This window comes from Empidonax traillii, unplaced genomic scaffold, assembly GCF_003031625.1.
Source record: "Empidonax traillii isolate 1590-97213 ecotype Southwest subspecies unplaced genomic scaffold, ASM303162v1 scaffold34:size3740991, whole genome shotgun sequence".
NCBI classification, from domain to species: Eukaryota; Metazoa; Chordata; class Aves; order Passeriformes; family Tyrannidae; genus Empidonax; species Empidonax traillii.
The window spans coordinates 1,561,213-1,695,379 of NW_020955227.1; the positions used below are offsets into that span (position 1 = coordinate 1,561,213).

Genomic DNA, 134,167 nt, shown 5'->3' on the forward strand with positions numbered 1-134,167 from the left:
TCGTAATTACGTGCTCTCCGCCAGCGCCTCAGCGGTAAGATTTGCCTCCTGCCTCCCCCTGGGTGTTGCCTCTCCAACCTCTTCCTGCCCCTCTCTCTACCTGACTTCAACTTAGACCTAGTGCTCTGCTGTTTTCAACATTTTAATGTGACATGGGCTGCCCCAGGTTCCTCTGACTCGCCCTCAAGGATTCGGGTCACCCCTGGGGAAGGCGTGATCAGGGTGTGACCCTTTGTGCTGCTTGGTTTGCTTCCCAGAGCAGCTTCTCTGCCAGGCCTCTTCCACAATTCTAGTGGGAATCTGCTGACTGGTTTTTATTGCTAGGGGAGCAATTGAAAAGAAAAAAACCCCCAAGGCTGGCCTGTCTGGGCGGTTCCAGCTGCACACCGGCAGTGCCACACGCCTGGTCCGTGCTGTGGTGTCAGAGGCTTTGTAGCTGGCCAAGAGAAGCAAAGGTGGAGGAATCTCTCTGCCACCAGTGCAGGCTTGTCTATTCTGCAAACAGAGGTCATTTTTCTTCCCCTTCCATCCTGGGGCCTGTCTGTTGGCAGCTGTCACACGGCCAGATGTGCCGGGGGCGGGTGAGCAGCCCGTGCTCTGCTGCACCCAGGGGTTGTGGCCAAGCAATCGGCTGCCCCTGCTGTGTGTTCATGGCTCCCCATTGCACAGTGTCACATTTCTCATTAAAATGTTGAAAACTGCTCATCTTGCTTCCTAACTAGCATTCAGAACAACACTGATGCCTGGTAATAGAGTGATCTGGGAGGGGGATCTGCAGATACGAAAAAAGGGCAGCGCAGCCTTCTCGCAAATGAAAACGGTCGTGGAAACAAGTTGGATTTGGTGAATGGAAAACCCATCCCATTTGGAGAAAAAGGTGTGTCTGAGCTGATAGCATCAGTGTTAGTTCCCAGGGGGATCTGTCCTGACCTTCTTGGAGAGTGATGCTGGGATCAGAACTAGCTTTGCACAATACCTAGAAAACCATTTCCATCGGTAACAGGCTTAGTGGTCAGAGCCCTGAGGAAGAAGCTGATACTGTTGATGCTGTAGAAACTGCTCAGTTCTCTCTTTTCCTAGTGCAGCAGCTCACAGCCAGCCTGTGGCTCTGGCTTCTCCCTGGGGAAGGTCTGGGGCAGTGTGATAATGGACTGCAGTTAAGCTCTAGAAGAATCAGAGGAGAGAGACTGGGCTTTCCCTGCCTCTGGATAGACCAGGGTATCCTGACCATTCCCCAGGGCTGAAGCAGACCTGAAGACAAGCATTTGTACAAATGTGCATTGGCATCCTGTGGAGTGCCCAGATGCTCAGCTGGACATTCCAGCCCTCACCAAACTGCAACTGGATCTGCTTTTGCTGTATTGCAAAGCTGTTCCGGGGAGCAGGTGCCAAGTACAGTAACATGGCAGGAGAAACAGATTTTGAGAGGTTTTTAGCAGTCAAGTGTCGACCTTGGGATGTCTCTGCCTAGTTCAGAGCTCTGCTAGTGCTGATGGCACTGGCAGTCAGAGCAGGGCTCCAGGAAAGGAGCCAGTGCTGCCCTGGAGCGCTGGATTATGTTGGGTGGTTGCACAGCAGGGCCTCCGACCAGGAGTGCCCGTGAGAAACGTGCTGGCCTGGCCAGTGACAGGCCTTGTGGCTTCCAAGACTATTCCAGAGGGGGGTGAAGGGCCCCCTGAAGTCCGACTGCACTGGCAGGGGTGACCTGAATAGCAGTTTGCATCTCTGATTAGCAGAGCATGGGCTGAGCCCAGGCTGCTCCCTGTGCAGGCAGAGCTGCTTTGCAGCGAGCTCTCTAATCCCAGCATTCATCCCAAGGGGTCAGGCACTGCAGCGAGGTAGGAGCTCTTCATCCTGTTGCTCTGCTTCTCTTCCAGGCCAGAGTCCTTGTGTTACTCAGTCTTGGTGTGCTCTGCCAGTGCAGAGCAGTGGCTGCTGCTCCCCTGGCTCTGGAGCTCGGCTCCTTTCTGGAGGGAGGGATTGTTTGTGTCCCAGGGAACAGCTTGGTCCTGCAGGGGAGCAAACAGCTCAGCTCTCTCCTGGACCACACGCCCTCAGCAGGGCTCTGATTTGGATTCTAAATTCCTGTTGCTGGTTTCTGGAGAGGTGGATAACACAGTGCTTTTATTTTTATTTTTTTTTCCCCTTCCATAACAGGAGGGCTCAGATGGAATTAGACCCAAGAGAAAAGCACCTCCCTTCTTTTGTATAAGTTGGAGGCTGAGGAGTCATTTCTCCTCTCTCCCACACTGACCTTTTGTTTTTGTGTAAGAAGGTGTATGTGGGCTGTGTAAACCCAAATATCCCTTTCTCTCAGACCTGCTATGCTCTTATTCCTAGGAACGATTCCAAGAAAAACAGATTGAGTACCTTAGAGAGGGTTCCTCTGGCTTGAGCCTGGGGGGGAGGAAGACAAGTGCAGATCATGTTCTGCTCCCTGAGCTGTCCAAAATGTAGCCACGCAGTGCCTCAGCCCAGGGATAAATCTAGGCAAAGCTGGGCTGTCCCAGAGCACTGCAGGGTCAGAGCTGGAGATGGCACAGCAAGGGCAACAGAGGAGGAATCTGGCTACAAATTCCCCCAGCCCCACTGGTGTGGGGCGTTGCTTGCTGGCTCCCAGTCAGTGCAGGGTGATTCCAGGTTGCCAGGACTGAGGCAGGGGTTGTCTGCTGAGGGAAGGCCAAGCTGAGGACCTCTGGGAAGGATCAATGTGTTTTTCTGCCTCCTCTCTCCCTTTCCCATTGCTGTGTGTGACTTCTGTTGTCCATTGTTTCATGTCCTGGGGCCAGATCCCACGAGCAGCTGCCCTGAGTGTGCCCCGTGGGTGGAGGAAGGAGCTGTGGGATGCTGTGCCTGGCTCAGAGGAAGCATCCAGCCCTTGCTTCCTCCTTGCTGTACTGAACAGACCTGTTGGCAGTGCAGACTGGCTGGATTATCCCATTTATCTGAGCTCTCTGGACCCGTGGGTGAGGAACACCAGGCTCTGTCTGGCCTGAGCTCATGGCAGCTCCCAGGCCCTGTCCATGGGCTCGAGCACCTCACTTGCCTCCCCGCAATCCTAAAAAAAGGGCTGTCCTTCAACACCAACCTCAGCAGCTTCAGTAAAGTGACCCTTGCTGTGCAGAGGACTCTGCTGTAAATCCTTGTTTTCCTGGAGCCCGTGGAATGCAGTGACTGTAACGGCCCTGGCTCTGGATTTGCTCTCCCAGTTGGGAAACTGAGCTCAGGGGTGCAGGAATGAGGGGAAGGGGCATGGATGTGGCAGCTGCTGCTGGGTGAAGGGCTAGCTTGTCCCTGGAGTTGGCCTGCTGTGTCCAAGGAGCATCCTTGCCCACTGGTGTAAATGCCAAGTGCCTCTCGACGTCTCCAACACTGACCTCCTTTCCTGTTGCTCTGTGGCCCCTGCAGCTTTGGAACGACGAGGTGGAAAAAGTAAGTACCCAGCTGGAACTGTGCTCAAACCTCCTGGGTGTGCTGGGGGTGTTTGGGGGCCAGGGGTGCCGTGGAACCCTTCCTGCTCACGGGCAGGATCGGGGGACGTTGCTGTTGTCAGCCCCGGTCCTGATCCTGCTGTTCAGTGGGACTGGGTCCCCTTGGGAAGAGCCTTGCCCAGGGCCAGTTGGCTGTCCCTGGTGTGAGGGACTTGCCGGGTCTGTGTGCAGGGAAAGGCAGCTCAGAGCCCTGCCCCGTGTGGCAGGAGCAGAGGTGATGCCCTGGCTGGGACTCAGCTCTGCTCCTGTGGTCCCCGTTCTCCACGTGCCTCTGGGAGCCCCTGGTCTGATCAGCAGCTCCAAGCAGAGCTGAGCCAAGGACAGGGTTTCCCTGTGCACAGCCCCAGCTGCTGGAGGGCACAGCTCTGTCAGGAGGGCAGGCTGGGAGGGTTGGAGCCTGTTTGAAGGGTTAGGGCAGTCTGGGTGAACTGCCCTTACCCTTCTGGGCGGGTCCGTGGAGCCAAAGTCCCAGGTCTTGGGCTCTGCAAGGGGAGTGGGACTTGTCCATGAAGGTGATGGAGGGCTGACCAGGTGAGCTCTGTGTGGAGCTCCAGCATGGTACAGAGCTTCCAGAGACTCTTCTGGGATCCTGTTGGCTCTCACACTGTCTCAAACACCCCCAGCAGACATTGGCCTGAAGTGGCAGTGGCAGAATGGCACATTCCTGCTTGCTGTGCATGAGAGCAGCTGTTCCTGCCTTACTCCAAAGGCACTGGCTGAGTGGACTGGCTGTTCCTGAACCAGCTCTTCCTGTTCTTTAGACCCTTCAGTCCCTCAAACAAACAAGCTGACTGCAGTCAGCTGTAACCATGCAAGGATCTGCTCCTCTATCCTATCAGGATAGACCAGTAAACATCCAAGTTCTCTGTGTCTTGGAGAAGCACAAGACTGGAGAGACCTCCCAGGTCAGCATCCAGTGCTGGCTTTATAGGAAACTACATCCTGCAGCTGCTGAGAGCTGGCAGGGAGAGGCAAATCCCAGGCAGTGCCAGTGGAGCTGGGTCTGCCTGGCACAGGTTCTGAATAGCTTGAATGCTGAAGTCTCAGCCCACTGGGGCAAGAATCTCTGGGTGCTTTGGAGGCATTGCGCTGGGATATCCTGTTACATTCCCCCTTCTCCTTTAAATAATCCCTTCATACCGAGGATGGAAGAAAATAGATCAGTTGTAGCTTAAAATAGACAAATCTGATTAAGAGACAGTCAAAGCATTTCTTTGTTGCAGCCTGGCTCTACACTGGTAACACTGGTACCAGATGAGAGCTGTGCTGGCCCCAGCAACCCCTCCAGCTTGTCCTGCTGGGAATACTGGATCTCCTCTGGGGTCACCAGCCATGTGGCCTCTGCTCTGAGACTGTCAGCCTGGATGGATCAGCCCTCTGGGCTCAATTCCAGACGTGTCACTCCTGTGCCAGAGTGATCAGGGCATTTCCAGCAGAAGGAACGAGGCAGGCAGCTCTCCAGTGGCTGCACACTCCTGGAGGAGGGGAAAGGCTTCTCCTTCCAGAGAGCTGGAGCTGAGTGGGGATCACTCCTCTGTGGCCCATAGAGCACGCCCCAAGAGGAGACCAGTGCCTGGTGTTAAGGAGTGAACTGTGCTAGAGAGGACACGTGGGCCTCTTTGTCACCATCCGGAGCAGGAGGGGAGAGTGGCACCAGAGCACTTGGCTGCTCCAGCACTTCTGGAGCTCTTCCTGCCAGGATCCACCCAGCTGTTCTGGTACTGGAGAACTGCCCCAGTGTAAATGCACTGTTTGCTGGTGGGGGAGAAATGTCCTGTGTGCCTGGTGAAGAGGGTGCCCAGTGTCAGTCTGTCTCTGAATTCCCAGTTCCTGCTGTGGGGCTGCCTTCTACTCACTGGTGTTCAGTTCTCCTAACTCTAAAGCAGTAAGTAGCTACACTGCAGAGATGATGCTCGAGAGTCCCCTGCCCTGCAGGCACAGAAAGAGGGGGATAAAAAGACCGGTGCTGGCATGGGACTGGCTTTCCACATCCCTCAGGATTAACAAAGCCTCTCCATCTTCACGTTCCAGTCTTGTGGGAGCAGGAGCTTCCTAGCTTGATGCATCAGTCTTGAGCTGCCATTCCACGACCTGCAGCGATCCGGTGTGGGATCCAGCAGGAATCACGTTGAAAATGCAGCCTGAGGCCTCTGGGATCCCAGCCCAGGCTGGCTGGTGCCTGACTCAGGGGGTGCACGTGGATCCCGCTGAGCAGCAGCACCTGTGTCTTGGAGCCAGAAAGAGGGGGTGGTGGAGGGCTGGGGAGGGTGGAGAGGCAGCACAGGGGTCCTGCCTCGTGCTGCCTGAGCCCCCCACCCTGTTTGCAGGCGGAGCACGAGATGAGGCTCACCCAGACCGAGTTCGACCGCCAGGCAGAGGTGACGCGTCTGCTGCTGGAGGGGATCAGCAGCACACACGTGAGTCTTCCCGGGCACTGGGGGGTCAGCAGGGACTACAGAGACTCCTGGCTCCTTCCTAGAAGAGTGCCAAGAGGATGATGGAGCCCAGCACTGGGAATAGAGGTAGAAGAGGTGGTAAATTTGGATGCTACAGCAACATCCCCCTAAGACCCGGAACGTCCAAACTAAAACCACGCTGAAGTGTGCACAGGCAGTGCCACTGGGGGTTCTGCAGCCCTCAAAATGCTTCCAGGCCAGGAAAACCTTGTTCTCTGACTGGAGCTGTGGGATGGCCACACAGGCATGCATGAATCTGCTTCTCTGGGGGGTAGCAGTGGCTGCAGCAGGAGAGTTTCTGTGCCTGGCAACCAAACTCAGTCAAGCTGATGGTCCTTTTCCCTCCAGGTGAATCACCTTCGCTGCCTCCACGAGTTTGTGGAGTCTCAGACCAACTATTATGCTCAGTGCTACCAATTCATGCTGGACCTGCAGAAGCAACTGGGCAGGTAAGACAAGACATTGCTTTTACTTCTCTGAGGGCTGTTGATCTCATTACCCCAGCTCAGCCCTCCTTCCCCTCCCGCATCAGAACCTTGGGTAGAATTACAAAGCCCCCTCCCAGCTCTGACAGAGTTTACACCAGTCCTGCTGGTGTGTTTGGAGCAGGTTTTGCCACGGGATTCATCTGGGGTTTAGACATTCCTCTCAAAGCACGAAGGCCATGGGGGTTGGAACATTCTTCCTCTAAATTAGTTAAATCACATGGGAGTCAAATTCCTGTTGCCAGGCAATGAGCCTGAGCGTGCTGGGCTGCAGCAGGAACGGATTCCAAATTCCACGTTCCATATTCAGTGCCACTGGCTGCACATCCCTTGGGGTGGGCTGGGATATTCTCTCTGCTACTGTCACTCCTGACTCAGGAGGGGCTGTTGCCTCTCTGTGATCACTCACTACTCCTGTTCCATTCTTTTCCATGCTGCAGCTCCAAAGGAGAAATGTAAGTACCCCTTTGGCCAGGATGAGCTCTGAGGGCTCTCTCTCCCCTCAGCCACTCTGAGGTCTCTGAGAACTTGCCTCAAAGGCCAGAAAGGTGCAGCCAGAGCTGCACCCCCTCTAGATAAATGGGCCTGAGCTCCATTACTGTCCCTCTGGAGAGCCCACAAAGCCTGGGAGCCTCCAGCTGGGCATCCAGCAGCAATGTCAAAGGCAGAACAGGTAGCACAGACCATGTGAGAGCAGGGCAAGGACACAGTGCAATGGACTCAGTCAGAGCCCTGCCCAGCCCAGTGCCACCCTTCAGTCTGGTCCTCTGCAGGTTTGGTGCCAGTCCTGAAACAGGGCACTGGAGTCAAAACAAGCAGAGAAATATCAGCCCTAGCACAGTCTCAGCACCTGAGGACTGAGTATGTGTTCCCACGGGAAGGGCAGGGGACTCTCGAGCATCATCTCTGCAGTGTAACTGCTGAAAGCAGGAGCTCTGTGTGGCTGCCCAGCCTGAGCCTCACTGAGCTCTGCTCTGTTCTCCCTTGTGAAGATTTTCAGGCACGTTCGTAGGCAACGCAGATTCCACGTCCCCCGCAGCTGCTCCCTCTGCCTCGGCTGTCGCTGCTGCCCCGCTCCCTGCCGTGCCTACCATTCCAGTCGTGCCCACAATCGTTGGGGTGCCCAACACGGTGGCAGAGGGGGTGCTGAACCCCAACGAAGTGAAGCCTCCTGCCAGTGGGACGCGGAAGGCCAGAGTCCTCTACGATTACGAAGCCGCCGACAGCACCGAGCTGGCCCTCCTTGCAGATGAGGTTGGTGGCTTTCCCGTGTGTTGGGTTTGGCTGTGATTGCCCACCGGTCTGTTGTGCTCTCAGCAGGCCTTTAGTTACTTCCCCTGCCCCTAAAAACCTGCTTTGTGGCGCTAATAGAGTCTTTACCTGGACACAGGTACCCCCTGAGCTGCAGCGAGTTGTGTTCACGGCCATTTGTTATTTAACATACCCCAGAAGTATCTTCACTGTGACCCCCTAATGCAGCTGCCTAATCCAGAGCCATGGGATAAGCTGCTGGCTGGAGGATTGCTCTAATTGTGCTGAGAGAAAAAGGGAATTCAGCAAGTTGCAAACTCTTCTGTTCTCTAGACTGAAGTTCTGTATTCAGAACAGCAACATGTAAAAATGCCTTAAGTCACTCTGGAGAATGAAAAGGCAACAGGGACATCACTGGACAGCTTTCCTTACATGTTGTGTTAAAACTGCAGATAGCTCCAGGGAAAGGGCACAGGTGCCTGTTAAATGAATTTCAGGAATTATTGTTCTTTCAGTCCCCCTCTGACTGAACTTTTTGACTCTGGCTGCAGCGTGAGGTCCTGTCTGATGCTGTCTTCTCTCCACAGATGATCACTGTGTACAGCCTGCCAGGCATGGATCCAGACTGGCTCATAGGGGAAAGAGGGAACCAGAAGGGGAAGGTTCCTGTCACTTACTTGGAACTGTTGAGTTAAATGTCTCCAGGAAGAATGTACAAGCAGAATACACCCCTCATCTCCTGGCACTTCTAATGTGGATTTCTTCGTCCGAGACCATTGCTCTCTTCAGGGTTTGACACTCCATTGCTAACACGGGAATTGGGGGAAAGAAGTGGGAAAACCGTTAATGGTGAGGTTTTGGGAAAGGGCTGATGGTACCCAAGACTGAATTTGTCACCTCCCAGTGCAGCCTGCTTTGAGGTCAGTCTTGATGGCACAAGATTCCTCGATTATTTTCCCTTCCCTGCCCTAGTCTTGTCCCTCACAGTGGCTTTCCCAGGGCGAGCCGTGTCCCTCAGCAGCTGCTCACAGAGTCCCAGTTACACTTGCCTGTGTCTGCTGTGGGTTAGTGCCTATCTGCCCCTCCCCTCCTCTCTCTCCTCCAACAGTAGAATTGCCCAAGTCCAACCACTGAGCATTCCAGTAGGGAAGTGTCCCACACCCCCCCCTCTGGCACGTCCCAGCACGTAAGGCAAGGAAGCTGCAGTTAACCTTTAGGACCTGTTAAACCCATCCACCCGTGGGAGACCAGCAAGGCAAGGCTGGCCTAGAGCCACACTCTGTCCTGGGGCCTGATGGCTGCTCCCTACACCTGTCCCCTGAAGCTGGAAGATTTCTTTGTGGAGACCAACCTGGTACCGTAGGGCCCAACCCCAAACCTCAGCGCAAGGGACCATCACCTCGCTTGTGTTTCCTCCGAGAAGTTGCTCTTGGACTGCAAAGTTTACAAGCCTTTTTACAGCTTTGCTGCCCCTGTTACTGTCCAGGCTTTTCTTTCAGTGCGTCTGTCCAGGCATGTTTTAGCCTGACTTTATTTTTACCCTGAAGCACTGATTTAATGAATGTTTTCCCCTCCCATATCAGCTGTGAACAGACTTGGTGCATCCTAGTGCAGAAAGGGACAGTACCACCCGCTGTCACCCCCCCCACAGCCCCAGCTGTCCTGGAGGGCCGTGCTGGTTTAGCTCAGGGGTGTGTGTGTGTGTGTGTGCCTGCTCATCCTGCAGTTAACTTCTAGCTAGAGCTCACCCAAAGGACTTCCACTGCTGTGTCACTGGTTTTCCACTCAAGCCGGATGGAAGAGAAACTCACCTGCACCGAGCTCTCTGTTCACCACCTTCCCCTGGGTATGTCAGAACTAACTTTGCTTGTTTATTGATCTTTTGCACTTTCCCCAACGGTATCGTGACCACTCTGATGTAACAGGGCACTGAGCACCTGTGTCTGTGGGGCTCATGGGTTTCAGCACTTATTTGCCAATAAACAAACTGCCTGACCTCCTGCCTCAGCATCGTCCATGGGCTCAGGGCTGTCCCTGCTCTCCAGCAGAAACGGGGACAAGCAGCTCAGGGGAGAGCAGTGCCCTCCTGCTATCCCAGCCTTGGGGGTAAAAGCAAAACAAAGCTGCCACTTCCTCCTGTCCCACCTGAAACTCCCAACACACCGTAGGGTTGGAAATGTCTTGCTGTTCCTCCCCCAGATGACACATCTCAGTTGTACTACTGAGCTTCAGGGGCTCTGAGAAACAACAGCTCCTCCTTCACCTGAAGCAAAAATAGAGCTCAGGATGACTTCAGCTGCTGAGAGACTGAAGTGCTATTCTAGATCTAAGAGACTTTTGTTGTTGTTATGGAAACTAGATCTGCTGCTGATCTAAAATCCTCAAGCCTTGTCCCTCGCACCCAGCTTGGAGAGAACTCCCGGGAGAAGAGGCTGTTGAAAGGCTCTGTCAGTGCAGCACCAGCGCTCGGCTGTTCTACTTAAATGAAATATCTACTTAAATGAAATCAAATCCTGTTTTAGTTGGTTTTCTAGTTGCCAGGATTATCACTCCCATAATCTATTAGAGATCTAACCCCTATCTATTTCCCTCCCACCTTCCAGCATGTGTGCCTTTCCCTCGGGCCAGTGTCTCCCTGTTATTCCTCTCCCTGGGACATTAAAGAGGAAGAACAGTTTGAGCAAAAACATCAGCAGCTTAATGATGCAGAAAATGGTGTCTCTTCCCTCAGAGCAGCCAGAAGGAATTCTGTTCCCTCTGCAGTAGTAAAAAAAAAAAAAAAAGCACATGAAATATCTATTGCTGCTCCTGCCTCTGTACAGGAAGGTGACACTTGAGCTGCTTCTCTGCAGATGGCAGGGGGAGCTCCCCTTGGCTTCATCCATCCCCCTGAGCCTGGGGGACAGCTCAGGACTGGAATGCTGCTGTAGCTCTGAAACACGTGTAGCCAACAGCAGCAACTGCTCTGTCTGGCACCAAAGGCTCCTGCCAAGCACCACAAACTCACTCTGGTGTTGAGTGAACATCTCAAAGAATGTGTTGCTTCTCCCTCAGTTCTCATCCCATCCATCCTTGTTCAACACCAGTGGAGTGATGAACACACTGTACCTTCCAAAGCTGTAAGAAAAGGAGTGATCCCTGCCAGAGCCATCCAGAAACAACCCCTGCTGCAACTCAACCTGCTCAGATGTGCCAGATTCCAGCTCTGCTTCCCCTCCCCACAGCTCCCCTCACCCATTTGCTGTCTCTGCACAGTTCTTCACCTCCAGCTCTCCACGGTCACGCTCAGTTCCCCCGGGGCACAAAGTGTTACCAGTGACCTCCCCACGGAACCACCACCAGGTGTGGGACTGTCACCACCTCCCTCCCTGTCAGAGCAGCTCACCTCTGGTTTTGGAAGGTAAGCAAGCCCCTCTGCCTTCTACTTTAAGACCATTTTACTCCAGCCAGCTAATTCAGATCTCTCCAAACCTTCAGGGCACATGAAACTGGATCAAGCAAATGTACCAGAATATTGCCAGCACTTAAGCTTGCAAGGGAAAAAAAACAAACCTCAAAGCAAGATAATCTCATTTTCTCACTCCAGTCTCTTAAAACCATTGAGATTAAAAAGGTTCTGGCTGGTAAAGCAATTAAGTGTCTCTTTAGGAAAGAACTGGTAGGTTACTAGCTCACAGCTACACTGAAATTTGATTTTTTTACCTTAGAGGAGTCTCTAGATTTCAGGCTTTACTTTAAGAATTACTGACCTTCCCTTAATGTCTCCATCACTGAGCCTCAGAACATTAAAGGATTTGTTGATTTACTCGAGAGCCACAGCACGCAGTGCATCTTCACTGTAGACAGTGTCCCTCCCAGTGTGACCCTGTGCCCTCCCTGCTGCTGCACAGGCAGGGGATGTGCAGGGGGAATCAGCCCTGAGGAGAATTTCATAGTGCTGCTCATTTCAAACCTCCTACGAGTTCCCCAACACGAGAAAGGGAGTGGGTGTGGGGAAGCCGAGGGAATCAGCCTTTAATTAGTCCAAATCAGTCACTTCAAACAGCACTGGATTGTCACTCACAAACCACAGCCTTTGCTGGGACTTCAGCCCAGCAGAACCACCACCCAGCCACTGCAGAGCTGCTGCTGCTGCCGTGCCCAACACAAACCCACGACCCCAGGTGCTGTCTATAAAGGTTTTAATATCAGTATAAATAGGGCACAGTTACAAAAAACTGCAAGACTGGAGCAATGGAATTTTGACGTAAAAACCTTAGGTGAGGCCTTGCTCTTCAGAAACACACACGACACACAGACTGCAGGGTGAAGGGAAGGCGTGAGCACACATACACCACCGTGCCTTGAACCACTCGGTACAAAAATAGCAGTAGAAAGATGGTCTCTGAATTGCTGGCTGATCCCTCGGTGCGCCTCGGCTGGACTCTGTGCAGGACAGGCAGATTGCACCTTGTGACAGGAGCAGAGTTAATGCCCAGCAGGAAGTGTCTCCTCTCTCTATCCAGCCACAGCTTCCCCAGCTGAGGTACAAGCTATAAAAATAAAGGTTTTTGAGTGTTCGGTGCTTGTACCCAGCCAGGATGCTCTGGCAGAGGGGGTGAGCAGGCTGTGAACGCTGGGTGGTCACCGGAGAACCGCTCTGGGCTCTCCTTACGTTCGTCCTGCTCCTGGATGGCAAGAGTTCATGGGATCCCACTGCTCGGGTGACATCACTGCCCACACCCGGCCTCCCCCCCCTTCCCAGTCCTCCTTCCAGCTCTGCCAAAGGTGATGCCTTCCGTGGTGGACGTGAATCGTTGCGCTGCAGGTCCTGAAAAGGGAGGCAGGGCCAGGACAGGAGCTTATCTCTGCACGTGCCGGACGAAGGCCTGCACGAGCTGGAACAAGGGCTCTTGCCCCTCTGGACCCAGCTTGGAGGCAGCTTTTCCTTGGGGAGAGGGAAGGACCCCGCTGGCAGGCGAAGAGGGGCCACCCCGGCGGAAGTAACGGGACAGGCTGGAGAGCAGCGTACTCTGCAATCACAAGCACGGAACAGGTCAAGAGCTTCTTCCCACCCCAGCTTCCCCCGACACAGCAACGTGTGCAGCCCCCAGGCTGCTCATTCCTGCTTGGCTTTCCTGGGCAGCCCCAGACAAGTGAGCTCCTCCCACCAGACACGGTGACCCCACGCAGAGGGGCGGCCTCCCACGAGACACGGTGACCCCCTGTGGGGGTCACCGTGTCTCGTGGGAGGCCGCCCCTCTGCGTGGGGTCACCACGTCTCATGGGAGGAACTCACTCCCAAAGTGCTCACTCACCAGCTCCGAGCTCAGCTCCTGCTTCATCCGCTGCTTGTCCCGGGGGTGCACGGCCGGGTCCCGCAGGTACCGCACGGCCTGGGAGATGAGCAGGTAGAAACAGTTCTCCATTGTAAACATGAGCAGAGACCTGTGCGAAGAACGCGGATAAAGGTCAGCACACGACACCTTCCGGGTCAAAATGCTCGTTAGAAAGGCTTCACGCACGCACCTGCACGAGGGAACAGCGTTACTCTGCTCGTTCTGCTCGAGCAGCCCTACCCAAAAGCTGGGCTGGGCAGACCAGAAACCTGATTTAGAAGTGCCAGTAAATAAGCATCAAACACCTCTTTACTTGTGTCTTCAGTGGTTGATTTATGATGGGATGGCTTCAAACACCCTCCCCCCAAAAAAACCCTGCTCGCTTTGGAGAGTTGCTGATGGGCTATCTGAACTCCCTGGATTCAGAGTGAGAAGCTCTGAAGCTACACAAAATGCCTCTCAACTTCAGTTCTGATGTGAGGAGCTCTGGGTTCTGCTGCCTGGCCATGACTACATCAAATAATTAGACACTTACTTGAGGGTTTTGGTTCCCTCTTGCGTATTCAGCCCTGCAGCCTGAGGGAAAGGTTCCTTCTTCTTATCCAGCTTGGAGGGAAAAAGAGACAGGCATTAGAGACAGGAGATAGAGAAGCACTACTGCTGCTCTTCGAAGCATGAGCTGAAGGAGCACTCTGGGTCAGTGCACCTGCCGTGGTGGCAGACAGGAAAGGGGCAGTACCTCTCCCAGCATGTTCAGGGCCACGTTGACCGTGGCCAGGAGGGTCCCAAAGGAAGGGGCGACGTCCGAGTCGAAGGCTGGTGTGGTGAAACTCAAGACAAAGAGCACGTTGTACTCAGCCAGGTCCAGCGACTGCAGAGACACAGAAAGGGGTGTGAGACCCTCGAGGCCAGGAGCGTGTTGTTGCCATAGGAACAGGAATATCCAGTCCCTCATTGTGCTTTTTATACGGAGAAATAGAGGCACTGTGGTGATTTCACAAATCTCAGGGGTACGGTGAGCAGTGAAGTGTTCTGTACAGCACTGCACAACCAGGCTCTGCTCACACAGCTCCCACCACTGCACACCCAGGCACTGACTGCTTCCACTCCAGGGTATGTACCCAGAGGCACAGGAGAAGGAAGTTCTCTGTCCAACAGTCAGCAGCAGGACACTGCCAGAGTCAAGGATTTAACCCTCCTTTTCTGAACCTGGAGACGAGCCACTGGGTCACACCACAGTGGGAGGACAAGAGGACTCTTTCCTGAAGAGTGTACTGAGGGCACAACCCCACGGTCTTGTGGAGATTCCACAAAAGCCTGGCCAAGCCTTCCTTTAACACTGACCAGTGCCTGATTCCCAGTGGGAATTCCTTGTGTCCTGCCTTCCTCTGCAGGCTCCGTGCAGTGAGAAGCAGATAAGGCTCACTGTGCCTCACTACACAGAGCCAGAACATCCCTGGAAATGCTGGGACCTCCCCCCTTCATGGAGCAGCTCCTCCCCCTTCACGGAGCAGCTCCTCTCCTCTGTGCCCACCTGGTCAAGCAGGATCTGGCAGACATCGGGGGTGAAGTGGCGCAGGGCAGCCAGGGACTTGCTGAGGATCTTCAGGAGGCTGTACTGCACTGTGAGCAGGGCCTTCTGCTCTGCTGCCTCTGACTCGGGGCTGGGATGTTTGGAGGAGGCCTGGGGATTCCGCTGCACCCGGGGGGTCACGCTGGACGGGAGGGAATCGCCGTTTTTTGCCTGCAGAGGAAGAACAAAGAAAGTCCTGAACACCGACAAGGTTATTTTGCACCAAGATGAATGATCTGAAGGAAAAAAAAAAAAATGTTGTGAACAAAGGGAATGAGGAAATAAGGCTCCCAAAGTCTGTCACCAGCTGAGAATCTACGCTTGGCATGCACTGGGGAGGCTCTGCATTGCAGGGAAGCAACTGCAGAGGCTGCTCAGGTTCCACATTCCAGGAAAACAATCATCAGCACACCAAGCCTGAGCCACGCTGGAATAACACAGCAGCAGCGATGCATCTTCTCCACCTCGTGCAGCTGAGGATGTCCCAAGAACAAGAACTATCTCCCTTGAGCAAATTCAATCAGATCAAGGACACCAGCGCAACTGTGGCTTATTAATGGCATTCCAGAGTCCTCCAGCAACGCAGCCTCTTGCTGCAGTGTACAATGACAACAGCACCATTCAACACAGGCTGCTGGCTCTCTAGGACCGCCTTTACTCTGCCCAGAGGCTTTTAGACTCCACACTTCTCTTGGCACGTTTTTTTTTTTTCCCCACTGTGGAGAAATGCAGATCCTACCTGTTGATGACTGTCAGTAATTCCCACTAGGATTACCAACAATCCAATATCCAAGAGCCTGGTTATGGTTTTTGCCTTCCAACAGGGAGCAAGGGCAACACTTGACTCACAGTTTGGTTTGGGATCCTCACCTGCAGGTAGTGCTGGAGCATTTTGCGGCTGTGCAGGAGGGAGGTACAGGCCTGACAAAGGTAACACAGATTCACCTGGAATAAATAAGATTAGGGAGAAATCTCTTAAAAGCTCAAAACTCACTGGTGGAAGCTGGAAAATCCAGTTCAACAGAGCACTGTGATCATAAAGGATCCATAAGAGAGCACTGTGATTATAAAGGATCCGTGCAGTCTCTTAATTTCTCAGTATTTTCTTGGAATCACCTGGCACTAAGGGTAAGCCACTGAATTCCTCAAGTTATTTTCCCAAGCTATCACTTCTCTGTATTTCCTCACTCAACTCAGACAAGGTACTGATAGAACACACAAATAATCTCAGCTGAAGTTCCTATTAAAAGAGCAGTAATAAAAAGGTGATATAGTGCCATTTTCTGACAACACATCCAAATCCCTGCACTCCAAGGCAATGCATATCCTGCTTCCTACCTGCATGTCCCTCATAAGCTGTGGCAGATGGAAATGCCACTCCTTGGTGAAATTTGAGAGCTGAAGAATGAAGCCAACAGTGTGATCTGCCTCCTCCAGACAGGCCAAGCTCTGCACTGTCCGTACTGCATTCAGGCACTGCAAAGGAGACAGGAGTAAATCAGGGCCACAACAGATAAATCACGAAAATCCCATTGCTTCCTCTAAAGAAAAAGCTGAAGGTGCAGCTGGCACTGACACGCTCCAGCCAGGACAGGTATTTCAGCACTGCAGGACATGACAATGTGCTGACCCCAGTGGTGATTGAGGCCTCACCACAGCATTATCTGAGCCAGGCTCAGCTGAAGCCGCCTCCAAGAACGGCTCCTGCTCTTTTCTTTCCAGAGCCACGGCCACAAAGTGAGCCCCCCTCAAACTCCCACTTCTGCTGCTCTTGAGTTGGCACATTAAACACCTGTAGCAAAGTCACAACCCCAGGAGAGAGGAGATGAGCAGATGGGACTGTCCAGCTCTAACAGGTACCATAACAATCACCCCTATCTGACTGCATGGCTTGTACATTCTGTCCTCCTCCTCCCACTGTTATTTCCACTGTGGCCCTTCCCAAGCAGGAGCCTCTTGTCAATGCTGTTCTCTGACATCTCTCCACTGTTATTGGGACAGAGAAGCCAATCAAACCATCCCAGAGGGAGTGTGTGGCCCACCTGAAGGATCCTCTCCTGATGGACACCCACGAAGTCCAGCGCCTCGGTCAGGAAGTTGTACCTCAGTGTTTTGAGCAGCCGCTCCATGAGGGACATGGAGAGCCGATAGACCCCAGGCCAGGAGGGGGCATCCAGAGACTTTCGGGACGAGGCAGATGTCTGAACAAATCACACACCAGAACAAGCACTTACTACCCTGCACACCACTCCAGGGGAAGCACTGCTGCAGCCCCAGCCTGCCAGGCAGAGCGTGGGGAGCTCTCTGGGCACGTTCCCCCGTGGAAGGAAACAGCACCCACCTGAATGGCTCCGTTGGTGCTGAGCTGGTACACGCTCAGGAGGGGCAGGCACACACTCTGGGACACACCAGCTCCAGCCATTGCTGCTGCTCCCTGCAAGGCACAGAACAAACTCCTGCTGCAATCTGTCTCCCTGAGACTGGAGAGACTCGTTCTGCATCACGTATTTCTGTCCTTTGTGCTGTCACTGCCCTTTTAGAGAACTTCCATCTCCACACACTTCCATGCTGTTCAAAGTTAAACATCAAGAAAAGCAACTGTAAAATCTAACCTGCATAACTGTACTCTCAGTTGCCTTTATCACCTGCAGTAGATAAATAACACTTTATCAGCTCTTCCACCTGAGCCAGGGAAAACTATGGAGAACAAGGCACACTAAGCAGGTGTACATACAGAACCTACTGCTTGCCAGCCTCCAAAAAACACCCTTTATCTACAGCTCATTGTTCAGCTGCATCACAGACAGACTCATGAATATACACCTCCTGTTCAAAGTGAACAGCCATGTGCTCTCACTGCTCTGCATCTCTCACCTGTTGGGTCCTTGCTAAGGTCAGCAGCAAATGTAAGGAGGCCTCTGTGAAGTGAAGGTTCTGTTTAACTCTCAGGCTGATCTCCAATGCAGCAAAGATAGTAGGAAGCACAGGGACTTTCCTAGTAATCTGCAGCCAGTAATCTCCATCATCATCCACCTCACAGAGCTCCTTGGCCAGGTGCAGACCCAGGACACACACCTGCAGGGACAAGGAAAGGGGAACCAGATGCAGGGGTTACCAGGGCTGATGTGAGTATCAAGAAAAATCTCAAAGGCATTTCCTAACACAACCTAAACTTCAGTCATTCTCAGAGGCATGAATTAAGGCCCCTGGTATCTCTCACATTATACTCTGCACACCCCTTGGTGGCTGTATTAGCACTCCTGACAATGTTTTTGAGACCTGAAGGAGAGGCAGCAACAGCTGATTTCCCAGACTGAAATGTGCCAAAAAGACACGGAGTGACTCTGAAACAGAAACTGCTGACACTTCCTTTGAAGGCATCAGGCTGCAAGGGAAAGTTGCCCCAAGCACCACAAAACTTCTGCCCAGGGAGAAGAAAGCAGAGCAGAGGAACAGGTCATTTACCCCATCTCGCTGGTCTTTGTGCTTCACTCGGGAGGCATCATCGGTCTCCATGCTGTCCTTGTCATCTGCGGCATCTCCCGAGGTCAGGCTGTGCCGAGTCTGGTCGAACAGGGCAATGACCTCATCCTGGAGTGTCTCACACACACTCAGCACCAGCTGGGAGTACTGGGGGATGTCACTCACTGAGACACACACAACAGACAGCAGTTAACACACAGTGCTTGTCCTCGGGTTTCCACTTTAACTGAGCATCACTGAGCCCCATCTCTTGGAGCTGCTGTTTATCCTGCTCTGCTTTCAAAGCCTACAAACAGCAGGTGATGAATTGTGCCTAAGTCAGCTGACTGAGTCGAGGAGGATATGATAACGGATGAGATGGTCATCTGGATAACAAATACATGTAGTTTTACCAAGAATCATGTCACAGCACAAACCAAGCACTACAATGGATGTGTTATTCCATAACTGCTCCTTACAGCAATTCCCAGCCATTGCTCCAGATTTCTGGTATTGCCCATGCAGACTGGGTGCAGTCCATGCTCTGTGAGTCCATTTAAATTAATCACCTTCTTATCAAAACCATTATAATAAATTGCACCACCTTTTCCCAGCGTGATGACAAACACAAATTCAACAGCAAAGCAAAACAACTAAAAACAACCCAACCCTCGACTTTCTATCTGTTTTCCAAAACGTGGGGGCTTGCAGGGCCTGAGCAGTGGGACAAGGAATACACGGGCAAGCTGAGACTTCTCATCACAGTGTTTCTGTATGTGCTTGGACACACTGGGTGCAGGGTGTGCTCCTGCACGTGCACCACCTCACCTTTCATCTCCTTCATTTGCAGGACAGTGATGAGAGCTGAGAACACTTTGGCTTTGGTTTTCTCCATCATCTGCTGATCTGCCTGTAGCACTCCCTCCAGAATCTGCGTCAAGGAGTTTATGATTTTATCCACAGAACTCAACTCGCTGACAACAAAAAGGGAGAGCTCTTCAGATTAGACAAAGATCCCTCAATAAATATACTGGCTTGACTGAGCTGTGTGGATCATGAGTGACATGATCCACACAAACAAAAGCAGTTCTTCCAAAGTAAAGTTTAAGTCACCACCTGGATCTCACTAAAGACATTCCACAGAATGAGGAAATGCATTTTCCCTTCACTGGGAGAATGAGAATGCAGGACTAACATCACAAAAGCTCTTTTGATACTTTTCACCAGCAAGCAAGAAGCCAAACCATAAACTGTATTGCTACTAGAGCTTCCATAGAATTAACAACAACCCAGAGACATTTTATATCCCAAAGGAAAACTCTATGAGAAGGCTTGAGTTTCCTCCCCAAATCACTAAGGGCATCTCACGAGAGCAACACACTTAAAAAGCTCCCATGTTTTTATTTCTAGCAGTGGCTAAAAATTAACCAAACAAAATACCCACCTCTTCCACTGTTTGAGCAGGATGAGAAGAAGGGTACACAGCATAGAGCCCAGCTGCAGGCAGGCCACTGACATGGGAACCTGGAGCTAAGGAGAGAGAAATACTGCGAGAGTTACAGCTGAAAGATGTAAAAGCACTTCAGAAATGCTCAGCACGAGCACTGCCACCAAATGACCAGGTTTGTCCTTCAGCAGCACTGAGGGGGCCAGAGCCAGGACCCTCACAGGGCCACTCAGTGATGACAAGAATGACACATGCATAATAAAGATTCATAAGCAGCTCATCAGTTCAGGAAGAGACACTTTGTTTCAGCCCAATTTCACAGGTCTATAAAGCTCTGTGACAGCAAGCAGCTGCAGAAACACAACCCCTCATAATACAAAGAAGATGAGCAACTAGGAAATGAAAGAGCTGACAAGGAAGCAGCACCTACCAGAACCTTGGTGCCATTTAGCACGTCCAGAAACAACTGCTCATGAACTGCAGAATCGGTCAGATGCATGATATCCGCCTGGATTCACAAAGAGAAACATCAGCCAAGCACAATCAAAGATGCATCTTCTTAGCAGCCTAACATCAGTTTACTGCTTTGTTACTTTTAGAATTCCCCAAATTTTGCAGCTGCTGAGTTTTACAGAAATCCCAGAAGTCCTGCATTAACCACAGGCAAGAAGTCAGCAATGACTGATTCCCTAATGGTGCATCCCTGCCTCACTCGACTCGGGAAAAGCTCTTCAGCATTACCCAATTACTGACAATTGCTCTAAAAATTATTTACTACCTCCCTCCTCTGCTCAGACACACAGTGTGCTCATTTTGATCACACAGCAGAACACCACCCACTCTAACCTCCAGTGCCACGCTCGTGCCAAGGCGTGTTGACATCACATACACCCCAAAACCGAAAGGAAAACCAGGGAATTCTCAGCTGCTGACAGGGAATTATTCAAAATGTTAGTGTGTCAGATTGTCTTGGCAGGCAAGAGGCAGCCCTTACGTGGCTGGTGGAGATGATGAGCAGCATCCTCCAGGCCGAGATGAGCATCTGATACTCTGTGACAGAGGCACAGCTGGTGCCCTCGGTCTCTGCCACGTGCTGTGCCAGTGACTTCACGTACTCGGACCAGTAGGCAAAGCGCTTTTTGGTGGAGAAATTCTTCAGGGTGTCTTTCAGGGACTGATCCAGTGAGCCCCTGACCAAATCAAGAGGAGAAGTTTATCTTCATTTATTCTTGGGTCAGAAAACACACTTCTTCTGAGATTCAGGGACACAGCTTGCAAGTGGAGGGTATTCCACATATTAGACCTGTGCAGGGAATCCCACTTTTTGCATCAAATGTGAAGGAAAAACTTGATCCCTGAAGAAAATCTATGGGTTTTAAATTTTTTTTTAAGTAGAGATTTTAGTTAATCCTGACTTTTCAACATATTCAATGTCATTTATGTGTAAGAAAACTACTAAATGTGATTCAGCAATCAACACAGAAGGTTTAGTTAGCTTAGCTGACAGTTAGTTTCAATAAATACTGTTCATTCTCATTCCAGGATACAAGGAAAATACTAATACATTCTCACCTAAAGGTTGCAAAAGGACTAGTATCTTTGTGCAATTAGTGATTGCAAGAATCTGAAATGCATGTTTGCAATATGGCCATAAATCACTCCCACATTTTCACAGGATTACATGAGCTTTGTCCCTCAAAGCCCACATGGTCTGTCAGGAGTTAACACACACAGTTTAGATAATTAAAAAGTACAGGGATGAGGGAGAAACTCCCAAAGACTCACTTGACAACATAGTAGATCTCCAAACAGATAATTTTCATGATTAAGGCACAGGTATCCAAGACACTGAGCTATAAAGACAAAAAAAAAGCCAAATCTGAGCTCTGAAGGGTAAGTGGAATTCTGATTTATCCATATTGCTATTGCTGTCCATACAGCTGTCAGGAAACATCTGGTTTTGTTTCATATGTGAATAAAGAGCAGGGAATTCCAAAAGACAGTTCATGGCTGTGCAGTCTCTGCAAAGCCAGAAAACATTCACTTCATCTCCTGTGTTTAAGCCACTTGATCACAGAAAGCTGCAAGGAGAGGGAACAGCCACACACATCACTCAGAAACAAGGAGTGCACAACTGCCCTCATTGTGTTGGTTGTAACTCACCTCTGATGACTCGGAAGGTGGAGGAAGGGTCCCAAAGAGGGGATTAGTTAAATTCTCCCAAAACTTTGGCCTAAAAGATACATACAGAAGTACCATCAGTTACCTCCCCCATGCCTAGCAGCACTTTGACAATTCCAAATTTCACAGAAAACATGCTTTGGTAAACACAAATTTATACAGCTTTGTACGAAACAAACAGGGTGGTAATTTGCTTCTGAACACGCCCAGAGGGGTTTCTCATCTTCCAGGCCCCAAACCCACGCACTGTATGGCCTTTGAGGCAGAGCACACAAAGACTAAGATGTAAATGTCCCTGAAAAGTGAGATGAACCAAACTTTTGGGGAAAAGGAAGGAAACTGCCTTGTAGAAAAGCCCCAACTCACTTTGTCCTCAGCACGAGCATGGCGCTGTCGCGCCGGTCCTGCCACAGCGCGTGCAGGAAGGCGATGGCAGCTCTGTGCAGCAGGGGGGGGCACCAGTACCTCTCCTGCTGCTTGGAGTCAATCAGCTCCAACACCACTTGGAGGCAACTCCACTCCCCCAGGCTGAACTCCTGGAGCAAAAGGAAACAGGAGGTTACGTCGCCGCAGGATCACTGCGTAGGCACCTGTCAGAGCACAGTGTGTTTGATTCCACTCACACAGAGAAACAAAGCTGAGAATATGTCAAGTGCCTTCAAAAGGTCCCAACCCAAGAAGACCGTGAACTGCAAAGCACCAGAGTGGGGATTCTGGAAAATTATACTGTCCATTGTACCCCAACCTTCAGCTTTCTCACAGAGTGCCACAGATGAGTGTTTTGAGGTTATTAAAGAACTCCACCACAGAGGTATCTTAGTCTGACTCAGCACATGTTCTTATGCTAACTCAGTATCTGCCTTGAAATACTGGGGGAAGTTTCTCTTTGGTTATAATGAAAAGCAAAACCGGGATAGCACCACATCCATCAACTGCAAGCACAACCTGCATTTATGTTTACATCAAGCACATGATAAGAACTGTCAGATTTTGGACACGGGTGCTGCAATCCTGCTATGAGAAGACCTTGGGTGAGTATCTGCCGTTGTACCTTTGAGCCATCGCTGCCATCCTTCACTTCCAAGTTGAGGAAGAGCTCGATGAGCCCCGGCTGTGTCTCCACGGCCACCGTGAGGAACTCCAGGATCATGACCTTGATGCGCATGTCCTCGATCCTGCTCTGCAGGTGGGTCAGGAAGGCGTCACGGATGGCGGCAGCGTCGCTGCCCAGGCAGGCGTACACGGACATGGGAGCGACCTGCACAGGGACACAGCGCCCCAGGGAGACGTGACCACCCTGCACAGACTGCTGCTCTATGAAACAGGTGATTTGTACTGTACTGAACCTCCAACATATTTAATATTCAATCTGTGAGGGGGTACTCAAAAGTGAAGTTGCCATTAAGCAGGAAGAAAGCCGCCAAGTGATCCAAATTTTCCTCTTTGGCAATTTGGGTCCACCCCTCACCTGTTTCTCCCAGGTTGTCAAAAAACTAGAAAAGAGCAAAACAGCTTTGGAATTGCGTTTCTCGGAATCAATAAACCCAGAGCTGGACTTACACTCTTTAAGAAAAACAACAAATACTCAGCAGTTTGGCAGCCAGAAAGAGGAAGTCTAAAAGGCTTAGTAAATCTAGAGTCTGTTTTTAGTAAGTCTAAAATTTGAAGGGTCCTAATAAGGACTTCAATAGGATGCTCCTCTCAGTAAGATGTTACAAGGCACAGGAATTTTATCTAAGATTCTGACTTTAGATAAAAGTTGCTCAAAAATTGAGAAGAGATCCATCGGAGGTGCAAATGTTTTGCAGGTAACATCCCACTCATGGTAAACCTCTCAGTGAGTGCTGAGTGACTTCTGAAACAGCAGATTAGGTTAAAAAACTAAAGTGCCCTTTAGGTGATTTTTGATGTGCTCTGCCTTAGAGCTGTCAGGCCATCCTGCTTCAACTGACTTGATTAAGCTCCCTGATTAATAAAAAATAAGCCTGAAGAAATTATCTGCAAACAATTCCAGTGGTGGAATGGGGCACAAGGGGAGCAGCAGAGCAGCACTGGTGGGTCTCATCTCACCGTAGCCAGTCGTTTGAGCAACTGGATGGCCAGGCGTGGAAGGGCAGGGTCGTGCTTGTGGTAGATGTATTTGGCCAAGACAGCAATGAGATTGTTTCCATGAGCACCTGGAGAGAACACAATCGAAATCAAAGAGAAGAAACAGCAACGAGATATAACTATTGACCAAATAACGATTTCCCACAGCAGAAAGTGGGAACTAGGTTGTTCTCCCAGAAGAACAGGGCCTGGGTCCAGCCAGAGGCACTAATGGCAGCTGATTAAGTATAGTCTGTAATTACACTAATCTCATTACAACGCATCAAACAATAAGCCATGTTTGATTAATCCTTCAGAAGCTGTCCCAGCGGGGCAGAATGCCTCAGAGGAGGGAGAAGAGTTCTCCTCCCATCACCAGCAAGCACTTTTTGGAAACCTGAACTCCTGTTTGCAATGAGACACAGGTTGAGATTTGCCAAGAACCGAAAAGCACAGCTCCCAGGGGGAATACCCACCATGCTGAGTGAGCGCCTGCTCCAGTGGAGACACCACACTGGACGGGGGTTTGAGCCGGATGACGTTGTTGGTGACGGAAAAGGCCAACTTAACCGTCTGGATCAGCAGCTGCCCCTGGCCCTGGGACTCATCACTGTGTTTCCAAAGGAAACAAAGTCACTGTGCTGGCAATCAACAGTTATTATCTGCACAACATTCCAAGAGGAAACGCAGTACCCCATGGGGGGTTATGAGATGTTGTCACTCAGAGTGTCACACCGGTACACGGAAGGTGCCAAAACAGCCACACCCCGCTCACCTGCTGGACTGGGAGGCCATCACCATGTCAATGGTGTCCACCCCAATGCCCATGATGTTGATGACAGCTTGCCCTGCCTCCGTGTTGGCCAGGCTGAAGATGCACAGGGACTGCAGGCTGGGGGCATTGCTGGGACACACAAACACAGGACAGAGTCACAGGGAGCAGGATTTTGCCACACAGGACTTAGAAAACTATCACAAAGTAACCTCTGCACTTCTAAACCCCCACTGTCCCTTCCTTTATTCTCCATTCTACTTTCGTGACAGTGGCTACATCAAACAGGAAAAGTGGGTGGCAGTCTGTCCCAGGAAATCTAGGTACCTTTTCCTCCCTTTTATCAGGTGTTCTAGAAACCTCTGTGGTTTTCTGTCCCTAATCTTCTTCTGCCCTTCCTGTACTCAGTAATGCAGCAAAGAGCTGAGACCAGCACTACACAGCCATGCCAGCTACCTCCTTGTTGTTTGCATTCCAAAAGTGGCACAGAATGGTAATGAATTCTGCCCTGTCACCAGGTTAGTGCAGATCTGAGACCCACCACTTGTCTCACCTGCTGCGAGGATCCATTTCAGGGCACAAATTCAGGATAGCATGGATCAGCTGCAGAATGAGGCACCCTAAAACAGAGATGAAATGGGTCAGTCAGGCTTTGAGAACTTCTGCCTAGTTCCTAATATTCTCCAACAAATCACAGCATCTAACACCAGCAGATGCACAGTACAAATCCCAAATGGCTGCTAGAAAAGGTATGATAAAAAAAGAAGAAAAATTCACACGTTCTGTTGAGAAGGCAGGTGATCCTTTTTTATTCCCTTCTCCTCCTTCAAGATCCTTACCGATTTTCTCTCTCACTCCATGAGAGTTATATCTCCATTTGTGGTAATTTGGTAACATCTCCTTCAGGACAAACACGATGCAGGGCACAAGGCCTTGGCTCTGGGTGCTACCAAGTTGTCCCTGGGAGAAAGAGAAATGTTATTTAACCAGGGAGGGGGACAAAGGACATCATCCCAGCTGACAGGGGGTGTCACATCAGAGCATTCCAGCAGCACTCACCCGGACCAGAGTTGTGACGAGGTTCAGGAAGGAGATGGTGACGCTGTACTCGCCCTGGGGCTGTTCTATGCTCATCAAGAGGTTCCCATAACCCCCAGCATTCATTCCCTCTGCACTGTGGAGGGAGCAAGAGGGTTCAGCACACGAACAGCAGGATTCTGACACCAGTGACAGGTGCCAGGTGCAGAGACTGCACACTGGGAACAAGCTCTTATGACATGTCAGGCAAAAAAAAAGTGGGGAGGGGTCGATGAATACCTAATCATGTGATTCATGCTGGACAGTGGATTGGCAACAAATGGTAAGAACCCTGTGTGGTGAAGGTCAGTCCAAACCTGCAAGAGAAAAGGTACAGATATTCCCTCTCATCCACCTATAAATGCCTACCAGTTCTCCCACCCAGCACAAACAGGTCCTTCCCTTACCTTGGCTGGCATCCGAGCAGCCAGGACTGTCAAACAATTGACACAAGAAGCAATAACATCCACAGGGGGAGAGATTACAGTTGTTAGCCTACAGAAGAGAAACACATGCATGAAATGCACTGCCACCTGTGGTCTAGCCTATTTACTGGGTTTTTTAATCAAAAAAGCTTCTCTCTCGCTGAAGAACACATGTATAACATCTAAGCAGGTAAATACAGACAGCAGAGTCTGCACTTTCAGTCTAGACTTCCCACCTCCCCCTCACACCTGAGTCAGATCAATTTACTGCCAGAGGCAAGGCTGGCAAAGCAGCAGGCTGTCAGAGAGAACAATAATTATACAGCAGAACATTAATTCCCTGCCAATTAACTCTTGGAGGAGCTAATAAATACAGCTGTTTTAACACCCAGGAATTATTGCTCTAATGCTGTGTTTTATCCCCCTTCCATGTAAATGCAGCTCCCAATAAAAACTGCCTTTAATTGGGTAAAACTGCACAACACTGAGGAAAGAGGTGGAAGGAGGGCCATTCTGCTGCAAACTGTGTAGGCAGAGCAGTCTTGAGAGCTGAACACCAGTCCTGGGGAGTTCAAGCACTGACACTTGTTGCAAAGCTCTTGGCAGAATCAGTAATTAGCCCTTCTTCCAGCTCACTGTACCTGCTCAGGTACCTGTGCTGGCAGTGACTCACCTCTGCAGGAGCATGTAGATCCGGGAGGTGATTGGAAGAAGGCAATCTGCTATTGATGCATCAGTGCTGATCACTTTATAAACCAGATCGATTATGGGTTTGACCCTCTGGCAATGCTGAATCACATCTGGGTAAAGAAAACCAACACTAGAACTCAAAATCATACTTAAGCAGTAGTCAAATCTGGAACAATGAACATTATTCTCACCACAAGCCTCCATGATCATTCCCCTAACCAAAACCACTTATTTATCTCAACTTTCTCCTCATCTAAAATGTACCTTGTCTCACTACATGGTCTTGGCATGTAGTGAAATTTTTTTGCAGTGAATTTTACAGAATAATCATCATCATCAGGTCTCTGGCAAAATATTCCATGCTCCTTCAAAAGTATTCAGTTCTACTACTAACCCCTAATTGATACCAATTAATAACTGTTTATTCTTTTATACTCCCAGCCTGTCTCACCTGCTGTTGACACCACATGGAGCAGCATCTCAATCTCACAGGTGAACAGTGTCCAGCTGCTGTAGGAATATTCCCACCGTACCAGATAAGCCCGATCATCCAGCATCACCTGGCCCACCGTTCCCTGAGGTATCCGCAGGTTTGTCTGACCTAATCCTAAAGATTGAAAAAGCAGGTGAAAAAGTCACGATTTTCTTATAAGCCAGGTAAAGAACTGAATTCCCCAGAAGCATTTCAATAAGAAAAGAAGTGCAGTTCCCTTACCAAGAGGGTAGAGCAGCTTTGGGGCCTGTCTTCGCCACAAGGTGCCGTCCTCATGGGAGATCACATCCGGAGGTTTGTGCTTGTACAGCTCAATATAGAAGGACATTTTATCCAGGAAACTGTACACCTGCATCAGAAAGAGCTTCAACAGTGCAGCCAAAGAGCCAGAGCTTCTTAAAAATTAACAACCAGGTCATCTGCAGCAATCAGCAGGTTTTGTTGATGTGTGCAATATTCTTCTAACACATCGACCCCCCCCAAAACATTATTACATGGCCCATGTGTCCAGACAAGTCTCATCTAATGAATCAAGAACTTCTTATCAGTAAAGCACCATTCAAAATTAGTCAGCATCTTCATCTTGACCCACTAGACTTGGAAAGTTTTCTAAAAGCCAGAAAACAGAGTCCTGCAACAGCACAGGACTAATAATAAGACTGCCTAAGGCTGCAGCTGAGATAAGCACACATAATGGAAAGAAAGAATCAGAGAGCATTTCCACCCTGTCTTGGAATAAATCACCTCCCAAACACCAAGAGATCCTGTACCTTTTTTGCAGTAGATTTATCAGACACAAGGGCTTGGAGCAGCTGAAGGAGGGGAGTGAGAAGATGGGGGAACATCCCACACACGCTATCCAGGATGATACCCAGACCTGCAGTAGGTTCCTGGTGGTGGAAACAGAAAATAAATATCTTATTAGTAAAAAGGAAAGCTAAAAGGGTCTCAGTGCAGCACAAAGCTACAGTTCCTTTTTAAGCTGTGCATTTAACATTAATCATGCACAAAAGTTTCACTCCAGTCCTTGCACAGACTAAAGCATGAGGCAGTTCTGCAAGTATAAGGCAAGAAGTAAGACTGTAAGGCATGACATGGCATCCTAATTCTGTGACAACAAAAAATAAGCAGGATGCTTTTGCCAGCAGTTAGTTCAGTCCTTGCAGCCCCAGCCCTGCTATCAACTATCACCTAGATTAAAACTCGCTCCAGTATCCTTTTCAAGAGTAAAGCCAAGGCTGTACCTAAAAGGCAGGAAAGGGCAAAAGTAAATCAAAGATAGATGCAAAAGAACTTCAGCTCCTCAGGCCCTCCTAGAAACCAACTAACTGAGCGCTACCAGTCTGCTCCTTTCCTATAAGGGAATCTTTTATCAGGTCTTAATTATAAATAAGGTAGGTCAAACAACTTGCCAGCACACTCACCGTCTTCCAGAAGAGCTGAGGAATGCTGGAAGCTGCCAGGACTTCACATGCAGCATCAATTATATCCTACAAAGGAAGAGAGGATGGGAAAAAAAATGAAAGTTGCTTTACACGGGGGGGGGGTTTTCGTCCCAAAAAAGTTCTGCAACATTTTTGGAATTTAAGTTTTCATGTTCACCCACCAAGATGTAACTGTTTCCTGGAGTCAAAAGAGAATCACACACCCAACCCCAGACCCCGCAGCCAGCCCAAAGCCATGCTACTCATCTCAGTTTGCATGGTGTAAATGCAGTAGGAAAAGCAGCAAATCACTTGTTTGGATCTATCTGAGCCTGTGGTCTCAAATGCAGGATTACAGTTTAACAAGTAATTAGTATCAGTTATGATGGCTTATTTTGAATTATTTTACAGATGCAAGGGGCCTTGGGAGCTTACCTGCTGATTGCCCAATGTGTGTAATTCCAGTGACGTCAGGACAAAGGAAAGAAGCCCATAAATGCACATGCAGGCTGTGCTGGCAGTACACTGCAAGGGGAGAATACATAGAGCCATTGTGGGAAAGACTGGGAATTACAAACACACTGCAGCTCTATTCAGCATGCTTTACACACTGCCTTTCTATACAGCCTTGCTGCACAGGGGCAGCAAAACCGGGAACAGTCATTACTTAATCTCCCCATTAACATGGAATAGTTGACTGAAATGAGAAATCTTGCCACTACCATTATCACTAGAAATGCCTTCCAGAAATCAGAATTTAAAAAAACCCACCACTTTAATTTATTTTTATTAAGTATTCATATTTTTAAAGTGTCTATAGAAATCCAAATCATTTGCTGTCACTGGCTTCTATCTGCAAAGTAGTTTCCTCTCACACCCAAGTGTTGTCTAATGAAACCATATACAGAGAAGAGTGCAGAGTTAAATCATCCAGTACTGAAGATCCACCATGGCAAACACACTTATGGAGGCAAATCAGCAGATGTGATTAACTGCACTCTATTCTGCTACAACTTCCAAAGCTTTTGTTGTATTCTTTGGGCATAAAAATCAGTTTCATTCCAACTTGATTCCTGACCCTCACTGAAAGAAGGCAGGATGACAGATCATGCTTTACTGCACACCCTGCTTAAAACCAGGCTTAGTTTGAAAGAGCCCTGGTTCAAAATCATCCGCTTCCCATCGCAGCTTTACTCCAGCAGCTGTTAAATCAGGAGCTCACATACAGGGTTAGGAGAAACTCACATTCTTGCCCCCACTGCTGAGGGATCGCAGCAGCTTTGTCAGGTACTGGAACACGTTGAGCTGGATGGCAGTGCTGCCCATCCTCCTGATCACGTTGGTGGCCTCCTCAGGGTTTATGGTGTGACGGAGCAGAGCCCAGGCCAAGAGCACCGGAGCGTGATGGGAGACATCCCCCAACTGCAGCAGCTGATTGTCCATCTCCTGCACAGAGCCAAGACAAAAGCAAAATAACTGACCTCTTCTGAAAGCAGTTCACACTCGACAAGCTGACTGTGTCTCTCGCATCATGTGGATGCCAAGTCCCACACTCGGTCGACAAACCCAAGGCTCAGAAATGCACAGACACAGCCTGGGTAACCACAGTAAATTCTGTTCTCTCAGGCCTGACAAGGGGCTGGTTACTGTGCCAGTGCTTTACCTGGTGGATGTGCTCACTGTTGGCCAACTTGTGCTCCTCTGTCCTGTCATCCAAAGCACGTTCGTGCAGGGAGTCGATTTCCATGCCCTCCACCAGAATAAGAGCACTAAAGTACCTACAAGCAGGAGAAGAATGAAAACAAGCAGGTCAGAAACTTTATTTGAGAATTCAGGCGAGTGTTTTTTAAACTACAAGTGATCCTAGTTTGTTTGGTCCAGCAATAAGAAATTACAGGGAGTTAAGAGCACGTAATCCAAATTTTGTCCTGAAACGCTGGCATAGGACAAAGTACAATCTTCAGAACCACCATTTCTGGTTGAACAGAGAAGAAAAGGTCACTGAAATGTGAGAACAGCTTTTCCACCTTTGTAACTCCCTTCCACCTGGCAGGATTCTCATTGCCCCTGGAGTCACGTCCCACGCAGCACAGCAAAGGCAACGCTGCCATTTGTTGGCAGACCCACAGCAGCTGAACTGAGGCAACCCAGGTAAAAATACCAGACAAAAAAAGCACCAATCTCCACACAGGGAGCACTCAGACCAGCACAGCACTGTGAAGACACAATTTCACTCTCCCACTAGGCCATCCAAGGAGGACTGGCACTGTATCTCCACTGCCAATCATACCAAAAGCAAAATGATATACTAGATCAAAGTTATTCTATGGATAACTCTTTACTTTGCAGTCACATCTTCATTTTACTGTAAACCTTCAGTATGACCAGAAAAACCTTTTTTTGCCTTCATATCCTTAGTTGGAAACAGTGGTGATTTGAAGAGGCAGCAGCAAGAATTAGAAATGCTTTTTTTTTCCTGAGGAAAACCCCTGTTTTGCTCTGTGTCCGCTTCCCAGACACACACACAGCACTTACCCAATGCGATCCACCAGGTGATCCATGCTCTCATCCACCAAATGCCTGTTGGTTTGCCTGGTGCCAAAGCCCTGCTCTTTGAACATCTTGGCAAAGGCCAGCAGCTCCTCGGGTGCCATTTCAAAGTATGCATAGTAGAGGAAGATGACTTCCAGCAGCATGGACTGCTCCCGCAGGCACTGCACAAACCAACGGGACACTTGCCGCTCTGTCTGCACAAAGGAAAGTCCCACCGTCACAGGGCAGCAAAAGCAAGTCAGAGGCTGTGGAAGCAGCTCGACAGTCAGTGTAGCCAGCACTTGGATTTACTGCAAGGAACAATATGTTTCATGTAACCCTCTGTTTCGGAGCACAAGCGTGTTTCGTTAGAGAGAAAACAAATCTTATGTTTCTGGCACCAGAAGAAACATCCTGTGTGACTGCTCCTGCACATCTGCATTTTCCAATGCACTACATATAAAGAAAGACTTTTAAAAGTCAAATAAATAACAGCAAGAGACAAAATACCATGAGATTTCCATGTGTTTCCCACGTAGGAGCTTCTGCTTTGTACAACGCCTCAAACTGCTTCCGGTAATTGGGGACCAGCTCCTTGTCCAACTTCTCCACACACTGGAAGTACTGAGCCTTAAAGGAACAAACAGAATGAACTTCTCACGTGGTTTTTTACAATCACAAGTGAGGAATTACAACATATTCAGCCCGTTCCAGTGGCACCAGGGCCAGGATTGCTGAACTCACGGTGTAAGGGTGCCTCTCATCCTGGAAGTAGGTGAGCAGGTGGAGGACGCAGCGCAGGATGCAGATCCTCTCCTCATAGTAGTAGTCAGCGAGCTGTGAGTGCACAGTGCCCCCAGGATCAGTTTGACATCGTGCCCAACTCCCCTGCACTCCCCCCTCTCCCATCCCAGGAATGCAGGGTGCTCACATATTGTTACAGATGGAGTTTCAACTGAGCGGTTTTTAAGTTATTGGGAGAAAAAGCAACACTCCCTTAACTGGACAGAACTCAATAAATTATGGCCACAAGGACAGGTCTATAATTACACTGTTAAGTGAGGAAACTTGGAAAAGAAAAAAGACACCCCTATAAATCTCTGTCAGAAATTATCATCATTCTTCATTTCAGAGATGTCACTTCAGACAGTAACATACCAACCTGCAAGTCTGGGAAAACAAGGGAGTGTACATCTACCCAGCTGAATTACCTCACATCAAGTGTAAAATCTAATTCCTGTAGCAATTATTAACACTGATCAAATCTACATGCACGATTTTCAAAGCACCTTCTAAAATCTGCTCATTACGTGAAGGAATAGTTCAATTGTTTTAAGATTTTCCATAGAAATAAAGTGGGTTCTCTGCCAACAGATCTTTTCCACAGAAAAAAACAAATGGAAATGACTAACCTTCAGCATCAGAGCCTGACTCTGCCTTTCATCCTGAAGAACTGTCTGTAAACAAAACACAACAAAATAAAGATTAGTAGACAGATCTGCTGACAAAACACTTATGCACAAAAAAGACTGAAATAAAAAAAAAACGGCAAATTTTCTTTCCACTTCTTTGGAAAGAGATTCCAAAAGCACAAAGACAAAACATTCATTTTTCACTATGTATTTATTTTTCATCTCCACTCTCATTCACAAATCTATGGCTTTCCTGTATTCCTGTGAGAGAGAGAAGAGCTGAGTTCCTGCAGAGATTTAAGCAGGAGATAAGCCTGGATATTTGCTCTCACATTTCCTTAAAGCAGCACTGGAGCATTGTAGGTTCAGAGAATAAAATCTACAAAGGCATTTCCAAATCAGAACTCACACGTGCCCATGTGCATCAACAAACTACTGGCATTAAGGAGTAAATAGAACATTAATGGGAGTTATGGACCTTCAGAGAGTCCCTGGTTCCTCTGTAATCCTCTTGAAGATAAGACTGTAACAGCTGCACACTCTGCTCTTCATCCAGGCCCTACACAAAAGAAAAGAGAAATGCTCTGAAATTAATAAAAGGCAACTGAATTCAATAAAGATTAAGATTCTCTCCAAACACTCAAGCAGCTCTTCTCTTCAAAACCAATAATTTCCACTGTATGACAAAAGAACACTTCTGCACCAGGCAGATGCTTTTATCAGCACTTCTGTTTAAAGCCAAACACACAAGCTTTGATGTCACTGAGCATCAGAGTTATTTAAACAAAGGTACCACCAGTCCCTGAACTCTAAAATTGTGGTTTAAAGAAACAAAACTTTGTAGGTAAACTGAGAGGGTTGTCAGACAAGGCCACTGATGTCAGGGTCGTGAGTTTTTAGCTGAGCAGCTGTCCTGGAAGAAGCCAGGACAGACAATGGCAGGTGGTGCTGCTGCTGAAAAGCAGGGCCCTGTGCAGCAGCACCAGAAAAACCACAGCACCTCAAGGTCACTCCTCGCTTTGGAAAAGTTTGACCTACAGCCTCAACATGTAATTCCAACATCCTTCAGATTATCTTGAATTGAAAGGACCTTAAAATTGCCTCTACTCAACAGCAGAAAGGTTATTTATATATCAGAATCCCAGTAACAATTCATTCCAGGGATAAAAAATAATCAGATGGCAGCTTCACTCACCAAAAACTTGCTGACCCTCAGACCCAATTCCTTTAGCGGAGCAGCTACATCTTTATCAGCTTTAATTTTTTCTGCTGAAGTCGTGCTGGTGAGAAAAGAAATTTTAGTTACTAAAAATGCAGCAATCCCAAGGACTGAACTAAACAGGTAGAATTTCCAAGTCCTCAGTTTGATCAGTTTAAACTGAACATTTGCTTTTTCCTCAATGGCCTTTCAGTATTTCATATAATGATACTCAGCAACCTTCCCACCAGATAAATCTCAACAGTGTTCATAATTTTATCACTGTAATAATGCACATTATACTCATTTCACCTCTTTCAGTGAGGGAATCTGGATGTCTTTCTGGGATGAACTGAGTGTCAAGAGGGGGTCACTTCTCCACAGGCTGCATGAGTGCTGCAGTTCACAGGGGCAGGGCTTGACAGCCACCTGACAGCAGAAAATGTCATTCCTAAAATCAGGCAGCGACTGTACCTTGGTGGTTTATAGTATGACAGTCCCTCTAATAGCCTCTGCCAGTGCTTGTTCAACTCTGCAGCGATCTGCGCCTAAAAAAAAGAAACAAATACCCCTGAACAGACTCCTCAAAGTGCACTATCAAACACCAGATTTGGCAAATTTAAGGAAAGCAAGGAAATTCCACCACCACAGAGACAGGACCAACAAAAGCCAGGTGTCTGGGAGTCAGACTGATTCCAGGTAAGGGAGGCAGGGACCTGCCTTGCTAATCCCGAGAAGGGCAAGGAAATAGGAGGCAACGGACTGGGTTCAGAAACATTTGGATTTCCAACCTCTGGGCAAATTCTTGGAAGCACAGGCTCCATCCCTTAAAATAAGGCAGCCACTCATCAACACCCCAGGCCAGCCAGGCTAGGAAGCAGCACTTGTGCCCACTCCAGAAAAGGAACCACCTTTTCCACACCCCCTTCCAGGCAGTTCATGCAGCAGCTGTAAACAAGCAGTGGAAGAATGAACAAGTAACAGAGACAGAGGAACAAAAAAAAACACACTGAGGAAGAGGGAGAAAACAGCAAAACAGGGAATATTTTCACTCATATTCAACGAGATGTACAAATGATGGATTTGGCCACAGAGCCCTTTCAGTGATGGCCAAACCTGCTCAGCAGGACAGGGACTTACTGGTTCTCTTAAAGCTGATCTGCCCAGCAGAATTGTCCATAATTCCCTGCTGCTCCTGCAAACAAAGAAAGGGAAAAGGTGCAAAGTGTTTTAATTATGACCATTATGTCAGGCCTCCATTTGGCTCGTGCCTTTTCAGACCTGCCACGAACTGGGAGCAGATCAGCTTGTGGTACAAGAAAAATGACCTAAGGAACATCAGCTTTTAACTGAGGGGTTTCAGATGTCCTGGGAGAACCAAGGAAAGACCCAAAGAAGGTGACAACTGACACTGTGCACTCATATTAAAGCTTCAGATTTATATCAGGTTACCAGTTCAACTTGATTTTGCTGCTTGGACATTTGAAGGTCGTTAAGAAGAAACTCAATGAAAGCACAGAGCACTATTTTATTCAGTTACATTCAATGCTCTCCTCCAAACAAATTCTTCCATCAGAGCTTCATCCTCCACTCCAAGCAGAGCATAAACCTGGATGAAGTGAAAAACTGCAAGCTCTTTGCAGAGCCTCCAGAACATTTACCCTCACCTTCCTCTTTTTTCCTGAGAACTCTGCAGAAAAGCCAGCCTGAACAATAAGGAATTACAGATCACATCCTGACCCTTTGCACACACATCCAGAAAAATAAAAGTCTCCCTGGAACAGGCCAGGGAGGAGATGTTTGCCAAAAGGACTATTTCATTTAGACAAACGATTTGTTACCAACGTATTACAAACGAGGAGTCAAACAGCACAACTTCTCACGCAGATTGTTTGCAAAGCAGGAGCACTGACTGCCTTATTTTTAGAATAACATCACCAAAGTACCTCCCTGTGGCAGTGAAAGGCATCTGCGACTTCTGACACGTGGGGCCGCCTGATGAATGGCAACAGCTATGATTTCCAGGACGCTTATAACGTGATTTCTCCCTGCTCATCCCCTGACAGTTGGGTGCACTTTCCTGGCAGGAGCCTCTCCTGACACGGTCAGCACCAGCTCTGGGTTCTGCCTCTCCAGCCCAGAATTTCACCAACAATGGAAGAGCAATGTCAAGGAAGCAATTCAGCCAACCCCAGATCCAGCGATCGTGTTAGATTGGTACCTTTGTTTGTCCTGAGCGTGTTTTTTGTCATTCAGTGTAAGAACCGAGCCCCAGCCCAGCTGAGCCAACCCTTCCATCTTTCACTCCCTCGTCTGTGAATAAACAGACCGTGGTTTGTTGCCCGTTCATTAATTAGAAGCTAAAGGAGGAAAGCTCTGCGTGCAACCACAACTAACAGTGGTGTTCTTGTCCCCTTTAGGGCTTAGAGGCGTTCATTTAACATAAAATTAAGACACCGGGGAAACTCCAGAGCATAAAAACGCTATCATAAACGACAAAAATAAACGGCAAGAGTTCTGAGGACAAACGAAGGCAGCGATGTGAGGTGATGGCTGAAACTGTGATTCATTGACACGCTTCCCACGCGTCTGTTTCGACTGTAGGTTTGCAGGAGGTGCGGGAGGGCCCAGGCGCGATCCCCCGCTCGGGGCAGCAGCTGCGGGGCCCGGAGGCCCCTCGGCGGCGGGAGCGGGGACGGAGCCCCCCGGGCCCCCCACAGCAACGGCTCCCAGCGCGTCCTGCTCCCCCCGCACTCAGTAAAATAAACCCCAAACCCCCCGACATTCGCTCCGCTCCGACCGCCGGGGCCGGGGGGACTCTGAGGGTCCCTCAGCGAGGGGAGGGGGGAAGGGGGCGGGGCCTCCCTGAGCGCGCGGGGCAGGGGGGCGGGGCCAGCCCGGCGCGCGCCTCGCCTCAGTTAAACCCTCCCATCGCCGCCGTTCCCTCCACCCCCTCTCCCCTCCCGGCCCCGCGGAGCGCGGCCCGCCCGCACCGAGAGCCGAGGCCGCCCCTGCGCTCCCACCCCCCCTTCCCCAACGCGAGCGGCCGCGGCCCCGCACCTCGCGCTCAGCCCGCCCGCCGCCATCTTCGCTCCGCGCTCACGTGACCGCTCCCCCCGCCTCCTCCTCCTCCCGCGCCGGCGTCACGTGGTGCGGTCAGGCCACGCCCCCCCGCCCGCCGGTGGGTCATGTGACAGCGGCGGCGCCAAGATGGCGGCGTCCTGAGAGGTGGGTGCGCGCTCCGCTCCCGGGGGCGGCCGGGGGTGATCGGGGGTGTTCGAGGCTCCGCGGGAGGAACGGGGAGCGCCCGGGAGCGCCTCTGACACCTCCCGCGGGCGGCCGCTGTCCCCTGCCGCGGGTTCCCCGGAGCGAAGGCTGGGTTGTGGGTGAGGCGGCTGACGGGACGCGGGGAACAGAGGGAGCAGAGAGGGGCTGCAGCGAGGCGAGGACAAGGCGCGATCGGCAGCACAGCACGGCAGGGGGAAGCCTCCCTGCACAGGGCAGCCTGGAGGCGGATCACAAAGCAGGCAGAAAAGGCTCGATGTGGCTGGAATTGGGACGTGACAGGTCCCGTTCCGCGATGAGGGAGCGGCAGCGCTGAGTACAGCAGAGTGGGACTCCAAAGTCATAGTTAGTTATGGGTACCTATCGACCAGACTGGGTTTTTTTAACTGTATGATTAATTCTTCTCTTGTTTCAACATGACTGTGATGGCAAAAGCTCACCCAGGGCCTGATCAAGCTGTGTAGCAACAGTGCATGCAATGAAGTTTAGCAATCAAGTATTTCAGGCTGTATGAACAAGGATGCCAAAAAGCAACCTATTAATAATTAGGAGTTTTCAGTACAAATTCATAAATAACTAAACCTTGCAGACACACACACAGTGTGAAGGAGTTTGATGGTACAAACTGGAATATTCCTCAGTGATATTGGTACTGAGACCTCTGTCTCATTCAACACTGAGTGAAAACTCGGAACAGAATGTGAAAGAAAGTCCTTGGGGAACTGGTGTAGATCTTGGCAATGAGACCTGGGGAGCAGAATTTAATGGGAGTTTGCCACTGGGCCAGAAAGGATGGGGCAATGCCGTGTCTTAGTTGGGACACACACAACTCTATCAGCCAACAGAAACTTGAGACCTTCAGAGGTCCCAAAAAGGGTGCCAGAATAATGGCAGAGGGGGAGGTTCTGCCTCAGAAAACAGGAATTAAGGTACTGACAGGAGGAGAGTATATGATGAAGCTACTCTAGCTGTTTGCTCTTTCTTTTCTTTTCAACAGGAATTGCAGCAGCATGGAAGGGAATTCTTCCTAACGGACACCCGAGCACCTCAGGACTCCCGGGAGAGGTCATGCAAACTGGAACCATGCTGAGCAAGCCGGTGCTGGTGGAGTCCCTGGTGGTGTTCGCCATCGTGCTGTCGGTGCACGGCGTGGTGTGGGACAGGTTCTCCTGGTGCGCCCTGGCCTTGGCCCTGCAGGCCTTCTACGTGCAGTTCAAGTGGGACCGGCTGCTCCAAGGAGGGGGGGCCGTGTTCCAGTTCCGGGGGGCGGCCAACAGCGGCCTCCTGCCCGCCAGCATGGTCATCCCCCTGCTGGGGATCGTCATGAAGGAGCGGTGCCGCGCCGCCGGCATCGTCTACTTCGAGCGCCTGGGGGTGGTGGTGGCCTCGGCGGGGATGCTGCTCGCGCTCTTCCTGTCGGTGCTGGCGGTCGGCATCACCAAGCCCGTGCCAACCAACACCTGCATCCTGACCGGCATGGCCGGCAGCGTCATCGTCTACACCATGAAGCACTCCCTGGCTGTCTCAGAAGTCATAGAGGTCCTGGAAGTGCTGCTCATCTTTGTCTACCTCAGTATGATCCTGCTGTACTTGCTGCCCCGCTGTTTCACTCCTGGGGAAGCGCTGCTGGTCCTCGGAGGCGTGAGTTTTGTCCTCAATCAGCTCATTAAACGCTCACTGAACGTAGTCGAGGGCAAAGGGGATCCCATTGACTTCTTCCTTCTGGTGGCAGTTGTTGGAGTTATTCTCCTCGGTCTTTTTTTCACCGTGCTCTTCCTTTTCATGGATTCGGGCACGTGGATCTCCTCCATGTTCTTCCACATGATGACAGCAGTGCTGGGCTTAGGGGTCATCATGCCTTGGCTGTACAGACTCATCCACAGGAACCCTCTGCTCTGGCTGCTGCAGTTTCTGTTTCAGACACAGACAAGACTTTACCTTCTCGTGTACTGGAGCCTCTTGGCCGCCTCAGCCTGCGGGGTGGTTTTCTACCAGAACGCAAAGAGATCGTCTGAATCCAAAAAGCACCAGGCCTCCACTATCACCAGGAAGTATTTCCACTTCATTGTTGTAGCCACTTACGTCCCTGGCCTCATTTACGACCGGCAGCTGCTCTATGTTGCCGCAGTGCTGTGCCTGGCAGTGTTCATCTTCTTGGAATACGTCCGGTACTTCCGGATCAAACCCTTTGGCCAAACCCTCAGGCATTTGCTGTCTCTCTTCTTGGATGAAAGGGACAGTGGCCCCCTAATCTTGACTCACATTTATCTCCTCCTTGGCATGTCCCTGCCGGTGTGGTTGTTCCCCAGACCCTGTGCTCCCAAAGGCACCTTGTCTGGGGCAGGAGCGCTGGTGCCCTACTCGGGGGTGTTGGCAGTGGGGGTGGGAGACACCATTGCCTCTGTTTTTGGCAGCACAATGGGGGAGATCAAATGGCCGGGGACAAAGAAGACCTTTGAAGGGACAATGACAGCTATTTTTGCTCAGATCATCGCCGTGGCCCTGATTCTGATCTTTGACAGCAGCGTGAATCTCAACTCCAGCTATGCCTGGATTCTGGCATCTGTGAGTTTGGTTTCCCTGCTGGAAGCTTACACCACCCAAATTGACAACCTGCTGCTGCCTCTCTACCTCCAGATCATGTTCATGGCATAGAAGCCCTTCAGGAACAGAGGTTTCTCCCTTCCTAGAGAAAATGGTACTAGGAAATGCACTGTAATGACCTAAACACTACTTTTGGTAGAGCAGAGAAAACTGTTAAAATCACAAGTGAGACTTACTTAAAATAAAGATTTTGATCTGGTCTTGTTTTCCCCCCTGCTGAAAACAGCCCGAGTTAGGTTCTCACAGCAACGAACAGGACTGATAAAAACAGTCTGCGTTTAATAATCCGATTACCAAAGTTTTTTCTGGGGGCCAAGAGGAAGAAGAGGTAAGTCAACTGAAGGGGAAAAAAAAATAAATCAGCAGATCTCTCAGATGTTGCCACCTCTGTATTGTACCTCGTTTTCTGTACTGAGTCCTGCATCTTGTGACCCTGTGACCTCTCATTTCTGCATGAGCACCATGGAAAGCATGTTTGGTAACAAGGGGGGGGCACTCAGAGCAGGTACCAGGGTGCAGATGTGCCCAGTCCATCAGCAAGGACCACAAACACACAACTTCAAACTCAGCACACATCCACGGTGGTGGGGGGAAGGTTTGGGAATGTCAGACACTGCTCATTCCAAGCCCTGCTAATACCAGCAGTACATTTTTAGCCCTGAAGTTTTATCCAACGAGAAGAATGCTTTATCTTTCCCAAGATTTTAATCTCTAAATCCATTTGGAATGAATATGGGGGGGGGGGAAATTAAGCAAAGTCACACTAATTACATGTTAATTCTGAAAGCAGAAAAATCTATTCAAGTCAATAAAATTTTCTACTACTATTGCACTTTTCTACTTTCACATTTCTTTTTCAGCCAGATATTTAATTAAATAATTTACAGAAATCCTTCTATCAACAAATTGAGTAGAGCCATTGAATTCTGCCCACTTAATTACAACTATTTTGTGGCCAAAAAAGCCTTACGTCATTTTTATGTATTAAATACTTCTGCACTGACAGTCTCTTCTCACTGGTTTGCCAGGTTAACTTCTGACCCCTTTTTAATTTACTTTTGGGAACAGTTTTGGGTCTGGGGGGGTCTAAGGTACCTCACACAACACTGTCCAGCTGGGACTCTGTCTTGGGACTGAGAGTCAGACCCAGGGGTGGGTGAAACCAATCTCTGGCTCAGCAGAACTGGCTCCAGAATCCAAGAGTTGTGTTTGTGTCCCTGCAATGAGCCAGGACTGCCCAATTCACCTCCTGCCTGGAAAGGGCTCCTGGGATTTGGTGCTGCTTTTCCTGAGGAGGCCAAAGTTGGCCAGAGCCAGTTAATAAGGAAATCCATTGTCAGATATTCTCTGTAGGAAACCAAACTCAGTAACTGTGCTGGGCTGAGTTTCCTTCGCTTTTTAGCAGGAAATCCTGCCAATCAATCCAGATTTTTGCTTTTATTGGTGCACTTGAACGAGGTGGGTTTGCACGTGGCAGGTAGTGGTGCAACAGAACCAGAGGACAAACCATCCCTTCTCAGCTGAATTCGAAATTATTTTAACTCCTCTCATGGAAAGACACAGGCAAAGCCTTCACCACTGATGGAATAAAACAGCACCACAGGTAAGGGAAGTCACTTCTTTCCACCCTGCTCCCAGCTTTCAAACAAACTGTACAACAGGCAGTTTCTGAAGGCAGAAACTTTGCCTTCAGTGGTACTGCTGTTGTCATTACCCAGCTCCCCAATTCCTGCCCCTGCCACCTGAGCTGTTCCTCCGGGAGGAATTCTTGGCTGGATTCAACCTACTCTGCTTTGCCCAAAGGGGTGAAAAGGAAACTTTTTCCCTTAAAGAAACGAAATTCATCTCAAACAAATGCCAGAGGTGAGCAATATCCATTTGAAAGGGATGAGTCAGTAAGAACTGGGCTCACTCTGCCACAGCTCTGATGTTAACTCTGATGTCATTCATGCCTTGGTGACATCAAGCCCATATCTCAGGGCTGCCACTGCGTCAGGGCTGGTGAAATTCCACCTACACAGCTTCTGTTAAGTTCAGGACACAGGCTCGAGCTTGCCTTGGATGCAATTTGTGTTTCCAAACATTCCTTGCTGTTAGGTGGTTTGGCTTTGGTGAGCTTTCGGGGGTAGAAATTGTTCTTGTGGATATTGAGAGTTCAAACTGCTCATCAGACAACTTGGTGCTGGCCCCATCTGTTGGGAGGTCACACTGTGTCTTCCTCAAAGAAAAAGATGATGGAGATGAAAAGGAGAATTTCAATTCTTTTATTAACTGCAAGGAGTTTGATTGAGGTTCTTTGCTCCCATCATTTCAACATGGATCTTTAAGAACTGTCCTATTTTTTAATTAACACACCCAGGGATCAAACACTCAACAACCACAGTTTGCTGGGAATACTTAGAAGATTGATTATTAAAAAAGCAGAGTTCCTGGTTCATTTTGCCCATAAGAGGGTTGGTTTAAAATCACTGTTACTCCAACAACAGGAAGGCGACAGTCAGCCTTCTTCCCATGACACATTCACCTGCACTGCTGGGATCAACACAGCCAAGAAATGCACCTGAGCTCTTAAACTGGGGAAAACACCAAGAATCTGCAAGGAGAAATACTTAACTGGTCCCAGTCAAGGTGCAATGGCCTTTACTGGTCTGTTCCCAAGACTAAAGAGGTTTCCCTGCTGGAAGGCCTGGGTGGCTCCTCTCACCCTGCACGGCTCCTGCTGCAGCAGAAGGTTCTGGCTCCTGCAGGGCTGGGACAAAGGTCCCTGTTCCAAGGATAAATTAGCCCTGAGATCTGCCACGAGGGAAGGGTGTGTTTAAGGGGAAGGTGAAGGAACAATCAGGAATATTGATCAGCTATCGACTCCAGAGCCAGTCACCCACTTCAGGTGTAGAGCGGCGGAAAGGGCAGCTCAGGAGTTGGTTGGAGCCTGGGAAGGAAGGGAGAGAGAAAAGCCAAACTTCAGAGGCTGGTCCAGTCCTGCAGGTACAAAATCAGTGCTAAGTAGGGCACTGCCAACAAACTGTGACAGTTCCTCCTGGCTGCAGGTTTCTCAGGTGCCCGTGGGGATCAGACCTTACCAGTTCTCCTGGCTCCAGGTGGTGCCCTCAGCCTCCATCACGTGGAAGGTGAAGGCGTGGCGAGAGGACCCCGAGCTGTTCAGCTCACTCTTATGGACAACTTCCCCATGGATGAGGATGAGCCCACCTGTGGGGAAGAAACCCCTGTGCTGCTGTTTGTTTTGTTTTTTTTTTCCAAATGGTGAGTTCCAGCTTTCCAGGGGAAGGGTTAAATACAGTTTTAGCTCCCTTGTGTTTTCTTGGGCTGCCAAGTGACACATTTGGGGCTGTTTGTACCTTTCTTTATGGGCAGAGGGATGAACTGACTGTCATCATAGGCTGGCTCTGACCCTACAAACTCCACACATGTTGAGGCTCCTGAAGGTGCACGAACCATCCTCCGGGTAATGCCATCTGCAAATCCACAAACACACAAAAATTAAACACCTAACTAGGTTCTGCACAGCAGAGGAACAATACCTGTGATTTATCAGACTTTCTTATTGCTATATTCAATTTTTCCTTAGGAATCTGGGTGGGGTCTTTTTCATTAAGCAAATATTTAGGATTTTCCAGCTGTGGCAGAAAATAGATAAACAACTGCCTTTTGTTTGCCTTTCTGGCCCCTTCTGTGCATTGCAACAGACCTTTTTGGACACAAACAGTCCCAGGCTTCTGTAAAGCCAACCTTTGGTCCATTTATCCTTCCTGTAAGAGCACCAATCACAATCCAAGTGCAGCTGACTCCAGGATTTGAGGGATGAGTGCCTCAAAGGACTGAGGGAATGTTTAGGTGTTTTAGCAGTAATTTAAAGCTGCTTAATGTGCTCAAGAGGTGGTGAAGACAGAACTGGTAACCCAGTCGTGGTCACACACACACACACACACAACTCTTACTGGTGTGAGAGCCAGGGATGAACCACAGGCAGCCATTCTCCTGCGTGGCATCTTCCAGGGCAATCCAGAAGCCCAGGATCCTGCCCAGGGGCTCCGTGTGCAGGAAGGTGGCATCCTGGTGAGGTGTCACTGCAAGGAGAAAGGGTTGTTGCAGGTCATTTAACCCCTGAGGAATTCAGTTCAACCAGCAGGACTCCAGGCTTGCACCTCCCTGGCTCAGTGTCCCCCCCTGCCCAGCCATCTGAATTAAATCTTACAGTAAAACACTTTTCAGGTTCCTGCAAATGTAACAGCAGCTCTTTGCTCGAGCTGCACACGATGCAGAAACACTTCTGAAAAACGGGGGCTTTTAAAATAATTATAAGGAGGTTTGGACCACCAAACTCACAGGCTTAAGTCTTGATTCTGAGCCTTTTTTTCCTGGTAATATTCCTTGCCTAAAAGGAGCATTCCCTGCAGAGTGATGTAGAGATAATAAAAGTCTCACCTTCCCCGCCAATGCCAGGTTGCTGCAAGGAAAGAAAGGTGATGTGTGAAGACATTCAGAGCTTCCCACCTCACAGGGTCTTATTTCTTGAGTGACAACGTGAACCACTGTACCTTGAAGATATACATGCTTTGCACAACTACTGGTCTCTCCAGGCCTAGTTTTCTTCCCAGTTCCTGCAAGAGAACTTTCCAAGATTTATGTTTGCTGTTTTCTGCACACTGTAAAACATTATTCTGTGAAGATACTCAAATTTCCTTTCACTGACAAAATGAAGTCTAGAAAATTTAAGATTAACTACTCCATAAAGTATTTATTTTTCCCCCAGACCATTCTAGGAAGCAGTGACAGCTCACCTGCACCTTGGAGGAGTGGGTGATTTGCTTGAAGACAGGATCATGAGCATGTAAAGCTGAGGGGAATAAAAAGGCTCAGACTGAAGCTTTCCTGAACAGAAGGGAATTTGGCAGCTCTCAGGACGAGCTGCAGAGGCCACAGCCAAGCACGGTAAATTGCAGCCAGAAACTTTCACCCCTCCCAGGATGGACAAACATGGATTAGCACACCTGAGGTGACAGGACAGGTTGTACAATCACACAATCATCATTAGAGTGATATAATCACTCCCCTTAAAAACACAGTTCTTAAGACCTACCAAAAGAATAAGTACTACAAAACCAAGTTACAGCTTATTTTTGATGCCCTTCAGGGAGCCACAGCCTGCAGGTCAGAGCTGTTTGTGCAGACATTGCTACAACCCAGCTCTGACAGACCCATAAAACCAGGACTTGGAGTTGTGGCTCCAGCTCCTTGTGATCATTGAGCTCGTTGCCACAGGTCCAGCAGGAGCTGCTCCTGAGCAAGGGATGAGGGTGGACTTGACCAAAAGGAGTAATTACAGAAAATCAAGTCTAGAGAAGCCTTTTGAATGGTTAAGTTGCAGAGTCAGCAGGAACCTACAGTTGGTTTCACTTCCCCTGGGGAAAAGCTGAAGTGTAAGAGTGGCAGCAGGCCTGGGAAGGGGGGAGTGTTCGTCTGAGAAAACCTAAGAACAAGAACTCTCAGTACTGTTTAGAGCCTGTCCAAGTTTAGTGAAAGTTTAATTTGAACAAACTTCACGTGTTTGCAGACTCAGTGAATGCTGCTCTCATTTTCCATGTGTTGTTTGAAAACAAAAGGCATCAAAAGCAAGTCCAGTAGCTGGGAGAGAGGAAGTAGGTCAGACTGAGGCCAGTAAGGGTAAAGAAAAATGTGCTGGTGACACCAGAGGAGGGAGGCACAGCTTTAGCATTGGTAACCCAGCCCCAGACTGGGCACAGAAGGCACAGTTTGATCTGCACCAAATGTGACCATTCTCGGGGGGTAAATTTGTCCGAGCAAATCTCTTACATAAAGAGCCAAGGGCTGAAGTCCAGCCTTTCCCATGTCAGTGACTCTGAGCTATGCATTGCTGAAAAACCTCCAGAAGGGCTCTTTGAAAAGGATTGGAACAGAAGATTAGTCCCCTTTGAGAGCAGAGAGTGAGGGGCAGCATGGAGAGAACTGCAGAGAGTTATTTACAGGGAGCAGGTCTGGATAAACCCTCGTGGCTGAAAACCACAGCCCTTTTGTCCATTCCCTTCCAAACCCAATCCTTTAACCTACCATGGCCAATCTTGCTGATGGACTTCTCCTTTGGAATTAGGAAGTTCCCTATGAAAAAAAGGAACAAACCAGAATTTAAAGTTGTTTGCAAAGCAGGAATCATCCCTTGAGCTGGAAATTGGCCCCTGACCCCTCACTCAGCCTTTTCTCATCCCCTCCCTCTGGTAAACTCAGGTCAGGGCTTACCTTTCTTGTCCAAAACACCTTTCTCAAAGAAGAATCTAATCTTGTCTCCACTGGTTAGGAAATAATCCGAGCTCCCCTGCCAAGGATAAGAGCCCAGTGAAGAGAGCATCCTTACAAAAACATAATTTAACCTTCAGTCATATATAATAACACTCACCTGCATCTTTTTTCCCCCACCAAGATGCAGCATAAACAAAACAAGTGGGAAAAAAAAATCACTCATAAAGAGACTTTTACAACACCAAATGTATTTGTGTTGATTAGAGCTTTACAAGAACCTCTCACATAGACGGTGCCCTTGCTTTTCTTTTGCTGTCTGCCTGGGAAATGACCAGTTTTTTGCCTGCAGAACAAGTCCAAAGTGATCTGTGAGAGCTGCCTGTGGCTACAGGGGGGCTGAAAGTCACAAATCCTTCCCTTCACCCTCTGATAAAACCCCACTAAACACCTGCAGAAACCTGGAGAGCAAAGTCCTCTCACGGTGTTCAGTTGAAAGAAAGGGGCACGTTTCCCTGAGCAGCGATGTCCCCTGTCCCTTCCTCCTCCCGGTGCTCCAGCCCTGCCCTTCCTGTACCTGTGCCTGGAGCTGCTCCTCCTCCCTGGTGGAGAACTCGGTGCGGCAGTGCGGGGGCACTTCCATCCCCTCGATGATTGCCTGGATCTGGCTCCTCATGCCGTCACACTCCTCGGTGCTGAAAAAGCGTTCCAGGGCGAGGAAGCCATCCCTGTGGAACTGGGAGAGACGGGGTGGCTGCTCCCCTGCAGATTCCCCGGGGGAAGCAGCTCAAGGCAGGAGAAAACAGTTCAATTTGCAGGGTGAAAATCATCCAGCCCTCAGCCCTGCAGCTGGACAAACTGCTCTTAAAAAGCATGTTGTCCCCCCCTCCTGACATGCAACATTATCTTTTATTTCTCTTGTAAAAGAGATTCATTACCAGGCTGAGACTCCAAACAGTTAAAAACTCCCCCAACCCCTCAGTCCCCAAAGCAGAGATCTCATCCTTTGTGGTTTAAGGATAATTTATCTAAGATTAAATGACCAAGCCTGCTAACACAAACAGAGCAGTCATTCCTGCGTGCCAAATCAGGATGAGATTCCTTTACAGGCTGGAAGGCGTTGTTTTCTCTCAGGGAAAAAAAAAAATCCCTGGGTGATTTCTCACGGTTGACTACACAATCCCTTAGAAAATGAAGTGAACTCTGTTGGCACTACAGTTTCTTTATATAGAATACCCTGGAGATTATCCTTTGCCAGGCAGATTTCGAGTTCAGGGCTGAGAGCTGAGCAGCCCAGCCAGAGGGGCACGAGAGAAATTCCTCCAAGAGCTCTGTGGGACGAGATGCCCTCTGGAAGAGTTTGTCGGCACGACACTCACCCACTCAAAATTAACATAATGCGAGAAGCTGGGGGGGGGGATATGGAGTGTTTGTAAAGCGGATTTCAGGGTCGGGTTAACCAGCAGCGACGATTCCAAGCACTAGGGACACGCTCCCTCCCCGGAGAGCAGCTCCTTACCTTGTGGATCTGATCCTGGCTCACCGAGGCCATCGGGACAGAAGCTCCGCAGACCCCACCAGCTCCACGGTGCCACTCGGGCTCTGCAGGGCTGACTCTCCGCCTCTCCACGTGATCCCTGTCCCAGCATGTGATAAAAACCAGCGCTGAACACCCGCAACTCCTGCGCGGCCACCGGAGCTGCCGCTCCAGGAATTCTGTCCTCGTTCCCGGTGGCTCTTTGTTCCTGGCAGTTTGGCTTTGGCTCTCGGTGGCAACAAAGTGTGCACAAAACCGTTCTGCTCGAGTGGAATGGCAAACCTGATTAACTTTTTAACCCCAAGGAGGAATCGCTTTTAATTAATAACCCAGATTTTAAAAGCAGAGCAGTTAAGCTGGTAAACGCAGGGGTAAAATAGGATTCAGTGAAAACATCTGGATGTCTTAAAACAAATTTAAAGTAGTGGTTCAGGCTCCTACAGAGCCCTTTTTGCTCGGTGAGTCCTGCCGGTGCTCCACTCACCTGAAAGGGCTCCACAAGCCAGGAGGTGACAGATGGGTGTTACAACCAAAGAGCTTTCCCTGAGGGTTTGGCAGAACCCACAGAGAGTATTTCTGGTTTTATTCCCAGCTGCTCTTTGGCGATTTCCACCCTTCCCTTGCTTGGTTCACTCTCCTGCAGCTCCCAAAGTGCAGGTAGTATTTACAACTCAGTGAACCCAAACCCAGGCAAAGTTCAAACCAGAGACAAAATGCACCAAGCGGGGCTAAAAGGCGGCAGAGGGAGGAACAGCCTCCAGCCCAGCGGTGGCGCTCCCAGCCAACACATCCCTCCCACCCCGCGGGAATCCCTCGGGAAGGCTTTTCCCTCTAGAGAAAAGTCTGTTCGGTTCTTACAGCATACCCTGAAAACGTCCTTTCAGCAGCGCTTCCCAAAAAAAACCACCACGGGGGGGAGGGGGTGGTGTGTGTGTCTCGCATCACTTGCGCAGCCAAAGGAAAACCCAGGAGTTGTCTGGAAAAAAATAAGTTTTCTATTCTGTAAGGGAATTGACTGTAAATAAAAATCCCTTCACATCTTACAGTATTTTTCCTTTTTTTTTTTTTCCAATAAAGGGGGGATTCGGTGTTTTCACTGGAAAACGTCTTTTTTTGAGCATTTACAGCTTGTTTTCAAGCTTTTCCCTGTTTACAAGAAGCTATGGGTTGAATAGTTTAAAAAGCTGAATTTTGCCAGAGACTTTACTCACTGGAGGGGGGTGAGGGAGGGATAATCATCCTCCAGTGTTGAAAAGTTCAAAAAAATATTCAAGTAGTCTCTCCTTCCTCTGAACAGCCTCTCACCAACTGATGGAGCAGATGATGTGTAACCCAGTGTGGAAAAAAAAAAATCCACCTGCTGTAGCTGTTTCCTGGAAGCTGATCCTGTGACCCACCCCACCCCTCCCTGGGAGGCAGCAATCCCGGAGAAACGCTCCAGGAAAACACTCCCGTGCCACTCCTCAGTCCCTCTCCCCGTGTCACCCCCGTGTCACGCACCTCACATTCCCAGACGGGGTTTTTCTTTCCAGCGATTTCTCACGTCACCGGCTCCACTCCCCACCTTACGCACACACGGTGAGCTCAGAGGCCGCTTTGGGTCACGCCAGGAGGGCAAACCGCAGTTTTCCTGTTCCAGGGATTGTTTGGAGCGACACAAAGGGCAGATCCCGGCACGCAGGAGGGGCAGCTCATCCCTGCTCCAGGAGCTTCCATCGGGGTCTGCCCTTTGGAGGCCTCCAGGTCTTTGCCACTCCAGCCATGCCCACATTTTGAATCTCAGAAATGCCTTTTCAGCAAGAGGAAAACCATTCCAGCCACACAATGCCCATAAAAAGTCAAGGATGCCACCTCTGGAAATCCTTCTCTCCTGCTAAGTTTGAATAGGAAGGTTGAAAGTACTTGGACAAACATGGGAAATGGCCCCTTTTCCTTCCCTTTCTCCCCTCCAAGAGCTCTTTTTGCAGACTATTAACCTTTTCTCCTGCCAGCTCTGCAAGAAAACTCCTGGCAAACTCCACTGGAGGCTGGCAGAGCCCATCCCACGTCTGGAGGAAAGGTACAGCTCAAGTGTTTTCAAATGCCTTTTGGACTGGCACGATTATTTTTAATTTCCCCCTCAATAAAGGATCCTACTGAGACCATTTGGAGCCAAGCCAGTTCTCCAGAGCCAGCTCAGCACTCCCACCAAAGCTGGGAGGATTTTCTCCAGAAGGAAAAATTTCCACTGGATCTCCTCACCTCTCCCAGAGTCTATGATAGGATCAGCAACAAGTGACAAAACATTTAATGAGAAACAAGGAGCAAATGAGGCACAACAACCACCCTGAATATCTACATTTAAACCCAGGATATTAGTAGTTAAAATGTCACAGATACTCAAACACTTGTTTTCCCTCTACTGGCAATCTGCTCTCAAGTTACCAGGAGCCTCAGAAATGCAGTAATTTTCCAATCAAGAGAATTCTCATCAACAGGTAAAGACAAGAATCAGCAAGGTAAAGAGCTGATGGTTGCAGCAGGGCTGGAGGATTTTACTGGAATAAACCCAATATAGTTCCAGCTGCCTCTATGGAATCTTTATGCTTTTCAGTGAGCTACACAGAAAATTTGGAACTGTCATGATTAAAAGTCTTTTTTCCAACAAGGACAGATCAGTTCTCTCCCCATTCCAGTATTGAAGTCCTGTAGGAATCCAATAAACAGAGTTTTTTGATGGCACTTGCTCATGTTTTCTGTCACTCCAGTGGGGCCAAGGTCACTGTGAACAAGGAGTCAGGGACAGAGGAACTGAGGGAAAGGCAAAACACAGGAGAAACACCTTTTTACACAATAAAAGAGCTGCACAGAAACTCACACGGTCTTTGCAAGTCCCAGGCTGGTTCTGGGGCAAGGCACCATTTACCAGCATTTCCAGCTAAGGAGTGTGTGGGGTGGGCAGTAGCTGAAATAACTTGTTAGCAGCAGTTATCTGAAGACAATTCCTGTGGCAACAGGCAGTTTTCTCCACTGCCTTCACTCCCTATCCCTTTCCTAGGGAAGGAGAGCCAAACATGCAGTTTGAAAACCCACCTGTGCAGACAATCCTCCAACAGCCCTGAGTTCAGGAACAGAAACTGTTTCAGGCACTTATTGAAGTGATAGTGAAACCCATGACACAGCCCAGGCCTCTCTTTCTCTGTACCTCTGCTTAATTCACAAAAGATTGTCCCAATCCACAAGGAACTCAATAAAACAACCCAATAATCCTACACAACAGCTGGAATTTTTAACCTCTGCCTTCTGAAAAACAAGAGGATGGAAGGCCTTTACACCCAGGAAACGTCAAAGAAAGCAGACAGAGGAGGGAAAATGCAAATGAAAACTTCCAACTTTTATTCTGTTTCCAGTGTCCAGCCATACAAGTCTTTCAGAGCAAACAAGAGCAGCTTCAGTGCCCTTGGGGAACGGGCTGCTGCTCTGCTGCCCAAACAATCCCAGGTACAGAGTGAATGTCACGATTCTGAAATGTTACACTGATTTCCAGGTCTCAGATGCCAAACCACAGCCCTGCTCCTGCATTTCCACCAGGGGAGTGAGCCATGGTGAAGCCATGAGTGGGGTCTGACTGCAGTTTATCAGCTGGAAAGATGAGCCAGGCTCAGCAGCCCCCTTCTCAATAAGTCTCCTCTAGAAAAATTCCCCCATTGTTCAATAAAACTCCTTGAAAGGAAACGGAGGGAGGGAGGGAGGGAGGGAGGGAGGGAGGGGAAACTCCAGGAATCCTAAATTAAGCCTTGGTGTGAATTCACACAAAGTTCAACCCTTTGCCGTTGGGGTCCAGCAATTCAAGTGCAGCTACTTTTGAAACAGGATTTTGGAGAGATTTCTGGAGGATTTCACTGCCAAAGCAGTGGAGTATTAACCCACCTCCTGGAGGGGGGCACACAATATTCCTGCCCTCTTCCAGCTGTGCTTCCTGCACTGTCAGAGCACAGGCAGCACCGAAAACTCACTCAGTTTTGGCCCTTGCTCTGGAAAACTCCTCAATCCACCGTGGAGGGGGGTTAAAATGGAATAATTTGAGTGTTCAGCATCCCCACGGTCTTACCTTGGGCAGCTCTCAGAGCAGATGACTGACAGGATGACAACATTGCTTGGCAGTGAGAAATCACACCAGAAATTAGGAAATCTCTCCATGGCTGAAAGAAAAAAAAATGCAAGGGAACACACCCGAGGGAGCAGCTGCCCCTGGGGAGACCTTTCATTAACAGATCTCTAGAGAAGGCACAGCCACTCATGAGGGGGAAAAAGTTACTCCTCCCCTGAAGGAAGACTAAAAATGTTTTAAAAATGCCAAGAACTCAAACCCTTCCAAAGCAGAGAAAAGGTAAGGAAAGGAAACAATGTCACAGCTGGGGAATCAAGAATATTTGGAACTTTTTTCCACACAGCTCATCCTCTGTAAAGGATGTGCTATTGTTCTCAAAATTCCTAGAGTTAATTGTTAAAGAGAGGAGAAAAAAAAAAAAAAAGAGTACTTTGTTGTGGTTCAGCAAAAGAAAGCCACTTAATACTATTTATGGTAATGAACACCAAGAACTTTAATTAAAATGGAGTGAGCTAAATGGAGCATATAAATGGTAATAAGAAAAAAATAAAAAATGAGGTAGGATATTATCAGGAAGTGACAATTCATACCAACAACAGCACATCATGAAAGATACCTGTAACAGCTATTTCTCCACTCAGACTGGCACAGTAAATCACTTCCAGCTGCTGAATTAACTGGGGATCAGATAATAAAATCGGGAAGCATCTGAAACACAGGACAACTTCAGCTCACATTCCAGTGCAGAGGGTCAGAGTACAGCACGATTTAACACACTCCATAGGTTTGGTATTCCTTGCTTTTCAGCTGGTTCAACACAATTAGTTGCAACGTCACACTTTTTGGGTTATTTAGCAGGGAAGGTAAAGTGCAGGTTACAAACCTTGGGTGCCAACACGGCAACATGAGCCTGTCTGGGATCTCCAAGATCAGCTCAGAAGTGCTATTAAGGGAACAGGTGGGTTTAATTCAAGTTGGTGTGTGGTTTAGCAGCTAATAAATAATCTGGTTTGCTACTGCCAGAGGGCTTTGAAAAGCCTGTCAGGAGAACAAGACACTGGCCAGGCCACTGACTGTCTGCTTAAGCTGAATGCTTTTTGTGAACACACAGGGAGTCAGAAACAAACCCCCTGAACTTCAGTTTGATGGAAACTTCAGGGAAAACAGGGAATATTCCCTGATTGAATACCTGTAAGTGAGGAGGGATTGCTGATGTGAGCCCATCCCTCACAGACTGAGCAATCCAGACAAGTTCTTCACGGTCTAGACCCTGTCCTTGGAAGTTTTAAAGCTTTTTCCACCTCATCATTCAAGAGAGATCCTCTGGAATCTGGAGCTATTGAAGGAGGAGCAGCACAGCTCAGGAGTAAATAACACATATTGCTCTTTCAGAGTGGCAATGCATTTGTGCCACCCATTTATGGTACAAACTGTCACCAGACTGCTCATCCCAATTTTGCCACACAGGTGGTTCTCAAGCCCTGGCAGGCATAACCAAAAATGTTAAGCTTGGAATATTGCAGGAACAGCACAAAGGTGTTGTTTTCATGCATGATCAGTACTGGCCTGTCTCAGAGCTCAGCCCAGGGCAGTCTGGGATCCACAGCAGGTCAGGAGCCTTGCAAGCTTCCAGAAGCACTGCAGCACTTCCAGGAGCTGCTCAGAGAAACTTCTAACTCAGCTGTGCAAAGCTGAGTTTGGGTAACTAAGACCACAGCTGCAATCAAAACTCAAAGCACTCATCTGCTGTCCAGACCTCCAGGAGAAATCCCTCTGCTCCTGGGAGCCAGGTGACATTCCTGGGAAGTGCTCTGCCCTTTCAGCCCTGCCTAGTCTAAAATACACGTGTAATAAAGCAGTTCCCAGTGGCCTTGGATAGCAAACAGAGTTCAAGTTCCAGGCAGTGTCATTACTCTCCACCACTATCTTCTGGTACAGAGTAAGGGGGGGGAAAAAGCAGTTTCCTTCATCATCCAAACAGCTCCCACATCCACCCCAGGGAACTGACTGGAAAACAGCATTACTGCAGCTTTACTCAAGAAGCATAAGCCCACCTAACAGTTTGTGTGATCCAAAATGCTCGTGCAAATCCAAATCCAATCCAATCAGCATCAGTCCTTCCCCACCCTTTCAGCAGTGGCCCCAACTCTAACACAATTTCAAGACACTAACCCTATTAGAAGCCAGAAAAGCTTTTACAGTATCTTGCCTCCCAGATGGAGATTTAATGATATTATCCTCTGGACTGTTTAAACTGTTCATAATGAATGGACTAAGGGAAGCAAAATTTACATTTTTCTTAAAAGCAGTTTTATAAACAGATCTCCTGATTTTAACGTAGCTTTATTTAAGCGTCTGAACATCAACAAATCCAGAGTCCAGTTAACATTGTTCATGGTTTCAGCATATTTAGGATATATATATATATCATTCATATCTTACATCTGATGAAGAAAGCCACGGTGTGGGTGGGTGTGGGTGATCCAGGGATCACCACAATTCCCTAAGCCAGGGCACTCGCTGGCAGCTCACCAGGGATCACTTTGGATGCAGCTTCCCCCTCTGTACCCATGGGAGGCCTCCAAAATTCTCATGCCTCAGCTTGCAGCACTTCACCTTGCAGCCAACCTGCTGGGCTGCTGCAGAGTGTCACAGCCAGGACCTGCAGGTCCAGGAGCCTCCTCTTCCTCCTGATGGAAGAGCGCAGATCTGGAGTACCAGAGGCACACCTTGTCCACCCACCTTGAGGACACGATTACCAGGAGCTATCACACATGATCTGCCTCTGCCAGGCCAGGAGGCAGAGAGCTTTTTGTGTCAAAGAATACCAAACAGGTCAGACTTGTTTCAGTAAAGGCTGTTCTGTTCCAGGGAGCCAGAAGAGCTCAGTCCACAGAGGATTCTCATTCTCCTCCTTAACACTGAGGGAATGGAAAGGGGAAGAAAGAGGAGGAAAGGTTTCTTTTCCAGCACCAGGTTCAACCAGCGTTAGCCTGTTATTTAGGTCATGGGGTGTAACAGGAACTGACAGCTGTTAAAGGGAGGAGAACAACAAGCAAGTAGCTCTGGAGACTGCATCCACGGAAAACACCGGCAGAGACTTCATCCAACAGCCTGATTGTAGGGGAAGGTGAGATGGGGGACAAGAGGTGCAGAGGAAACCTGAGTTTCCTCTCTAAGCCCAGGAGAACCCTGACACACTGGCCAGCTGTATGTTAATACTTGATATGCAACAAAATACCACAATTAAAAAGTTGCTTGAAAACTAAAAGCCAGATCCTGAAGCAACTCGATGCTTGTGGGATAGTAGGTTAGATAGTCCAATTGCTCTTCATCCAGCTCATCTCTCACTTGCACTGTAACCATCCACTTCAGAACAGGCTAAAGCTCTGGAATTGTCAGTTAGTGCCTCCAGCACGTCAGCTGGAAAAGGATGCTGTGTGATCTACTCATCAGCACAAGTGACTTGAAACCATTAAAGTAGTGCAATCTTAAGGGAGCAGATAGTTTGGTTCTTTCTCCAGGGGCAGAGGAAAAAGGTGTAGAGTGCAAAGGGGGAAGATAATTAGTTAAAAAAAAATAAAATCCTGCATTCAAGTGGCTGCGAGATGTTTATCCCCCAAATCCCAATGCCAGCACCCAGGTCAAATCAGCTCTTTGTGTCCCATCCCAACCCACTGGGGGCCTCCCTGACTGGATCTGAGTCAGAGGGAAACAGTTCAAGAGGTTTCCTGGCTCTTGGTCTCTGCTTGCAGGACACTGAACTCTCAGTCCCTGGTACATATAAGCCCTATTTGGAGCAATGCAGCAATCCCCACATTCCTTTTCTCCTCCATTCAAAGGTCATTTTTTTCTCACCAGCACCATCCACCTCACCCCAGTTCCTGTCCAGAAGAACAGCAACACCTCTAACTCCTACTGGCCCTTGCTCAGAGGCTGATTAATCTGTCTTGATCCTCATCCTGATCCCAAGCTTCCCCCATCCTGCATCTGAGGCAAGAAGCTGACTGTGAATGAGTCACATTTGTCAAGGACTCCTTGGCCAGTCTGGTAGTGATCAGAGTGGAGAAAGGGGAGCATCCGGGGAAAAGGGGGGCTGGAACAGCCTTTTGCTTCCTTCGAGTCGGTCAGAGGCTTTTCCCTTTTCCCAGGGCTTCAGGCTTGCTCTTTGTCTGCCCTCCAGAGCCTCTCCTTAACCTCCAAGGGCAGGGTGTTGAACAGGTCCTCCTCCACCACGAGCCCGCTGCGTTTGAGCAGCGGGCACTCCCCCAGCTCCACGGGCAGGCACTCCAGGCGGTTCCCTCGCAGCTCGATCTGCGACAGGTTGGTCAGTTCCCCCACCCGGGAGGGCAGTGACTGCAGCACGTTGTTGCCCAGGTGCAAGGTCCTCAGCTTCCTGCACTGGAACAGCTCTGGTGGGAGACTCTCAATCTGGAAGAAAGAAATCAGTCAGGGGCAAGGTCTGCGGCAAACACGGACACGTAAGGGACCGGCGAGCCCACGCGATGCTTCGAGGTTTAAGGAGTAAATGTTTTCAATCATCCATTTCTCCCTTAATAAGCTCCTGCTCTCCATCCTAAGGTCTGTTCCCAAAGTAAAAGCCACCATCCCATGATTCTATGGACTCTTCCTTCAGACATTTCTATGGACTCATCTTTCAGTCACAAGAGATCCCCAGTGGTGGTGGTGGTGAAGACACAAGTCCCCCAGGACAGGGTTAGAGGACCAGAAACCTGCTCACAACTGACCTAAGCCATCACACGCTTCCATCCTTTCCATCCCAAATCCTTCATTCTGTCATTGGATCATAGCTCCTTTGCTTTAGGCAGCCATTGCACAATTGGTCTTAATACTGAACATCAAAGACTGGATTTAGTCAGGACCTCCAGTTTGGCTGGGAGAGGCTACGTGGGTACAACCTCCAGGCCCTGAGAACTGGGACTATCATTCCATCATTTCTGGAGAGCTGGGAAATGTTGCAGAGATTTCCTAGGCTTCAAATTCTGAGGGTTTTTGGCAGTGTCAAAATGCAACAACAGCAGTAAAATGAAGCCACCAGCTGGTAGCTTTCCCACCATCACCTTCAGGTAATCAGGAATCACTGATTTAATAAGGTTTATTTTTAGCAAATCCTTTTAACAGTCCAGTCCTCCCAGAGAATTCCTAGGAAAACACTATGGCTGAGGCTTAACAAACACTAGGCTAGGGACTAAACACAGCAATTCAGGATTCTCCCCTTAATTCAAAGTCTCAGTTGGAGGCTATCATTTGCCTTTAAATGCAAACATGACCTTTTTAAAACTCAAACTATGCATGATATCATTCATGGCTAAATTAGCCTGTAATCCATTCTGAATGAGGGGGAGCCTAAGGAAAAGCCAAGATGAGACCAGACCAATTAGAGACAGTTCAATGCAGTCATTGTCACTGGCACTGGAGTGTTTTGCAAACAGCAACATGCAATCAAATGATCACAGGCTCTGGAAAAGAATAGTGTTATTTAAGGGACAAGTATTGGTTTAGGAAGGAAGCAATGTGCTATAACAGCCTTGCTTTCCAGAATGGGATAGTTGTACCAGCCAACTCCAGAAGGCTCTATTTACTGAGACTGCTGAGCTCACAGTTTAAATAATTCCTGGCCTTGGGAATTGCCAGTCTATCAGTCCTTGTGTTCCTTGCTGTTTACTGGGACTAACCAGGCTGTCAGAGCCCCAGGACAATTCTGGCCTTGCCCAGGTACCTGCAGAGGACACAAACAGGTTGGTTGTTCCACTGGGTCCTCATCACCTTTTGTTCCCAAACACACCCGAGCCAAGGCTGCTCCAGCCTTCCTGGTGCATGTTTTTTTCAGGACTGGGTGGTGCCACCCTGTGCTGCAGAAAATGGAGCTGCCTCCAACTCCTCTCATCCCAGAGACGCTCCACCCCTGAACTGCAGAGGATGCACTGCAGATTAACCCTGTGCTGTGCCTGGAGGGCTGCCAGGAAACAACTGGTACAGAATCATCCCAGCTCTGACCAGCAACACGCCACGAAGTTCACCAGAGCTTCAGCCACCCACACAAACAGATCCAGGGCTGGGGAAGCTGAGGGAGCAGCTGCTCAGTTGGGACTGCTGAACTGCTCATCTGCTGCTGCTCTGCAGAGGCACAACACAGACCCAAACTTTCAGGCACCAGCCCCAAACCGTGGCTGGAGTTTTAGTGTAAAACTGAACTGCAGCAGCAATTAAGTACTTGATTGGAGAGCACTTCTGTGAAAAGCCAAAGCACACTTGAGCTGCTCTGTGTATCTCACGGGCAATCTGGCAGCGCTCAGTCAGGATTGCATCTTGCCAAGGATCTTAGTGTATGACAGTGGAAACCAGCACTGCTCCAGGACAATTCTGCTGGATCCCAGAAGAACCCAGAAGCACCTAATTAGCTCTGTTTGGGTGATGATAAACTCTGAGAGAAAAAGCATCCCAGGAATTTGCAGATGGAATGAATGAAAGCTTTATCTTAGTCAGACATGGTAAATGAAAGTCCCAAATAAAGGAACAAATATTCAGGAAAAAACACATGGGTACAGTTGGCTTTAAGCAAATAAACACCCTCCAACACAAGCCAAGAAACAGTTTATGGTAATTGGGCACATTTGGTCATCCCCTGTAATCTCTCCTGCACTGAGACTGGAATGTAAGGCTTAGACTTAACCCATCTGGAAACACATGGGAAAACCCACAGCAAGGTGCCATCATATTTTCTCCCCTCTGAAAGTCAAGGAATTTCCACAGTTCACACTTTTCCATCTGACTGCCAATTGATAAATCTGGTTTAGCTCCCCCTGCCCTGAGCCAGGACACTGCAGAAGATGCTTTGCTCCCTCCAGAAGTATTCTTGTGTGGAAGGAGACAATCCATCCTAAAAGTGAGAGCTTAAGAACCATTTCTCCCAACTCTGTCCATATCCAGCTTCTCACTTAGAATACCAAACTATGGAACATTCCCTGGAAATGCAAAAAGTACTCCAAGCAAGGCTGTAAGCCATGCACACCCTAGATGGCTGCTGCCACAGTGCATGTACACACCTGAACTACACAGGTTTTAGACTGACTCGTTTCTCAGATCTCCACTTTAAGCCCAAAACAGATGTCAGTCTAGGGAGGACAAACTTCCATCTGCAGGCAGGATTTCCAGAACAGCCTCCAACTGTTACCTGGAAGGAGCCTCACTGTTAAGAGAGGAAATGCTACAGAACAAGGGCTCTTGGAAGACAGGCTTAGGCAGGAGTTATCTGCAATGTTTTGCCTTAGATAAACCCCGCAGACAGAAACAAAGGCAGTGCCAGCAGTACCCGCAGAGCGCTGTGGAAGGTTTAACCACCCAGATAACACGAGTGCCAGCGTTATTTACTCAGCCAGGAGCTCAGCTCCGTGCCCACTTACCCTGTTGGCCGTCACAGCCAGGTTCTGCAGGTTCTGAAGAAGCCCAACATCTGGTGGGATGAAAGTCAGGTTGTTGTGGCTGAGATCCAGGTACCGCAGTTTGCGGCAGTAGAAGAGCTGGGTGGGGATCTTCTCGATCTTGTTGCGGTTCAGGTAAAGGCGCTCCAGGTTGGTCAGGTTGCCTATCTGCATGGGGATGTAGGCAATGTGGTTGTACCACAGCTTAAGGCAAGTGAGACGATGCAAGTGCTGGAAGCTGATGATTTCCTCGATGGTCTTTAGGTTATTGTCCTTCAGGTCTATCTCCTGCAGATTGTGGAGGCTAAAGATGGAGTGGGGAATGCGTTCCAGGTCACACCGGATCAGCTCCAGCTCTGTCAGGTTGACCATCTTCTTAAGGCTGTTGAGGACAATGAGCTTGGTGCCCTCGTTGTTGATGGAAAGCTTCTGAAGGTGCACGCCGACATCTGTCACCACCTGGGGCAGCTTGGTGAGGTTACTCTTCATCCTCAACACCTTCAGCCTCTTCAGCTCCCTCAGTCCATCTATCACGATGTACCGGTTGTTTTCAGCGCTCAAATTCCCCGTCAGATGAAGCTCCTCGAGTGTCTTCAGGCTATAAATCCAAAGAGGAATCTCCTTGATGTCTGTGAACTTGATGTGGAGAGATTTCAAGTTCTCCCTCAAGAAGGCAAGGGCTGGAGCCTCAATTTTGGCAGCTGTGTGGTAGAGCCACAGTTCCTTAAGGCTGGTGAGCTGAGCAATGCTTGGGGGAATGGTGACATCAGGGATAAGCTCCAGCTTCAAGACCTCCAACTCAATGAGGTCAAAGACCGTGTCAGGAATGCCACTCAACATGAAAAGATGCAATTCCAGCTTATCCTGAGAGTTTTTGGTGATCCTCTGGCGTAGTTTCTCCAGAGTCCACTCGTTGTTGAGGTTCAGCTGCCGCAGTTTGTTCTCACTCACCTCGGACAGAAAGACAGCAAAGCGCTTGGAGTAGAGGGGGTCGTACTGATCGATCAGGTGGAGCATGAAAGCAAAGTCATTTTTCACATCAGGAATGTCACTGTAACTGCTCTCCTCCCGGATGGACTCGAAGGAGTATTTCTTGAGCGACCGCCTCAGCATCCACCACAGCGTGTACATGCAGATCAGCCCGTAGAAAATCACCAGGCTGATGTAGAAAGAGGCCAGGATTTTGAAGAGAGTGGCCAGAGGGTGAGCACAGCGGTACATCCTGTAGCCAGTCAAGCTCTCAATGTCCACCTTACAGTCCACATCGAAGGTGATGTTGTTGACGTAGTACACGGTGTAGCAAATGATCAGAATGAACTTGATGACTTTGATGATGGTCTGTCTCATGTACAGGCGATAAACTATATCTCCCTCTTCCACGTGAGTGCGGAACTTCTTCACTTTCTCAAAGAGCGCTTTGGCCTGTTCCCCTTCCTTTTTGTCCAACACACCGGTCTCAGAGCGGTCCACAATGCCTTGCTCAATTCGAGACTTGGTTCTCTGCAGCATGGGAACAGTGGCTTCCACATCCTCGCTGACCGTGGAGGATTTCTTGTCCATGGAGCCATTCATTTTCCCAAACGCCGGTTTGGTGTCGCTCTCTTCCACCACCGTCTCAGATAACGCTCTCGTTGTCCAGGGAGAGTCAAAACACTTCAGCAAAATAGACACAAAATGCTCCAGCTTGGAGCTGGTCCTTGGGAACTTGAACCAGAAGTTGCTACAAGCCAGAAAGATGAGGGTGTGTAGCAGCACTAGATAAGGAAAATACTTGGCAAACCAGTGGAGGCGGTTCTCGTAGCACACCGCGTCCACGTAGTTGTACTGGTGCCGGTCCAGGTCGTACCGGATCCCTGTGGGCCCCGTGTCCGCGGAGGGAACCAGACTAGTGTTAAAGTAGCTCCGCTCCGGGGCTGCCGCTGTCCATCCCCTCACGGAGTCGTTGCAAGAGTCTTTGGTAACCCATTTACAGGGCAAACAGATCATTTTGTCCTGGGTGACCTGCAGCGTCCCCCCGAACACGGCAATCATGAGCATCACGATGGAGATGTAGTCCGTGAACACGTCCCACCACGGCTTCAGGATGCGATAGGCCGGCTGAGTGTCGGCAAAGTAGCGCAGCTCGGTGACTGGAATCATGGCTCACCTGAAGGGAAACCAGAGACAGCTCAAACTGTTTTGTTCTGCTTCACAGGAGGCCATCACAACGCTCCTGGTAAGTGCTGGCACAGCAGGACTGGAATTAGCCAAGACACAATTTCACTGGGAGACAAACGAATGAGGCTTCCTGTGAGTCATTTGCCACAGCTGAGCCTAGGAAGTTCATTTCAGTCTTCCCTGACAGATGAACTGTCACAAAACCTCACAACTGGTGTTTATCATTAGCAGTTTGTGGAGCAAAACATTCACAGCTAAAGGAAGCTCCCAGGGCAGATTTCAATTCCCTTGATCCACCAGTATTTGGAAATTTACTGTTTTATCCGGGGATTCTATTTCAGGGATGAAGAAGTTTGCCAGCACTGTTAGAAGGCATAAAATCCACACACAGAGATCAGCTGTCATGAGTTTGTTACTCATGTTTGTTTTCACATAAAAATCCTGTCTATGTGTGGTTCTCAAACTGCAGGGGCAAGGAAAAAGACCTACATACAATGCAACTGTATTTCCCAGAACCACTTAATTGATGCAACTCATCATCACATTCACAAAGCAAACATTGCCCAATATCATGACTTTTCCTTCCATGGAAGTAGTTTTGGCTTCCTCCCTTTGAGTTAATTCTCTAGGGAAAGATTAGTTACTTGCCCTCTGATAGATTCAGTCCTGAAACCCTGTAACAGCTGGTTTTTTGTCTTATTTACTTCACAAACAGAGGAAGGGGGGGACATACTTCGAAGAATCCACTTCCCTGACCAACCATTCCCACCTAGAGTTCATCTCAGCTGGGATTTAAGTGTCACAAAGGAAAGCAAAAGGTTCTGGGAAGCAGAGGCCTTGTGGCAGTGCATGTTCTGTCCTTCCAACTTCCAGATGAAACTCTGAGCATGCTCTTCAACAACCCACAGAAAGCCTGGAAGCCTGACTGATCCATGGATAACTGACTGATCCATGGATAACTGACTGATCCATGGATAACTGACTGATCCATGGATAACTGAGCTCACAAAATTCCCCAATTTGAAGGTAACACAAAAGAACGTGCACTCTTTGTAACTCATTCTAATGATGAAAAAGCAGTAATATCACATCATACTTTCTGGCAGAGTTCAGGAGAACAAGCACTGATCTGTCAGTCACTTCAAAACTCCCATGAATTCAAGTGTAAAGGAGGAAGAGCAAAAATTCAATCACGTTTCCCCAAGCCACAAGATTTCATTTGCACAGCCAGTCCAACAAGCCCTGGGGGCCTGCAGGGTTGATATCCCTGGATGGGACAAAGCTTCCTGTGACAAGGCGGTGCCCACACCACCTGCTTTGGCAGAATTCAAGTTTTGATTTAAAATGAACTTTCAGCCCAGAACTGCAAAGAGAAACAGGGACTCCAAAAGCACCACATTATTCCCTGGAGATGCTGAATACGGAACTGTATTCCCTGGTTTGCTGTTTCTATTGGTAAATAGTCTCATGACAGCTTTGACTCAGTGCTCCTGGGGAAGGCTGCAAGAGGTGGTAGATTGACAGATGACAGGCATTCCTCAAGTAGTGTTTCTCCTTATGTCTGTCCAGGTCCAATACTGCATTAATCCATCACAAAAGACAGACTGGGGACACTCTACATGAATTCTGAGCAACAAAGAGGCAGTAACCGTTCCAGTACCTATACCTGTACATGAGAGAACTACTCTCCATTTGAACAACTCCTTACTGGGTTTACTAGTTTTGCTCAAGCCAGAAAATGTCTAATTTTTTTCCTCACAAGACCTTTGTGCTCACTTTTGATTTGTATCTCAGGATAGGTAGGAAGGAAACTAAAAAGATATTAGCACAGCTGGCTCCATAATCCTGCTTACCAGCTACATGGGGTAGGAAATCCCCCTTTACATTGTGCACCTACAAGACAACTAATAAAAAAAAACCCCGAGTGTCCCATGAGAATCTATTACAGCTCAGTGTCAGCAATTAAACCCCCACAGGGTGGAGCAGGAAATCTCCTGCCTTCCAGTAACAATGACAGGGTCACTGGAGGAAGAAAAGGACATTCATTGCAAGTCCCCACTCCTCCTGGCAGCAGTGGAGACCCCATTCAAGTCTCAAAGAGGAACAATAAAACAAGGGGCCACCTTTACAGATGCTGGAATTTGCTGCCTCTTATCTAACCTTACTCCCAGTATCTGCACTAAAAGGGAAAGTACCCATCAAAACTTGAGAAAGTAGATGGCAAAGTTGCATCCCTCCTCACCCAGATTCCCTGTGGAACTAGAAGTTCTTGAGAGCTCTACACCAAGACAGGATTTTCCATGGAGGATATTATTCCTGGACAAGACTGGGAGCAATCCTTGCATGAAAGCAGCTGGTCAGAAATAAAGTTCCCTCCTTTGTGACCAAGACCAGACCAAGCTCTGCAGGACCAGCAGGTGGATTTCCAGCTCCTGCTCCTTCCAGGAGTTGCACTCCAGGCTGCTTTGTCAGCAGCAAAATGTTCACTGTGAAGAAGCTTTATTTGCCAAGTCCCTCCTGTCATGCAGCCTCACCAAAGGCTGAGCACAGAACACCTGGACTGAGGGACTGACTTCACGGACAGGAACAGCCACAGCAAAGCAAACTCAGTGTCAGAGCAGTTTTGGCAGAGTTACCTCTGCCCCGTGGAAAACACTGATACTGAGATCTTGAAAGAGTGCTTTACTCAAGTTTAAGGACAAGTTGATTTCACTAAACTTGCATAAGCTGATAAGTCAAAGCATCTCTGTCAACTTGTCAGAAGCATAAGAAAGTAAGTTCTCCAAGGGTATAATTAAATAGGTTTCAGGTATTGCACACTGAAGGGGGAAAACAAAAATCCTACAACTGTTTGTCTCAGAAGTGTTCCAGCTTTTGCATTCCTTGCTACCACACAGTCCCTGAGCAGCCCCTCATCCCCTGCCCCCAAGAAATCACTTCACCTGGGAGGGTTTCAGCTGCATCAAGCAGCACTACAGTTCACATCCAATACAGAACCACCCCAGGCCAGTTTATAGCAACAACATCTGAGATTGCTCAGGAAAAGATCTGTATGCTAAAGCCTCATTATTATGCAACAGGATCAATCCAACCTAAACAAACATGCTCCTGAAATACTGACACATTCCATGTTTAGCTACTACACACCCCTTCAGTGTCTGCAAATTCACCTGGATCCAGGTTTGCATCCCACCAGGGACCATCCCTGCCTCAGCCTGCTGGGCCTGCAGCTTCCCCAGTGCTGAACAGGCTGATCCCAGACAAGGAGCAGCAGTTTCAGACTTACATAACCAGCCTGCCAAACCTACCCAGCCTTCAGCCAACCATGAGCATCACCAAGGACTAATCCTGTGTTTTACCAGACACACCTGGAGGAGAGAGATAATCACTCAGGTTGGAATAACAGGCACATTCTGAGCACACCACACCTACACAGCAAAACCAGGCAGAGACAAGACTAAACCTATAAAGCAGCATGCACCTCACTGAGGGCTGACACAGCTGAGGGCATGAATGCTTTCCACAAACCACAGCTATTAACAGAGCAACTGTCCTCCAATTTGGACAATTCCTCTATCCAAAACCACCTAACCTAAAAAACTTGAGATTGACTTACTGTCAACAGGCACCTGGCTGAGCAGTGCTTCAAATCCCTGCCTGCAGCCACTGGCCAGCTCGGGACAGAGGGCACAGAAACAACATCCCTGTTGTGTTTCACTGGCCAGTTTGTCAGCTTGACTCATCACTGCTGAATACCTCACCCAGCCTCCTCTTCCCTCCTCCTTGCTGTTGGCCATTCTGTTACTAACAAGGCTACTGGACAAAGGGCACTACAGGCAAGATCTCAGGACCTGCACAAGAATTTAACTTCCACCCTTACTTCCCTGAAATCAGAAATCCTCCTCACCTTTAGTGGAGTGCAGCTTTCAAGTGAGGCAGTCTCATAGCACAGTTCTAGGTAAGCAGGTGTGGATGCATTTTATGCTGGACCTTGCAACTCTTTTTTTTTTTTTCCACTACAGATAATCATAATTCCCCATGGTTTTCATTCTAAGATTGTGGAGTGCAAAGCAGAAGTCAAGCACTGCTGACAAACTTCTTACCTTTCAGAAGCCGAGACAAAGAGGGATTTGTTCAGGTGCTGACAGAATCAGAGGTAGATAAAGGACAGAAACTACAGAAACCGCTCTTAAAACTACAGCCCTGATTACTGACGAGCTCCAACACGTTACAGTGAGCTTACAATGGAGCAGTTTCCCTCTCCAGCATGCTGCCACCTGAAATCCTAAAGAAGGGCATGACACAGAGCTCTTTGTTCGAAAAATCAGGAAATGCAAGAGCTTTAGTGGGCAGAAGTGGGACTGGGAATTTACTTGTCTCCTCCTCCACGTTTATTAAGTCCAGAATTAAGAGGGAAAAGAAGAAAAGAGTCTGAAACAGAGCTGCTTTCAGGCACCCCTCAGAAAACCTTCCAAGAACAAGGACAGCCACGTGATCAACGGGAAAAGCCCAAGATGTGAGATGGAACAAGTCAAGTTATTTTGTCCTGTGCTGTTTAGAAAGAAAAAACAGTGACGCCAGATGCCAAAGCCATGAACAATCCACTGTTCTCCCTGTATCGAGCCCCTTCTGCATTAAAAAAGTAAATCCTTTCTGAGGAACAAAACATCTCCCGAGGTAGAGAAGTGAACGTGATCACTAGAAGTTCTTTAAGGTCCTTTTCAACCCAAACCATTCTGTGATTCTGTGTCAAGTTTGAAAAGTCATTTACCATTGAGACCAGCAGAGTGGTGGAACAGCAGCTGCAAGAATTTACACCCTTCACTCAGTGGAACAGGCATTGAACCCCAGGCTGAGAGCAGGGTAAGGTGGCTTTCACACAAAATTCTGCCCCACCCAAGCCACAGCAAGATGAGGTGAACCCACTGGGTCACACTGTCTCTGCGAAGCTCGTGAAAAAGAATAATCCACCTAAAACATGGATGGCACTTCATCATCTTTACAGCTACCCATTAGTTGGCTCTTCCTGTCAGATGCAAGACTGACATTCTTAAGCCTGGTGCAGCAGCTCCTGTTTACCACCACACGAGCGTGTCCTGACACGTACGGGGAAGAACGAATATCTGCACCACCAGGACAATCCATGCTGGAGACCTGGCTTGGCCTGGCACATTTTGTGCTTTCTGACAGCATTTTGCCCCAGCTCACAGAACTGAGCACAGTCTGCAGTTACCAGCATCACTGACACTCGGGGCAGGGACTGTGTGCCAGTGTTGTAAATTTAAGTGCCATCAGATGACTTGCAACACTGATGTAAACCAGGGAAAAAAAGGCTGTGTCAGCTTATAAATTATGAATGCACATGGCCACAGGCTTCCTATCCAAAATTAATTTTCTTTGCCATAACAAAGATGCTTCAAGGACAGGGCATTGGAGCTGTCTTGGAAAAGTACAACTGGCTTCTTCCAACAGGACACAATGAAACCCTCCCTTGTGCTGCCTAGTGCAGGTGATTGAATTAATTCTGTAACTCCTTAAGAAACCAGACAGCCCCAGCATTAACATGTAACAACTAAAGCAGCTTCAAGCACCTCAGCAACTGCAGGAAGGGACTCTTCAGCACTTAAATTCAGCACTGGGAACCACACAAGGGGAGGAACCAGCTGCTCTCAGCTCAAGGCAGAAACAGTGGACACAGCAGAGCTTTGACATAACCAAAAACAGATTAAGAAATCCAGACACTGGATTCAAAGTGAGTAAAATCTTTTAAGCAAGGATAATATAATGCATTGTTGACAGACTGTCACAACATGCACAAACCCATGGGTGTTGCCACAGCTGTTTTCAAGCTCAAAGGGATGAGCCAGTCAGGATGAAAGAAGGCACAGAAAAGAGCAAAGCAAGATAATTAAGACATCAACCATCACCAGTCTGAGCAAAGAGGAGCAAGTATCTATTCATATATTTCCCACACCCTCTAAGCCTTGCCCTCAGCTCCACGAGCTCCAAAACCGTGACTGAATTCCAGCTCAGAGCATTTGCCGACTGCATCAATCAACAAAAAAAGCACAGACCACCCCACCTTTCATCTCCAAAGACCTGATAAAACCATGGCTCTGGAGGAGGACCTGTTAACTAGTCCAGTACACATCTCTGCTGGGCACAAAAGCAGGCTGGAGCTGAGAAGCAGCTTGAGAATCTGTCACAAGAGGAGCTTTGTGAATTGCCAAGGCAATTCTGCAGCAGATGTTAACAATGCTTAGTACACAAGGTGAAGGCAGCACTGTTATGTCAGCAGGGAGGTCAGGACTGAATAGTTCTTATTTTCCAAAGCTGTTTGACAGCAGCAGGAGGGGCAGATATAACCCAGCTACATGAACTGGGTTTCCAGTTGCAGTACAAGACACATGCACCACATCAACAGTTTAGGCAAAAAGCTGTTTGGAGGCACTCAAAAGATGCCCTTTAAAGCACGTGGACTGCTGAATGCCTGCGCCAAACTGAGGCTGCTTTTAAAAACTTTCCAAAAAATGCCCAAAGGAGACTCACCACACTGCAGCTGAATACTTTAAATTTTAACCATTACCAAAACAGTGTAGCCCACACAAAAATCCTAAAAACCCCTTCTCCTCTGTGCTCCACCACCACTCACCTGACATTGCACCTCTACTTTCCCAGACACCAGTTAAGCTCCATTTAACACCAGAAATGAGTTTCACTTCCCTTTTCAGTACTCTGCTGACCAAAATCCTTCTTTAGAATGTGGGAGAATTACACGAAGGCTCCTAATAAGCCTGCTCTAATCACACAGCAATAACTTGACACATGTGACCTCCACTGGTTATTTAAAACAAAAAAAAAATAGCACAAGGGACCCCCAAAGCACAGACTGCCTGCAGCAGTTCCCAGAATGTAACCAGCTTTAACAAGTCATGGCTGGAAGGCTTCAGGCACTCCCATTTCAAACAGGGCAACATCAGCTTTTAACACATGGCTTCTGGCATGCTTTAAGGAAATATTTATGCACGTTGTCTTTGACCTACATGAATTAAAAGGGTTTCCAAATGCCACGAGAGGATCAGTACAAAAATACCTCAACTAAAGCAGTGAACTGCCAGAACATCAGACAAGCCTTAGGGGTACTTCTATTCCGGAATCAACTCACTGCACATCCCTGCTCAGAACACTGGACACAATTTCCCATCCTGAATAAGCACAGAATTCTGCAATCCCTTTCCTCACTGTCCTAGTGCAGAACCAAGGAGGGGAAGGAGTTTCTCACAAACTAGTTTCTGTCATTGCTCAATTGACACCCACACAAGTGCCAAGAGTTCACAGGGAAAAGCTGCCTGGAGATGCCTATCCAGCAGGACAAATCACCCCACAGGAAATAGAAGGGCACCAACCAACCAACCCCAACAGTTCTTCCTATTTCTCAGCCACATTCCTTTCGGGCAGCAGTCACCAAAACATTTCCTGGAGAGCCTTTGAGCATTTACTGGTAAGTGCAGTGAGAAGTCAGGGTTTACGTGGCCAGGAGTTAGTTTATGGGTGACTATAGAACAGTTATATTATTTGGACAACACTCAGTTCCTTTTTCATCTTCAAGCTAAGGGCTCACAGAATTCAATTAGCACCACCACAATTAAACACCATCACTCTCCCCATATCACCCTCTGACCAACCACCTCTCCTCCTGGCTCTGTTTATTTTCTCTCATCTGTGCCCTGTGCTTTGCATCTGTGTTTTAGTAAGATCCTGGTCATTTTTGGGGATGCTTTACCCCTCAGAGCTGGCCCAGAGCCCTCACCTTGCTGGGTTCTGCTATCTGCACGTCAGTTCTCTGTGCTGGAAGGGGATGACGTTCGTGTGTGCTGGATCCCGAGCGAGTGCTGAAGCGCTGCACTCCCCACAAGCCATGGGAACAGCTTCCCTGCAATGAAACAGAGACCATCAGCAGAGAGGAGGGCATGGAGTTCACAGAGGGACCCCCTGATGGAAAAGCTTGGTAAAGGACACCTAATGGGTAAAGGATATCTAAAAAGCAATGAACAACCCAGAGGGAACCAGAAAGAGACACACTGACAACTAGATGGCAAGAACACAAGGAACCAAGTAAAACTCTTTGCAGGAAGGAACCTCCAGCACGTTATTCCAACAGATATTACCACAAGCAGGGGCTGCAGACCCAGCCAAAGGAGATGCTGAATATTAGTATCATAACCAAGCCTAAAGGGGCAGAGACAGACCAATCTCCTGTAAGAACAAATTATTTTTAAATGGGAAAAAGGATGACTTTACTCCTCTTTTCTAATCTGAAAAGCCTGACATACTTTAAATGTTACCATCACAAGTACCTGAAAGTCTAGATCACTTTCCTAACCACTCCAGATTCAAGCAACTGTCCCCTTCCCTCTCAGCCCATATCTACCAACATGTATCTTTCTGAAGTGCCAGCAGTTTAGCACCATCAACAAAAACTACAACAGCCTTTTTTTTTTTCCCTTGCTTCCTGCGTGTCAGCACAGGGCATGGGAAAACAGGGAAGGGAGCATATCCTTGGAGGGATCTCTCAAGCATCCCTCCTCCCAGCCGTGCAGGAGAGGACTGCAGAACAGCCGAGAGCATTTTGTCAACAACGGGGGGAAACGAAAAAGAGGAGACATCACTAGAAGAAAATCCCAAAACCACAACGGTGAGGATCCCCCTGATCGCCGAGCTGCTACTGGGGCTGACAGATTTTGAAGCAACACCTCAGAAATCAAAGCTGTTCCGTTTTACCCATCCCACGGTGCCGCAAAGGCAGCGCCGGGAGGACTCTCTGACCTTCTCCCCCTCTCCAGCAATGGGCAGCAGCCGGAGTCCGGCACCAGCCCCGCCGCACCACCCCGGCTTTCCGGACACAGAGAAAACACCCTCCGGGAGATATAAATAAACCCCAACGCGCTTCCGTCCGCAGGTAACGAACAGCGGGTAAAAAACAGGACTCCCCTCGTTGCCGGGGATCGGGGGGACCCCCCGCACTCCGCGGCTCTGCCTCGCCCCTCAGGCGGGGCGAGGACCCCCCTGTCCCCGCCGGTGCGGGGCAGGGATGGCGGGACCCGGGGGCAGCGAATCGCCGCCGAATTACTCAGCAAATCCTCCCCCGCCCGGCCCCACCTGGCGCTGCCACCGCCCCCGAGCCCCCTCAGCCGCCCCCCGACACGCAGTCCCACCCCGTCCCCCTCACGGCCGCCCCACGGCGGGGACGCATCCCCACAGCCCACCCGCACCGTGAGGGGACCCGCCGCACCCACCTGCCCGCACCCGGCTGCGAGGGGCTCGCACCGCACCCACCTGACCGCAGCACCCACCCTCCCGCACGCCGCTCCGCCGCCGCCTTTTGTCCGCCCTGCCCGCAGCCGCCCCGCCCCGGATCTGACCTCACCCTCCCCCCCGCACGGCCGCCATCGCCCCGTCCCGCCACCACACAGGGCGAGGGGGGCGCCGCCATCTTGCGGGCGGGCAAGACGGCACGGGCGGGCGCCATCTTTGTGCAGGGCGCGCTCCATGGCTGCGGGGGGGGGGGGCAGGAGGGAAGGCGGCGGCGCCATCTTGGTGCAGGGCAGGGCGCAAAATGGCGGCTCTTAAAGGGGCACCAGGGGAGCGCCTTCACCCGCCCTGATTCTTTTTGGTGCCTGAAAAAAAAAGTGATTCACTTGTTTTTATCCGCCTTACTCAATGGAGGACACAGGGCGCATAATTTCTTTTTGAACTCATAAAGGATGGTTCAAAGGCGCTCATTGTGGTTTCATTAGTGTACAAGTGGCAGTTCTGAGGGGTTAAGTGCAGCCAATTTTGACTCGTATACATCAGTGACCACAGTAAAATTTACACCAGTAAAGGAAGTATATAATATTTTTATAATAAGTATATCTGTGGCTTTCTAAGAATATTATACGTATTGGCAACCTCCTGTAGCCACAGGCACAGGAGCTGTACCAGAGGAGCTGTGATCTCACTTGACAGGGCCCAGGGCAATAACTACATTAAAATTAAAAAAAAAAAAAAAATAAGAAGAATTGTTCATGTCTAGATGCACTTGTTAGATTAAAATTACCTTGAGAGGGTCCTAATTTTCCAGGAGTCTTACAGCACAAAATATAGGGTCAGATGTGTCCTTTACATTGCTGACCTCGTGCACATTGTCAAGTAATTTCTGCTGAATCTCAAGAGGAAATTAAGGTGAAGTTACATGATACTGTTGAACCAATATAAAGGCCAAACCCTGCCAGAGAAGGGCCCCTTGCTCCTGTCCGTCCCTTCTTCCCAGTCTGGTCCTTGCCCACATTTCTGCTTCCTCGCAGCACCTTTCACCCTCACTCCCACCCTGCCCTGGGCCAGCTCAGCTCACAAACCCGACAGAAAACTGGCTGCTTTACAGCCCAGTTGGCTTTTTGCTAATTTATCTAATCAAACAAGCTCAGCTCAGGGACAAACAACAACCAGGGAAGGCACAAGTCTGGCAGAGAAGGTGGTAAAGAAACCACAGGAGAAAAAGCCACTGAGCTGTGGGATGGCTCAGGATGTGCCCTCTACACTCCTACACTTTTCCTTCCATCTGCTTGTTTCGGACAGAAGTTCAGAAAACAAAGAGTTTGCATCTGCCCGCACAGACATTCCCTCCTGCTTAGTCACCTCAGGGATGCCTCAGATGTCAGGTCGGGGTTGGGAACCTTTGGCACAGAGGATGGAGCTGCTTCCTTTCCCCATGGCTCACTTTTTCCACCTGTGAAAGGGAGACAGAAATTACTCACCCAGGAGAATGACACTGCCTGATTCATCGGGGCAGGTGAAACCTTGTCACAAAAGAGGGAAGCTGAGAGACGACAACTTGCTCTCTACACCCCAATGCAGCAACTGTTGCCTCTCAAATACCGATAGGGAGTTCAGCTCCTGTTTCCCTGCGCTGAAATCCCCCTCTGAGGCCGCTATCCCTGCCCATCCACAGCCCAGGGGTCGGGTGATGCTGCAGGATCTGCTTTAGGTTGTGTTGTGACAATAGGTCATTATTTTCTCATGAACTTTACACTTATGCTTTCGCTTTCTCTGCCTGTGATCCACCCCCTTCCCTAATAAATAAGTCTGCAGAGCGAAATAGTTGAGAGGCTCTGACTGGCTTAAAAATTTTTTTTTCAACACGACTAAAAACGTCACTCAAAGGGAAATTCCCTGCCATCGCCACGCTGAAGTAATTACTGCCCCACCACAAAAATTATCCCACGTGGTTACACCGGAGTGAGCTTCCATCTCAACAACACACCGGGATATTTTTCCAGGCGGCCAAAATCCTCTGGCAGCGCTGGCTCTGAGCCTCCAAAAGCCCTCTCCCCCTTCACCCCGGTGATCCAGAGAGGGACCCGAGCCCTCCTTTTCCCCGGTACGCTTCTCCCCATCAGTGTTGTAGCTCGATCCTGCCTTCCCGCAGCTCCTGCGACTCCTCCCAGGAAGTCCCGGGAGCAGATGAAGCGTTTCGAGGAGAGGGAGAGGGCAGCATGTGTGCCCGGGCAGCCTGGGCGGCTGGGACGGCCTTTCCCAGCGTGAACCAGCGCAGCCCAGCTTGATGTAAGTTGGTTTTGCCCCTCCTTGTCCCTCCGGCAGCTGCTTTGTCCCTCCGTGTTGGCGCTTGCCGGCGTTGCTGCTGCGCTTGCCGAGCTCCTGCACCCCGCGTTCAGGGGGATCCTTTATCCCCAAAGCCTGCCGGGTGCTCCCCAGGGCAGCCACGGAGGGTTTAGGGAGCACTGGGATGGAGGAGACGGCTGGTGTCCGTGGGCTGGAGGGCAGGAGGTGCTGAGTGGCCGGTCCCTGCGGTGACCTTCCAGTTGTCACCTCCAGAATCCCCACCCCGTGCGCTGTCCTGACCCTGGCACTGCCTCCAGCCCTGTGCCAGAGCCTCCTGCCCAGCTCTCCCACCGGCTCCGTGGCTTTCTGCAATCTGTTAAAAGCCTGGTTTTTTTTACTGCCAGACTCTCATGTTGTCACCTCTTTACAGGACTCATTTGCTTTGCACCCCAAAGCAGTGTCCCCCAACATCTCCCGTCCCCAGTGTGCAGCTGTGCTTCACACAGGGACGAGGGGGAGATTTCACAGTCCTGAGCAATGTGATGCTCTGGCTTCCCATTTTTCCATAAATTGTGTTGGTTTTTTCCCACCTGGCAAAGAGATGTCAAACCCCGCTGGTCTGTGCTGGTGGCTGCTTTGCACTTTTCATAGAAATAACACAAAATGCAGACAGTGGGGACTCACATCCTGCACGTAGGGATGGAAAGTGCACCCAGGAGTACTGAGAACTTGTCTGTGGGCTGGCCAGCTTCAAACCTGTTTTAATTAATTTTGTTGACAGTTGGGTAAATTAATCCATGGCTGATTAAAATAAAGGTGCATGCATCCTCCAGACTCACTGCTTTTATCTCAAGTACCTAAATAAACTTGAGATGGGTTTGTATGGAGCAGGTTTGCCCAGCCCCAAGAGGCAGGCAAGGTGTCCAAACAGCCCTGCCAAGGCACAGCCCCACTGATGAGGAAGGTGGAGGTGCTGTAGGGGAGGAAGGACAAAGGCCAGAGATAGCTGGGATCGATGAAACCAAAGGGGAAGCTGACGCTGAATACCAAATTCCCAGAGGATGCCCTCTCACTGATATCCATTCCACTCCCCTCGGTGCTGAGGAAAGTGAGGGAAGTCTGGACTGGGAGAGAGAGGAGGCAGAAGTCATGGTTGCCCTCGTGATCCTGATTTTGTGTGTCATGGGCACAAAGTACAGCCCCGGCACTGTTTGCCATTGCAGTGACAACACGCAGAGCACCTTGTTTCGCCTTGTCCTTTCTGTGGCAGAACAGCCACAGCTTTGGGTCTGGACCTGCCTCATTCCCAGCTACACAGAGTGCTTGCTCAGCTGTGGAGTGATTGTCTCCCCCCTCTCCTTTGTGTCTGGGGAATTGCAGGTCCGTGCCTGCAGCAGGGGGACAGCAGGAGGTGTGGAATGCTCAGGAGAGCGGGACCGTCCCTGCGTCACTTCTTGCTGGAGAGGAAGAGCAGTGCTGGATACAGCTCCTGCTCCAGAGAGGTATGGAATGCCCAGTGGGATGTCCCTGGCTGGCAGCCTGCTCCTGGCTCAGACTGCAGTGGTGAGGAGCCCAGGGGAGCTCATTGCCCAACAGTTCACCTTGGCAGCCAGAGCGGAGAGGGATCATCAGGAAAAGCCCCCCTGGTGCAATCTCTGTGCCTCCTTATTTCCAGGGAGCCTGTTTAAAGGTGACATCTCATAAGCAAGAGAATGTCCTTCACACATTCTTTGTGGGGCTGCCTTGTCTGATGGTCTCTACTAAAACCTCTTGGGTGGCAAAGTACTTGGGAAACATCAGCATCCTGCTCAGAGATCCCAACGTGCAGAGCAAGGGAGTCACGTGTGGCAGGGAATTGGTGGTGGAAGGTGGTGGATGTCAAGTCTCCTGCACGTGCACTCAGCTCTCCTGTGTGGCTGCCAGGCAAAATGCACCTAGAGAAACTCATCATTCAATCTGGGGAGCACAACAGGCTGACACAGATTTGGGGGCTGCGTGGCTCCAAGCCTATGTTGTTCTACAGCCCTATGGAAAACCACCTGAAAGGGTTGGAGCAGGCAAGGCCTTTCCTCAGAACTGGGAATTTCAAGGCTTGTTGATCTGGTAAATTCTCTGACCGCTGACCAGCAGCAGCCCCACCTCAAGAGATCGGCACTGGAGCTGTTAATATTTCCCCTCTGCTGCCTTTTCCTTCCCAAGCCACAAATCCTTCTACTCTCACCCAGATCACCTCAGGCACAAGGTCTTGTGACCATAACAGCTTGTGCAGAAGGGGCAAAGCTGGGGCTGGGGCAGAGGGGAGAAGCTGCCTTAGACGCAGCGACTTCTGCTCGCCCTTGGCTGCCTGCCTGGCCCCACAGTGAGCAGAGTCCACCCCGTGCCCTCTGAAACACAGGGCTCCTCAGCAGGGTGTTTGCAGAGATCCCCAGTGAGGGCTGAACCTGCAGAAGAATCTAAGGACCTCAGCACAAAATATCCTGGGGGCACTTCCCAAATTCTGGTGCAGCCCTGTGGGAGTAGCGAAGGGGAGCAGGTAAGTGGGGAGTTCCCACTGCAGCTGAGGCTGGGGAGGGGGCTGACCTGGTATCCCCCCCACCATCCTGACAGGGCAGAGCACAGACCCCCTCACATCCCAGCTCTGCATCCCAGCTGCTTTCACACTCCCTCCATATCCCGGGTCAAATATATTTTACTTGCTGTGGTGACAACAGTTTTCTTGGCTTGTTGCTTCAGGGCTGCCCTCCTTGTGCCCCCAGCTCTTCTTGGTGTGATGAGCATCATTTATTCCCAGTTTCCAGTCCCTTGCCTGTCTTGGTACCTTTTCCCTGCACCACTGAGTTACAAAATTCTGCCTCTGCCACTTTTCTTCATCCTCGTGATAAATTCCCCATCGAGCCCATCTGACTTCTCCCACTGTGCTTACCCAGCTGGAAGGAGGATTTTGCACTCAGTGCTTCCTACTGTCTTTCTTCCCACTCCCCTGAGCCACAATGTGCATGGAAATTGCACACCAGTCAGGCACACAGGACCTCGGGGTCTCTACACCAGACTGACCTGTGTGCTGTGCTGGTTTTGACATGAACCTTAAATACAAATCCCAGCATATTTTCTAGGATCTAGGGCAAGTCCCTTCACCAAACACTTCAGCAGGACGAAGGAGTAACTACTTCTTCTGAGTTATGGAGCAGGGTGGAATAAAAAAGTTTGTAATTCTAAGAAAAGGGGGTATTGTGGCTTGTGGAGAGTAAGGAGATCCCTCCAATGAAAGACAGGAGAGGTTATGGAAGGCAAAACCTTAGATCTGGGGTCCTTGGCCTGGCTGTTACAGCTTGGCTGAGCTTGTTTGACTCCATGATTTATCCCAACTGATAATGAGGTTTAAGGCTGTGCCAGCTCCCCAGTGAGTGTACAAACACTTCTTTTGTTCACCTCTTTTCCCAGTTCTTGTCGAAACTTGTAAATGAAAACAGAAACCACTGCAACAGCGTTACTGCTCTATGGTCAGTCAGCAACAGCCCATGGAGCAATAACTAAAGGACACACCTTTTGTTGGGAAAAACACACCTGGGGAGCCACAGCCCCTTTGTGCCTGGACCCACTGGCAAGTGAAAGCTTCAAACTCACCTTCTCTCTCTCTCTCTCTCTCCCTTTGCAGGCAAAAATGTCAAGGCCAGTTCAAGCCCGGAGGCTAGAGGGAATAGATAAGAATATCTGGTGAGTTAAGAGAATATCTGGTTTACCCTGGCTCTCACTTCATGCTGTGTCAGGTGTTTTGCACCACCCTGAGGGCAGAAAGGCCGGAGCATCACCCTCCCTCTGACCCATCCACCCCAATGGTGCCAGGGGCACCCAAACCTGAGCCAAGTTGCAGCACACTGGCTGTAGCCTGGCATCTGCTTCAAGCCCACCCTGGGGCACTGCAAGCAGAGAGGCAGGGGAAGGGCTGCTGCAGATGCCATTCCCAGCCTGCCAGGCACAGCACAGGGATTGGGAAAGCTCGAGGAAGAGACTGAAACAACCTACAGGCTGCTGATGAGCTGGCTCTTGTTTGGGACAAGCAGCAAGTTCAGCCTGCCTTGCCCTCTGCAGAGGCCTTCACAGTGTATGGTTGCTAAACTTTGCAGAGCTGGTATGAGCTCGGAAACCTCCTGCCCTGAATGTGTCTGAGTGGCTTCGGCCATGACCACGCACCAGACAGCACAGGAGCTGCTTCCTGGGAGAATAAATTAAAGCTACCCCCCAGTGCAGCAGTGCCTCGTCCTTGGTTTAATTGCAGCAGGTCTGAAAGGACCTGTGCTGGGCCCTGCCCACCTGTGAGCAGTGGGATGGCCCTGCAGGAAGGACCCCAACCCCGCTCCCTTCCAAAGGGATGCTGCAAGCACAGCTGGTGCCAGCGTGCTGCCCAGACCCTCTGTAAGTGCTTTTCTCTCCCCTCTGTTCTCTCCAGGGTGGAGTTTGTCAAACTGGCTGCTACCTATTCCAAGGTGAACCTGGGCCAGGGCTTCCCTGACTTCCCTGCACCGGAGTTCCTGCAGGAGGCACTGAAGCGAGCCCTCAGCGGGGGGAACCACATGCTGCACCAGTACACCCGGGCCTTCGTGCGTCACAGACCCCTCCTCAGCAGCACCCCCTCCTCAGCAGCACCCCCTCCCTGCCCCTCAGCCCTGCCTGCTTCAGGCCTCCCCAGGCAGCAGTAAACAGGGCCAAGCTCGGGGCCAAACACACATCCAGCCTCGCCCCAAGCCCCCTGCTCCCAGGGCTGTAACTCCCTGCTTTACCAGGGTGTTTGAGGCAGCCAGGCTGGGAGATGCCCCACGGGGTGCTTGGCTGCCCAGGCCCCTTCCAAGGGTTCTGCAACCAAATTCCCACCCTCCTCTCGCCCCCCAGGGACACCCTCCTCTGGTGACCGCTCTAGCCCAGTTGTTTGAGAAGCTGCTTGGACGAGAGGTGGACCCCATGACCAATGTGATGGTGACTGTGGGGGCATACCAGGCCCTTTTCTGCTGCTTCCAGGCTTTCGTGGATGAAGGTGATGAGGTAACCCAAGATTTGGGCTTGTTGCACCATCAGCATTCCCCCAAGGAGAGCCCTTGCTGGCTGTGGGTCTGCCACGAGCTGCAGGCCGGTTTTCATTGTCCTTTTCCGAAGCAGAGACGGTTTTAGCTCCATTCTCCAGTTTCTGAACTTCCAAGGGAAAAAAATTATCTGCTGCAGGGCACAGTCTCATTTCAGCAAAAGGCAAAACAACCCTTTTTGCCCTGAGTGGTGGTTTTCCTCCCTGACACTGCCCAGAGGCACTGCAGATTCTCAATTACAGTAATTCAGAGATTAAAATATCCCTCCCATTGCTCTCTGCACCCATCAGGGAAGGTCTGAGCAGGGCCAGGAGGGTGCTGACATGTCCCTTTTTTCCAGGTGATCATCATTGAGCCCTTCTTTGACTGCTATGAGCCAATGGTGAAAATGGCTGGTGGGACACCCGTGTTTGTCCCGATGAGACCGGTGAGTGGGTGGAGGGGGAAGAGTCAGAGCAGAGTGAGCGGGGAGGAAAGTGGTAAGCAAAATGCACAGGTAGCAAAGCAAACCAAGATTTCCCTTTGTTCTCTCTAGAAAGCTCCAAAAGATGGAAAATTGATGTCTAGTGCAGACTGGCAATTGGACCCAGCTGAACTGGCTTCTAAATTCAGTGAAAGGACAAAAGCCATCGTCCTGAACTCACCCAACAACCCTCTGGGCAAGGTAACACTCTGGCCGTGCTGTGAGTGGCCCTGGGAGCTGCTGGGGTGCAGCAGTGACTCAACCTTCCTTGCACACAAGAAAAATGGGTTTTCTGAAGGCACCACATGCTGGGCTCTCTCTTCTGGTGTTTTTAAGCCTTTTCTTTTGTCCCAGCAGTGGCTTTGCCCTGTTAGGCCTTCCAGCTCCTGCCTCCCTGACCTGGGTGATGGTGCTGTCAGGGTGCTCAGCCTTCACGGGCAGGCAGGGACAGGCTCCTGCTGCATCCCTGCCCCCCTCCCTTCCCGCTGCAGGTGTTCAGCCGTGGGGAGCTGCAGGTCATAGCAGAGCTGTGTGTAAAGCACGACGTGCTGTGCGTCAGCGACGAGGTGTACGAGTGGCTGGTCTACGACGGCAGGGAGCACACCCGGATCGGTGCGGAGCGGGCCTGGCTGGGCCTGGGGGCCTCCCCAGGGGAGGCAGTGGTGATGTCACTGGGGTCCCCTGGAGATCCCACGGGCTGCCTTGCATGCACAGCTGTACTAGGCACGAATCCTCGCTGGAGGTGTTTTGCACTCCAGTTTCAGCCCTGATTTCAGAGCCAGAGCGAAGAGCCCTTTGGCTCCAGCGAAACTGAGGGTTTTTTTCCCATGCTTTGTAAAGCCACAGCTTTCTGAGTGTCTCTGGTTTCGGGAAATCCATTTCAACACGATTTCAGAGGCCTGTTCTTCCGGTTGCAGTAACGTGCAATCACCCTGATGCAGGGTGATGGTGCTTGGCATCTCCAGGAGCCCCTGGGGCTGAGCACACGAGCATGAAAATATTTAATTAAAAAGAGATGCTCTTGAGAAACCTGGCTGCCTTGAGGCTCATCCAGGTGAAAGATGTGCTGTGAACACACAAAAGATCACGATGGGTTATGGTGGGCAAAGAGCTGCCAGGAATGAGCACACTGAGCTCTGCCCTGGGGCTTCCTCTCCTTTCATTGCCAGCCAGCTTGCCAGGGATGTGGGATCGCACGGTGACCATCGGGAGTGCTGGGAAGACCTTCAGTGCCACTGGATGGAAGGTGAATGCCCCGTGTGGCACCTCATGGTGTCCCCATCCCTGTCCCTTTGCCACAGCACGGCACCGGGGACGCTGCGGCCTCGAGGTCTGGAAACACCAGAGCTGCTTTAGGAAAGCTGTCTGACAAATACAATGAAACCAGCACGGGCAAATAAAGGGGTGCCTGAGCAGGTTCCCAGGGACTTAACACCTTCCTCCTCCTCTCCTGGCTGCAGGTGGGCTGGACTGTGGGGCCCGACAGGCTGCTGCGGCACCTGCGCACCGTGCACCAGAACTCGGTGTACCACTGTGCCACCATTGCCCAGGTAAGGCAGCTCCCTGCAGCTGGCCCTGACGTTCCTGGAGCAGGGGCAAGATGTGGTCCTTTTGCCCATGGCTGACCTGAAAGGCACAAATGAGTTATTTGTGGTGCCCTGAAGGGGCTCCTTCCCCTCTCTCTGTAGTTGCCCCATTCTGGGAGAAAGGGGAGTCCAGCCTGACGGGGGTTTATTCCTTACCTTGCACTGGCAAATCTAAGGGGCTGTTTGGAGGGGCTGGAGGCAGAGTTCCTTAATCACCTGTGAATTGCATCAGAGCAAAGACTTCAGTTCCTGAACAAGCCTTGGCCATCTTCCCACTGGGCACTGGCTGCTCTCTCCTTGCAGGAGGCCGTGGCTCAGGGTTTCCAGAGGGAGCTCACACTCTATGGCAAACCAGAGAGCTACTTTGTCCAACTGCCCAGGACGCTACAGCAGAAGAGAGACTTGCTGATCCAGAGCCTGGTCGCTGTGGGCATGAAACCCATCATCCCCGAGGGCACCTACTTCCTGGTGGCCGACATCTCCGAGTTCAGTGAGTCAGCTGCAGCTCTGCCCAGGGGGGCTGAGTGGGGGGTACAGCTCAGAGGGTACCCCTGGCAGGGGCAGGAACCTGCCTAAAGCACCACCAAAGCAGGGATGGACAGTGCATCCCCCATCCAAGCTCCAAGGATGTGGGTTTGGGGCACCCAGCAGCCGCCCCAGCCCCCGTCCTGCTGTGCTCGTCCTGCAGAATCTGATGTCCCCGAGGTCCCCAACGCGGATGAGCCCTATGACTACAGATTTACAAAGTGGATGGTGAAGAACAAGGTAACTGTGAATGGCCCTTCCTGCTGCACTTGCTCTGGGTGGGTTTGTGCCCTCCCCGCTGGCTGCACCAGTGGGAGCCGGAGCACGACACCACTGCTGGCCTGGTAGCTCCTGGCAGGGGGGATCTGAGTGGAGGGCTTCACCCACACTGGGGCAGGGCAGCCCCAGAGCAGGAAACTCAGCTCCAGGTGCTTCCTTCTCCCCAGGGCCTTGCTGCCATCCCGCTCTCCGCGTTCTACAGCGAGGCCCACAAGAACAACTACACCAATTTCATCCGGTTCTGCTTCGCAAAGGTGAGCCACGAGACAGCACCGAGGAAGGGGGAGTTGGGAGTAACAGCCAGGGTTGGTTTAATGAGATAAATGCCAAGAAGAAGTGCAGAGGGGGCATAGGACCCTGAGCATGGCATTCCAGTTGGAACAACCCCTCCTCCAGACATGTGAGCCAAACCAGGGGCCAACTTGGCCCCAGCAGCATCCTACATTTCTTGGTCAAGGCAGGGAGTCTCTGGGTGTGTGTTTAGCTGCCCAGTGGCCAGGCCTGCCCAGAGGTGGCTGTGCCTGTCTCTCACTCAACACAGAGCATTTGCCACGTTCAGGAACGAGAATATGGTTTTTGTATGAATGGTGAGTGCGCTGAGGGAAAATGGGATTTGGCTGGAAGCCACTGACCAAACCTGTGGTATTTGTTTAGGATGAAGCTACGCTGAAGGCAGCAAATGACATATTGCAAAAATGGAAAAAGGAGAAAACCAGTTCCTGAGTGCACCAGAGAGACAACCAGGACCCCTTTGGTCCTCACCTGCCCTGACTGTTCTTCTTCCTCCTCTTTACCTGTCTACAAACTTTGATACCTTCTTACTTTCTGTGCTTTCAGCCATTTTCTGTCAGACAAATGGGTGTGAGGTTTGCCAGGCCCTGGATCTGGGAACACTTTCAGCCACTGTGAGACAGTCACAATAACTTGGTGTGCACTGAGAGTATTTGATGTTTCTTACATTTAAAGACTTTGCCGATCAGTTCTGGGATGTGGCGACCACAGAATCCATAACCAGTTTCCCCCAGGAAACAGCTTTTATCAGTGTCATGGCTATTGCCAAACCTTCCCTGTGCACCCCCAGACTACTCTGGGCAATGTCAGGGCTTGGCAGCATCGTCCAGGGTGCAGAACCAAACCTTTAGGCCTTTGATCAGAGCACATGGATGGGCACTGTGGCCTCAGGCTGCTCCTGCTGCTGGTGCCCCCACAGCCTCCCACCCACTGGGCTGGTGGGGCAACATGAGCAGCCTCTGAGTGGGAATTCTTGCATCAGTCTTGATTTCAGCCTGGATAAGAATGTAAAACATCATCATCATCATCATCATCATCAACCACGCAGGAGTTACGTGCACCAGACTGTGCCATGAGTGTTTGTAGCAGTTAAATTATTAAAGTGGAACTACTGCAATCATGGAAGAGTCAGTGTCTCTGTACTGACTGTAGGGCTGACACAGCTCTCCTGGAGAGACCAACACCTGTGCTGTGTCCTGTGGTGGGGGCTGCTCATCCCACCCAGGCTGGCAGGGAGCAGCTCCACAGGTTTTCCATACTGGGATGCAGCTGGTGGGATTGATCCCCTGGGAGCCAATGCTGCCTGGAGCAGAGGAAGGGAGGCAAACAAACCTGCTCGCTCTGGTGGCACATGCCAGGCTCACCTGCTCGCACAGCCTGGGTGGGTGCTGCTGAAAGCCCTTTAGCACCCATTTACCTACCAAACATGGGGAGAGCTGCAACTGCTGAAACAGAGAAAGAACCGTGAGATTAGAAAGATTAATTGCAACACCCCCACATGTGGGAGCTCTTGCTCTAGGCCATGGCACAACCTGCAAGGGGCAGGGGGACCTACACATTGGCCAACACACAAGCAGTGCTTGTGAAAGAGGTACAGCTGTGGCTGCCTAAATTTTACCTACACTCCCCTAGACCCTGCCAATGGCTATAGCCAGCTTTTAATCTTCATTATTATTTTGGGAATGAAGCACAGCTCTCCAGAAAATCACAACTTAAAGAGATCCACAGATGGCGTGTGTTCCAAAAGAATAAAAGGAGAAGAAACCTCAAGGAACAGCTGCAATCCCAACCACTCAGAACGTTTCTAATCGTGAACTCGGATGTAAAACGTCACTCCCACCACTGAACGAGCGCGAAAGTGAAACTCTCACCAACCACAGAAGTTCCCACGCGCGCGGGTGGCCATCAGGTCACCCATCCGCCCGCAGAACGCGGCGGTCCCGGCTTAGCTTCGCACCCGCGCGGGGCGCTCAAGCACGACCCACGTGACACCGGGACTCCGCCTCCCGTGGGCGGTGCCGGCGCCCCCAGCCAATCACAGCGCGGGGGGCGTGGCCGGGAGCGCGGAAAAGATGGCGGACACCGAGGGCGCCGTGGGGAAGCGGCCCCGGGGAGCGCAGGTGGGGCGGGGGGACCCCGGGGACGGGGGTGTCCGGGGGACAGGGGGGACCCCGAGGATGGGGGGTGTCCCAGACAGGGCCCTGAGGGGTAACGTGCTCCGTTCCCCGCAGGTCGAGGACAGGAAGGTGGACTGGCGGCGCTGGAAGGAGGAGAGTAAGCAAGGCTGGGCACACGTGGGGGCTGCGGGAGGGTGAAGCCGGTGTTTAACGCCAGGCGCTGTTCCCCGCCCCAGGGAAAGCGGAGAAGAAGAAGTGGAAGGAGATGAAGCTGCTGAAGAAGCTGGAGAAGCAGCGGGTGCGGGAGCTGGCAGAACAGGAGGCCAAGAAGAAGGAGGAGCAGAAGGAAGACAGAGGTGATGCCGCTGCGAGCCGGTGGGGAGACCTGGGTGGCAAAAGCTGGGAGAACTGGGCTGTTAAAAGCCAGTCAGTGATAGGGAAGGTGACACTTCATAGATCCACTGTGGATCAGTCCACGTGCCCAAACAGGCACCAACAGCAAGCACCGCACGAGAGGCCCTTCCTAAGAGACAATCTGGGATTAAATGTGAGGAACAGAGGGCGTTTCCCCCTCCCACAGTAGCTGCGATGCGATGCATCAGCTGTCAGGCCGTGGCTCTGCTCCCCCAGCCGGGGTTCTCTCTCATGGCTCTCTCTGTCCCCCCAGGCCGTCACCACACGCTGAGCGTGGCCCTGCCGGGCTCCATCCTGAACAACGCGCAGTCCCCGGAGCTGCGCACGTACCTGGCGGGGCAGATCGGCCGTGCCTGCACCATCTTCGGCGTGGACGAGATCGTGGTGTTCGATGAGCAGGGAGAGGACGTGAAGTAAGTGGGACACTGAGAGAGAGCACGTTTAGATGGGACTTTAGGAAGAAATTCTTTGCTGGGAGGGTGGGAGGGCCCTGGCACAGGTTGCCCAGAGAAGCTGTGGCTGCCCCATCCCTGGAAGTGTCCAAGGCCAGGTTGGAGCAACCTGGGATAGTGGGAGGTGTCCCTGCCCCTGACAGGGGGTGGAACGAGCTTTAAGGTCCCTTCCAACCCAAACCATCCTGTGCTTCTATGGAGGGACCATTTTGTTCTGCATAAAGTGTTTCCTCTCAGCTTTCAATTCCTTCAGCCTTTTCCAAAGCTGAGGCCAGGAAGGAACCGTGTGTACCTCATGCAGGTGTTTGGACCTCCCTCAAATGCCAGGATTACAGGGACCCCTCTACCACTGGGAAAAGATTTTGACTGAACAGCCCTGGCAACCAGGATTGTTTTATCCCAGCACGAGGATGACAAAGCAGGAGGAGGTCGAGCTCTCCTGTGCTCTTAAACCTTGCTGTGAGGGACAGGACATTCCTATATCCCTTTAGAAGAATAATTCCTGTCCTTCAGCTTTTCACTTGGACCTGCCCTTGTGCTGACTGGCCAAGCCCTACAATTCTGAAACATCCAGTCAGTGGGATCCAAGTGCCAGGTTGTGCCAATACACAAAGATCACAAAACAAAACGGAGAAAGATACCTGGCTTATGGAGAGAGTTCCAAAGACGAGCAGCCCTTTCACAGGGGGTGGAGAGAAGGGCTGTGCCGCTATTTTCAGATTAAGAAGCAAAGCTTGGTCTTCTGGAGACCTGACCAACCTCAGACTGAGTCCTCAAGCTGCTTTCTTTTCCTTTCAGGAGCGTGGAGGGAGACTTTAAAGGAATTGGGAAGAAAGGCAAGGCTTGTGTGCAGCTGGCTCGGGTCCTGCAGTACTTGGAGTGCCCTCAGTAAGTCCAGCATGGTCAGACTGTCCATGAGATCCAACTGCCCTGGGTACCTCACACCAGAGGCTGTGGGAGCAGCAGGCAAATTCTGATTGCATCTCATAATTATGCAGGAACACAGGATCTAATTGTTTCACTGGTCTGGTTCAAGAGTTTACTGAAAGAGGAGCAGTGAATGCAGGACACAACCTGCACAACACCTTAGAGGTAGATCAGGGATTTGAAGAAGCTAAGCCTGCTTTTCTCTGTGCTCAGCTCCCCTCACTCGGGACAGGGTTAGAATTGAGGCTTGGATTCCATAAAAACATCTTTTCACAGTTCAGCCTTCTTTGGTAACAGGTACTTGAGGAAAACCTTTTTTCCGAAACATGAGGATCTGCAGTTTGCAGGTAACGACCCAGCTGTCCCTGTCCCTCCTGAGCTCATTCCGTGTGGGGCACACAGATCTCAGGAACTGTTCCCCACATCACCGAGCCAGTGAGGTGCTCTGGGACAGAGAGGGAGGGGGCAGGAGAGCACTTAGACTGTCCTCCTGTCAGCAGCTCTTCTCTCTGTGCTGTTCCAGGGCTCCTCAACCCCCTGGACAGCCCCCACCACATGCGGGTGGATGAGGACTCGGAATACCGGGAGGGCGTCGTGCTGGACCGGCCCTTGAAGCCAGGCAGAGGTTCTTTTGTTAACTGTGGGATGAGGAAGGTATGTCTGTTACCCACAGATCCCAAAAACAACCCCCCTTGTCTCTCTGGCAGATCTGAAGCAGGCAGGGTGGGCACTGCTGGGTTTCTGAAGGCCACAGGGGAGTGGCAGGGGGGTTAAGGCCGTTGCTCTCCTTTCCCTTATGGCTCTCCAATGTTTGTGGCTTCCCAAGCCCCTGGAAGGCCCTGCCCATTCCAGCACATTTTAGCTTTGCTGCTGCAGCTGAACCTTTCAATAAGTCTCAGACTGATGCCTAAGCCCCCGAGCCACAGGCAGAGCTCCTCGTTCCAGCTCCAGGCTGGAACAGATCCCCATTTCCTCAGAGGGTTCCCTTCCTTCCCCACCTTCCCCAGTACTTCCAGAATGCCTGACAATGATGGTGACTGTCACTGCAGGAGGTGCAGATTGACAAGCAGCTGAACCCTGGTCTGAGAGTCACCGTGCGCCTGGAGGAGCCCCAGAATCCAGGTAATCCACGGCTCCAGTGGATCTGTAAACATCAGACCTGCAGGAGCTGCTCCTTCCATATCACAGGTTTGAAGGTATCTGACAGTTCCACACCTTCCCTTCACACACAGTTTAGTAACACCCTCACCACACCTCCCTTGGTAACTGGGAAGAACCACCAGCTCTTTGACCATCAGTGAGCACCCCAAACACACCTGCACGCTTTCCAGAGCTCACAGAATTCCCAGAATCCCTTTTCACATTCTGGAAAAAGGGAGGGTCAAGCTGTACACCAACTCAGTGCCCTACCCCAGGAGAAACTGCTGGTCAGTTCTCAGCAGATGGCAGGGGTTGATCATCTCTTTGCTTCCCTTGCAGAAGCCAAAGTGCACAAAGGCACCGTGGTGTCCTCGCAGCACCCGCGCACGGTGTCGGGCCTGTACTGGGGGTACAGCGTCCGCCTGGCCTCCTGCCTCAGTGAGTACGGACAGGGATCCCTGCTCTCCCTCACTGCTCTGCCTGGGCTCGCCCACCAATTTCAGGCCTACTGGCTAAACATATTAATATCACTCTCATAGAAATCTCTCTTGTCCTAAAGGCAGCTTATACAGGCAGTTAGCAGCCTTCTGGCATCCAAATTTAGGGGCCAGTCACCCATCAGGAGTCTGCCCTGTATCTCCACTCACCATTGCTCCAAATGGCTGCACGGCAGCAGGAGATGAGCTGGTGCTCTCCTCTGTTTCCATGATAACGACATCCCACTCCTTCCCACCAGAGCTAGCAGTGACATTTGAGCTCAAGGGCCCTGAAAAATCCTCTTTCTGAGTTCTGGTTGACTGGACCTCTGTTATGAGGTTTGAGGAGGAGATGCTGCTGCTGAGAAGGGTGTGGGAGGTTCCTAGAGCAAGGGAATTATGTGGGAAAGAGGAATCAGTGGCACCAGTGGCACTAATTCACCTTGCCTAGAAGGCACACAGGGGAGGGCACTGCAGCAATAACCCCAGACTGTGCTCCCAGGTGCTGTGTTTTCCGAGTGCCCGTTCAAGGAAGGCTACGATCTCTCCATTGGGACCTCAGAGCGGGGCAGCTCCGTGGACCAGGTCACCCTCCCCTCCTTCAGGTTCGTGTCCCACCTGCTTGGCCCCTCTCAGAGCCCCCAGCGAGGCTGGTGCAGGCAGCAGAGCTGCACTGCAACCTTGGTGTCGTCCCAGGCTGGAATGCTCCTAGATCCAAGTGCAGGACTTCCCCACAGGCTTCCTCCTGTGCTCTGCTGCTCCCTTTTACACCAAGGCTCATTATTCTGGGAGCTGGGGAAGCATCCCAGGTCAAGGCTAATTCCTTTCCTGTTTCCCTGCAGTTGGTAGCAGGGACTGTCACATTGGCCAAGTGCTGTGGGGCTTTTGGTGGGGAGGCAGCTGCACTGGGCACCACCAGCAGGGGACACAGCTCCCTGCCTCAGCAGCACACAGGAAAGCAGACCCAGACACCTGAATAGAAGAAAGGAACCTGCTTCTTGCAGATTCTGCCCCCTCACCCTGTCCCTGTGCTCTCCCCAGGCACGCCCTTATCGTGTTCGGAGGCCTTGAAGGCTTGGAAGCCGGGGTTGATGTGGATCCAAACCTGGAGGTCACTGACCCAAGCGCCTTGTTTGACTTCTACCTGAACACCTGCCCTGGCCAGGGCAGCAGGACCATCCGCACAGAGGTGGGGGCTGACGGTGCAGGGTGTGCCCAGGGCAGGGCTGGGTTTCTGCCTGTGGCAGTGACACGAGTGGCTCCCCACAGTGACCCTCGGGGAGCAGCTGCTTTGCCTGGTGCTCTCACAGCAGCTCTGACCCTGCTCTGTTCCAGGAAGCGCTGCTGATCTCCCTGTCCGCGCTCAGACCCCACATCCAAGAAGCTGTGAAGACACCAGGGCCAGCTGAGGGGAAGGGAAACCACTGACCTTGGCAGGCACTGAGGACTCAGGAGGTGGCTCTTCGAACAGGGGGTGCTGGGCAGGTCACTCCGAGCGCCTGGCGGGGCTGAGGCTCAGCGTGACCAAAGCTGGCAGCGCTGCCCAGCCAGGAATTCAGCTGCTGCTGGGAGCAAGTCTGTGCCCTCCTGCCTGCATGGCCCTGGCAGCAGGCTGGGTCACAGCAACTCTGACATCTGAGGTGGGAATAAAGCAGTATGGAACCTCAGCTGCCTCAGATCCAGGTGTGACTTCATGCAGAGGAGGGGCACTCACAGTGCACAGGTCCTGCACGCTCAGTGACTCTGGAGCCACGTGGCTTTCAGACTGAAAGGAAGTCAGAGCATAATCCTTGTGCCAAGAAGCTGTTCTTGCCTCAGCCTGACTTCCCGAGCCCCCCCTTCAACTCCACGGCTTCATCCTTCCCAACAGCGGGAAGGGCTGGAGCTTCAGCTGGGCCTCGGCACTAAAACACATCAGCTTGTTACAGTTTGGCTCCATCTGTGATGCCTTAAGCTCTGCCTACAGTGAGCTCAGACAGGAAAGCAGCTGGAAAAGTTGGCTCTGTCCTCCCCTCCTCCTGCTGAGATATTCAGAGCTTTGGTGAGAGCAGATAAGAAACAACCAATACTGTGGGTGGTCAAAGCTTTACTGCTAAAACCATCTCCTGAAAGAGAACAATCACACAATCCTTCGGCCACAGGAAGGCAGGAACTCCTCCTCTCCTCCCACTGCACCCATCTTGCTTCCCCTCCTTCCCTGATAAACAGCAAAAATTAGTAACTTCCTTCTGTGCCTTAATGAGCCTCACAGAACTCCAGGGGAGCAGTGGGTTAGGACAAATTCTAGTCTACAGAGCTGCTTCAGTGTCAGGTGCCCAGGAGTCTTTGCAGGACTTCCCTGGAGACCTGCTGTGTGTCTTTTTTGTGTTTCGCTGTTACACAAAAGAGGGCAAGGGGTAGAGGGAAGCATTAATTTGATTCTTCCCACATTTAAAATTGCACAAGGAACTCTGATTCTGTGGGTCGCTGCTGTCAGTCCCTTCCTCGGGGGGGGGATACCTGGGTTTGCTTAGTCAGGGTTCAACTCTTGCTCCCAGCTGTGATGGCTTTCAAGTTACTCGTTCTCCTCAGGATGTTTGGGACAAAGAGCAGCCCCGAGGCTCTCTCGATGCTCTCGATGGGGACCAGGAACCGTTCCAGGGGGATCTTCTCATCCACGGGGCTGTTGGGCATCACATACGAGCGCAGCTCGATCTCTCCACTCTCCTTTTCCAAGATAAGCACCTTGAAGAAGTGGGTGGGGACGGCCACGTTGTTCTTCCCAATCACCTGGTACTTGACATACATCTTCCCATCGCCCTCCATCCTGCACCAACAGCAACATCCCAGGTTATCTCCCAGTCTGGTGCCACCTCCACCCCCTCAGCTCTCCAACACCCCAAGTGAGCCCCCACCCTACAGCAGCAGAGGCTTCGTGACACAGGCTGAGCTGGGCATTGGGTCTGCTCCTCCCAAGCCCTGCTGGCTCTCTGGAACAGCCTTTCCAAGCTTTTTCCTGCTGCTGAAGAGATCTCAACATGAGACAGCTGCTCTTTGGCACTAAGTGGAGATCTTTGCAAATAAAGTCGTGCCCTTAAGCAGAGTGCTAGTCCATGAAATAAAACCTGGAAGCTTTATTCTGCAGGGATGGGGTCTGCAGTCCAATCTGTTAATCTAATCATCTAGTAATTACTGAATTGTTAAGGCCTGCAAACAAAAGCAACTTAGTTATATTATAGCTTAAGAAACCCACCCTTACTCATGAAATAATCAATTGGATAGAAAATGCACAAACTATATCCTGATCCTAAGAAAGTACCTTTCCACAGAACCTCTGTGCACAGCTGGCCTCACCTACTGAGCAGGCAGGAGCACCTCATCCTGTTTTCCTTTCCCAGCACGATGCACCCTTCAGGTGCCATCCCAGCTCAGCCCTCGTGTTTACCTGGGCAGGAAGAGGGGTCCTGTGCAGACGTAGACATTCCTGTTGTGCTTTGCCAAGCTCCTGCAGTACTTCTCAAGGTTATTCCAGGCATTCTGGTTTAAGTGAGGATTCTAGAAACACAACCAGTGGTGAATTGCTGGGGTATTTCCTCACTGTTCAGAGAAACACACCTGCCTTTTCTGTTAACACATCTCTCAGTGCCCCAGGCACTTTCCAGAAGAGATCATAAAATCCTGAATCTCGACCACCACCTTTGCTTTGGGAAAGCTGCGCACGGCGAGGTCCTGGTTTGCATACCCAGGACAGGACCCATCGCTCAGCCCCCAACTTTTGCAAGTGTCTGTCCATCTGTTTAAGTGCTCTGAACGGGATCTCTCACGGCTTGAGAGGCACGTGCCAGGTGCGTTCGCAGTTGGTAAACTCAGCAGGAAACGCCTCCGGGTGACTTTGCCCCCTCTCTGCCCGGAGGGGTCAAACACAGCGGGACAAACACAAAGCCGCTCCCAGGTGGTTTCTCGCGTCTGCCCTCGGGCGGGGCAGCTCCGGACCGTACCTGCGGGGCGATGTTGCTCAGGTAGAACGTGTCCCGCATGGCCTTCTGGCTCCACTTGTGGTTGGCGGCCGCCGCCAGGTGCCCGCGGTCGAAGCCGCTGCCGCGGTAGTCGGCGTTGGTGGCGCGGTGATACTCGTGCACCGAGTCGTCCTCCTGGAAGTCGCAGGCGGAGCGGTCCGAGGCGCCGCTCAGCGTGTCGCGGTTGAGCTGCTCGATGACCCAGAGCGCGCTGCGGCTCCGCGGGTCATAGCACAGCACGTAGGACTCGCGGCTCCGCAGCTGCGCCAGCCCGGGCAGCCCGTACTTGCTGAGCTCGGGGCGCACCGAGCCCGGCGGGGCCGGCGGGCCGGCCGCGGCCGCTGCCACGGCGGGCAGCACGGGCAGCCGGGCCAGCAGCCCCTCGGCCGCCTCGCCCGGCGGATCGCGGGCATCCCGGCGGTCCCGGGGGGCCAGGGCCGCCCCCAGCCCCGCGCCCACCGCGAACGGCAGCGCCCAGCGCGCCCGCAGCATGGCCGTGCCGGTGGGGACCGCCCCCCCGGCCCTTAAAGCGGCCCGGGCTGCGCCGGGGGAGGCCGCGATGCGGCGGCGCCATCGCCGCTTTAAGGCAGCGCGCGCACGGCGCGGGGACACCGCGATCCCGGGACGGGAGCGGGAAAGGATTTACCGGGAATGGCTTTACCGGGAATGACGGCGCGGGGGGGGGGAGCGGGACACAGAACAGCGGTCAGCGAGGGGCGAGACCCGCGCTCACACCGCGGCCCAGAGCGCCCGCGGGTGTTCCTGGGGGAAAGGCACCGCTCCCGCGGTTCCTTGGGAAGGGAAAGCAAAACCACCTCGGGAAGGAGGAGATGGCTGCGGCCCCAAGGCTCGGACGGCCCGGCTCAGCCGTTCTCATAGTATGGACACCGCAGCCCGAACTCCGGTCACAGCACCGGGACAGGTTTGCACGAAGTCACCTCGTTTGGTTAAGGAAGAGTTATAGTGTTTAAAAAGAAGCATAAAGAAGGAGTTTTAGAGTGATGAAATGTTCACTACACACTGTGCTGGCAATTCTTTCCAAGCAAGGTGAAAAAAAAAGTGTTATCTGTTCCCTTCCTTGGGAAAAGGGCGTTTTAGAGGAGCGCCCTAAACAGCTAAAACAAAGACTGACATTCCTTAAGGGAAAACATTCTCTGCTTCCCCAAACACCCCAGCCCCCTAAAGGAACTTCTGGCCTTCATTCTACTCACTGCCAAAGTGTGAATAATTCTAGTCTAGGTCATACAAATCAGTCTTTTGAGTGACCACCAACAACAACTTGATCTCCAGTACCCTCTTGCTTCTACCTGATTGAGGAAGCCCCAGAGTTTGCTGAATTCCAGAGAGGTGCAGGTAGAGCACACCTGTCCCTCCCCCAGGGAAGGCTCATCTCTCTCCACATCCAGCACAGTGTCCTGTCCACATTTGCTACCCCAAAGAACTCCTGCCTCAGCAGGTCAGGATTGAAAGAAAGCAGAGGTGGAAACATCTCAAGGCTGCAGTAGTTGTTACTTGATCACACAAGAAAGGAACCACTATTTAAGTATCATCTCATCTCAACAATAAAAAATAAATCACCAAAAGCCTCTGAGGAATGAAGCCAAGGGATTAGTGAGGAGATTCAAAAGCTGGTAATTAGACTTTTTTTCCTCCCCTCAGTCTTGCTCTTAAAGAAAGGAGAAAGTGTTGGAGTAAAGAAATGAATGTCCCCAGTCACTGAAAAGTCAACTTTCAGTAGCAGGACAGGAGTGCTACCACACAAGAGGAAAAAAAGGAGGAATATAAAGCAGCTTTTTACGTGGGAACCAATCCTGTCTGGGTTTATCAAAGATGTTCCAAGCTCTCCCCAAAGAACTCAATCAATTTAGCAGCCATAGTCTGGATAAGGCTACAAAATTTATCCCAGAGAACCCTTCCAGCAGCCAAAGCTCTCATCACATCCCTTTAAACCACTGCAGACTCCTTTCTGAGGCATTTACTGTCGCCCCTCAAGGGAAGGTGCCATAACACGAGCCCTTGGACACCAAGGAAGGGAGAAGACAGCGAGACACCTGCACCCAACAGCCACCTGCACGTCCCCTGTGCCTTCCCCCAGTGTGTGCAACGCTCCAGCCCAGCTCCTGCCCGGGCAGCTCATCCCCAGGGCACAAAGCTACTCTGAAAGTGTGCAAAGGTCACCTCCAAGTAATGCTTTCATCCTGATCTGCCTGCTGCTTCTCCAGCTGTTCAGAGCAGGAAACCTCATGGATGGTCCCATCACACCAGTGAGAAAATCCATCATAAGGGAACCCCTGCACCTGCCAGGGGGACTCAAAGTGGACAGCCCAGGCCAGACATTCAGGGAGTGAGAGCAGAGCTTGTACATGGAGTGGGAGGGCTGCAGCAGCATTTAGAGCAGTTCTGAGGCAGAAGTGTTTGGAGAAGGTCCAATTCTGCCACAGAGTGTGAACCCTCTGGTTCTATGCTCGGAGAGAACCTCCCAGTTGGCTGTTTGGCCACACAAGGTCTGGCCAACAACATCCCTAGTGCAGGTACATTGGGAGCTGAGCCCATGGGAGCACCTGGAACAGCTCAGAAAGAACAACATCCATCCAGTGACTAGAGCAGACATTACAGAGCTCTCCTGGTCTACCTGTCCCATTTTTCTTGGAGGAAAACTATACCCTCTAAAAAAGATTGCAGCAGAGAGGGATAGTGTTGCCACTGGTATTAATTACAGATTGCTTCAAACCTTCAGCTGCTCTTGCAACACAGCAGCAACACCTGGCTGCACCTGTGGGACTCGAGCATCCTCTGAAGAGGCAGAGATTGCTTGGGATTGCCAACAAGAACACAGGAACATGCACCAACCTGTCCTGCAGTCTCCCCACACACCTTTGTGAGATTTACAGCGGCCTGTGAAGAACTGGCCCTCAGTGAAGGGAATGACACCAGTAAGAATAGCTGAAGGCTGCCCACATCCCTCCTGCCAGGGCGACTCCAGGCCAGCAGCAGCTTAAGTGGGTCTTACAAAGACTGACCTTTAACAAATTAATACCCATAAATACCACAGACTGCAGTGTCAAAGAGCCACGCAGAGGAGAGCCAGCCCAGCACAGGAAGAAAGGGAAAAGCACGCTGGATTAGTGTTCAACAAAGAGCTCCTGCACCACCCAAGCACCTGGGTGCTGGCACCGTCTCCCTCTGAGGCTCAGGGTTTCTGCTCAGCTCGACACTGGGGCAGGTCAGCAGTTCCCTCTGGAGTTTGTCTCAGTCCATGCTCCCCCGAGCCTGCTCGACTGTATCTGAATGCAGCAGGTTTGTCTCAGGAGGAACGAGTGCCCAGCTCAGGGCTGCTCCAACAGGACCAGCACACAGCAGTGGATCAGCCCCAGCAGTCACTAATGACAGGTTCTTGTGTAGCTGCTGGATTGTGCCAGGAAAGGACTCCTATTGAAGGTCAGAACTGTACCACATCTCTTCCTGGCAAGAAGTACTTTAGACAATACCAAGGTTAGTGTGACCAGAGCTCAATGCAGGGTAGTATCATGTGAGCCACTGAGGCAGCAAACCCCAGTGCTGGGCCTGCAACGACACATCTGTCTTTCTGTCCTCATTGCACATGATCAGGTGTGTGTTTCTTGTGTTTCAGGATCCTGATTGTGGCTGGATATGCTCCAGTTCAGAGCCAGGAAAGCAGCCTGAGGCCCCCCTGCAGCCACAATGCTGCTCTAAGGCTGTGCGTGGTAAGGCTTGACTCGGAACTCCACTCAGGGATTCAAACCACCAGTCCTGATTTCAGGGGGACCTCGTGGATAAGGCAGTTCTGGGTTCAGGCAGTTGGAGTGCACAAAGCCACCAGCTGTGTCCTCCCATCTCAGCTTCCCAAGTCCTTTTCCCAGGCAAAGGGGTCCAATCACCAGGAACTGATTCCATCTTCCTCTTCACACACCCCAGGGATGGCCAAGTGCAGACACGAGGGAGGACAATCCAGAAATTACTTGAATGGCAGGATGTGTGACTTCAGTGGAATACATTCTGTTCACAGGAGGAAGATCCTTCTATGTTCACCCACCAAAATTCCCTGGACTCAGTCTGTCCTTTCCCCATCAGAAGTTACTCTGAGTGTTACTTCCACGATACAGGAGTCCACTCCTTCAGGGATGTATGTGCAGACAGAAGGTTTCTTTCTCTCCAAACTTAAAGTCATTAAAAAAAAAGATACAAAGAACTGCTTTTGGCAGCAAAGAGGCATTTGAGACTTGGAAAAATCTGGAGTGCAGGACCCAAGTAGATGGGGAAGTAATCAGTCCTTGACCTAATAAATAGAGTAGAGGGAAGTCTTCAAGGTGGCCAGCAGCCCAAAGAAAACCTGAAGTCCTGCAGGGACCACAAGGAGCTTTAGTGCACCACACTCCACGGGGGCATCTCCTGGGATCCACTGCCACAGCTCCTCTCACACCTTGTGTTGGGCCCATGGACTATTTGGAATCCTGAAGTTCCTTTGCCTTCTTCAAAATCAGATGAACATCGGAGATAGGATAATCCTGTGGCAAAGAAACAAAGGGATTTCAGTGCCCACCCAGCACTCCTGATCCAGACTGTTCCACTCCAGCAAAGCAAACCTCGACAGCAACATTCTTGGCCTACAATAACAATACTGTCAGGTTCAGTTACTCCCCCAACAGCTACAGTTCCCTGGTTTGTAACCCATCAAACCTCAACACCCTTCAAGGAGGTTTGTTGCCCTTTTACTTTGTCCTCCAAGGGCACAGTAAGCTAGAGAGCCTTATCAAAGCCAGTATCTTGCACAGCCCAAAGCAGGAACTGGCAGAGCCTGAGACACCCAACTGTGCAGTGCAGGCATTTCCAGCCTCAAGCACTCACAGATCTCAGGACGAAACAAAACCCTCTGGCCAAAAAATTTAAGTGTTACATAGGGGGGTTTTTTTGCTCAAAATTATTCAATTTTTTTTGCAGACCAAACAAACATTAGAAACCTCCAGTCTGTGATAATTTCTCTGGAGGCTAGAGTGGGTACACAAGCAAAAGATTCCCCCTTTCATTACTGAGCGTGCTGTAAGATCCCTGCAGATCTTCCTGCATGCAGACATCAGAAGTGTGGTGCTTCTCTTGAGCCAGGCATCCCTCCTACCCTCTCATGTACCATCCTCCTCTCTCATAGCACTATTTTAAGACCTTTCAAACTGCTCCCTATGCCCACTACATTTAATCCTTACCTGCAGCAGCCTCATGTTCAGAGTGAAGTCTCCTTCCAGCAACTGGTCCCGGATGAGTCTGAAAGATGGAAATTATTCCAGCTGCTTTTGACTCCTTCCAGAGGAACTTTAAAAGCAGACAGAGTACGCTGTGCTGTTTTGAAAACACTTTCACTACCCGTGTGAACAGTGACTGTAACTACTCACCAGATGCTTTAATCCACACCTACAGAGGACTCGGTGGATTTAGGGAAAGGAGGGAAAGAGGAGGACAGGAGGACTCCCTGTGCACTTACGTCAGCATGGCACAGCAGACGAGCAGCAGGAAGTCGAAGCGCTTGTCGTCGGCGAAGAGGGAGTCCCAGATGCGGATCACGTCTGGCAGCAGGAACTCTTGGGACAAGAGCAGCGTCAGCCAGCGGAAGGCAAAGAACTGGGGTTTGATGTTCTGCTCTTGCTGTCAGACAGGCACCAGGCAAAGAGTGAATACCTGCCCCTGGCCAGCTCCCTCCAGGCAAGAGATGCACCCCATGTCTCCAGCCCCCATCTCATCCCTGCTCTAAGCTCCCAGCTCCTCCTCCTACAGCATCAGCAAACCCTCTGCCTCCTTTGGAGGCTCTCCAGACTGAGGGATTTTCAGTGCAGCCACGCTCCACATCAACAGCAGAGCCAGAAGATCCTCCTCAGTCCATGGAGCAAAGGAAGCTTTTCTCCCTAACGGCACTGTTCGTGTTAGTTCCGTTAAACCTGCCAAGGAATTGTAAAGTTCCCATTTGAAGAGCATTTTATCTGCAAAGCTGCAGCCCTCCCCTGCTAGCAGAGGCACTGTTTGTCAGGATTTCCTCTCCTTCCCAGAAGCCCTGTATTTATCAAAAGGTTTACTATTCAAAAAGAGAAACAAAGATGGAGCGGAGTTCGCACTGACGGCGAGTAAAACGTGCTGTAAGCACTTCCAGCCTGAAGCTTTCCTGTTTTCTGATGTTAAATCCAAGGGACCATAAGTTTAGATCAAGGTCAAACAAGTTCAGGATCCTGCTGACATCCTCAAGGACCAGCTGCTGCATGGCCAAGACCATTTCCTGTCAGCCAAACACTAAGCAGTTTATTTTCTCCCCACTGCATCACCCACCAGCAAACACTGTGGGTTGTGTCACTGTGCTGACAACTCATCTTTTGGACTATAAAAGAAATATATCCTGATTTTTACAGACAGAGAAAGATCTCAGTGTGATTTGGTGAAGGTTGAAGCGACAAGGACAGCTTTCCCTTCCAAATCCTCCTTGGACTTCCACACCAAGTGGGCTGTAAGACTGAAGATGGTTGTAACAAAAGCTGCCTTCTCCATGTTGGACAAAACTCCTGCAAACCCAAGGCACTCACAGACCTTTGGCATGAAGGAAAATGGTAGAACTGGCTGGGTGGGATTGTCCAGCTCACTGGATTTCACTTTTCCTTTAGAATGATCTCCATGCAGTTTAAGTCAGTGCTGTCAGGGCAGCCAGTGGCAATACAAGTGTGTGCATGGAAGGGGAGGTGTTTTTTGTTCTGCAGCCTCAAATTCTGAACAACTCTGCAGCAACCCCGTGTTTTGCCTGATAACCACTCCAGCTCCACACAGGTGACCAAGGATCATGGCCAAGTCCCTTAGGACTCCCAGCTGGAAGCTGTGCAACAACCCTTGTTTGCTTCCAGAGCCAGGCAGAGGAGGAAGCTTTGCTGTGTCAGCTCAGCCTGGGCTCACTCCAAGGAGAGGCTGTTTCAGCTCACAGATAAGAGTGTCTGTGCCCCACAGGCAAAGCCTTCATATCCCCTCTCTGCTCTCTTCAAGCACAGTTTAACAAAACTGACATTCACTGCTAAGCTCCACTCCCCCCATCCCACCCCAGACCCAGAGAAACACCTGGCTCCTCACCAGCTTCAGATACAGCTCCACATCTTTCTCCTTCAGGGTGGAGTACACCTTCTCCATCTTGTAGGTGATACCACACTGAGAATCATCCAGGCTCTTGATGAAGTTGTCCCGAATTTCAGCCATCAGATTGGTAAAGCAGAAAAAGGTGTCTGCTTCAGCATGTTCTGGGGAGAGAAAGTCAAGTCATGAGGGAAGAGAGGAAGCACCACTGCCACAGGAACACAGCTTTAGAACTGGTTCTGCTCCATAGTGTCACTGCTGTACTGGATTCCAGGAGTGGATCCCACCAGATCTTGGCTTGCTCTGTCTGGCACAAGGCTCAACAACCACTTTTTCCCTTCTTTGTTTTTTAGCTAGAAATGTCTACAGGGCCACTGCAGATGCAGGCCCTGTGTGCAACACAAGGTCTCCATGACATCAGGTCACAAACCAGTTATCTGTGCCCAAGAACATCAGCCCCCAGCACACACCCTCAGAGCTTCCACAAAGGAGAAGCGACAGGCAAAGTGCTCCCATCCCATTCTTTTCTTACCATGTATATATAAGGATGAGCAAACAAGAGCTTCCAAAGGGATTCAGTGCAACTTAGATCCAAGGACAACAAACAAAAACCCCTCAGAAATCCTCAGTTCCCATGTCCTCACCACTCCCAGCCCCTTCAGCTCCTACCAATTTGCTCTGATCCCCAAAACTCCTCATGCCATGCAGAGAACCCCCCAGTGGAAAGGGTCCCTCACCTTTCCACTCGCTGTTGGGGTCTGTAGCAAAGGTGTAGTAGAGGGGCCCCACGATCTCATTCATGCCCTGGACGTAGGCTATGCCAGGATTTAGCTTGGCATAGATGAACAGGATCCTCTCCACCACCTCCCAGTGAGCTTCGCAGCCGTTGGGCAGCACCTCGTACTCGCTCAGAGAACTGGGGGTGGATTTAAGAGGGGAGCTCACCTGGAAAACAAGGCCAAAAGCACAGCTGGATCAGGATAACTAACGGGCACAGCTCACTGAGCACAAGTGCCAAGCTTGGCTTTAAACACACACAGGCCCCCAGAGGATTTGGGCAGTTTGTACCAAGAGAAAGGGGAAGCACACAGGCAGTGGAGTCCTGGTGCTGCTGTCCCTGAGGAATGAATCAGCCTGTGCAGCAGTTTCCCTGAATCATTGCACCACGTGATCCCACACAGCAAGGAACCACAGCAGTTCTACTCTGTCAGGAGTATGAGGGAAGGTATTGATCTGTAGTGACAGAAACCACCTTCCCCAACAGCACATGTGCTGTGACACTCGGGAAAGAGGGAAAGGACAACACACATTGCAGCAGATACCCAGCTCTTCTCCTAATTGCAGCTTTCTGAGCTCCAGTGCTCAGTGACTACGTAAACTCACGATAAATTCATGGTAAATTAACTCTTCAGTGTTTTGTTTCCACACAGGAGGGCACACGTCAACTTGTGACTCCAAAAACCAACCCTTAAAATTAAACACAGCTCTAACTCCCTGCTGTCCGTCAGGTTCTACAACATGCTCAGTATCTGCTGGGGTATTTCCTTAATGTCACTGCACAAGCAGAAAGAGAGAACAGCTGAAGGAACACCCTTCCCCTTCCTGCCCCAGGACAGCCCCAGCCCCAGGCTCACGTTGGTGACCCCGCTGCGGTTCCGCGCCACCGTCTGCGATTTGAGTGTGGTCTGTTCCACCCGCCGGCGCAGCGTCTCGAACTCATTCTGGGGGTCCAGGATCAGGAGGCAGGGATAGTCCGTGGGGCGCTGGAAAAACGCCATGTCAGGGTACAGCCTCCTGGGATGCACACAGAAGGAAATCAGGCACAGGGAGGAAGGACGTGCCCCACGCCTGGTTTAATATTAAACTCGGTTTTCGAAGTTCGGTGCGTCACCAGAACCCCTGGGGTTCAGAAACTTGTGCCCCACACACCTGACATCTTTGTCTATCTGCAGAAGCACCTCGTTATCCTTGAAGTAGGTGTTCCATCGACTGTCTGGATTGGGATTGAGGGGCTGAAGGGAGAAACAACAGAAACAGAACAGGAGTGTTTCCCAGGTATCAAAATCCTTTTTTGCTGTCCCCCTGCCACAAAGCACCAGCACAGTCCTAGCACATCAGGATTGTGGGTTTTTTTCAATGCTTTTTTCACCTCTCTCAACGGTTTTGTTCCCATGTATCCTGTCTCATGTCAATGAGATTCCTGATTGCAGCTCCAACCCTGTACAGTGGAGATAGTTTTTGGACTTGAGATAAGAATTACCCACCCACCCAGCACGTTGGTGTTCTGGTTGTGAGCTACAAGTATCCCCTTCTATCTCAGCTCTGAGAAGGCTGTTTAAGCACCACCCCTGTGCCCAGGAAAAAGGAAACACACATTCCATGAACAACCTGTCCTGTATCTGACCAGTTTCCTAACGTGATAAACTTAACTCCCCCCTCCACACACCCCACCTCTCTCCACACCAAGATCCACACAAAGTTAACAACTAACCAAGACAACAAAAGCAACATTCCAAGGGATTCAAAGATCACTGTGACCTGGCTGTGTGGTTTTGCAGACACACCAGTTTTACACCACCAAGGCTCCAGGGAGCAGAAGGGCAGGTCACTGAGAGGAGTGAACGTTCACGGTGGTCATGGAGGCAGCTGGATCATTTTACAGTCTCTTCTGATCGGTTACTCCATCCCCTCCTCCCACACAAACACTCCTAACAGCACTTGCAGAGAAGCAAAAAGCCAAGGGATGCAGGAAATAGTCCATTAAAAAAAAAAAAAGCCAACAGCACTACTAGAAATAAGTGAGTCTCCTGTCTTCCACCACACAGTCCAGCTTGACTTTCCTGCCTCTTTTCTGTCCTCTGCTCAGATTAACCCATTCTGAGGCCCTGACTTCCCAGGAGAGCCTCTCTTTGCTACAGGTGCCTCTTGGGAGCCTCTCCCTTTCCCTGGGGGACCCCCAGCCTGGGCAGGGAGCCTGAAACTGGGGGAGCAGGGACGTGCACAGCTGGGAACAGCCCTTTCCAGAGCTGTTGGTGCTTTGCCAGTAGTTCACTCCGAAGGCTCCCAAGACGCAAGTGCTGGCACCTGGGAACTTTCCCTCCTGCTGGCAACGGGAACAACAGTGGGAACAGAGCCAGGAGCAGCCCAGGGGTCCAGACTCCAGAACAAAAGTTTAGAGCTGGGAGGAATTTTCTGCAGTATGGAAGCTTAACAACACTCACGTGATCTTCTAAGGTCACGTCTTCCCTTGAAACACCCAGGTTGGCTTTGGCAATCCCAGGCTGGATAATCATCTCCTTCAGGAACTGGGAGTAGAGATCCCTTAAGGAAGAGAAGAGGAATTTGTAATGAGGGAGATAAGGTGAGGGTGAGCTCACAGACAGATCTCTCTGTCCCATCCTGCTCTTTCTCCTCAGCTGAGTCCAGTTGAAGGGGTCAATCCACCAGGCAGCTGAGAGAACAGCACATTCCACACAGGAACAATCCGTTTTATGAAGGTACTTAATTATTTAAGGATTATTCTCCTCCTCTGCAGACATCAATTAGGAATAAAGGGACAAAGTACCAATGTCCTCACCTCTGTTTCTTCAGCAAAGAGCTCCATAAGGCTTTCTCTAAAGGGAGGTAGTTCAGGAGTATCTGCACAGGGGAGAGGCACATGAATTAGTGTTAAATGAGCTGTTACACCTGTAGGATGAGCCAACCAAACAGAGGGGTGAGAACTGGCTCTCTGAAAATACTGGGAGCTTTCTCCAGAAAGCCAAGCACTTTGCCAGGAGTATTTCAGGGACTGGTTCCCAACACAGACCTATTTGCAGGACTGATCAATAGCCAACCCAACCAAAATGCTCTCCCAGCTTAAAACTGAGGCTCTGCTCGCATGCAAAGTGCTGATCTCCCTGAATTCCTGCTGACTTCGAGTGGCTTTTAAAGCCAATCGACTGATTGTTTGTTTACGATTTCAAGCACCCAAAAAACCACCACGTGCCTTTCACCAACCCCAAGAAGCAAAAGCACCCGGGGCAAAACCCACCTTCCAGCAGAGGCAGCGCAGCCCACCATCGAAGGGGATTCCTGCAGACACCAGGCAGAGAGACAGCCACGTTAGCCCGTCCTGGCAGCGCTTCTGCCCCCGAGGCTTCCCCAGGGGCGCCGCCGGGGTCGTCCAGGTGTGTCCCACGGGGAGACCGAACCACCCCGGGGTTATCCAGGTGCGTCCCACGGGGACACTGCACTATCCCGGGGTCGCCGCCGAGCCCCAGCCCCCCACCCAGCCCTCCCCGGGGGCACTCACCACTGAAGCAGAGCTCGCGGAGCTTGGCCAGGGCCACCGTGGGTTCGCCGAGCACCTCCTGGAAGTCCGCGATCCTGAGGGGAGCGGAGCCGCGCGCGTCACCGCAGGCTGGGATGGGCACGGCCAGAGCCCCCAGAGACCCCGACCCCCCAGAGCCGCGACTGCCCAGAGCCCCCCCGGCAGGGAAAGGAGGGGAGGGAGCCCAGCCCCGGCACGGACACGAACACCGACACGGACACCAACCTGCTCTGGTGCAGCCGCGACATGGCGGCCCCGGCGCCCCCTCCCCGCGCGCCGCGAAAAGGCTCCGGCTGGAAACGGGGCCCGGGGGTGTAACGGGACCGGCCCCGCCCGCGACCCCGCCCCGGGGCCCCACAGGGAGCGAAGCCCCGCCCACAACTCGCTGAGCCCCGCCCCGCCCGCCTCAGGGCGCCTTTCCTGAGCGCTGACCCTGCCCCTCAGAGCGGGCGTGGCCCCAAGCTCCGCCTCTACCCAACCTCCCTGAGCGCTCAGCCCCGCTCCGCCCCCTCAGCATCAAGCTCCGCCTTCTCCCCCTTTAGCCTCTCCCTGCTCTCTAAACCCCGCCCCTCTCCTCTAAGTCCCGCCCACGCCCAGGCCCTTCTCGGCTCCCCAAGCCCAGCCCCCCGCGTGGGTGTGGCTCCAAGCCCCGCCTCCTCCCCTCAGGGGCGCTCCCCCGGCCTGACCCTGCCCTGTCCCGTGTCCCCGCGCCCGCCGGGGCTGGGGGACACCCTGTGGGTCCCCCACAGGTACCAAGCGCCAGCAGGGCCTGCCGGTCCCCGCCAAGCACAGAGGGACCCCCGGGGCGGTTGCGCTCCGGCCCGGTGCCGATGTCAGCCGTGAGGGCGGCCCGCGGCAATGGCGCCCCTCAGTGAGGGGGACGCTGAGGGACCCTCAGCGGGGAACCCCCGGGCCGGGCCCCGGGGAGGCCTCGCCCCGCCCCGCCCCGTGACGCCAGCGCCTTTGCCCGCGTGACGTCACGGTGTCGCGCCCGTCCCCGGCGGGTCCCCCCGCGGCGCGGGCGTTCCGGCCCGGCCGGCGTTTCCGGGGGAGGCGGCGGCGCTTCCGGCGCGGCGGGAGGAAGTGACGGCGGGTTTGTTGACAGCGGAGGCCGCACGGGGGGAGCGGGGCCGAGCAGGACGCGGAGCCCGCCCCGGGCAGCGGCACCAGCCCCCCATGGCGCCAGGTGAGTGCCGCCTGGCCCCTGCCCGGCCCGGCCCGCGGCCACCGGGCCCGCCCGCCCGGCCGGGGGGAGAATCTGCCGCCCCCGGCAGCGCCGCGCGGAGCCCCCCGGCGCTGCCCCGTCCCCTCCCCGGGACTGCTGGGCCACGCCGGGCAGCGCCTCGGGCCGCGGGAGCAGCGCCGGCGCAGCCCCCGGGGTGACCTCTGTGTGTTGCCCCGTGTCGGGGGCTCAGCAGGGCTCGGGCTCGGGGCCAGCCCTGCCCGCGGCTGCTGCGAGCGCTCGCAGGGCTGTCAGAGCCCATCGCGGGCCGGCGGAGCCCCCGTGCCCAGGGAGCCGTGAGCGGGGGCTCCCGGGTGTCCCCTTGGGAAGGTGACTTAGGGGATGGGAGTCCGTGATGTAATTCAGGGAGCCGAAGGAACATCTTTGCTGCAGGCAGATGCCAAGATCAACGCGTTCCCCGAGCTGTCTCATTTACGGTGTCGGTCGTGGCAGGCTTACAAGTTTGGGAATTGCAGGCTGTGCTGGGTTACAGAACAGTTCAACCTCCTCCTCCTTCTCTTCCTGCGGTGTGAGCAGGGATGGGGTTTCCCCACACGAGATCCACGGCCCATCCATTAACACAATCCCGGTGATTTGCGGCTGCAGGACGCCAGCAAAAATGACAGCGCACTTTCCCCTCGGAGCGTAACCTGTGCCAGACTCTGCATTTACATGACATTCATTATTCTGGAGCCGCTGCAATCACTCATGTCAGTGCACAGGGTTTACCCTCTCCTTGGACGGGTCCCTGGTGCTGGAAAAGTCAGCTTTGCCAGTTATTTCTGTAGCAGCAGCAGCCTAAACGTTCTGTGGTTGGCACGGAGCCAGGGTGAGTCAGGCTTGGCTCCGGGCACTGCCTGGAGAGAGGCTGGGAGAGAGGATCGGTCTGGAGTCCAGGGGAGAGGATCTTGGCACCGGCAGCCCCAGGAGAGCCAGGAGCTCACGTGCCAGGGCAGCCTGGGACGCTGTCACCGTTCAGGTGCAGCCTGCAGATAGGCAGTGTTTGCAAAGAGACTGGGGTGACCTGCTGAAGGGGTGAGTGGAGCTGCCTGTGCTGGGGCTGGTTTGGGGCCTGTGGATGGTGGGAGGGAGCTTTGTGCCCATGGAAATGGTTTTTGTGTGCCCGTGGAAATGGCTTTTGTGTGCCTGCTCCTGCAGCTCTGAGGGACTCGATTCCTTCGTGCACCGAGATGGAGGCAAATCTGTTAGAGAAATAAATATTGGCACTGTAGTTCTGGTCACTTTGCAGTTGGTGCTCTTGAATTTTCAGCATCTTTCGCTTGTCTGTCTCTGATTCTTCCAAAGCTGGGAGATGTACCCGGCAGCTCGTTGCCGATCCTTGGAAGGTGCTGGTGGCTGTCACTGGGCAGCTTGATCCTGTGGAAAGCTGCTTGGGGATAACAATCAGACAGATGTTAGTCATTTATCAACATCTCCAGTTTGTCTCTTTGTATCACACCCCAGGGTTATAACTGGAGACAATATTGATCAGGGCAGCTGCCCACATCACCTCTTGGGTCCATGTGAGGAGGGAGAGCCCAGCTTGTGTCATGTCCTGGACTAAAGGTCACAGCAGCTGCTCAGATATCCATAATAAATCATGAGGGTGAAAGCTTTTCTTTGGTCTTCTTTCCCTGGAACAGCTTACCCACTCTTCTTTCTGTTGAGCTTCTGTCTGGGATTGTGTCGGTGGATCACGGGGAGCTCAGAAGTTAAAGGGCAGCTGATTTCTCCGGGGCTGGGATCAACCAGCTGCATTGTGCTGGTCTCAGCAGAGAGGGAACAGAGGCTGGGCAGAGCCACAGGAAGGCAGTCCTTGCCCTCTGGTGCTCTGAGCTGCTTGGACAAGTCCCAAGCACTGGCCGTTTCCAGCTGCACGTGACAATGGATTGTCAATGGGAATTTGTTTTCGAGTTCTCTGGCCATGGGTAGTAAACAGTGGAAGAACACTGGCTGCAGGGACCTCCTGTCTGATGGCACGGGGGAACTGGTAGGGACAGCAGAACGTGCTTCCCGACTGGTTCAGATCTTCCTGTTGATCTTGCCTTTCTGGAAAGATCCTCTTGGGCTCGAGGCAAAATCCGCGAGAGGGACTCGCTCTGGAGGTGAGGCCGATTCATCTGCAAAGCAGGAACAGGGCAGCTGCCTCCCACCTGCATCCCCCTGGCCAGGACCTCCCAGCCAGGGAGGAGATACTCAGCACTCAGAGCTTGGAGAGGTTTTACCTTTTGAGACAGAACCTGAGTTCCCCCCCTGGAAAACCTGCTGAACGTTGTAGGTCAGGACACAGAGAAGGAATTAATGAAAGGCAGGAGGAAGTTAAAAAAGAGGTTTGAGTTCCAGCTTGTGCTGCCTTCATGTTTGCATGGAAATCCCTTCTGCAGGACAGGGAGGGATCAGAGAGAGCCCAGAAAGGGACTTAAACTCTTCTGTCTTGTACTGCTACTGCAGGAGTGGAGGAAAGGGAGAGCAGCAGAGGCTTTAGGGAGACACAGAGAAGTGTCCTGATCTTTGCAGCTGCAGCATAAAGATCAGAAATGCAATATGGGCAAAGACATTTTGCAACAACTTCCCCAGCATTGGCTGCTCAGCTGGGGCACAGAGAACAGCAACTGCCTCCACAGCATTGATGTTCTTGCTGCCAGCAGGGCCAGGCTGATAGATAAGACACGGGTTTGACATCAGAAACAAACATTTCAACAATATTTTTGTGCCTGGAGTAACATTTCTGCTAAACAAACACCTCAGGGCTTCAGTGAGCAAATCTTGGTGCCAGAGCTGTCAGGTTTTGTCAAACAAGAAAACAGGCAGGGATATCTTCCCCCAGGGGAGGTGCCCAGCACATAAACGTTGCCTTCCACTGCACTCAGAGGGATCCCAGACCAGTCCATGTGTTTCCCTCTGGCTTCTGATCCAATTCACAGTCCAGATCAAGGACTTTCATGAAGCTTCTGCCTTGGCACTACAGGGGAACATTCAGCTTGAAAAGGGAACTTGCCTTGGTGGTGAACAGAATTCCAGGCAGGAGATGCGGAGTCACCTGATCCCACCAGGGTCACACAGAGGATTATCTGGGCAGCAAATGTCCTGCTGGTTTATCCAACCCACTCTGAAGGAAACCAAGCAATGTGGCTTCTGCCACTTCCCCTTCCGCTGGCCTTTGTCACCAGATAACCTGCCAGGAGGAAACACTTGGCTGGGCAGCCTCATTCCCGAACATGTTTCACATTAACTCATCCCTGGGGGTGGGGATACCAAGGAATGACGGTCACTCTGCCAGAGAGGCCAAACTGCTGTGGGTCTTTTGAGGTGTGGGGTTGTAAACACAACTCCCAACATCCTGCAGGGTCGGGATGCTTGGATTTGTGCCTTTCTCAAGGCATCTCTTCTCCCCTCTGCTTCCAGCTGGCCCCATGTCCCTGTAAATCCAGCCCGGAACTTCAGCTGAGGAAAGGATCTCCTGAATCAAAAGCTTCCTCCTGCTCTTCCCCTTCCCACAACTCCCCCCAGGATGGCATCCGACAGCCCCGAGTCGCTGATGACCCTGTGCACCGACTTCTGCCTTCGCAACCTGGAGGGGACCCTCTGCTACCTCCTGGACAACGAAACGCTGCGGCTCCACCCCGACATCTTCCTGCCCAGCGAGATCTGCGACAAACTCGTCAACGAGTACGTTTGGGGCCTGGCTTTGGGAAGCTTTGCCCGGTTTGAGGAGCTGGGAGCTCAGGGAAAGGGGTGTGGAGTTCTCCAAAAAGGAATGAAAGGGGAAGAAAGCATAGGGCTGTTTTTCCAGTTGATCTTCATCTTGGCAATAAGGGATTGCATTCACTTCAGGAGGAAGTGTTCCCAGGGTTATTGCAGTGTTGTATATCACTCTAATTTCTGTGGATATCACCCTTTCCAAGTTAGTCAGATAGAGCTGAACAAAGTCCTCTTAAAATGGAAATCAAAAGGGTAAACCCAGAGTGAAACACTCTCTGCTTCACAATCAGTAAGCAACAAAGGAGCCTTCCCCTTTCCCACCACTGAAGCTTCACAGCTCTCTTTCCAAGCAGAGAAATAAAGAGTGCAAAGTGCTAACAGATGTTAAATTTTAAAGCTGCTGCTCCCACAGCTTTACAAAGCAACCTGTTTCCAGGGATTTATATCATTTGGCCGTCACCGTCTCTCTTGGCTGAACTTGTGCCCACAAAGTCTGGCAGAGAACTCCGGCCAGCTAATTTTCTGAAACAATTTAAAAAAAATCAAATTACTAAGTTTAAACAGCTAGGGAAAAACATTCCTGGAGTCTGTGCTTGCCAGAATTCAGTTTGCTCACACACACAAAAAACCTTGCCCGAGGTTTCCCTGAGGATTAGCTCAGTGCCAGGAGAGGCAGCAACCCCAGAGCTGACCTGGGTGAGCAGGAGGGGGTCGGTGTCACGTTCCCGTGTCACCAGTGCAGGTGCCAGAGCTGTAGCTGAGCCTCTGCCGTGCTGTGCTAATGCCATTGCCCCACACAGGTACGTGGAGCTGGTGAAGACAGACAGCATCTTCGAGCCCCATGAAAGCTTCTTCACCCTCTTCTCAGACCCACGGAGCACCAGGCTGGCTCGGATCCACCTGCGGGAACAGATTGTGCAGGACCAGGACCTGGAGGCCATCAGGAAGCAGGTGCTGTTGCACTGACAGCTGTCACGTCACAGCATCGCTGCCTGGGCACAGCGGGAATCCCAGACACACAGATTCCCAAGGCTCCATCCTCCACTTTAGGAATAACATCAGCTTCTCCCCTTCTCAGCTCCCAGAGCCATTGCAGGGAATGGGATGGGGACTGGTGATATGTGGTCTCAGGCTGTCCCAGTGGGAGGTGTGGAGCAAACAGGGTGAGCACTTTACCTTAAATATCTCTAACCTTGATTTCCCTTTTCCCAGGACCTCGTTGAGCTCTACCTGACTAACTGTGAGAAGCTGACAGCTAAGAGCCTGCAAACCTTGGTGAGCTTCAGCCACACACTGATCTCCCTGAGCCTCTTTGGCTGCTGCAATATCTTCTACGAGGAGGAGAACCCCGGGGGGTGTGAGGATGACTGTCTGGTGAACCCCACCCGCCAGGTCTTGGTCAAGGACTTTACCTTCGAAGGCTTCAGCCGCCTGCGCTTCCTGAACCTGGGCCGCCTGATCGAGGGGGTGAATGTGGAGAGCCTGCTGCGGCCTCTGGCCTCCCTGGCAGCTCTGGATCTCTCTGGGATCCAGCTCAATGACGTGGGATTCCTCACCCAGTGGAAGGACACTCTGGTTTCCTTAGTGCTTTACAACATGGACCTGTCAGAGGAGCACATCCAAGTGATCGCACAGCTCCGCAAGCTCAGGTCAGATCTGTTCTTCCTTGTCTGTCCTTTTCCCACTGATAGGAAAAGGTCTCTTAGGAATGATCTAGTTGCCTGCTAACAGAGAGGCACCTCTGGGTGCCTCTAACCTTATAACCTGCTGGGTTCAGGTTATGAACCTTCCTGTGAACAGGCTCACTCATTGACTCACTGCACATGTCTGACACGTCTAAAGCCAGCTTGAATTTCACTTGTGAAAAGACACCACTTAGCAGAAAACTCAGCCCTTCAAACCATTCATCAGACAGGGATTTACAAAGCTTAAGCCTGGCTCTGAGATAAAACTAGGAAAGGCTCTGAGCTCAGGCTGTCTCCTGGCTGTGCCCCATGGATGGGGCAACCAAGGGAACAAGCAGTGTCAACAAATGAGTGCTTCTGACCCAAGAGTGTTGACAATGAAACAACTTCCTGAACCAGAGCTGAGACAATTGCTATTCAAACCTCACAGTGGTGTTGGGAAAGGAATCCAGGACTTCCCAAACCAAGGAGAAAGGCCTTACTATTCATAGGAAGGATACTTTGCAATGGCTTTAGCATCATCTCCCTTGACTTCAGGCACATTAACATACACTCTGGAGTCCCAGGGAACATCCTGGATAACATTTTCTAAATCTAAGTACTTTAACTTCTAGTGACTTGCAATGAAACCTGCTCTGCAACAGGTAGAAGACACTTTTGTGAGTGAGATGCTGTCTCCAGTGTCAGGAAGTTTAGAAAAGTCTCTCTCAAGGATCTTATCCCCTGCCCTGTAAGGGACCCCACCTGCACACCATGTGGGTCTGTTTGTCCCACCACTCCCACAGCAGCAGGATTTCCCCAAAGCTTAAGCATTTAAACACCTGGAAGAAATCAGGACAGAGTACTAGCCTGAGGTGGAAAAATTAGAAGATTGGGGAAGCAGACAAAACCTTGTGTAACCTAATTTGGGAGATGAGGCAAGATACGTTTCTGGGGATGCAAAGATCCTCTGGTGCATCTTAATCTCCAGGCAGAAATGCTCAGGTGGCTGCTGTGATGGAGCTTGGGAAAGGCATTTCCTGAGCCTGGAGCCATTTGCTTTGTGCTGTGTGGCCAGATGATTCACTGTGCTCTGTTCCAGGTACACCTCTACCTGATATCTGTGTGCTTTGGTTACACACAGGGCCTGCTGCTGCCAGAGCCTACAGAACCACATTCCTGTACCTTGGGAAGGAAATAATAATAAATACTAATCACATTTGCTTGTCCTTTTCCTCTGGTAGAGAGAGGCAGAAGCCCCAGCTGATGCTCTCCAGGCTCTGAGATGCTCTCTGTCACCTGCAGGCACTTGGATATCTCCCGAGACCATCTGTCCAGTTATTACAAGTTCAAGCTGACCCGGCGGGTTCTGAACCTGTTTGTGGAGAACCTGGTGAACCTCAGCTCGCTCGACATCTCAGGGCACACCATGCTGGAGAACTGCACCATCCCCAGCATGGAGGAGAAGATGGGCCAGACAAGGTATGGGGACAGCAGTGACTGAGGTCTGCTTTGAGAGCAGTTCCCAAATTCTGTAGGTCTAATACTAAAAAGCAGGATACAGCTCTTCCCAGTTTCCCCTGCCAGTGAGGACTGGTGTGAGAATCAGCTGCTGTTGCTGTATGCAACACATGTAAGGACTTGTAAAGAGTAATAAAGGAATCATCCCATCTGCCTGCCGTACAGCTCTGAAGGATTTCAGTTCTTTTCCACACACATTCTCCCAGGGATCTCCTGCAGGATTATTTCTGAAAGGACTCCAAAGCTCTGTACATGCTTCCTACACAGAACATTCTTACCCTCAGCGAAATCCAGGCTCTGTTGAGACAGAACATTTACACACTGAGTCAGTGTACTCACAGGAGGGCTCAATGTTTTAGCAGCTTGGAATCTAAAGGCCTGATTTCAGATTTGACCTGGGTACTGGGCAGATCAACCCTTGCAAATCCTGGGAGAGGCATAGCTAGAGGGTTGGTTTCCCAGCTCAGCCAAGAACTCTGCCCTCCTATGAAGCACTTACTGAACAGAAGCAAATAAGTGGGACAGTGGTGGCTCCTTTTCTCCAGAGCTGGTGCAAATGCACTGGCTCTTGGTCAATAAGGAACATGGCAGCAAAGACAGTGTTCCTGCTTGCTCCCAGAAGCAGATTTAGTTCAGATGAACATGCAGCCCACTTTGCAAATACTTTGGATCCACAGTGAAATCCACAGCCCTTTAAGAGGAAATGTTCACTCTAACCAGTGAATTTCCAGGACAAATTCTACCTGGGAAAGCTGCAGTCTGTCTGCATGGATTCTTCTTACTGCTATTCAGTTCTGTTCAACACCTTCACCCATCACTCAGGATCACCTGGGATGAATTTCTAGAGTTAAGTTCAGGAGCAGCTGGCTGGTGTAAAGTGAAGTGTAGCCATCATCACTCTGGTCAGGAGGCAGTGCAGGGTGAATGGAGGGCTGACACCTGAACAAACACGGTACCGCTATGAACAATCTCTTGTTCTTTTCCCCCAGCATTGAGCCAGCAAAGAGCAGCATTGCTCCCTTCAGGGGGCTCAAACGGCCACTCCAGTTCCTGGGCCTTTTTGAAACGTCCCTCTGCCGCCTGACACATATTCCAGCCTACAAGGTAAGGGGGCTGCAGGAATGTGGGCAGTGGGAGCCTGGTAGGAGTTGAAAGAATGTGAGAATTACTGGCTGCCAGTAGAGGGGAGTTCTTCGGGGCTCGGTTGTGACAACTGAGCTCTGACCTTTCAATACCTAGTTGATAATGCAGGAAATCTGCCTCCTCCTCCTCTGTAATTTCCTCCCTGACTGTTTTTGTTCCCCTGTGCCAGGTGAGTGGAGACAAGAACGAAGAGCAAGTCCTGAATGCCATCGAGGCTTACACGGAGCACCGGCCGGAGATCACGTCCCGCGCCATCAACCTCCTGTTCGACATCGCCCGCATCGAGCGCTGCAGCCAGCTGCTGAGAGCCCTGCAGGTGAGCCTTTGCCTCTCCCTCACAAGAGAAATTTTCTGGTCCCGGTCCTTTTTTTCACCCTGGGAAACCATTCTGGAGAACGTTCCAGCAGTGCAGTGGAACTGGTTCCCCTTCATTTCGTAAGTGCGTTCCCGCAACGCCCGGGCCGCGCATTCCTCACGGGCATTCAACAGTCACTCCAAGACTCCACAGCCAGTCAGTGGCACTCAAGCTCCACGTTGCTTCTCCACAGCTGGTGATCACAGCCCTCAAGTGCCACAAGGATGACAAAAACATCCAGGTGACAGGCAGCGCGGCGCTGTTCTACCTGACCAACTCCGAGTACCGCATGGAGCAGAGCGTGAAGCTGCGGCGCCAGGTCATCCAGGTGGTGCTCAACGGCATGGAGTCCTACCAGGAGGTCACAGTAAGAGCAGACCAGGCTCCTTCAGCTCCCTCCTTCCCTTATCCTGTCTCTTTAGCCTGGTGTCAGCATTTGGGTCTCCTCAGCCTCCAGGGAATGAGTCAAGGCAGAGAAGGGATTGCCCAGGTCTGCTCCTTGCCTTCACTCAGTGATGGAAATTACATGCAGGGTGTTCCTTATCCCTGTGATATTCTCCAGAAAAAAAGGGGAGAAAGTGATGATAGCAAGGCTCCTTTTTTTCCATGGATAGTGGCCAAAGGCTGTGCACTGACTGTGGTGTCAGACGGGTGCAGGCACTGGGGATATTGAGTCCATGGAAAGGAACATCCCAAATCTCTGGACTGGAAGCCAGCTGAGCTTGCAGGCAGTGAGGACTGGCTTGGAAAGCAGTGGGCCCTGGATAATTGTGTGGCTTTGAGAGACTGGAGTGACAGAGAGAGAGATGGTACTGACAGAGCGTGGCTAAAGCACAGCACTAAATAGAAGGGTAACTGAAATTTTAGTAGTTGCAGTGAGGCAAGAAGATGGATTCAGTACAAAGCAGAACAGAAACATGAAGTGATGGGCTCTGTGGTTTTGTAGCCACCTGGCCCAGCGTTTGCCTCCTTCTGGCCCAGGTGCAGCGGAACTGCTGCCTGACACTGTGTAACTTCAGCATTCCCGAGGAGCTGGAATTCCAGTACCGGAGGGTCAACGAGCTGCTGCTCAACATCCTCAACCAGAGCCGGCAGGACGAGTCCATCCAGCGCATCGCCGTGCACCTCTGCAATGCCCTGGTCTGCCAGGTGGACAACGACCACAAAGAAGCTGTGGGCAAGATGGGGTTTGTCATGGTTGGTATGGTCCCAGGGTGTCTGCTTACCCTTAACCCAGCCCAGCACGCTTCCCTTGCAGCCACCCACCAAACGCAGCCAGCTGTGATCCAACCTCACAATATCACAGGAGGGAAGCAGTGTCCCAGCAGTGCTAACCCTTCCTGGAGCCCCCTTTAGTTGCTTCCCAGCACTGGAAGTCATGATCCCAGAGACAGGCTGGCTGGGAGGCCAGGGAAGCACCATGAGCTTGTACAGGCTGTACCTCCTCACCACATCGTGTCATTTCCACAGCTGGTACCACCTTGTGATTCACTCCTTCTCCTTCTCCCCAAGCTTGCATCAGCTTCCCAACTCACGTCAACCCACATCCCTCAGCTTTTCCAAGAGCTGCAGAGGCCAGTGCTCTGGGGCAGTTATGCCACATCCCAGACCTTCTCATACAGATCAAAACTGACTCAGCTACAAACTCAACAGTTCAGGGACTGGCACAGTTCAGCTCTGTAAATACCTGCAACTTTGCACATAACCCAGTCCCAGTGGGTTATAGAAAGAGGTACCAAGTAGGTTCTCCACAAAGGATCAAAATTGAATATGCCTGAAAATTGGCCACTGCAGGACCACATCAGTTAAGTTTTAGCTCCGTGATTTCTGAACTGTTTCTCACTCTTCCTCTTCCTTTGCCCACAGACAATGCTAAAGCTGATTCAGAAGAAGTTGGCTGATAAAACGGTGAGTGTTGCCCCAAAAAAACACATACACAGAGTATTTTCTCTTCAGTCTGACTTAAACCTGGAGATCAGCCCAGAGTGCCAGCTCAGCTTCTCTAACAAACACAAGACATCTCAGCTGACGCTGCAGAACTTCTTGTCCCAGGCTGAGGGCAGGGGAATGTGACAGGGAAGCAAAAATATTAAACAAAAAAACCCACTTGCTGACAAGTTGAAAGTGAATAACAAGGTTTTCTTACCTCTGGAGCCATCTAGGGTGATGCCAGAGAGGAAACAAGTGGTTGGTCTGCATCAGGCTCCATATTGGAGAAGCTCTGATTCTGTCCTGTCTTTGACTCTCTAGTGTGATCAGGTGATGGAGTTCTCCTGGAGTGCCCTGTGGAACATCACTGATGAGACCCCAGATAACTGTGAGATGTTCCTTAACTACAGCGGCATGAAACTGTTCTTGGAGTGCTTGAAAGTAAGTGGGATTGGCTCTGGGGAGAGGCTGAACGAGCAGGGGAGATGGGGGTGCCTGGGCAGGATTCCTGGCCCTGCTCCTCTCCAAGCAGTGCTTCCTGCATTGCACAAACGGAAAAGTAACAGCTTGTCCGTGTTCTTCCTTCTCACACCCTTGCAGTAGGACAGAGGAGCTCGACACATCTTCCTCTTTCCCCAGCTTTGCTCAGTTCCCCTGAGCAGAGCAGCAGTGAACACAGGGCCCTGCTCTCAACTCTCCCACTTCACATGTACCTTTAGCTTTCAGGATCCCATTTAGCTCCTGCTAAGGAGCCATTCCCAACTTCCCAAAAATTCTCAGCCCTTCCAGATGCACTATGCAGCTTTTCCCCAGGGTTGCTTGTTCTTGGCATCACTGTGGCCCTACCTGTGTATAATCCTGTCCTTTGCTCTTCCAGGAATTCCCAGAGAAACAGGAGCTGCACCGCAACATGCTGGGCCTCCTGGGCAACGTGGCAGAGGTGAAGGAGCTCCGCCCTCAGCTCATGACCTCGCAGTTCATCAGTGTGTTCAGGTGAGAGCCTGGCTCATCAGCTGGGCCTGGAGGCTCCTAAACCTTTGCTGCTTCAGCAGCTCTAAGTGATCTCATCTCCCTTGGCAGCAACCTGCTGGAGAGCAAAGCCGATGGGATCGAGGTGTCCTATAACGCCTGTGGAGTGCTCTCCCATATCATGTTCGATGGGCCAGAGGCCTGGGGGATCTGTGAGCCCCACCGAGAGGAAGTTGTGAAGAGGATGTGGGCAGCCATCCAGAGCTGGGATATCAACTCCAGGAGAAATATCAATTACAGGTGAGGAGTAGGAAAAGTTTCACCCAGGAGCCAGGATTGTCACAGGGAGCCAACACTAACAGAGAGAAGGGAAGAGATACAGCCCAGCATGGAGGCTCTGTTCAAAGAGAGGGAGGAACATCAGGGATATTCTTTAGTGAGGGTTTTACATCTTCCTTTGAAATATGTTACACAAGCTGCTGAAATTAGACACCTTACCTGGCAATTCCTGTGGGAGAAGTTTGGGATCCGACAGAATTTCTCCTGCATGTTTCTGGTGAAATGGAGTAGCTCAGGAGTCCCATGATCTGTCTGGGACTGCCTAAGCATCTTGCTCTGAGATTGCTGTCCTTTGCAGCTCTTTAAGTGTTTGCTCTCCAAAGTCATGTGCTGTAGCTTTCACTCTCTGGGGCATATTTAGACACAGTTCCCAGAAATCCCTTCACACGTTAATACAACTGCTGGGATCGTCCAAAACCCTTCCTGTAAGAGGCTATCAGGTACTCAGTATTCCCTTAGTGCTCAGCAGGGATCCAGAACTGGCATTCCGGTGCCTGTTCCACAGTATAGACACGTTATTGTTGTCAGAAGAAACACATCAACCCTTGCATGTGTGCAGCCAGTTGTGCCTGGGTGGAGCTTGGCTTTGTCCCCTCTACAGATTGACCAGTGCTGCTGTTTCAGCTTTGTGAGGAAATGACTGATGGAGGATGGAAATCAGTTCTGGGGCTCAGTCACCCTCCTTGTAGCTATTTATCTGGGCAGTGTCTGTGCTGAAGTGGGGCCTGTAATCCTGCCAGCACTGCCCTGGGACACAGCCTTGGTGCCAGAATCTTTGGCGTGCCAGTGGATTTACTGCTGTGACATCTGTGAGGGGAGTTCGTGTTGCTGTGAGTGGCAAAGGTGCTGGAAGAAGCTGCTGTTAGATTTTTAACAATTTCTGTGATATTTCTCTGCAGGTCATTTGAACCAATCCTCCGACTTCTTCCCCAAGGAATCTCCCCAGTCAGCCAGCACTGGGCCACCTGGGCACTCTATAACCTGGTCTCTGTCTACCGTAAGTGCCCTTTCTGAAATCACATCCCGTGCACTGTAGAACTGGAGGGGGTGGCTCTGAGGCTGTCAGCAGAAAAAGTCTTCCCAGTTAAGCCACAGAGGGAGAGAAAACCTTTTCTGAATGATGCAGGAGTGTCCAGGCAGCACAGCCAAACAAAAACAATGAGACTTGGTGCTTAGGGAATTCCTTCACTGTTTTTGATCCTCCTCCTTGCCCTCCTGCCCCCCTTCGTACCCCTCTCGTGAGGGCTCACAAGGACCTGTTCCATTCTTTTCTCTGCAGCTGACAAGTACTGCCCACTGCTGATCAAAGAAGGTGGGATCCCCCTCCTGAAGGACATGATCAAAATGGCCTCAGCACGGCAAGAGACCAAGGAGATGGCCCGGTAGGACATCAGAGCACTGTCACAAACATCCAGTTTAGCTCTGCTTTAGTTTTTATTCCTCCACATCAAGTGAGGCTGCCAAAGCAAGGCCTGCACTGATGTGTGCAAGGGGTATGAAGTGAACACGGGAAAAATAAGATGAAAACAGAGGACTAGAGGTGTTTGTAGGTGGGCAGTGCACACAGATCGTTGCCAGGGAAATTGGTTACAGACTTGGCTTGTTGACCAAGGGAGCCACATGACCAATTGCAGCTCTTAGGCCAACAGTCTGCAGTCATCACTGTCCCCACGCTTGTGGGGGCTCCCTGTCTCTGGTGTCGTACTGGTCTGTCACTAAAACTACTGACTGCACAGTTAAAATGAGAGCATTTTTCAAAAGGTAGGGAGAGTCCATCACCTTCGTGAGCTTCTCCAGTTCTTGGGACCTTCTTTTGGAGTCATCCTTTCAGGGTTTTAAAGCCAGCTGCAGTCTCTGGTCACTGGCAGAGCGAGAGCTGTGATTTCATACCTGCAGGATGAGTAAGAGGTAGGGATGGGCTGGGAACACATACCTGGTGGGTGGGCAGCAGGTGTTCCCACAGCTGAAGGGTCACTGAGTGCTGGAGGGAACTGCAGCCTGCAGGAGACAGTCACAGTTACACACTGTGTGAGTTCATGGCACAGGTGACAGCACAGGGAATGACAGACATTTGTGTGCACGTGTTTCCTGCTGGGATTCAAAGGTGTCTGAGGATTCGGATTAGGGGGGTGGTGAATGAATGTGCACTCCTGCAACTTCACATTCCAAACTGTTGTGGAATTTAGTGGTTTTGACACAAACAGGATAAAGTTACACAGAGATAACCGGGACAGCTCTTACCTTACTGTCTCACAACTGGGTGCAATGAGTTTTACACTAAAGCCTCTCTCCTTATCCTTGTTTTATCCATAGGAAAGTTATAGAGCACTGCAGTAACTTTAAGGAGGAGAACATGGACACTTCCAGATAGAGGCACTCCCCCAGTGCCTCTTGCCAGCACTGTATCCAGCTTCTCTCTAACTCACTGTACATAGGGAGGACTCTTTCTTACCAACTCGCCCGTTGGAAGGAAACTTTATGTGTGTGTGTGAGACCCTCAGTAGATGAAGGTGAACAGAGGAGGGGGGGAGGGACTTTTTGCACAACAAAATGCTTTCCTTAACTTAGTGGACTTTTTTTTGTTATGAAGTTTCAGGTTGAAGTTCCGTGTGTATGATTTCTGTATAAAAAAGAAAACAAAAAACAAAGACAACAACTACATTATGTATCTTTTAACCTTTTTATTTTAGACCACACCGAGAGCCTCAAATGACCATGAGCTTGAAGACCTAGTTGTGTGATCACTAGTGTGACATGTTTATTTCCCACTTCTTAGAGAATTCCCTTTTTGCTGTACTGCATGAGGTCTTGTAATGTCTGCAAGAACACCAGTCCTGAATCAGCACTGGCTGCTTAGTGGGGCTGCAGGCAGGGATGAGTTATTTATTTGGTCAGAAAGGATGGGGGACACAACACCAGAGAGACAGACCAAAAGAACCGACCTTTTGGTGATTATTTATAAAAGGAGAAAATCGAGAAGAAAGATCTTTTAAGTTAATTCACTCCCTTAAGGGTTTTTTAGAGAAGGCTCACATTAATGGAAGCACTGCTACCTGTTTGTGGGTCAGCCAGAAGTAAAACATTCCCAGTTAAGTCAAGAGGTCTGTTTTGTCCTCCCCATTGGCAGTACACCCTCAGAAGGTCAGGGATGACCAGTAAAACCAGTTAGACATTCTTGGCTACACGGAGCTTTTCTCTCAGAGGGAGGCACCAGGTTTGTTCACAAAGGGCTACACATCTTCATTCCAGACCTTCACCACACTTTAGCTGTGTTTCTTTGGTGGGGAAGGGCTACAAAGCCAGAGTGTTTCTCTGCATAAAAACTCTCCCAGGCCCTGGTCCAGAGCAGTTGGACGCTCATGCAAGTCCCAGGAATGGCCTGGAGCTGCTCTGCCCTTCCTCAATCTGCATCAGCACCAGCTGTGCTCAGTGGCACAGCAATCCCCCTTCACAGGACTCTCGCTGCAGCACAACTGCTGGAGCTGGAGGTGCTCAGGTCCTCTCCTGAGAGGGGGGAGTGTCCCTGCACCCTCTGCAGGGCAATCCCATGAAACAGCCCCTCTTGTTCCACCCTCCTCTCGGAAGCAGAAGGCCCCAAAGCACTGCTGTCTGACTCCAGCAGCAGCTCCCAGTGCAGCCCCACTGCCCTCAGCAGCTCTGCTGCAGTTTGTGATGCAGGTGAGAGGAGAATCCCCCCCCAGCTGGGCTTCCCCTCTAACACTCCAGACGCTGAAGGTCCTCCCAGCCAGACACTCAAAGCACAGCGTGCAGCTCCTGCTCAGAGCCCACTGCTCACCACAGCCCTGGGACAAGTCACAAATCTTCCCTTAGAAGGGACTTAGGGAAGATCTTATGCCTGGTAGCAGGAGAGGAGCCCACAGGCATGTGAGGTGGGACATTTCAGGCCTCTGAGCTCAGTAACTCGCTGCTCTCTCCCCTCAGACACGTTTGCTCTCAGATTGACTCGCTGCTATGAGGTTCTGCTAATGCTCAGAGTTCATCTTGTCCTTGTGAGCACGTTAGAGACAGATCCTTGATCCACAAACTGACACTTTAACTGACAGAACACAGCTGCCTGGACAGGTTTACTTTTTCTGCCAATATGGTGTTATTCAATGTCTTTTTTTTTTTTCTCTTTTTAACCATAAGTCATTTGTTTTGGTATTGTGAGATCTGTACTTTTTTCTTTTAAGTATTTTTCAAACTTATATATATTTTTGTGTCACTTTCGAATTGTTTTCGTAAGATTTGCAAAACTTGACAAATTATACTTTTTTGCAGTCGTTTAAAATGTATTTTTCTCTCTCTTATTCCTGTTCCCCAAGAATTTGTGAGATGGGGAAGCTTATTTCAAGGTATGTTTTCTGTGTAACCTTTGCTGATCTTCCTTCTAGATGCAAAACTAAGAGGGGCTGCCAGGCAGCCTGGGTGTGTTAGGGCAGTCAGGTTTTGCTCTTTAATTCCATTTGGTGCTGCTGTCCTGAAGTTGTTTCACTTGACAGTGCCACCCCTCCAGCTTTGCTTCCTTCCCAATGCCTGTGTAGTGAAAGCTCCAACCACTAAAATCTTGACTCACCTGACAAAAAGCACTGAGGATTCTGTGTTGGCAAGGAGGGAGTGGAGCAGAAGGGGACACAGCACAGAGGGAGAGGTATCAGAACCCCTTGTCCCCAGAATGCAGCTGCCACCCTAGGGAGACAGTGGAAGTCCCACGTCAGCTGGAGCAGAGCTCAGCCCTGCATTGCCAGCCAAGCCAAGCAGTCAGGCTTTTCTCTGACATTTTGGCACAACGACATCAAGGCTAATGAACAACCCGTGACTTGGTTCCATCTGCCTCAAGACCCCAAAGGTTTGGGTTTTCCAAACCAGTGCCCCCCCACGCTCAGCTGTTACTGCTGCATCCCAAACTAACGAGCTCCAAGCTGCACCAAAGCTTTGTTTCCTCCTGTAAACCTCTGTCCTCACTGCTCACAGCCCCTCAGCAACCTGTACCTGAACCAGCATGAAAAAATTGCAAATTCCCAGCAACAAGGGGATCAATGGAGTCAGGCCAGGCTGCCAGAAAAGCTCAATCTGAGCTGAAATCTGTCACTGATCCCAGGGGAAGGGCGAACTACAACTGGGCAATTACAGCAAGCTACACATCAGACTTTGAGTCAGGCCCCAACAAGGTAAATTCCTGACACAGCACGATAAAAGAAGTACCATCCCTGTTAGTCACATGAAGCCTACAAGCTTCTGTGTCTTCAAGCCAAGAATTTGTGAGCTGAGAAACAACATTTCCCCTTCAGTAAGGAGCAAAAGAGAGGAAGGTATCCTCTGAACACCTGAGCACAATCCAGGAATCCTGGAATTGGAAGTGTGAAAGGAGTTTGTAGCACAGTTTCCCTACCTGAAACAACAGGAGTGACCTGAAAGCACTTTTTGGAGACAGAGTTGTCACCAGAACTGTCACGTGAAAACCCAGTTCAGAATGAGTAACCATATGGCAGAGGTGCTCCTTGTGCTCAGTAGCTGTTGGCCCACCCAGACTCTTCTTCATGATCTCACCACTACATTTCCTTCAGTATTGCAAAGCTTGGCAAGCAGAGCACAAACACAGCTCAGTAGCTCCCAGCACAGACTGTGCCAACAAAGGATCCCTCTGCCTGGACCGTGGGGAGTTTCCTCCCTGGCTGGAGGCTGCCCTGTCCTTCAGTGGCCCCCAGCTCAGCAGGCAGTGCTGGGCAACTTCCAAATTGCTGGGCAACTTCCCACCAGTGCTTCCATTTTACAAGATCTGTGGGAGGAATTGCTTGTAAGGACTGGCGTCTCCTTGTATGATGCCTGACACCCAGCAGCACCAGACTTCCTCATCTAGACCAAGCCAGGAAAGTTTAGCACTGATATTTGTGGCAATCAGAGCACTGCAGATAACTCATCTGCACCGTGGCTGCTGTTTCCCTGCACCTTCCAACTGAAATGTTTCTCTTCAGCACTGAATCCTGCCCAGCTTGTCACCTTGGCTGGGCTTCTGCTGCTGTCACTGGTCTGTGCAAAGGATGAGTGGGAAGAAAAGTCTTGGAGCTGTGAGCTGAGTTTCTTATCACCTGAAGAAGGCAATTAATTACCAGTGGGACAGGAGCTCCAGGGGCACTGCAGTCAGGGCAGTATCCATAGGAAAGACATTTCCTAAAGCCTGTTCAGGGAGGAACCTGCCACAGCTCAGGTGTCAGAGGGCAGCTTGTGCTAGGAAAAGAGAATTAAAAATAGGGAAAGAACTGGTCTCCACGACAACCATGTGGATGAAGCACAGAGGGCAATAGGGATGGATGAAAAGGAACACGGGGGGGCTGGAGGAGAAGACAGCGCTTAAATAAGGGTTGAGGGAGATTTCCTGCTGAACTGAAACACTTCTGCTTTAGCAGACTTTATTTTGATTTCCTATACTTGTCACTGATTCTCTCTCTGTAACTCTTTTCTTGTATTTAAAGAAGTTTTTAAGCTAACCAAATCTGTATTTCCTTGTTTTGCTGAAAGAAAATCCCCTCCGTTAGAACGAGCTTTTCCTCTGTCCATGGACCTGCCTGATGTGGGGCCCGGTTCAAATGTTTGTACCTGGTGAAACCCAGCAAAAAAAAAAAAAAAATCAAAATGCACAACTGCTGCTTCCTTACAATTCTGAATGAATTAACTTTTCTGTTGTATCCTTTGGATACCCTCTGTGTATTAAACCCAGTGCTCAACAGTGTCTTCTTCCTTTGCTCTGTGGATGTGGTTTATTGAGGTGCATTACTGGGCCATTTGCTGTCAAATATTTCATCCCAAGTGAAAGGAACTGCCATGTGTTGATGGTGCAGTTCAGTGGCTTTGCCTTTCATCGCTCCAAGGGATACAATACTGTTTGTCAACAGGAAAGAGATGTGGAGGAAGAGAGTATTGTTAGGAAATGGTGTGAGAGGAGAATAAAAAAAATCAGGACAATATTTGAGTGTCCAGATTGCTCTGAACTCCGTACCAGACCTGCAGCCCTCTCTCCACAGCCCAGGCTGTGTAAGTGGGCAGGAGCTGAGCACTTAAGAAAAGCCTCTGGCTTAAGCCACTCAATCTGCTTTAAGGCCAGCGTGACTTTCTTCTTAAGACCCTGGTCCTGCAAGGGCTCAACTGCCGGTTAATTCAGGGCTTGTGGAGTCTCTAAAGGATCCGACTTGGAGTGAATGGAGAGGGAGGAGGAATGATGGGAACCTGAACTGCTCTGAAAGTGTGCCCTGTGGAAGAGGACAGAGAGATACCTTAGGCTTCCAGCAGTGTGGAATTCCTAGCTGGAATTCCATAAGAACCTAGATTGTCCACTCAGAAACTCGCTAGTGGAGACATCCTGTAACTGAGCCCTAATTTCAACCACTCACTGAGGCTGAAACCCTTGAGACAGAGATGAGCTCTGATCTCTGCAAGACAGGTTTCACAGCTAGAGGAGGAGATAAAAAGAGTAACATGCACCAAATTATTTTAATCACTCCTTAAGACAGATTATTCTAGAACATCAAAATGTTTCTACTTTCAAGTGGATAATGTTGTTACTACTCACATTGCCTTCCCATTAAGCTTTAAAATTTACACCTCTCTGCAAGGAAGGAAAGGCACTACCCACCTTTTTTTGAAGCACCAGTATGGTCTGGGAGGTGTCTGAGGGAGGATAGCTGTAGGTTTTGCATTCACCTAGAATAAAAAAAATTAAAGCAAAAGGGTTTGAATGATTGTTGAAAATTTTGTCTACAATTTTTATTAACATTTCAACCCAGATGTCTCAGGTAAACCATTTAAGTGACCCACAGAGCCAGGTGCTTTCCTGGAATCAGCAGGTGGCCACTGGCTCACTTAAAGAGACCAAAATAATGAATTTATAGGCAAACAATATCGAGGAATCAGCTACTTTTAAGGTGCTGGAGAGTAAATTTAGAAAGAATAGGCTTTTTCTTTCCAAATTTTCACTGAGAAGGAAGGTAACAAAAGCACAAGGTTTATTTGTGTTAAAACTGAGAGTAGTGTAAAGAAAAAGCACTGATTTGGGCACTATTACAGGCCTGTGATGAGATTCATCTCCCCTAAACAGACAGACACTCCAAGTGTAAATATGTACATCTAAGCTATAGTCACCTTAGCTTTTTTTATTGTCAGCCAGAGACAGCTGGGCTGCAATTCAACTGCTTTTAGCTGCCTATTTCAGCTGAGAAGGGCCATTCTCTAAACACACCTGCTTCACTCTGCGGGCCCTCGCTCAGCCAGGAGCCTCCTCAGTGCAGAACATCCCCGGCTAGACCGCAAGTTCTGTCGGGCAATCTCCAGGCTCCGTTTGGTTCATGGGGCGCTGTAACCGCGTCCAGCCCAGGCACGGCCCCGGTGCCTCCTCCCAGGGGATGGAAATGGCCACACGGAATAACCACGCTGGCAAGACCGGAGTTCACGCGGTGCAATCACCTCAGGCACCACCTCGAGCAGCCTTCGAAGGGCACCCGCTGCCTGCTCCATCTCTGCCGACCCTTCCATCGCTCCCTGCACAACCAGCACTGTGCCCAGCCCTGCGCTCCCCACACCCGCTGGCACAGCCCGGCAGCGCCAGCGAGAGCCCGGGCTCGGAGCGGGAAGGGGCTGAGGGAAAACACCGAGTCACAGAACCACACAGAGTTGGGATCTCTGGAGATCATCTGGTCCAACCCCCACCCACACCTTCCCCGGGGAAAGGCCCCGGGGCGCCGGGCCGGCTCGCAGGGCACAACGCTGGCGGCGTGTGGGGGAGGACGGGCCCGCGGGCTGCAGCGGGAAAAACCAGGAGCGGTGGGGAGGAGAGCCCGGTTCCACGGGGCAGCGGAGCCTGAGGGACACGGAACCCGCCAGGAGGAGCAAAGTGAGTCCCGTGTACCCGCGGAACCCCCGCCCGCCGGGCCGGGCCGCCCTGGCCCCGCCTCAGGGCGCTGCCCCTGCCCCGGCCGGCCCTGCCCCTGCCGGCCCCGCCCGTGTCCCCTCCGGCCCCGCCCGGTCCCTTCCGGGCCGGCGGAGCCGCGGGGCAGCGGCGGAGCCTCCATGGGGCCCGGCGGGCGCTGGGTGCGGGCGGCACACACGGCCCTCAGCGCGGCCCTGACGCTCGGGCTCCTCCTGCACAGCACGGGTGAGGCAGGGCCGGGCCGGGGCCGCTCCGCCCCGGGGGCACCGGGGACGGGGATCGGTGCGGGGGCTGTGCGGGCTCTGAGCTGTCCCCCCCAGGGCAGGGGAGGGTGTGGGGAGCCCCTTCTCAGCCTCTCCCCGCTCACCCCGCCCCGGTTCTCCCCGTAAGTGGGGGATCCCTTCGCTAAGGCCAGAGGGAAACATCCCGGACGCTTCACAAGGAGCTGCTGCTCTTTCTTTTTTGGGTACCTTTCAGATCTGCGCGAGCAGGAGGAGCGCGGGGAGCTGCTGCAGCCGCTCAGCTTCGTCCTGCTGGTTCTGTGCTCCGTCCTGCTGTACTTCAAGGTGTCTCTCATGGATCCGGGTTTTGTTAAGCCTGAGGAGGAAGCAAAGGTAAATCCCTTCATAAATGAACTAAGTGGTGAGGCTATAAAGTCCACAGGCTTCTCTTGTTTTTCCACTCGGCAAGATAAGAACAGTGTGAAATAGTTGTGTTGTGCTGGCAGGAAGGAAACAAGTGCAGGCCATTGGAGATGAGACCAGAGTGCCTCACATTTGTATTCTGTAACGACAGCAATAGGGGTCAGACTTTAAATGTGCCTTTCACAGCACTCTGACTTTGTAAGTGACTGTGCCATTTGAGCCCAAGTCCTCTCTTCCAGCAGAGGCTGCAGTGCCCTGTGGAATGTATACATGACCTATTTTATTTTAACTGCTGCTAAGCGGTACAAGTGCACAAAAACCTAAACTGAAGGGCAGGCTTGGCAGACAGTGCTCTCTGCAGCCCTGTTTATTGAGCTGTTTATGGATTGGTTGCTCTCCCAGAGGACACACACACAAACAAGTTACAGCGAGATAAACTGAGATGCAAAGTTCCCGTAACTGATAGTCTGCCCGAGGTTCGCTGCCTTCCAGACTGTGCAGGACTAAAGCGTGAGCAATCTTGGTCCTCCATCATTAATGTGAGTGCAGCTGGGGATGGAAGTGAAATCTTGTTTTTGTCCCCAAGTGTGTCTTGTCCACAGTTAGTTCTGCCTCTGTGCAAACATTCTTTGCACGGTTACAGGAGCCCGTTCCCTCTCACTGTGCCACAACTGCAGCTTCTCTAGGAATTCTGAGGAATTATTCTGTTTAACTTTCCCAATGATAGAGATAACCAGCACTGTGTAACTGCTGAGTAAAAGGGTGCAGTGAGACAGCTCAGTCATGCCAAGACAGCACCACACAAACCTCTCTGTCTCTCTTTTGCAGGCAGGGGAGGCTGAAGGACAAAGCCTGGTGACGCCCCAGGGCACCAGCGAGGTGAAGCTGCGGCGCTGTGGTTACTGCCTGGTGAAGGTGGGCATCCAGAACGTGCTGGAAAGGGATGGGATGAGGGATTTGACAGTTCAGCTGCTGCTGGTGGTGGTTTTCAGCAACATCAGTGCTGCTCAAAGGAGGCTGGGCAGATTGTGTTGCTACACATGCAGTAGTGATGGACACTGGCACAAAGGCTGGAAGTCCCTGCTGGCTTGTAGAAACAAGCATCTTCTTTTGCCATGGAAAAACTGTATTCCACATTCTTACTGCCATGTCAACCAGTGTCAAGGTTATTTTAAACATACCTTGATAGTCAGAAGGGAGGTTGAACATGCCCTGTGTGAACTGATCATCACTGAGAGCTTGTTTGGAGGCCTTAAAACAACAGAACATTGGCCTGGATGGGAAAAGACAGCATGAAGGAGAAATTAGAGCAATTTAATTAGCTCTTAAAACAGTTTGCCTAAAGCCTGTTTTCAGAGTGATCCTTATCAGTTTAATAAAATTAGCATTATCCCAGCTTCCATAAATTCCTAAAGAATATCTACCAGGAGAAGGGAGCTTATTGCAGGAGGGAAAGCTGGCGAAGCATTTCTGTGCTTCGGGGCACAGATCTTAGGAATCACTACTTTTCTCAGCCAGGTCTTTCATCTTTTCTGTTCCTGGTCTTTGAGCTGCTTTCCTGTGCAGGTGTCTTGTACTCACACAGAAGCAGAGACACTTCCCTCCTCTGTGCATCCCTTAAAAACATCCCATCCCTGCCTACTCTGGTCAACAGCAGTGGTCCTTCTTTCTCACCCTCAGCTTTGTGTTCGTGCTTTCCTAAATGGACTCATGGGTTCTGTCTCCCTCTGTGGCACACTGGACATCCTATAAATATGTAGGTAATAAAGATGTGTAGATAGAAGTAATGTGGGAGAGTCACTTAGTTTGGATCCCACCCATCTGGGTGTGTTCCAGCGGAATCACGACCCCCTGGAGCTGTTCTCAGCAATGCTGATGTGCTGTTGTTTTACCCTGAAGTGCTTTAGGGACAGGACTGCTCAGGAGGAAGAGTTTTGTTCTGTTCCACCAAGCAGGGAATGGGACAGCACTGGACTACTGCCAGTGAGTTTTTTCTCTTTTTCTGATTGATTGTGTCTGTTTTGCAGCAGCCCATGAGAGCCAGGCACTGCCAGCTGTGCCAGCACTGCGTGCGGCGCTACGACCACCACTGCCCCTGGCTTGAGAACTGTGTGGGAGAAAGGAACCACCCCCTCTTCATGGCCTACCTGGGTGTGCAGCTTGTGGTTCTGCTGTGGGGAGGCCACGTTGCTTGGTAAGGGTGGGAGGTGGCCTTTGGACCTCTGAGATGGCTGAAAGTTGTGGTGCTCCTTGAGGCCCACGCAGGGGTTGGTGTAGAACGTTGGACTGGCTTTGGATCTTCACCGTCTTTTGCATCCTGGAGCCCCCTAATCTTGAGCAGAATCTGATAATTTAGGTTTCACTGTTCATTTTGCTTCAGTTACTGATCTTTGTTTACAAGTCCAAGTGCTGGAAACTCCATCAGGGTTCCAGCTGTTCAGGAGAGGAGTTCACTCAAGACCATTGTCTCTCAGCTGTCAGTGGAACCAGCACTTCTAAACTTCTTAGATTCCAATCCCTACAGGTGCAGTCTCTCAGGACTTTACAGTATATGAACTCTCTGCAGTAGAGGATTATCAGCAGCTCTCTAGTTACAAATCAAACTTAAATGTGCCATCAGGTTTATGGAACTAGTTTTGCTCCATTAACCGCAGATTTGTTTCTCTTTGAATTGAAAGGTCAGGCCTCTACTTTCAACAGTCCTGGGAATGGCTGCAGCACAACGTTTTCCTCCTCCTGTCCTTCTTCCTGATAGTCACATTCACCATTGTGGTCCTGCTGCTGCTCGTGTCCCACCTGTACCTGATCTCCTGCAACACCACGACCTGGGAGTTCATGTCCCACCACCGCATCTCCTACCTGCGCCACTCCGAGCGGGAGAATCCCTTTGACCAGGGCGTAATCCTCAACCTCTGGAGATTCTTCTGCTCACGCCAGCTCACTGCGTGGGAGCAAATCTATTTTCACAGGAACAGTGAGCCTGTGTAGTGCCAGGAGTACCAGCACCCCTGCAGGTTGCTGGGCAGAGCAATTGCTGCTGCTTCCTCGCACTGAACTTTGACACAGCACGGACTGTGCAACCGGCTCCACTTTTCAGGGATAGCCAGGGTTATTTTTTATATACAGATATATGAGTTAAAGATGAGACCCTGGTTCTGGGAAGGCCAAGGTCAGCAGAGCTGATTTCTGGTCCGAGCAAAGGGATCTCTCTAAACTTACTGCCTTTTCTTAACCATATCCAAACCTCCTGAAAAATTCTCTTCCCTGAGGTCTCCCTCTCGTTTTGCTTCTGGGAAAAAAGCAGCAATTACAGACAAAACCAGGATCAGTGTAATTCTTGTGGCCTTTCTTCAGCCTAGGTCTGACTGGGAGAACTGCAGTGCCTTTTGTCAGTAGTATTGGGCACGGAACAGAAATACTTGAGTAAATATTTAGACAGTCAAAAGCAAATTTCATTTCATCCACATGCCTCAAGTTAATGCTTTCCACAAAGCTTTGAGGCTTAACACTGTTAAGTGCATGAGAAACAGCTGTAAGACACCCAATTCAGCTTATGAGATAATTAGCCTGTACTTTGGGATGCCCTGAGCAGCTTCCTCACAGCTTTTTAAGTTGATGCTGCTGTTAACAATTCACAGGCTATTTGGAATCAAGTCAGCAAAGAATGATACCATCTACTTTTCTCTGGACAGAAGAGTAATGCTTGGCTGCTGAGTTATTGGTAAAACTACTACTACCTCAACACACTAGTGAGATTTTAATAAAAGAATACAATTCCAGTGCAAGAAGAAAGCTGCCAGGTGCTGGTGGATGAGATGAGGGCTGCTGACAGCAGCAAGTGCACTTGTTTTACATTGAAATAGTTCAGTTTTCGATGGGGTATTAAAAGGAAGTTTGGGATGGCCAACTTCAAAACCAGAAAAGGCTGTGGTGTCAGTTTTAGTCCTGACCCTTTTCTGTTAAAAAACAAACAAAAAAACCCCACCACACCAAAAAACATCACAACAAAACATTATTAAAAATTATTTTGTGCCCTAATTGCCTTGGCTCAGGAAGTGAGAGCAGCTCAGGAGCACATCTGGCAAGCCAGGAGGATGCACTCAGGGTTTAAAGTTAATGAACACTCACGAAAGGACAGTGCAGCCACTACCACAGCATGACAGTCCAAAAGCAGTTTGAAAACTGCACAAGATCCCTTTTTTGACCAAGTCCAGAGTGTGTGATCTGTGCCCAGTCTGGTTTGTTCAGGGTAGAAGCTCTTACGAGAGGGATATAAAAACACTAAGGATTGTTTTTGTGACACTGCAATAACCATCCAGAATGGACTCTGTAGTTGTTTGTGTCACTGTGGTGCCTGCTAAAGCCTGGATCATCTTTTCTGGTTCTTCAGGAATCAGTCAAGTAGAAATCTGTCAGCAGGTTCTACAGCTCAAAGCACAGTTTTGCTCTGTTTGGTAAATATTTTTAAAAAGCACTGGGATGTTAATTTACCTTTTTTTTTTTTACTCTAAATTATAAAATAAAATACTAAATATGCATTTTTTTAATTCTTTATGCCTCTCTCTTTGAACCCAAGTTCTAGGTTTCACCTGTGCTAACAATCCCCTGTGCCACTTCCCCACTTCCCAGTGGCCTTGACCTTAAGAAAAGCCACAAAACACACCCCAGGGGCCAACAGCCAACTGTTACCACTCAAACAAGAGCAAGGAAAACATCTCCCCTGCTCCAAAGGGACCGGTGTCCTGCCAGGCTGAGCAGGAGGCTGAAAGGACCTTTGCAGGACGGAGATTTCAGCACCAGTTATACTTGGCTCTGAAAACAGGAAATGCAGGTTCAGTTTTGCACCACCGTGGCTCTTACCTTGTTGAATTCTGCAGCATTTGGAGCAGTCCTGGTTTAACAAGGCCAATTCCCTGGATCCTTTATCTCCAGGTCAGCACAGCTGCCTCAGGCCCTCTCCTGTCTACATCTGCTAAAGAAACACTGTAAGAGCAATGATTCTGTCCCTGTTTGCATCAGCTCTAGAGACCCTTCCTTTTTGTTCAACAAGGTAACAGAAAAGATACAGGATTTACACACTGATAAAATGTGGGGAAAGACAACCTGACAGCAGTCATTGGTACGTGCCAGCTGATGACACCATGCAATGTGTACTCAGACAACCTGAGTGAGAAGGAAGAAGGAAAATATTACATTGTAAATTGACATTTACAGAGCAAAATAAAATCCTGCCTGTTGAGCAGAGTGTGGTTAGCCCTAATCTAAAACATTCAGCTAACACAAAGGAGATGAAAAGCTGAACATTTATTATAAGGAAAGATATCTTTATTTTCAAAAAAAGGAAAAACGTGCAAAGCTGTGGGGTTTTATATGATTAAAAACAATGGCTAAGATTTGGCATCTTTAATGAAGTAGAAAGAGACTCATTTTCCTTAAGATAAATCACTTGGATCATTATCAAACATCATTGTCTTGGTTATGTTCAAATCCACTCCTTGCCTGGCATACACATATTTATGAGTGGGAAATGGCATAAAATCATTACCAGGAGGAAATGCTGCATCTCTTCTCTAGAAAATAAGTGAGAAGTGGCCATTCCCCCTGCTACTCTACAACATTAAAAAGCCACACTACTCACTTAGGCTTTTTTCAAAGAGCAGCCTGGGCTGCAGAGATGATTTGAGTCCACCCTTAATTCCAAATTTCCATCTACATTCAGTGACAGCAGAAGATACATCGGGTCAAACATGAATTATTCCTTAAGGATAACTGACATCCAGTGTCCCTCCAACAAATGAGGCTGGCACACCCCCAGCAGGGGCACCTCCTCCTGGGGCCATCAGCACTACCTGTTCCGTGGATCCTGTTGACTTTTCCACTGCCCATGCCAAGTCCTCTCCAGGTGGTAACAATCTGTTCACATTTTGTGTGGCACAGGAATCACACATCTACAAGGTGTCTGGACACAAAGTCAAAGTCCTTGAAGACAGTCTGCTCCTTGCGGGTGAGGACAGCGACCTCCTCGGGGGGAGTGAGGATGGGCTTTTGGGAGGTGAACTCCTCGTCAAAGTTGCTGATGTCTGTTGGATCTCTCAGTGTGGGCACAAAGGGGGGCTTCAGTCTCCTGGCAAGCAGGGCATCCCAATCAATTCCCTGGGAGAGAAGGAAGGGAACAAGCTGGATTGAGAAATGCAGCTGCAATCGAATACACTGACTGGCAATCGCCGTCATCGCCGAACAGCAGCTTTGATGCTGCAGCTTCATTTAGAAAGGAGGGTTTGTTGATGTCTCCAAAGTTGGGTGTATTTGTACATAGAAGGAGCACAATCAGAAATAACAAAGGGGCTCTGGCAGCTTACAGATCCCAGAAAACACACGAGGGATGTCATTTCAAATGTGAATTAAAACACATATTCCTGAATGGAGCAATGAGGTACAACAGAAACTACCACTAAGATCTCACTGATAACTAATGGAAATATGTCCCAATACCTACAGAGAGCAAATCACTCTCAGCTCAGACACGAAAAATGATGGAGAAGGAAATAAAGCAAGTTCCTACCTTAAAAAAGGGCTGGATTTTAATCTCTTCTGCATCCTTCTCCCCTGCTCCCAGTCTGCGCTCTGGACATTTCCGAAGCAGCTGCAGAAATATGGGTTCAAAATTCAACAGTGGTACCAAGGATGGACAGAAATAACGTTCCAGGGAGAAAAACAAAAGAAGGGATGGACTGGTCCCTCAGTATCTTCTCATTTTCACTTTGCACCAAGGTCATCTGCCAGGAATAGCTCAGACCCAGTTCCTTGTAAACAACGTGCCAACAGCAATAAGATACCTGCTATAAACTGCGTGAAGCATCTCAGCTTAATTGTGCACCTGTGACTGAGGGGTCACATTCAAACCCTGCCTCCAGCCCTCTCCACTGCATGGCTCTGACATTCCTGCCCTTGAATCAACACTTCTCCATGTCAGACTGAGCAGGAACAGCGAGCAGCCTGCTTAGTCATCCTTACACAGAACTGCACTTATGTAAAGAGATGGAAAGGAAAAATATGGGTAAATGTTCAATGGTTCCTTAGTCTGTGTGGGCAGCTCCAGATTACACACACAGATGTATCCAGTCTTAATTGAGTCCCTCTGGATCCACACTCACAATTCCTCAGGCTCCCAGAGACCCACCAGGCCCATTACCTTCCGGATTATAGCAAGTGCCTCAGCTGACAGGAATCGTGGATACCGGACCTCATCATTGACAATGCTGTCAAAGACCTCCTCCTCGTCATCTCCAGGGAATGGTGACTGCAATTGGGACATTCTGTTATTTAACAAAAATACCACCCGCTCCTCACTATTAAACAGGGATGAGAATAGCCGGGAGTTGTTGGATTAATTAACGTTTGGCAAGTGAAATGAGTGAGAAAAATGTAACTGAAGTAATAATAATAAGTAATAATAAATAAGTGGCTCCATTTAGCACATTTTCTCTCAAGTGGTCAGGTCCCCAAGCCTGGTTAGTGAGATTCCCTGAGGAAAAGTGGCCTTACCTCCCCAACAAGCATCTCGTAAATGAGCACACCCAGTCCCCACCAGTCCACTGCCCGTGTGTACGAGATGTCCGTCAGCACTTCCGGAGCCAGGAATTCGGGGGTGCCACAGAAGGTGTTCGTCCTGTCTCCAAAACCTATTCCTGGAGGAAAAGGAAAATCCAGCACACATAACTGACTGGATCACAGGCAGCCTCACCTTCTGACAGCTGCAGTTTGGCACCTGATGTTGTCACCTGGGCAAGGGTTCTCATCAAGGCTTGTAAATGCCAGGGAGGAAGTGGGGAAACCTGAGGCCCCCAACAGCTCCAAAACCCAAGTATACAGACAGTGCTTAAACAAACAGCAAACCCAAGAAAACCTCCTGCAGATTCCACTGCTCACTTACTCATGTACACATTTTATAGTATCCCATATTCTGGCTCTTTTGAACAAACAAGCACGTTTTAAAAGCCTTCACAGGTTTCCTGAAGATTAAATGACAAAGTACTCTTCCCAAGTTCATCATGGCCAGATAGGTGAGGAGTTTTTTGTTGCTTGGTTTGTTGTGGGTTTTTTTGTTTGTTTTTATTTTTAAAATGAGAATTAATACAAGTTACACACATCCACCTACTACAGCCCAGATCCTAAATTAATCCTCATGGCTCCGTTTCAGCTTCTCCAGTCCCTCACCTTCCTTACACAGTCCAAAATCTGCAATCTTCACAAATCCTTCAGCATCTAAAAGGAGATTATCCAATTTCAGGTCCCTGCAGGCAAAGAAGATGAAAGAAAACAGTGGCTGAAGTCTCAGGATTGCCATCCAACGTTTTTTTTTTTTTGCAAGAGGCAGAAGGTAGTGTTAATAAAGAGAATAAAAACTAAATTGAGAGAAGTCTCCATTTGATTTAAATCATGCGTCATTTGGAAGATTCCCCTTAATTTATTGATATTTTCCTCTGAACAAAAGGCTCACAAAGCAGCTTGGAGCTGAGTGGGGCTAATTCATCTGGAAAAGGCCTCCCACAACAGCATGACAAATTACTTGACTACCACAGTGAAAAGGAAAGCAACAACTTACAGGTGCCCCCCAGAATGTATTGACATGTCACAGAGGATTAATCACCTGCAGCATGCCAGATGAACTGCTTCTAGGTGACTTTCTTTACTGTGAGAGCACGATGGACATGCTGATAGCAACAGGCAGTAGAGGAAATAAAGACAGACAGAAAGATTAGAAACCCCAGCAAAACAGTGGACTCCAGACACAGCCCCAGGAGAAACCAACTTCCAAGTTGCCAAACTTGTACTTGAGTCTCTGCTGCATTACCTATAAACAATTTTCTTCTCATGCAAGAACTGCAGCCCCAAGACTACACAGGCTGTATAAAACCTAAAAGACAGAAATAGTTATCAGGAAACATAGATGAAATTCAAGTTAAAAATTTACAGTGCCTGGAGAGTTGAGTAATTCTAACTCACTGTGCCATATGCTCTGGGAAGACATCCTCGTGGATGCGCATCATCAGATCCCCCCCTGGAGTGTATTCCATCACAAAACAGGCGTGGTGAGGTGTCTGGAAACATGCAAACATGTTCACAAGGAACGGGTGATCAGAGGAATTGACCACTTCAAATATTCTCTTCTCACAGTTCAAGCTGCCGGGATTCAAAGAACAAAAACCTTCGTGTTAAAACTCGGCAGGAAAAAAAAGACTGTTTTGAGCAAGGCAGGATGAAGGAGAAAATCTTTACACCTCAAGTCAGAGAAATAAAAAGCGAGGACCAGTGCAAATATTTCTCTTATAAACTTGCAAACCTTGGCTTTTAGAGTGTTCTTCAGGTGTCATTCTTGCAGAAGTCAGACCCCATTAGAAGTTTCCTTATTCCTGATTTTAGTTATCCAAGACTTAGAGTCGCATTTAACCTTCATGGTACCATGGGCAGTACACATCATACTAACACTTGATTACAGATGTGTTAATGTAGCCTCTGGCAATAGCACCATCTCCAAACAAAGCTCACCTATCAATCTCATCTCTCCTGATAATGTCTTTCTTCTTCAAGGCTTTGATGGCATACAGCTTCCCAGTTGCCTTGTACTGGGCCAGCAGTACCTGAAAAACAACAGGAAAGCTGTACTTCAAACAAATCTCGTCTTTTCCTACTGGATTACTTCGACTCCCCTCGACACAAACTATTTCCATCCGTTCCAGACAGTCATTCTCAAAACCCAGCTCATGGAACTCCAAAAGCAGAGCTCTGCTCTTTGAGCTGCAGCAGTGCAGATGGATGTCAGTGTAAGTTATGTC

General features: G+C 50.5%; 12 protein-coding genes across 27 annotated transcripts in view; 6 read left to right on the forward strand and 6 right to left on the reverse strand.

The window, feature by feature from the left end:
* The window catches only part of SH3GLB2 (SH3 domain containing GRB2 like, endophilin B2), a 23,280-nt gene extending 13,601 nt beyond the window's left edge, over positions 1–9,679 (forward strand). For 2 of the 7 annotated variants that reach the window (XM_027877740.1, XM_027877741.1), the window contains 7 exons: positions 1–34; positions 3,409–3,432; positions 5,819–5,908; positions 6,296–6,396; positions 6,873–6,887; positions 7,425–7,686; positions 8,271–9,679. The exon at positions 1–34 is cut by the window's left edge and continues 29 nt beyond it. In XM_027877740.1, coding sequence (XP_027733541.1) covers positions 1–34; positions 3,409–3,432; positions 5,819–5,908; positions 6,296–6,396; positions 6,873–6,887; positions 7,425–7,686; positions 8,271–8,378 — 634 coding nt within the window. In that variant the 3' untranslated portion in view covers positions 8,379–9,679. The remainder of the gene's footprint in view (positions 35–3,408; positions 3,433–5,818; positions 5,909–6,295; positions 6,397–6,872; positions 6,888–7,424; positions 7,687–8,270) is intronic. The other 5 variants (XM_027877742.1, XM_027877744.1, XM_027877745.1 and 2 more) reach the window with 3 other exon arrangements.
* Positions 9,680–11,847: 2,168 nt separating this feature from the next.
* NUP188 (nucleoporin 188) lies at positions 11,848–36,953 on the reverse strand. 3 transcript variants are annotated; one of them, XM_027877738.1, is made up of 45 exons: positions 36,836–36,879; positions 34,916–34,970; positions 34,567–34,723; positions 34,250–34,323; positions 33,773–33,857; positions 33,056–33,136; positions 32,578–32,622; positions 31,910–32,002; positions 31,676–31,795; positions 31,169–31,380; positions 30,297–30,411; positions 29,879–30,079; positions 29,069–29,158; positions 28,634–28,699; positions 27,980–28,099; positions 27,432–27,558; positions 27,168–27,323; positions 26,700–26,826; positions 26,009–26,096; positions 25,842–25,918; positions 25,584–25,698; positions 25,364–25,484; positions 25,078–25,144; positions 24,528–24,656; positions 24,229–24,362; positions 23,735–23,841; positions 22,716–22,922; positions 22,031–22,200; positions 21,647–21,716; positions 21,269–21,336; positions 20,478–20,673; positions 19,914–19,991; positions 19,481–19,566; positions 18,865–19,010; positions 18,040–18,221; positions 17,449–17,649; positions 16,916–17,008; positions 16,617–16,775; positions 15,913–16,050; positions 15,445–15,519; positions 14,536–14,745; positions 13,741–13,872; positions 13,537–13,607; positions 12,981–13,110; positions 11,848–12,695 (listed from the first exon to the last, which is right to left on the reverse strand). In XM_027877738.1, the coding sequence occupies exons 3-45, from the start codon at positions 34,597–34,599 to the stop codon at positions 12,525–12,527; spliced, it is 5,166 nt and encodes a 1,721-aa protein (XP_027733539.1). In that variant the 5' UTR covers positions 34,600–34,723; positions 34,916–34,970; positions 36,836–36,879; the 3' UTR covers positions 11,848–12,524. The 3 variants fall into 3 exon arrangements, with proteins under 3 accessions (XP_027733539.1, XP_027733538.1, XP_027733537.1); XM_027877737.1 differs by lacking the exon at positions 34,567–34,723 and having other exon boundaries at positions 16,617–16,780; positions 16,921–17,008; positions 36,836–36,953; XM_027877736.1 differs by lacking the exon at positions 34,567–34,723 and having other exon boundaries at positions 36,836–36,952.
* DOLK (dolichol kinase) lies at positions 36,921–40,496 on the forward strand. Its single transcript, XM_027877739.1, has 2 exons — positions 36,921–37,003; positions 38,058–40,496. The coding sequence occupies exon 2, from the start codon at positions 38,129–38,131 to the stop codon at positions 39,713–39,715; it is 1,587 nt and encodes a 528-aa protein (XP_027733540.1). The 5' UTR covers positions 36,921–37,003; positions 38,058–38,128; the 3' UTR covers positions 39,716–40,496.
* Positions 40,497–41,905: 1,409 nt separating this feature from the next.
* PHYHD1 (phytanoyl-CoA dioxygenase domain containing 1) lies at positions 41,906–47,663 on the reverse strand. 2 transcript variants are annotated; one of them, XM_027877761.1, is made up of 11 exons: positions 47,454–47,663; positions 46,512–46,670; positions 45,938–46,013; positions 45,752–45,799; positions 44,464–44,519; positions 44,221–44,283; positions 44,108–44,129; positions 43,621–43,749; positions 43,021–43,137; positions 42,745–42,871; positions 41,906–42,593 (listed from the first exon to the last, which is right to left on the reverse strand). In XM_027877761.1, the coding sequence occupies exons 1-11, from the start codon at positions 47,484–47,486 to the stop codon at positions 42,548–42,550; spliced, it is 876 nt and encodes a 291-aa protein (XP_027733562.1). In that variant the 5' UTR covers positions 47,487–47,663; the 3' UTR covers positions 41,906–42,547. The 2 variants fall into 2 exon arrangements, with proteins under 2 accessions (XP_027733562.1, XP_027733561.1); XM_027877760.1 differs by lacking the exon at positions 47,454–47,663 and adding an exon at positions 46,978–47,385.
* Positions 47,664–55,272: 7,609 nt separating this feature from the next.
* On the reverse strand, positions 55,273–70,603 carry LRRC8A (leucine rich repeat containing 8 VRAC subunit A). Of its 5 annotated transcripts, none has more exons than XM_027877751.1 (4): positions 70,583–70,603; positions 68,971–69,093; positions 58,986–61,149; positions 55,273–55,992 (listed from the first exon to the last, which is right to left on the reverse strand). In XM_027877751.1, the coding sequence occupies exons 3-4, from the start codon at positions 61,140–61,142 to the stop codon at positions 55,717–55,719; spliced, it is 2,433 nt and encodes an 810-aa protein (XP_027733552.1). In that variant the 5' UTR covers positions 61,143–61,149; positions 68,971–69,093; positions 70,583–70,603; the 3' UTR covers positions 55,273–55,716. The 5 variants fall into 5 exon arrangements, with proteins under 5 accessions (XP_027733552.1, XP_027733550.1, XP_027733553.1 ...); XM_027877749.1 differs by lacking the exon at positions 70,583–70,603 and adding an exon at positions 70,497–70,568; XM_027877752.1 differs by lacking the exon at positions 70,583–70,603 and adding an exon at positions 70,457–70,555 and having other exon boundaries at positions 58,986–61,152; positions 68,975–69,093.
* KYAT1 (kynurenine aminotransferase 1) lies at positions 70,021–81,674 on the forward strand. 3 transcript variants are annotated; one of them, XM_027877754.1, is made up of 15 exons: positions 70,026–70,119; positions 72,628–72,764; positions 74,142–74,263; positions 76,417–76,475; positions 77,209–77,359; positions 77,649–77,798; positions 78,177–78,263; positions 78,372–78,500; positions 78,791–78,911; positions 79,469–79,545; positions 79,760–79,849; positions 80,189–80,375; positions 80,574–80,650; positions 80,857–80,943; positions 81,344–81,674. In XM_027877754.1, exons 3-15 carry the CDS (start codon positions 74,180–74,182, stop codon positions 81,410–81,412), a joined length of 1,368 nt encoding a protein of 455 aa, XP_027733555.1. In that variant the 5' UTR covers positions 70,026–70,119; positions 72,628–72,764; positions 74,142–74,179; the 3' UTR covers positions 81,413–81,674. The 3 variants fall into 3 exon arrangements, with proteins under 3 accessions (XP_027733556.1, XP_027733555.1, XP_027733557.1); XM_027877755.1 differs by lacking the exon at positions 72,628–72,764 and having other exon boundaries at positions 70,021–70,119; XM_027877756.1 differs by lacking the exons at positions 70,026–70,119; positions 72,628–72,764; positions 74,142–74,263 and adding an exon at positions 75,107–75,294.
* Positions 81,675–83,036: 1,362 nt separating this feature from the next.
* SPOUT1 (SPOUT domain containing methyltransferase 1) lies at positions 83,037–88,114 on the forward strand. Its single transcript, XM_027877758.1, has 12 exons — positions 83,037–83,100; positions 83,212–83,254; positions 83,334–83,453; positions 83,765–83,924; positions 84,762–84,851; positions 85,188–85,237; positions 85,414–85,544; positions 85,940–86,012; positions 86,370–86,468; positions 87,009–87,111; positions 87,548–87,695; positions 87,842–88,114. The coding sequence occupies exons 1-12, from the start codon at positions 83,053–83,055 to the stop codon at positions 87,932–87,934; spliced, it is 1,158 nt and encodes a 385-aa protein (XP_027733559.1). The 5' UTR covers positions 83,037–83,052; the 3' UTR covers positions 87,935–88,114.
* A 463-nt stretch (positions 88,115–88,577) lies between these two features.
* Positions 88,578–91,017, reverse strand: ENDOG (endonuclease G). The gene is made up of 3 exons (XM_027877759.1): positions 90,484–91,017; positions 89,931–90,040; positions 88,578–89,312 (listed from the first exon to the last, which is right to left on the reverse strand). The coding sequence occupies exons 1-3, from the start codon at positions 90,991–90,993 to the stop codon at positions 89,027–89,029; spliced, it is 906 nt and encodes a 301-aa protein (XP_027733560.1). The 5' UTR covers positions 90,994–91,017; the 3' UTR covers positions 88,578–89,026.
* A 2,176-nt stretch (positions 91,018–93,193) lies between these two features.
* Positions 93,194–102,233, reverse strand: TBC1D13 (TBC1 domain family member 13). The gene is made up of 12 exons (XM_027877757.1): positions 102,149–102,233; positions 101,906–101,979; positions 101,645–101,685; positions 101,189–101,250; positions 100,833–100,932; positions 99,541–99,623; positions 99,246–99,405; positions 98,349–98,556; positions 97,612–97,775; positions 95,996–96,156; positions 95,721–95,778; positions 93,194–95,027 (listed from the first exon to the last, which is right to left on the reverse strand). Exons 1-12 carry the CDS (start codon positions 102,169–102,171, stop codon positions 94,962–94,964), a joined length of 1,200 nt encoding a protein of 399 aa, XP_027733558.1. The 5' UTR covers positions 102,172–102,233; the 3' UTR covers positions 93,194–94,961.
* A 696-nt stretch (positions 102,234–102,929) lies between these two features.
* On the forward strand, positions 102,930–117,609 carry ZER1 (zyg-11 related cell cycle regulator). The gene is made up of 16 exons (XM_027877763.1): positions 102,930–103,109; positions 106,551–106,814; positions 107,648–107,798; positions 108,060–108,496; positions 109,817–109,993; positions 111,022–111,136; positions 111,345–111,491; positions 111,724–111,897; positions 112,512–112,727; positions 113,397–113,438; positions 113,781–113,900; positions 114,337–114,452; positions 114,540–114,728; positions 115,667–115,764; positions 116,047–116,149; positions 117,081–117,609. Exons 2-16 carry the CDS (start codon positions 106,657–106,659, stop codon positions 117,136–117,138), a joined length of 2,301 nt encoding a protein of 766 aa, XP_027733564.1. The 5' UTR covers positions 102,930–103,109; positions 106,551–106,656; the 3' UTR covers positions 117,139–117,609.
* Positions 117,610–123,827: 6,218 nt separating this feature from the next.
* Positions 123,828–128,164, forward strand: ZDHHC12 (zinc finger DHHC-type containing 12). Its single transcript, XM_027877764.1, has 5 exons — positions 123,828–123,912; positions 124,165–124,301; positions 125,160–125,246; positions 126,359–126,525; positions 127,010–128,164. Exons 1-5 carry the CDS (start codon positions 123,828–123,830, stop codon positions 127,317–127,319), a joined length of 786 nt encoding a protein of 261 aa, XP_027733565.1. The 3' UTR covers positions 127,320–128,164.
* A 1,475-nt stretch (positions 128,165–129,639) lies between these two features.
* The window catches only part of PKN3 (protein kinase N3), a 16,012-nt gene continuing 11,484 nt past the window's right edge, over positions 129,640–134,167 (reverse strand). The window contains exons 15-22 of the mRNA XM_027877765.1: positions 133,881–133,972; positions 133,338–133,514; positions 133,186–133,248; positions 132,549–132,625; positions 131,877–132,019; positions 131,524–131,631; positions 130,894–130,974; positions 129,640–130,484 (exon numbers count right to left, since the gene is read on the reverse strand). Coding sequence (XP_027733566.1) covers positions 130,272–130,484; positions 130,894–130,974; positions 131,524–131,631; positions 131,877–132,019; positions 132,549–132,625; positions 133,186–133,248; positions 133,338–133,514; positions 133,881–133,972 — 954 coding nt within the window. The 3' untranslated portion in view covers positions 129,640–130,271. The remainder of the gene's footprint in view (positions 130,485–130,893; positions 130,975–131,523; positions 131,632–131,876; positions 132,020–132,548; positions 132,626–133,185; positions 133,249–133,337; positions 133,515–133,880; positions 133,973–134,167) is intronic.

Coding starts and splice junctions, on each gene's coding strand:
- NUP188 (XM_027877737.1), bottom strand. CDS start 36,861: ATGGCGGCGGGCGGGCTGAGCGCGAG. Junction 31,796..31,909: donor ATGAGAGGCACCCTTACACC/GTGAGTTCAGCA, acceptor TGTTCCTTTAAG/GCTCAGTACTTCCAGTGTGT. Junction 25,145..25,363: donor TGGAGTGAGAGAGAAAATCG/GTAAGGATCTTG, acceptor TCTCTGTTTTAG/GGTGCCTCATTCTGCAGCTG.
- DOLK (XM_027877739.1), top strand. CDS start 38,129: ATGCAAACTGGAACCATGCTGAGCAAGCCGGTGCTGGTGGAGTCCCTG.
- PHYHD1 (XM_027877761.1), bottom strand. CDS start 47,486: ATGGCCTCGGTGAGCCAGGATCAGATCCACAAG. Junction 44,520..45,751: donor CATCAGCAAGATTGGCCATG/GTAGGTTAAAGG, acceptor TATTCCCCTCAG/CTTTACATGCTCATGATCCT. Junction 44,284..44,463: donor CCCACTCCTCCAAGGTGCAG/GTGAGCTGTCAC, acceptor GTTCTCTTGCAG/GAACTGGGAAGAAAACTAGG.
- LRRC8A (XM_027877751.1), bottom strand. CDS start 61,142: ATGATTCCAGTCACCGAGCTGCGCTACTTTGCCGACACTCAGCCGGCC. Junction 55,993..58,985: donor TGGCTGTGACGGCCAACAGG/GTAAGTGGGCAC, acceptor TCTTTCTTCCAG/ATTGAGAGTCTCCCACCAGA.
- KYAT1 (XM_027877755.1), top strand. CDS start 74,180: ATGCTCAGGAGAGCGGGACCGTCCCTGCGTCACTTCTTGCTGGAGAGG. Junction 80,376..80,573: donor GGCCGACATCTCCGAGTTCA/GTGAGTCAGCTG, acceptor CTCGTCCTGCAG/AATCTGATGTCCCCGAGGTC. Junction 80,944..81,343: donor TCCGGTTCTGCTTCGCAAAG/GTGAGCCACGAG, acceptor GTATTTGTTTAG/GATGAAGCTACGCTGAAGGC.
- SPOUT1 (XM_027877758.1), top strand. CDS start 83,053: ATGGCGGACACCGAGGGCGCCGTGGGGAAGCGGCCCCGGGGAGCGCAG. Junction 83,255..83,333: donor GCGGCGCTGGAAGGAGGAGA/GTAAGCAAGGCT, acceptor TCCCCGCCCCAG/GGAAAGCGGAGAAGAAGAAG. Junction 86,013..86,369: donor GGAGGAGCCCCAGAATCCAG/GTAATCCACGGC, acceptor CTTCCCTTGCAG/AAGCCAAAGTGCACAAAGGC.
- ENDOG (XM_027877759.1), bottom strand. CDS start 90,993: ATGCTGCGGGCGCGCTGGGCGCTGCCGTTCGCGGTGGGCGCGGGGCTG. Junction 90,041..90,483: donor TGAGCAACATCGCCCCGCAG/GTACGGTCCGGA, acceptor TTGTGTTTCTAG/AATCCTCACTTAAACCAGAA. Junction 89,313..89,930: donor GGACCCCTCTTCCTGCCCAG/GTAAACACGAGG, acceptor CTGTTGGTGCAG/GATGGAGGGCGATGGGAAGA.
- TBC1D13 (XM_027877757.1), bottom strand. CDS start 102,171: ATGTCGCGGCTGCACCAGAGCAG. Junction 101,251..101,644: donor TGCGCTGCCTCTGCTGGAAG/GTGGGTTTTGCC, acceptor TCCCCTGTGCAG/ATACTCCTGAACTACCTCCC. Junction 97,776..98,348: donor CCCCAACAGCGAGTGGAAAG/GTGAGGGACCCT, acceptor TTCTCTCCCCAG/AACATGCTGAAGCAGACACC.
- ZER1 (XM_027877763.1), top strand. CDS start 106,657: ATGGCATCCGACAGCCCCGAGTCGCTGATGACCCTGTGCACCGACTTC. Junction 109,994..111,021: donor GAGAAGATGGGCCAGACAAG/GTATGGGGACAG, acceptor CTTTTCCCCCAG/CATTGAGCCAGCAAAGAGCA. Junction 111,898..112,511: donor AGTCCTACCAGGAGGTCACA/GTAAGAGCAGAC, acceptor CTTCTGGCCCAG/GTGCAGCGGAACTGCTGCCT.
- ZDHHC12 (XM_027877764.1), top strand. CDS start 123,828: ATGGGGCCCGGCGGGCGCTGGGTGCGGGCGGCACACACGGCCCTCAGC. Junction 125,247..126,358: donor GTGGTTACTGCCTGGTGAAG/GTGGGCATCCAG, acceptor TCTGTTTTGCAG/CAGCCCATGAGAGCCAGGCA. Junction 126,526..127,009: donor TGGGGAGGCCACGTTGCTTG/GTAAGGGTGGGA, acceptor TTGAATTGAAAG/GTCAGGCCTCTACTTTCAAC.